General features: G+C 41.8%; 2 protein-coding genes across 5 annotated transcripts in view; both read left to right on the forward strand.

Moving 5' to 3' along the window:
- Positions 1-31,349: 31,349 nt before the first annotated feature.
- Positions 31,350-101,488, forward strand: prss59 (serine protease 59, putative). The gene is made up of 11 exons (XM_063047297.1): positions 31,350-31,465; positions 34,235-34,355; positions 34,936-35,117; positions 37,082-37,314; positions 45,508-45,643; positions 74,930-75,049; positions 76,805-76,818; positions 87,552-87,743; positions 91,382-91,472; positions 93,323-93,519; positions 101,379-101,488. Exons 1-11 carry the CDS (start codon positions 31,350-31,352, stop codon positions 101,486-101,488), a joined length of 1,512 nt encoding a protein of 503 aa, XP_062903367.1.
- A 26,769-nt stretch (positions 101,489-128,257) lies between these two features.
- Positions 128,258-144,179, forward strand: part of serpine2 (serpin peptidase inhibitor, clade E (nexin, plasminogen activator inhibitor type 1), member 2) — a 24,714-nt gene continuing 8,792 nt past the window's right edge. Inside the window, exons 1-8 of one of the 4 annotated variants that reach the window (XM_063045875.1) lie at positions 128,258-128,413; positions 135,822-136,107; positions 137,275-137,502; positions 137,893-138,087; positions 139,680-139,878; positions 140,531-140,631; positions 140,709-140,795; positions 142,247-142,336. In XM_063045875.1, coding sequence (XP_062901945.1) covers positions 135,852-136,107; positions 137,275-137,502; positions 137,893-138,087; positions 139,680-139,878; positions 140,531-140,631; positions 140,709-140,795; positions 142,247-142,336 — 1,156 coding nt within the window. In that variant the 5' untranslated portion in view covers positions 128,258-128,413; positions 135,822-135,851. Of the gene's footprint in view, positions 128,414-128,638; positions 128,894-135,821; positions 136,108-137,274; positions 137,503-137,892; positions 138,088-139,679; positions 139,879-140,530; positions 140,632-140,708; positions 140,796-142,246; positions 142,337-144,179 lie in introns of those variants that run through there. The other 3 variants (XM_063045877.1, XM_063045876.1, XM_063045874.1) reach the window with 3 other exon arrangements.

The raw sequence follows: 144,179 nt of genomic DNA on the forward strand, positions 1-144,179 counted from the left end.
CAAGGGAAAGCTGGGCAAATACACACCAATCCTCTCTGAGGTTCTAGCAGAGGAATGGGTGAGCAGCTTCAAGTTCCTAGATATCGATATCAACATCTCAGAGGATTTATCTTGGGCCAAACCTATTGATGTAATTACAAAGAAAGTAGACCAGCATCTGCACTTCAGGAGGTGCTACAGGAGACACAATATATTACCAAAGACTCCTGCAGATTCCTACAGATGAACAGTGAAAAATATTCTCACTGGTTGCATCACCAGCTGATATAACTGCTCCAATGCATAGGATTGTAAGGATCTGCCAAAGGGTTATAGATCCAGCCAGCCCTCTTTTCATCGTTATCGTTGTGGAGAAGGTTTAATACTCACACTCAGTATTTTCAGAACAGCTTTTTCCCCTTTGTCATCAGCTTTCTGAATTGTCCATGAACACTACATTATTATTCCTCTTTTGCATTACTTACATTAGTAACCTAGAGGATATTTTAATGTTTTACACTGTACTCCTGCCACTGAATAACAAATGTCATGGTGCACATTAATAATAATAAACCTGATTTTGATGTAAGTCAAGAACTAAGTGACAATAGGAAAGGTGAAAGTCAAAGGAGGTGGAAAGCCAAATCAAGTGAGGTAGTTCCAAAGTCTAAGGTTTACACTTTTGAAACTATGCTCTCTAGTAACCAAATAAAGGAAATGTGGGATGCACAAATGGGCAATGTTAGAGGAGCGCCAGGTGCTAGGGAGATCATGGAGCTCTGGAGGGGATAAGATCATGACCACAATCAAATTTGGGTATAAAACCTGTTGAATTGCATTTACTCTGTTCACAGACATCTATCGAAATCTATGTTTTAGCTGTTCAATCCTTGAAGTTAAATGCTTCAGAAATTATCATCTGAAAATTTGCTGGAAACAAATGTAAGAGCTTCATGATACTTTTGCTTTGCAATGAGCTTAAAAACAACTGCAACTATTGTGTGGATTTAAGAATTGTGGATAATTAAATGAGCTTGAATTAAAATTATTTGTTACTATTTATGTCGTGCTGTAGTCCACAACCAGTAACCTCCATGCTTCAAGATTTGAACATAGTTGATTCAACAACATTGCAGCAACTTTTGAGTGAGTACAAAAATTCTGTTGTCGTTAATGCCTAACTGTAATCTCATTTTTTCCACTGTGACTTCACAATAGCATTCAAGTCACCTTCGGTGATCTGTGTGAACCAAACTTTGTGAACAAGGTCATTTAAGCTTTTAAAATGTGCAAGTAATTCTAGTCATCCTCAATATCTCCAATGATTCTTTTGTTGAACATTTTTGGATAAATAATAATTTGGAATTACATTACAAAATCAGCCTTAAGGCAATTGGCAATAGTTATTAAAATAAATTGCAATAGTGTACAAGTTGTTCAAGAAATAATATTTTCAGTACTCATAGATGTGAGAAATGAACAAAGATAGTTAGCAGTAGTCAATTATCTCAAGAAATGTTAATTTGTCAATACATGTACAAAAACTTAACAATGTATCCACTGTGCTGCTTCTTTAGAAAAGGAGCACTCTTCCTTTTCTGAGTTTTGAGTCTCAAAGTGTAATTAAAAATTTATCATTGCTTTCTTTATTACCGGTCACTTGGTATGATGTGCTTTTTACACCACAATGACATAATAATGCATTTCAAATTATGCCATTTATGTGTATTGAAGGGAAATTAGTGAAAGATAACTAAGAAATTAATTGCACAAAAGAATTTTAAGACTTGGTGTGAGAAAGCAACTTTAAAAAGCAGTTAAATGACAATGGTTGAAGGAAAGGAAAGCATCAGTGGAGTTAAAGCAACCCTGACAGGAGAAATGTAAAACTACAAAAATCACAGAGTATCAAAGCTACGCTGTGCTCTAGAAATCTGAAAAGAAGAAAAGTGAAGTGAGTCAACTCCATAAAATCATAGTATTTCAAAATCTGTAAGTCTTCTAATTCCCATAAACACTTTCATTACCAATACCACTTACTACTGCTTCTCATCCCTGTGTTGACTGATCTACATTGGCTACAGAACAGAAAAGTTTCAATTTTAAAATGCTTAAAATCCTCATACTCAGTTTTAAATCCCTTTTATTTTCTGTAATCCTCTCGATTTTCTACAACCTTTCATCTCTATGTTGCTCTAATTTTGGCCTCTTGTGCATCTCATCTTTTTATTGTTTCACTACTGGTGTCTGTGTTTGTTTTCAAATGCTTAGAAGTCACCCTCCGGAATTTCCTTCCCAACTGTCTCCATTTAAGATGGTCCTAAAAACCTACCACTATGGCTTTTCATCATTTGATCTAATAATCTTTATATGGCCTAGCATTATATTTTGTTAACTCAGGACATTGATAGGATGCAGAACTGGGCTGAGAAGAGGCAGATGGACTTCAACCCAGATAAGTGAGATTGGTAGGTCAAATTTGAAGGCAGAATATAACATAAATGGTAAGACTCTTAACAGTGTGGAGGATCTGAGAGATCATGGGGTCCGTATTCATAGGACACTTAAAGCTACTGCGCAGCTCGACAGTGTTGTTAAGAGGGCATATGGTGTGTTGGCATTCATCTGCCATGGGATTGAGTTCAAGAGCCATGAGGTAATGTAACAGCTATATAAGACCTTGGTCAGACCCCACTTGGAATACTGTGTTCAGTTCTGGTCATCTCACTACAGGAAGGATGTGGAAACTATAGAGAGAGTGCAGAGGAGATTTACAAAGATGTTGCCTGGATTGGAGGGTGTACCTTATGAGAATAGGTTGAGTGAACTTGGCTTTTTCTCCTTGGATTGACAGAGGATAAGAGGTGACCTGAGATGATTAAGAGGATTGGTCGTGTGGATAGCCAGAGGCTTTTTCCCAGGGCTGAAATGGCTAACACTAGAGGTGCCTGGAAATAAGTACCAAGGGGATGTCAGGGGTAAGTTTTTCCATACCGAAAATAGTGGGTGTGTGGAATTCACTGCCAATGGCTGTGGTGGAAGCGGATGCAATAAGGTCTTTCAAAAGCCTCTTAGATAGGAACATGGAGCTTAGAAAATTAGAGGGCTGTGCGCTAGGGAAATTCCAGGCAGTCTCCAGAGTAGGTTACATGGTCGGCAAAACATAGTGGGCTGATGGGCCTGTAATGGCCCATCAAATTTCCCCTGGGATCAATAAAGTATGACTATGACTATGACTACTACTATGTGCTGTAGAGTTCTATGTTCTATTATATGGGATGTTATTGAGCACAGATCCATGTAAATAATGATCTCTTTAGCTAAGGAAAACATAAATTCTTAAAAGGAATGAGGTGAAAGATTACCAGGTGTAAGTGAAATGGTAGATTTGAGGTTACAGTCTGATTGCTGAATGACATAGGAGGCCATGGCCTTCTCCTGCTCCTAACTGATGTGCATTCATGTATATCAGAATGGCAGGCAAGATTCTTGACAGGCCATTGTAAACTGTGCACCCTATAATCAAAGGATGCAGCCTTTGCCATTAGCTACACGCAAGAGTAATATGGAAGGAGACTATATTTGTAGCCCCTTCCCGACCAGACTGTCTGTGAACAGTTCATCCAAATCTAGTACCAGTAATACTATTCAACAACAGTCCCACATCTTGAATTGAATTGACTTTCTTACTTACATCCTTCACATACATGAGGAGTGAAAATCTTTAAGTTACGTCTCTGTCTAAATGTGCAATTTATAGCAATTTGTAATAAATAGCAAGTACAACAGGACAGTCAATATACCATAGAAATACAATTGTATCAGCATGAATTAATCAGTCTGATGGCCTGGTGAAAGAAGCTGTCCTGGAGCCTGTTGATCCTGGCTTTTATGCTGTGGTACCATTTCCCGGATGGTAGCAGCTGGAATAGATTGTGGTTGGGGTGACTGGAGTCCCCAATGATCCTTCAGGCCCTTTTTACACACCTGTCTCTGTAAATAGTCCTGAATAGTGGGATGTTCATATCTACAAATGAACTGTGCTGTCCGCACCACTCTCTGTAGAGCCCTGCGGTTGAGGGAAGTACAGTTCCCATACCAGGCAGTGATGCAGCCAGTCAAGATGCTCTCAGTTGTGTCCCTATAGAAAGTTCTTAAGAATTTGGGGCCCATATCAAACATCTTCAACTGTCTGAGTGTTCACCACACAGCTGGTATGTACAGACCACGTGAGATCCTCGGTGATGTGTATGCCAAGGAATTTAAAGTTGTTCACCCTCTCAACCCCAGATCCATTGATGTCAATACGGGCTAGCTTGACTCCATTTCTCCTGTAGTCCACAACCAGCTCCTTTGTTTTTATGACATTGAGGGAGAGGTTGCTTTCTTGACACCACTATGTCAGGGTGATGACTTCTTCTCTGTAGGCTGCCTCATTATTATTTGAGATAAGCCCAATCAATGTAGTTTTGTAAGCAAATTTAATTAGCAGATTGGAGCTATGGGTGGTGACAGAGTCTTGGGTATACAGAAGTTAAAGGAGGGAGCTTAGGGCACAGCCCCGAGGGGCACTTGTGTTGAGCATCAGAGGGGCAGAGGTGAGGGTGCCTATTCTTACCACCTGCTGGTGATCTGACAGGAAGCCTAGGATCCAGCTGCACAAGGTAGGGTGAAAGCTTCTGAGCTTCTCATCAAGCCTGGGGCAATTATGATGTTTGAATGCTGAACTGTAGTCCAAGAACAGCACTCCCACATAAGCGTCCATCTTCTCCAGATGTGTAAGGACGGAAGGTTTCCTTCCATCTTTGATCATCACATCATTTGGTTAGTCTCGGTACAGAAACAGATGCACTTTACAAACAATATTTATATATTAAAGCATCCTTTTGCATTGCCTATGGCCTGCTCTTCGTGTGTCTTTGCCTGTTCAATTGTTTCAACACTAGGCTGCTCCAGCAACTGTTGTCATTCAGTGCCACAGACTGCAGATATCCTTCCTGGATAGCCTCACTGCCTAAAGGCTCAGCTTTTGATTTGTACCACCGCAGCGTGGGTGGCACCACTAGGCTAGCCAGATGCCAGTCAACAATTACAGAAGCACAGTGGAGGTACTGTAGATGCAGGAATCTGCAGCAATGCACAATTTTGCAAGAACTAAGCAAGTCAGAGAGCATCTGTGGAAGGAAACGGACAGTTGATGTTTCAGCTTGAGACCTTTTGAAGCAGTAGAGGAGAGATATCCTCTTTACACTGGCTGTTTCCCCTTCAGTTGAAGGACCCCAACCTGACCTTCTAAGAACCCACCCAACCCCCTATCACCTCCCAGTAGTTCGTTCCTTGCTTCAGCTTCCAGCAATACAGTGAACTGAAAACTACCATCACCTTGCTAGTTGTCAGTGATCTCAAGCTTCAAGTAGGCTGTGCAACTTGACAAACATTGTAATCTATTTATAAGGCAAATTGTTGAAGTCCCATATTGTTCTTCAAGCCTTTTAAATACTTTCAGCCAGTCATGATGTAGGTGTATATGAGAGGAGTCTGAGATTGCAGGATAGAGCTCTGAGAGCTCCACAACAACACCCTGATGTTGCGTGGTTTCCATTTGCACTGAAATAGAAATAGAGGTGTCAGAGCTCAAGTTTTCTTTGTGGTTTGATCCACAAGTGATTGCTGTGCTGAAAGAATAACCTCCAGCTCTATGCGGAGCCCTGCTCAATGTTGCTGCCCAACCCATCTGTTCTTCATAGAGCACACACGCTTCCCGCCAACCCTGGTAATATACCAAGTAATGCATTCTGCATAACTATCTGTTAACTTCTGAAATCCTTGCCTAAATCATCTGCAGCAGGACAGTTCTGCGACTGTGTCTGTGACTGCTGAGTACCAAGCAACTGTGTTGACCTTTCTGTCTAGCCTATAGACACCTCGTAAATTTTCTGCCTCTGAGGTACGACTGCTTAACAGGGACCACTTCTATGTGACTCTGGAGAGAAAAGCTAAGTGACTGTTACACCACCACTCCTTTTGTTCTTCTACCACTGTGTGGCCAGGCTGCCGCGCTTACGAAAAAGCCTTGTGTTGTTGCGCTGAGGGGAGGGATGGAAGGAAAGCGGGAGATACTTCTATCATTTACAGCCTGGAAATCTGTAACATTAGTAGGAGAAGGAAGAAGTGTGACTGTGAAAAGAATTAGCAATGTTATCCTCTTCATTCGTTTCGGTCTTGGTCTTTCTTTATAAACTGGGGGCGAATCACCTTCATGAATAATAAGACGATGCAGCGGAGGTTGTGTCACATGAACTGACATGCTGCGCGCTGCAGAGGAAAGGGGGAATGTGCCCCGCAATGCGTTTGGGAGCTTATCCTTATGATGTGATGCTTTAAGGTTTGCAGCAAGAGATTTAAGTGTCTGTTTATGGAGTTACACTACACACATAAAGTTCAAGTCAATAACAATAGAGATTGTTGGCAGGTTAGGTAGGGGTCAGGGTTGAGTGCTGAGCCTCCAGTGCATTTGGGAAAGTATGGCACTATAATTTGAGTTTACTTACCTTAACCATACATGTGAGTTCATCAGATGTGCTGCTTTAAGAAGTTGAGTGGTTGTAGCTTAACCCTTGGAATTGACGTCCATGAAGGCTGTACTGTTCTCATTGCTTTCTTAAATTCTGTTTATATTGTGCACCTTATGAATGGAAACTTTCTTCTTAACATCTTCCGGCTATCCCCACAAGACCAAAAAACTTTTGCTATTAAGCGGGAAAATCCTGAAGGCCACCTTATCTTTAAATTGGATCCTCTAAATATTTTGTATCTTAATTCCATAATTTCTGATAAACATTTTTCATCAATGTACAGTAGTTTTACAGGTCCAGGAACAACAATTCTTATATTTGCTCAGTAATTTTTAATATCATATAAATTATAATAATTTGCTAGAGAAACAGGAATAAATATATATATGAATGAAATAAGTTGTTATGTGAAAAGTATTTCAAATACACACTTCTAATCCAACTTTATCTCTTGTAGACTTATACCAACAAATTTCATGAACGAAATATGAACTGATCACAATGAAAAAAAAGAAACCAATCCTTGGTACTTTGTGCCAAGAACTGACTTGTCCAGGCTGTGGAAAACTTTACAACAACTCATATTTGTTGCCTTGCGAACATAGTCTATGTGGTAGCTGTCTAGGCAAGGAAATAAAACATGAAAAAGGAGGTCAAATATGTGTCGCGTGCCCTTTGTGCAAGGAAAGCTTCTGTTTTAACCAAGAAGATGAGGTTAAGTTTCCTGAGAACTACTTACTAAATAGTACAGTAACAAGGTACAGACAAGAAAGACAAGGAAGTATTAAAAAGAAAAAACTAAAAATAAAAGGAAGAATAAATTCTCAGCCAATGCAGATCTTCTGTCAGCTCTGTGATGAAAAAGATAGTCATCTTGCCATGAAAAAGTGTGTCAACTGCAATCTAAACTTCTGTCAAAAATGTCTTCGAAAAATTCACAAGAATAAGGCATTTCTCTCCCATGTTCTGATAGATCCCTCATCTTGCACTGAAGATCAGATTAAGTGTTTCTTTCATCCTTTTACAAATCTGAGACATTATTGCATACAAGATAAGATACCAATCTGTGATGAGTGCAAATTCAGTACTCACCGGAATCACCGTTTATATTCTCTGGACCTTGCATTCCAATGTGAAATAGCAGAAATGCAGAACAATGTGTCACAATTTACAGAAGGTACTTAAATTTGCCTCATTTGTAATGCAACAGCTAATTATCAATTGTTTTTGTTATTAATCTTCATGAATTAATCGAAATTTATTTGAGTTTGCATTTAACTAGTGAAGTCATTTGGTGAAAAACTGATCTTGGTGGAGGTGCAAAATTTTCCACTGAGGTTAGGAGAAAAAAAAGTCAGACTTCTGGTTATGAATGCTTTAAATGATTTATACTTTTAGAAATGTTTTGTTGGACTGTGTCCAATCAGTGAATAGGAGCACCAGAAGAAGTGATGATTTCACTTAGGTCTGTGGTTGAAGATTTAAAAAGGCAGCATTTTGCAGCAGTTTTTGGAGTTGAACTGTACCCAATCAGTGAATGGGATTCATTAGAAAGAGCGAACAAAAATAAGGCTCAGGGAAGCAGAGTGGCCATTGTGTATGCAGGCCAGAGGTAGTGTGGCTTTGGCTCAGCAGAACCGGGCGAGGTAATTATCTGTTAACTTTCTTCTTCTTTATTCTTCATTCTCCAACTGTTAGGGCAGAGTTGGTACAGTGAAAATCACTGTACTAACTGTGTGCGAGATGTGAGAATTCTGGGGCACCTTCACCCTCCCAGATAAGCACATCTGCACCAGGTCCACCAAGCTGCAGCTCCTCAGAGAACGTGTTAAGAAATTGGAGCTGCAGCTCAATGCGGCTGAAGACTGAGGAAGTGATAAATAGGAGCTACAGTGAGGTAGTCAGGAGGCTGACTGTACCCCTGTGGCTGTTCCCCTTAATAATAAGAATAGCACTCTAGATACTGTTGAGGGGGACGACCTACTGGGGGTGGGGGGGATGTGTGCTGTAACCTCTTCTCTGGCACTGAATCTGGCACTGTGGCTCAGAAGAGAAGAGAGGTGAAGAGGACTGCGGTAGTGATAGGAGATTGCACAGTTAGAGGAATACAGGTTCTGTGGATGCAGTATAGACACCTGGATGGTACAGTATGTTACCTCTGAGGGGTCAGAGTCAGAGGGAGTATGTACTGAGACTGTGAGCAAGGAGAGGCTGATGATAGGGTAAAACTACAGGCAAATGAGATGAGCAGCAATGTAAATGGGGACAGAAAAGGGTGATGAACACAGAACAGAAGGTGTTATATTTGAATGCACGGGGTATACAGAATATGGTAGATGAATGAGTAGCACAGTTACAGACTGGTACATATGACTTTGTGGACATCACTGAATCGTGGCTGAAAGAAGATTATAGTTTGTAGCTTAATGCCCATGGACACACATTGTATTAAAAGGTCAGGCAGGTAGGCAGAAGGGGTGGAGTGTCTCTGTTGGTTAAAAAATGAAATCAAAACTTCAGGAAGAGATGACAAAGGATCGGAAGACGTAGTATCATTGTGGCTAAAAACCTAAAGAGTCAAAAGACCCTGAAGGGAGTTGTACTGCATACAGGCCCCCAAACAGTAGTAAAGATGTAGTTCACAAATTACAATGGGAAATTGAAAATGTATGCCAAAAGAGTAATGTTACAATAATCATGTGGATTTCAGTATGCAGGTAGCTTGAGAAAATCAGACTGGGGCTGGATCCCAAGAGTGGGAATTTATAGAATGCCTGTGAGATAGCTTTTTAGAGCAGCTTGTGATTGAGCACACTGGGGGATCAGTTATTCTGGATTAGGTGTTATGCAGTGAACTGGAATTGCTCAGAGAGCTTAAGGTAAAGTTCTCTTAAGGGCCAGTGAAATCAATATGATAGAATTTATCCTGCAATTTGAGAAAGAGAAACTAAAGTCAGATGTATTCATATTATAGTGGAGTAAAGGGAATTACAGAGGCTTGAGAGAGGAGCTGGCCAAAATTGATTGGAAGGGAACACTAGCAGGGATGATGGCAGAGTAGTAATGGCTGGAGTTTGGTGCATGTAATTTGGAAGGAGCAGGATATACTGTATACAGACCAAAGAGAAAGAAGTATTCTAAAGGCAAGATGACACAACTGTGACTAACTTGAGAAGTCAAAGCCAACATAAAAGCCAAAGAGGGGGTACATGGGGAAATATCAGTGGGAAGTTAGAAGATTGGGAAAGTTTTAAAAACCAACAGAAGGTTATTAAAAAGTCATAAAGAAGGAAAAGATGGAATACGAAGGTAAGCCAGCTGATAATATTAAAGAGGATACCAAAAATTTCTTCAGATATATAAAGTGTAAAAAAGAGGCAAGTATAGATATTGGACCACTGGAAAATTATGCTGGAGAAGTAGTAATGGGGAAGGAAGAAATGCTGGATGAACTGAATAAGTATTTGGCACCTGTCTTCACTGTGGAAGACGCTAGCAGTATACAGGAAGTTTGTGTCAGGGGGCAGAGGCGAGTGACATTGCCGTTACTAGAGAAAATGTACTTGGAAAATGGAAGGCCTGAGTGTAGGTAAGTCACCTGGACCAGATGGTCTATACCCCAGTGTTCTGAAAGAAATAGCTGAAGAGATTATGGCGGCATTAGTAATTATCTTTCAAGAATCAATGGATTCTAGCATAGTTCTGGAGGATTGGAAAATTGCAAATGTCCCACCATACTTCAAGAAGGGAGAGAGGCAGCAGAAAGGAAATTAAAAGCTGATTAGTCTGACCTCAGTGGCTGGGAAAATGTTGGGGTCAATAGTTAAGTATGTGCTTTCAGGAAACTTGGGGGCACAGGATAAAATAGGCCAAAGTCAACATGGTTTAGGGAAAATTTTGCTTGACAAATCTGTTGGAATCCTTTGAAGAACTAACAAGCAGGATGGGTAACGGAGATAGGTGGATGTTGTGTACTTGGATTTTCAGAATGCTTTTTGCAAGGTACCTCAGATGATGTTGCTTAACAAATCAAGAGCCCAAGGTATTGCAGTAAAGATACTAATGTGGATAGAGCATTGGCTGATTGACAGGAGCCAAAGAGTGGGAATAAAAGGAGCCCTTTCTGGTTGGCTGCCAGTGGCCAATGGTCTTCCACAGGGGTCTGTGCTGGAACCACTATAAAAGCATGGGTGTAATGTTGAGACTTTATAAGGCACTGGTGAAGCCTCACTAGGAATATAGTGAGCAGTTTTTGTCTCCTTATTTAAGAAAGAAATGGCAGGGTGGAAATAACTCTCTACCAAAGGAGGTGTAAGGTGGGCCTTCCCTCCGCTCGCCTCTAGCTCACCCTTGGCCAAGGTATAGCATCTGTTTCTCCCATCCAATGAGGGTGAAGTGAAGCTATGGGAATAGGTGGTTGATGGTTATCTGAGCAACTGGTGCATATCGCAAGTCCTGATTATGCGACCATTGAAACCAGGCAATCTCTGAAGAGTATTAATAATGACTACAGTTACCTGTCTTGTAAAGACTCTGCCCAGAAGAAGGCAATGGCAAACTGCTTCTGTAGAAAAAAATTTGCCAAGACCAATCCTGGCTATGGAAAAGCAATGACTTCCCACGTCATACGATATGGCACATGATGACTGAATAATCTAAGAAAAGATGTGCTGACTTTGGAGATTCCTGAGCAGAAAGGCTTATCATATAGAAACATAGAAACATAGAAAATAGGTGCAGGAGTAGGCCATTCGCCCTTCGAGCCTGCACTGCCATTCAGTATGATCATGGCTGATCATCCAACTCAGGACCCTGTACCAGCCTTCCCTCCATACCCCCTGATCCCTTTAGCCACAAGGGCCATGTCTAACTCCCTCTTAAATATAACCAATGAACTGGCCTCAACTGTTTCCCGTGGCACAGAATTCCACAGATTCACCACTCTCTGTGTGAAGAAATTTTTCCTAATCTCGGTCCTAAAAGGCTTCCCCTTTATCCTCAGATTGTGACCCCTCGTTCTGGACTTTCCCAACATCGGGAACAATCTTCCTGCATCTAGCCTGTCCAATCCCTTCAGGATTTTATATGTTTCAGTCAGATCCTCCCTCAATCTTCTAAATTCCAACGAGTATAAGCCTAGTTCATCCAGTCTTTCATCATATGAAAGTCCTGCCATCCCAGGAATCAATCTGGTGAACCTTCTTTGTACTCCCGCTATGGCAAGAATGTCTTTCCTCAGATTAGGGGACCAAAACTGCACACAATACTCCAGGTGTGGTCTCACCAAGGCCTTGTACAACTGCAGTAGTACCTCCCTGCTCCTGTACTCGAATCCTCTTGCTATGAATGCCAGCATACCATTCGCCTTTTTCACCGCCTGCTGTACCTGCATTCTTTCAATGACTGGTGTATAATGACACCCAAGTCTCGTTGCACCTCCCCTTTTCCTAATCGGCCACCATTCAGATAATACTCTGTTTTCCTGTTTTTGCCACCAAAGTGGATAACTTCACATTTATCCACATTAAATTGCATCTGCCATGAATTTGCCCACTCACCTAACCTATCCAAGTCACCCTGCATCTTCTTAGCATCCTCCTCACAGCTAACACTGCTGCCCAGCTTCGTGTCATTCGCAAACTTGGAGATGATTTAATTCCCTCATCCAAGTCATTAATATATATTGTAAACAACTGGGGTCCCAGCACTGAGCCTTGCGGTACCCCACTAGTCACTGCCTGCCATTCTGAAAAGGTCCCGTTTATTCCCACTCCTTGCTTCCTGTCTGCCAACCAATTCTCTAACCACGTCAATACCTTACCCCCAATACCATGTGCTTTAAGTTTGCACACTCATCTCCTGTGTGGGACCTTGTCAAAAGCCTTTTGAAAATCCAGATATACCCCATCCACTGGTTCTCCCCTATCCACTCTACTAGTTACATCCTCAAAAAATTCTATGAGATTCATCAGACATGATTTTCCTTTCACAAATCCATGCTGACTTTGTCCGATGATTTCACCGCTTTCCAAATGTGCTGTTATCACATCTTTGATAATTGACTCTACCATTTTCCCCACCACTGATGTTAGGCTAACCGGTCTAAAATTCCCTGGTTTCTCTCTCCCTCCTTTTTTAAAAAGTGGGGTTACATTACCACCCTCCAATCCTCAGGAACTAGTCCAGAATCTAAAGAGTTTTGAAAAATTATCACTAATGCATCCACTATTTCTTGGGCTACTTCCTTAAGCACTCTGGGATGCAGACCATCTGGCCCTGGGGATTTATCTGCCTTTAATCCCTTCAATTTACCTACCACCACTTCCCTACTAACATGTATTTCCTTCAGTTCCTCCATGTCACTGGACCCTCTGTCCCCTACTATTTCCGGAAGATTATTTATGTCCTCCTTAGTGAAGACAGAACCAAAGTAATTATTCAATTGGTCTGCCATGTCCTTGCTCCCCATAATCAATTCACCTGTTTCTGTCTGTAGGGGACCTACATTTGTCTTAACCAATCTTTTTCTTTTCACATATCTATAAAAGCTTTTACAGTCAGGTTTTATGTTCCCTGCCAGTTTTCTCTCATAATCTTTTTTCCCCTTCCTAATTAAGGCCTTTGTCCTCCTCTGCTGAACTCTGAATTTCTCCCAGTCCTCAGGTGAGCCACTTTTTCTGGCTAATTTTTTTATAGAAACCATAGAAACTACAGCACAGAAACAGGCCTTTTGGCCCTTCTTGGCTGTGCCGAACCATTTTAAGTGTCATTTGCCAGTCTATCTTAGCTAATTCATGTCTCATACCTTCAAAGTTGCCCTTCTTTAAGTTCAGAACCTTTGTTTCTGAATTAACTATGTCACTCTCCATCTTAATGAAGAATTCCACCATATTATGGTCACTCTTACCCAAGGGGCCTCTCATGACAAGATTGCTAATTAACCCTTCCTCATTGCTCAGTATGAGGGGTGCTTGATGTTTCTGGGCCTATGCTCACAGGAATTCAGAAGAATGAAGGGGAATCTTATTGAAACCCATCAAACGTTGAAAGCCCTTGATAGAGTGGATGTGGAGAGAATGTTTCCAATGGTGGGGGAGCCTAAGACCAGAAGACACAGACTCAGAATAGAGAGATGTCAAGTAAGAATAGAGATGAGGAATTACTTCAGCCAGAGAATGGTGAGTCTGTGGAGGCTAAATCAATGGATATACTTAAGGCAGAGCTTGATAGATTGTTGATTAGTCAAGGCATGAAGTAATGTGGGGTGTAAGCAGAAGACTGGGACTGAGAGCCATCATTGAAAGTGGCGTCATAGGTAGATACAGTGATAAAGAAAGCTTTTGGCACATTGGCCTCCTAAATCAAAGTATTAAGTACAGGACATGGGATATAACCATATATAACCATATAACAATTACAGCACAGAAACAGGCCATCTCTGCCCCTCTAGTCCGTGCGGAACTCTTACTCCCGCCTAGTCCCACCGACCTGCACTCGGCCCATAATCCTCCATTCCTTTCCTGTCCATATAGCTCTCCAATTTAACTTTAAATGACAACATCGAAACTGCCTCAACTACTTCTGCTGGAAGCTCATTCCACACAGCTACCACTCTCTGAATAAAGAAGTTCCTCCTCATGTTACCCCTAAACTTTTGCCCTTTAACTGTCAACTCATGTCTTCTTTTTTGAATCTCCCCCACTCTCAATGGAAAAAGCCTACCACGTCAACTCTATCTATACCCCTCATAATGTTAAATACCTCTATCAAGACCCCCTCAACCTTCCACGCTTCAAAGACGAAAGACCCAACTTGTTCAACCTTTCTCTGTAATTTAGGAGATGAAACCCAGGTAACATTCTAGTAAATCTTCTCTGTACTCTCTCAATTTTGTTGACATCCTTCCTATAATTCGGTGAGCAGACCTGTACACAATACTCCAAATTTGGCCTTACCAATGCCTTGTACAATTTCAACATTACATCCCAACTCCTATACTCAATGCTCTGATTAATAAAGTCCAGCATACAAAAAGCTTTCTTCACCACCCTATCCACATGAGATTCCACCTTTAGGGAACTATGCATTGTTATTCCTAGATCCCTCTGTTCTACTGCATTCTTCAATGCCCTACCATTTACCATGTATGTCCTATTTTGATTAGTCCTACCAAAATGTAGCACCTCACATTTATCAGCATTAAACTCCATCTGCCATCTTTCAGCCCACTCTTCTAACTGGCCTAAATCTCTCTGCAAGCTTTGAAAACCTCCTTCATTATCCAGAACTCCACCTATCTTAGTATCATCTGCATACTTACTCATCCAGTTTACCACCCCATCATCCAGATCATTAATGTATATGACAAACAACATTGGACCCAGCACAGATCTCTGAGGCACACCACTAGTCACCGGCCTCCAACCTGACAAACAGTTATCCACAACTACTCTCTGGCGTCTCCCATCCAGCCACTGCTGAATCCATTTTACTACTTCAATATTAATACCTAACGATTGAACCTTCCTAACTAACCTTCCATGTGGAACCTTGTCAAAGGCCTTACTGAAGTCCAATTTTAAACTGGATTAAAGAGTGACTGGCACAAATCGAAGAAGAGTTAACCAACTTCAAAATTCGCAACCAATCCTGTTATCAAGGTCATATTAAGCTCTCTTTTCCAATCTTGCTTAATCTTAAGCGAAGGATAATTGTACTGTTGTAATAGTAAATTATAAATTTTCCCAATAAATCCTTTCACTGAAGGATTCATTTTTAAAATAATGTCTAACAGGACAGAATCCTGCATATATGGAAAATTACTTAAATATTCTTATAAGAAAAGTCTGACCTGAAGATATTGCAAGAAATGTGAGTACAAGAGAGAGTATTTAGTTACTAATTTCTCAAAAGACATCAATCGGCCTTCTTGGAACATATCCATGAAGGAATAGGCTCCTTTATTCCTCCAAAGAAAAAAGGTAGGATCACTTAGTGAAGGATTAAATAATCATTTTGATAAATTAAACTAAGAAGGTTAAATTTTTTAAGATTAAAAAAATTACAAAACTGGTACCAAATTAATAATGACTACTTAATCATAGGATATAAATTTAAATTAGAAATTTTGGCCAGTTATACAGGTAAAGAAGCTCCTAATAGCAAAGTTAAGTAAAATTGTTTCAATTCCCAATCAACCCAAGGTGGTCGTTCATTTTTATCAGCCCAATATAACCAAGAACACACATAACGTATATTAACAGCCCAATAGTACATTCTTAAATTAGGCAGAGCAAGACCTCCATCTTTTTTTTAGTTTTTGTAAATGATATTTTCCAATTCTTGGTCTTTTATTATTCGAAACAAAAGATGAAATAATAGAATCAACCTAATTTAAAAACTTATTAGTTAAAAAATAGGAATATTTTGAAATATATATAAAAATTTTGGTAAAATCATCATTTTAACTGCATGAATTCGGTCAGCTAACAAAAGTGTAAGTGGATTCCATCTACAAAATAATTGCTTCATAAAATCCACTAAAGGAACCAAATTAGCTCTATAAAGGTCTTTGTAATTTTTAGTGATAATAATACCTAAATATTTAAGAGTTCATAACTTTAAAAGGAATGTCATCACATATAGAAGCAGAATCATTTAGGGGAAACAATTCACTATTATGAAGGTTTAGTTTATATCCCAAAATCTTTCCAAATTCATTTAATAATTTCAATAAACTAGGAATGGATTCTTCAGGATTCAAAACATAAACTAAGAGATCATCTACATAAAGGGAGATCTTATGAATAGTCCCATTTATGGAAATTCCATGGAAATCTTTAGCTTCACAAAGTGCAATGGCCAAGGGTTCCAACACCAAATTAAATAACGGGGACTTAACGTACATCCTTGTCTCATACCCCGCGGAAGTCGAAAAAAAGGAGATCTGCAATTATTAATAATAACAGTAGCAATAGGGCTTTTATATATCATTCTAATCCACTTATAAAATTAGTACCAAAGTTGAATTCCTCTAAAACGTTAAATAAGTGTTTCCATTCAACTCTATCAAATGCCTTTCCAGCATCGAGAGAAACAACACATTGGGGAGTTTTAGAAAAGGATGAGTATATAACATTTAACAACCTCCGAGTATTAGAGGAGGAATAACGGCCCTTTACAAAACCTGTTCGGGCCTGAGAGATAATTTTAGCTAGAATATTCTCCAATTGATTAGCCATTATTTTTGAAAGGATGTTATGCTGAAGTTGTATAAGACATTGATGAGGCTTAATTTGGAGTATCATGTGCAGCTTTGGACACCTACCTCCAGGAAAGATGTAAATAAGCTTGAAATGAACAGAGAAAATTTACAAGGTGTTGCTCGGACTGAAAGACCTGAGTCATAAGGAAAGATTGAATAGGTTAGGACTCTATTCCTTGGAATGTAGAAAACTGAGTGCAGATTTGAAAGAGGTGTACAAAATTATGAGAGATGTAGATATGGTAAATGCAGGCAGGCTTTTTCCACTGAGATTAAGTGAGACTACGACTAGAGGTCATGTGTTAAGGGAAAAAGATGAAAAACTTAAGGGGAACATGAGGCAAAACTCCTTCACTCAAAGGGCCTTGAGAGTGTGGAAAGAGCTACTAGCACATGTGGTTGGATGTAAGCTTGATTTCAATGTGGAAGAGAAGTTTAGATAGGCACATGGATAGCAGAGGTGCGGAGGGTTATGATCCCGGTGCAGGTCAATGGGAGTGGGACATTTTAAGTGGGTTGGCATGAACTAGATGGGTCAAAGGGCCTGTTTCTGTGCTGTACTTTTCTGTTGCCATGTTGAAATGGCAGAGCAGACTTGGTGGGCCAAATGGCCTAATTCTGCTCCTGTATCTTATTGTTTTATGTTTTATTATAGTGTAACACGCTGTAAGGTTTCACTGCTAATGTAATGGCTTCTCTGTAATGCTCCACCACTGAGGAAATGGTTTCCCTGTAGCAGCAATGTTTGGGTTACGACTAGAGATAATGGGGCATGCTAGCCAATGAGCAGGATGTTGTTCTTTCTTGTGTGTCTGGGAGCCGGGAATTCATGGTTCTTTTGCCAGGGAGAGATGAGGAGAGAAGAACGCGAATGGAGTGAGTTGGTAGACTGCGGATGGAGTGGACTTGGAGTGAGGGTCCAAAGGTTGGCGATGATCAGAGGAGGTCAATGGTGGACGAACGGCCTTATCAGTGAGCTTCAACCTTTTTCTTTTTTATTTTCTTTACTAACCATATAGTCAAATTAAGAATTATAAAGCTCAATCGTTTAATCGCATATTGTATACTGTTCGTTATTTCGTGGTACTGATTTGTAACAGGGGACACATTGCGCAGCATCCACCCAAACGAGATTTCTTAAGTCATCCCCTATATTAAGTCACTAGCCATAATGAGAATTACAATAGCTATATTTAAATATACATTTATACATCAGGTAATTTGTATATTTTATGAATTAATTTATAATTGCCACTAAAGACTTTTTGCAATTATATATTGCTCTGAAAATGCTCTGTTATGTCTTAGTTATGGAAGGTTATAATTCTCTAACTTAGATACTTATTTGTTTTAGTGAAAGCAAATTTTGAAAAATGTATTCAACAACTAAAATCAATGAAAACTGATATGGAGCAAAATGAAATACAACGAAATGCAGAGGTGATTAAGGAATTTACCTCATTACATGAAGCACTTAAACTTCAAGAACAAACAATTAAAGAGATGATAAAAACTGAGACCACGAAGAAACAAACTGAAATTGACAATTTCGTTGAATCAACATCAACATTAATGTTACAGTTAGAGGGATTGATGTTGTATGCAATAGAAGCTTGCAAAGAAAGTAAACCAGCTGTATTCCTTCAAACATCTGCACAGATAAACAAACGTCTCTCTGAAATCATGCTTTGTGTGATTCCTAGTAGTTCATTAGCTATAATTCCTCTTGAAGGCTTTAAATTAAATGTGGATCATATCAAGGATGCAATTGATGCACTACCATCACAACTATGTGAAAATGTGTTAAAACGTTTGAGCAGTGGAGATTTCCAGATGGTTCAAAATTTGAATATACCCTGCGAAGTTAAAAAGCTGAAAGCTAATTGCAGTGTACAAGAGCCATTTCTGAACCCACATTGCCCATCATTTACTTCTAAAGTCTATGCTGCCTTAGTCACTCCTAATATAGATCCTTGTTTATGTATTCCTCGATCTTGTGCAGGTAATTTTGGCTCCAATGAGTCCAAAGAAGACTCTTGCACAGATGTTTCACCTTCTCTCCAATATTGCCCACAATATACACCTGAAGATAGTTGCAGTACAAGTTCAACCAAGACAGCTACAAGTGGTCACATTGGTCAAGAAAAGTCACAATCCATATCTAATGATGAAACCGCTTCAGATGCAACTGATGGAGACTCGTATGCAAATACAAATTCTAGCAAAAGCAATGAGAAGTCTGTGTCTAATTTAGATCCAGCTTCAGATGCCTCCTGTTTGGATTACTGTGAATCTATGACAAATTCTAATCACTATGCTCCACACAGCAACAGTGAGACACAAGCTTTAACCAATCATACTTTGTCTTGTACCAACTCTAAATCTGATCCAAGAACTTCTAATATCGTTCAAGGTGCATGCTTCAAAAACCATGAATGCAAGAACACAAACTGTACCCTTTATATTCCTGAAGGAATGGATCTTAGCAGCAATGTTTTAAATACACCAATAATGGCAGAAAACAACGATGCAAACCAAGAATTCAATCAATGTCAAAGGAAACCCAAAATGGCAAAACCCATGTATGCTTCTGAAAAGACTTTGGAAATACCCAAAGAGTGGTGGAAGATGCATAATTGCAATGTGAGACATAGCAGTGGAGATGCATTCTCCATTGAGTTAGGTCAGAAAGGAGCAAATGCTTCAAATGATAAATGCTCTCTTGAACCTGAAAATAATAAATATATGAATGATCGTGACAGTGGAGACTTATCAAAGGATGACACGTCCAATGTTATTTCTGAGCAAGTGGCAGACAGTGACACTGGAATTAGTTCTTCCTACAATAGTTCTTGTTTATCATCAGAAAGAGAGACTACTGCACCATTTTACCAGCCTTGTACCTTCACCCACACAGGACTGGCTCAGATAAACTATACCAATGGTGTATCAGAGGACTTGTCAAATGGTGAGAAAAGCATTCCTTTAAGCATTTGTATCAATGACAGTTTGTCTCAGAGTGAGAAATCTAATGATTCCTGTAACATTTCTTATTACACTACCAGAAATAACCTTTCATGCAAGGACATGAATTTGACATCTGAAAGAGGAGGTTCTGAAATGATCGCTGATAATTGCCGGCTTTGTCAACTGAGCAGCTCAGCCGGATGTAAGATTGAATGCAGCAAACAGGGAACACCTTGCTTCCTAGCGGCCGCTTCCCACAAAGCAGAACATGCTTGTTTTGACAATGTTCAAACGTCCAACCAGTTAAGGTACTGGAATTCAAGCAGCATCCTTCGTAATATAAGACTGAGATGTAAATTTGGGGGCCAGCCAGCTTTTAGGAATCCAAGATTTCTTTCTAAGAATAAAACCTTTATACAAAGTAACCCCAAAACTCAGACTTCCGGTATGGCACAAATTAACCCATCACACTCTGCTGCTCATTCTGATGTTAATTTAAATATGTCTGGCAGAGATTTCATCAGGAACAAAGCATTTCACTTACCCCAAACTACTATTAACAGTGGTGCAAAAGGTCATTCAAATACTCATCCCTACAGTACTGATTTTCCAAACAGCCAAATTTTCAGAAATGTCCATCAAACTTGTTCTCAATTAAGGCCACAGAATGGTAACTGCATTACCACTTGTCAAAAAAAACAGGAAAATGCATGCACGTTGGAAAAGGAAGTATCTAAGAACCAAGGTACAAAAAATCTTCCATCTCTCTTTCAAGTGCAAAATATTGCATTAGAATATGATATTGGGAAATTTCAGTTGTCTGATAACCATGTGCAATTTGATTCAGAAAGTGGTGAATTGGCACAGCTATGTGAGCAACTGCATGCACCCAGTTTACCCAAGGAACCTACGAATGCCTTAAATGAACTACCAGGACCTCCTGAAATATACAAGCACACTGTAAATGGAACATCTGCAAAGGTAGCACTGTCTTACCTAGATATGTTTATTGGAATTATAGTAATGAAAGCTTAGCCTCTGGTATTGCATCCTTTTAATCATTGAAAGAACATAATTTGAGATAAATGATTTTATTTAGATAACATATTATTAAAAATCTTATTTAAATTTTTATTCCTTTTAAAACTGATGATCTCCTTATCTGTTTATTCATTTTTCACTCTAGAAATGCAATGCAGGTGGAATTGGGAAAGGCCTGACAATGAATCATGCTGTGTGGTTAAATTGCACTATTTTCTGGCCTCCGAGGCAACGCAGTAAGATTGTGCTGCCTTCTCCTTCTTACAAATAGCTTTATCCTTACTGTACTTTGACTGGGTGCATCAGCACATTGTGTGATGCAAGGAAACAAACATATTATTGCCTAGTAGCGCAAGAGGATTTGAGCATGTGGCACATCTTCTCTAATTATTATAGACCCTGGGAATATCATGCACACTTCTCTTTTCCCTGTCTCAGTAGTAACGGTAGAGGGAGCGCAGCAGAGGCTCATCAGAATCATAGAACAATACTGCATCGATACAGGTCCTTTGGCCCAATCAGTACACACTGACCATGGTGCCCACCCACTCATTTCAATTTTCTGCATTCCCTCTATCCCATCCCTCCAGGTACCTATCCAAATGCTTCTCAAATGATACTATTGTACCTGCCTCATCCACTTTTGGCAGCTCATTCCATATACTCACCACTCGGTGCAGAAAAACTTGCTTCTCCAGACCCTTTCAAATCAGAATCAGATTTAATATCACTAACTTAGGTTGTTTTGCAGCAATACGTAATAATATATAACTTACAATATATATATGTGTGTAGTGCAAAACGAGAGCAAACAAAATAGTGTTCAAGAGTTGATTGTCCATTCAGACATTTGATGGAAGAAGGAAGAAGCTGTTCCTGAAACATTGAGTGTGTGAGTACCTTCAGGTTGATGTAGCTCCTCATTGATAGTAGCAATGAGAACAGGGCATGTCCTGGATGATGGGGATCCCTAATGATGGTTACCACCTTCTTAGAGGCATCACCTTTTGAAGGAGTACTGGATGCTGGGGAGACTAGTGCCCATGATGGAGCTGGCTAAGCTTACAACATTCTGCAGCTTTTCTTGAATTTTGTGAAGTGCCCCCTCCCATAGCAGGCAGTAATGCAGCCTGTTAGAATACTCTCCACAGTATACCTGTAGAAATTCGCAAGTGCCTTTGGTGACATACCAATTCTCCTCAATCTCCAAATGAAATATAGCTGCTGTCATGCCACCTTTGTAATTGCATCGATTTGCTGGGCCCAGGATAGATCTTCAGAGATGTTGAACTTGAAACTGCTTACCCTTTCCACTGCTGTTGTATCCACACAGATCCTTACTGTGCTGGCTTGGGAACAGGAACAATGTTCACACTCCAGTCAGTAGGTACATTCACTCTGGTTGGGAGGTCAGTGTCTCCATTCTCTCAAGTTCATCTTTGACTTTGTTCATCAATGGAACTTGTATACGCCTCTCTGTGGTCAGAGAATAGGGCATCACTCCTGGCCTCTTCTTTCAGTACCCCTAGGTCTGTGAACAACTCCGGGTACTTCTCCTGCCACTGAACTTTGTTTAGCGAATCCAGCCTTGCAATGAGGTTCAACTTCTCAATGGCATGTCGTCCCAATAGTGATGAGAAGAGATTCTGAACAGCATAGACATCTTCTTCAATAGATCAATAGTTCAATAGTTCCAATTAAAATCAGAGAAATGTATGCAACATACATCCTGAAATTCTTGTTCTTCGCAGACATCCACAAAAAGGGGAGAGTACCCCAAAGTATGACTGACAGTTAAAACGCCAAAGTCCCCGCTACTCCCCCGTCACGTGCACAGGCAGCAGCAAAGCAACAACCCTCTCCCACCTCCACCCACATCTGCAAAAGTGCACCAGTACCCATCAAGCTTAGCAAAGCCCCCCATTAAAGACCATGATCTGCAGTACAATGAAAACTAATCGTTTACCCAACAATTCAATGTTCCACAGGCTCTCTCAGCAGTAAAGGGAAAAAAAGGTGGCCCTTTTCACATCAGGAGGAGAGAGATAAAAGTCTGTCTCGCTACCTTTTTAATGAGTTTTCTGCCAGGAGACTCGTCAACAATCTTTCCCCCACCAATAAGAGAGAGCGCAATTCAGCGAGTAGAGAGCCTATAACAGCTGATCCGTTGTTCCTGATGTTCCATTTTCTTCCCAAGACGCTTCAGTCGGTGGCACCAGCTTAGAATCCGTCCATCCACAGAGCCAAGAAACCACATAATCCCAAAGGCATGCTCATCTTATAGGCTGCGTCCTTGGGATATTGAAAAGCAGCCAGTTGTGAGCCTCCAGAGCGGGTCCCACTGCCGCAAAGAACTGCAGTCTGAGGCTATCTCCAGATCAGGGACTTCAACAGAGCCCCATCCACCCTGAAAAGGAAAACGATGGACATTAAAGATAGAAATTAAACTGTTTTTGTCGATGAAGGTGAAGGAGTCATTGTTGAGTGCCGTCGTTTCTCTGCCTCCAGTTGGAAGTAATAAACATTCCTTTCATACAGAGCGCATGTTTCCCTGGCCCCATGAGCACTTCCTTTGTTAGCTTTAGTATAATACCTGATTTCTTCACCAGTTTTGTGAACAGACATTTGGGGATGGCTTGACATCTGCCCCAGTGTCCATTTTGAACATCACTCTTTCATTTTGCAACTGAACCGTTGTACACCACCCTTGTCTACTTGAATCTAGAGCCCCAAAGAAGGCTGTATGTGCATCTGAATCATGGTCTTCAATGACCTCCTGAAGGACTGTTTCTGAGTGACACTGGCTTTTATAATGGCCAGCTCTATTGCATTGGAGGCATTTCACTTCCTTTGCTGGAGAGAACTGAGCTCTTTGACGTGGAATGGAGACTTGCCGCATCTCCTGCAGTTGGACTTTCTACCTGCTCTTTGTTTCGCTTGTGAAACATAGATGGCACGGCAGGATGTGGATCACATGCAGGCAGACAGGTTCAATTTAATTTGACATCATAGTCGGCACAGATATTCTGATCCATAGGGCCCATTGTGTGCTGTACCGTTCTGTGTCCTATGTTAATGAAAACACATGAACTTGAGTCATGGGCAGCCATGATCACGTCCATTAAGTACAGAGAGGCTCTTTGGTAATGCAGATGTCTTGGTAATTACTATTATTTCTTCTTAATTGAGCAAGAATTTTACTTTTGTTTCATATAGGTGAAATGGATGTGTCCTCCATTGGGAAAGCAAACTGCGTATTTTTTTGAATTGCAATTCCAGGAGATCGTTTCAATTGACAAAGAAATGGCTATACCTCAAGATCAAGCTGGTGTCTTCTCTGGAATTAAACACAAAAACTTTGTGGCTACTAACCTGAACTCCAATTCGGAATACTTGTTCCGGGTCCGTGCAGTGAACATGAGTGGGAGAGGGCCATGGAGTCAACCCTACAAGGTGCAATGTCAATGTGTTGCAATGTAGCTTCATTGGGAGTGTTCAGTTTGTGAGCCTACAAGATTAACAGTAATCTATGCATTCTGATCATATAAAATGACTGCCTGCATCACTGCAGTATGTTTTTAGATGCATTTCAGTCAGAAGTACTATTATAATGCACATGATTGTCGTCTGATTTCCAACATACGCTGAAGGTGAATGGGAGGGGGTAAAGCATGTCCCCTGGACAACCTCTAACACAAACTTAACTTCATCTTGATGGGTGGAAATTGTAACTAGGTAAAAAATGGATTTTTTTAACTGGGCATGCGATCAAATTTTGACGAGAGAATGTAGACCTCAGTGGCTGCATTGAACCTATCTGATGTGTGAATCATGCATTTCGTATCAAGACAAAGTTTAATTGTAGACTAGTAAAATCATTAAACCATTACTTATTTTTCTGCTTTCAATCTAAAGATATTGGCATTCAAATTATTTATGATTTTGATATGCTTGCAGATCCTGACTGTATGTGGTTCAGTAGAAAATGGCATGGATACCAAGTCGAGAGAGTTTCACTGAAAGGAATTAAAGTTATTGTTCACAGAAACAACTAATCCAATTGAAAGGTGTAATAAATTTAAGCTGATTCCATCCATGCTCGCCTTAATTGTTTCGAAAGTGAGTTGGAATTATTAGCGACTCAAGCTACTTTATATACATAAGATGTTGAGTTAAAAGGGACTGGGGGCTGGATGGGAAATTGGGATATGGTTTGGAATATTGCTAACTTTCCACTTTCATTTCTTCTCCTCCCTCCTACTCCTTCATGACTCGTGTTCTGTCTCTTCATAATGACAAGAATGTGCAACACAAAATAGACGTGCATGTGACATGAGAACTATCCCTCCAGAGAGGTCCTGCAGTGGAAGCCTTGTTTCAGCATGCCAATGGTCTGTCCTTATCAGATTTCACATGGCAACATGGCATTCTCTGTACGCATACTCTGCACATTAGGTACCGGTATTTGTTGACACCAGTCTTGTGACATCCATCAACAATAAGCTGTGGTACCTCAATGTCAGTATAAGGGAAAATCGCAGGGTGAAAGAAATCATAACCACCTGCGTAACCAGCTCCTGACGTTTCTCGATATTAATCCTAGTACAAATTTTAATCCCCACTGCCTGGTCCAAAAGTAGCCACATTATACAGTATGTGATAAAATTATTCCCAAGGAGTCAGAATTCACACATTGTACTGTACTTCCAGCTAAGGTGGGATAGAATTACATTTTTTCTCTTCTTTACAATGAAAGATTTTTCCTTTTTGCAGTCCAGCAACCTATCTGAATTACAATAAAACTAGAAGTAGAATTTTATTTCTTGCATCCATCTCACAACATGAGGGAGAAAAAAATCTTTATGTTGCGTCTCAGTCACTATGTACAAGAAATAAGGAAGGGAAATGTGGAAGGACATTGCCCAAACACTAAGATTGTATACATCATTGTTTTGTATACATGTATGTACAGTCAGATATGCAATCAGATCAATGTGTATTGATAAATCTGATGGCCTGGTGAAAGAAGCTATCCCGGAGCCTGTTGGTCCCGGCCTTAAAGCTACGATATCATTTGCGAGACGGAAGCAGCTGAAACAGTTTGTGGTTGGGGTGGCTGGAGTCCCTGATGATCCTTTCTATGCGCCTGCTGCTGCAAATGTCAAGAACAGAGGAAAGGTCACATCCACAGATTCACCAGGCTGTCCGCCCCACTCTCTGAGAGAAGTGAGTACACATCAGTCTGAATGAGGTTACTCAGACTTGAAACTGTAATACTCCACTTGGAAATATAAATTGGTATATTGTGACCCAGAATTTATTATTCCTTCAAGGCTTAGAGAAACTAATATTATCTCTTAAATATTACAACCAAATCCACACTAGAATCAAATACACCACTTCCACTGGGAGCTTGTTTCACACTCTCACCACCCTCTGAGTGAAGAAGTTCCCCTTAAATATTTCACCTTTCACTCTTAACCTTTGACTTCTCGTTCAAGTCTCACCCAAACTCTGTGGATAGAGTCTGCTTACATAGACCCTACCTACACCTCTCATAATTTTGTACACCTCTATCAAATACCTCCTCATTCTCTGACTCTCCAGGGAATAAAATTCTAACCCATTTATTCAACCTTTCCCTGTAGCTCTCATGTCCTCAGGCCTCAGCTGCGTCCTTGCAAATTTTCCCTGTACTCTTCCAATCTTATTGATATCTTTCCTGTAGGTAGATGACCAGATTCAGCTCCAAATTCAGCCTTGCCAATGTCTCACACAACTTCAACATAACGTCCCAACTCCTGTATTCAATACACAGATTAATGAAAATCAATGTGCCAAAAGCTCTCCTTTTGACCCTATCTACTTGTGATGCGACTTCAAGGAATTATGATCTGTCTTCCCAGATCCCTCTGTTTGACCGCACTCCTCAGTGTCCTACCTTTCACTGTGCAAGTTGAACCTTTGTTTGTCCTCCCAAAGTGCAACACCTTAAACTCTTTCTACCATTTTTCAGCTGATCCAGATCCTACTGCAAGCTTTGATAGACCTCCTCACTGTGCACTACACCCTCAATCCTGGTGTCATCAACCAAGTTCTCAGCGTAAAAGTTTCTCAAAATCTTCTCTGGTTCATGTTATAGCGTGGATGAAATCACTGGAGAGACAGAGTCACTGGTAGATACAAAGCAGCTTCTTTATTTGACACCACAAGATACAGCAGGCATCATACGGACGGAGACGCTTTCAGTAGAAAGGTCTGCTAGCCCAATGTGGGCTTGATGTTTATATGCTAAACACAAAGGCAATCGCTACTTAAAAAGTTATAGACAATCCTTCCTTTTGAAGCTACATACAAACATCACACCTTCTGAATTCATCCTTTCCTTCCAACGTCAACATGTCTGGGTTGGTATCCACAGCCTTTAGGAATACAAACTAAATCCACAATACATTTATTTGGCATTCTACGTGCTAACATAGAAGACAATTAATATTTATGAAGTATAGATAATACTGTCCTCGAAACTACAGCATCAGGTCAAACTATGGTGCCAGAAGCATCTGGTATTCACACCTTTTTAGGAAGCACATTGTTGTGGACTCAATCCACAGTACTTTGTCAAATAGAAGTCCGGTGGCCAAAGTCATTTAAGTATAAATGAATCACCTACCCAAAAAAAACTCACTCTAACAGTTCACGTTATGTTAAATGATTTCAACTTGTTGATTCCCTGCTTTAATTTCAATCAAATTATAGGTGCTTCTCTCTAGCTTCTGTAGGTTATTGGCTTTCATCTGTAGGCATGACCATATGTCCAGCATACTTTATACTTTATTGTCGCCAAACAATTGGTACTAGAACGTACAATCATCGCAGCGATATTTGATTCTGCGCTTCCCACTCCCTGGATTACAAATATTAAATATTTAAAATATTAAAAATTAGTAAATATTAAAAAATTAAATTATAAATCATAAATAGAAAATAGAAAAATGGAAAGTAAGGTAGTGCAAAAAAAAAACCGAGAGGCAGGTCTGGATATTTGGAGGGTACGGCCCAGATCCGGGTCAGGATCCATTCAGCAGTCTTATCACAGTTGGAAAGAAGCTGTTCCCAAATCTGGCCATACGAGTCTTCAAGCTCCTGAGCCTTCTCCCAGAGGGAAGAGGGACGAAAAGTGTGTTGACTGGGTGGGTCGTGTCCTTGATTATCCTGGCAGCACTGCTCCGAGAGCGTGCGATGTAAAGTGAGTCCAAGGATGAGAGATTGGTTTGTGTGATGTGCTGCGCCGTGTTCACGATCTTCTGCAGCTTCTTTCGCTCTTGGACAGGACAACTTCCATACCAGTTTTTGATGCACCCTAGAAGAATGCTTTCTACGGTGCATCTATAAAAATTAGTGAGGGTTTTAGGGCAAATTTCTTTAGTTTTCTCAGGAAGTAAAGGCACTGGTGGGCCTTCTTGGCAGTGAACTCTGCTTGGCTGGACCAAGTCAGGACATTTGTGATATTGACCCCGAGGAACTTAAAGCTTTTGACCTGTTCCACTTGCGCACCACCGATGTAAATTGGGTCGTGCGGTCCGCTACTCCTTCTGAAGTCAACAACCAATTCCTTCGTCTTGCTGACGTTGAGGGATAGGTTATTGTCTTCGCACCGTGCCACCAGGTTCTTAATTTCCTCTCTGTACTCAAACTCATCATTACCCAAGATATGGCCTACAATTGTTCTGTCATCAGCAAACTTATATATTGAGTTTGATGGAAACTTGGCTACACAATCATGGGTGTACAGTGAGTACAGCAGGGGGCTGAGTACACAGCCTTGTGGGGCACCAGTGCTCAGAGTGATTGTAGAGGAGAGCTTGTCCCCTATTTTTACAGCCTGGGTCCTGTCTGTGAGGAAGTTGAAGATCCAGCTGCAGATCTGAGTGCTAAGGTCCAGGTTCCGGAGCTTAGGAATCAGTTTATTTGGAATGATGGTATTAAAGGCAGAGCTGTAGTCAATGAAAAGGAGCCTTACGTACGCGTCTTTATTCTCCAGGTGTTCTAAGGAGGAATGTAGGGCCAGAGAGATGGCATCTGCCGTTGACCTGTTGCTCCGGTAGGTGAATTGCAAAGCGTTGAGGTTGACCGGTAGGCTGTGGTTGATGTGTGCCATAACCAGTCTATCGAAACATGTCATAGCAATTGATGTCAGAGCCACAGGTCGATAGTCATTCAGGCATGCCACCTTGCTCTTCTTCGGCACTGGGATTATCGTTGCCTTCCTAAAACACAAGGGGATCTTAGACTAAAGCAAGGAAGCAGTTGAAGATGTCAGCAAACACTCCAGCTAGCTCGCTTGCACAGGCCCGAAGAACCCGTCCTGGGATGCCATCTGGGACCGTCGCCTTCCTTGGATTTATCTTCGGGAAGACCCTTCTAACGTCCTCCTCGGTGATGATGAATCTCGATGCCACCAGGTCCAGTTCATCCGGAGGGAGCGGGCCGCTCCTCTTCTGTTCAAATCTTGTGTAGAATACATTAAGTTCATCAGGAAGAGAAGTGCCACAGTAATTGATATTCCCAGCCTTTTCTTTGCGCCCAGTGATCTCACTTAGACCCTGCCATAGTCTACTGGCATCCCTTTGGTTAGTCTGGGCTTCCAACTTAGCTCGATATTGCCCCTGGCGCCCTTAATGACTTTCCAGAGTTCACGCCTGGATTCCGTGTAGCAAATGGTATCCATGGACCTAAAAGCTGCAGCTCTAGTCTTTAAAAGGGACTTGACCTCATACAGTAATTCATCCAAGGTTTCCGGTTAGAGAATACCCGGATCGTCTTGCAAGACACACAGTCCTCCATGCATTTCCAAATAAAGTCCGTGACAGCTGAGGCACACTCATCGAAGTTAGCTGCCAAGTCCTTGAATACTAACTAGTCCACTGATTCAAAGCAGTCATGAAGGACCTCATCCGTTTCCTCCGTCCAACGCGACACTACTTTTGACACCGTGACCTCCCACTTCAATTTCTGTTTGTAAGCCGGGAGGAGCAGTACGGCCTGATGGTCTGATTTTACGAAGTGAGGTCATGGGACAGAACGGTAGGCATCCTTGACTGCTGTGTAGCAGTGGTCAAGTATATTTGGGCCTCTAGTGGGGCAGGAGACATGATGGTATAACTTTGGCAGCGCCTTTCTGAGGTTGGCCTGGTTAAAGTTCCCGGCTGTAATGAGCAAAGCCTCTGGATACCTGGTCTCGAGTTCACTGATGTTGGCATACAGTATGTTCAGAGCACACTCCACGTCCACCTGGGAGGGAATGTAGACCGCTGTCTGTATGACCAAGGTGAATTCCCGTGGCAGATAGTAGGGACGACACTTCACCAACAGGTGTTCCAGGTCCGGGCTGCAGGAGCTTGTCAGTGCCACTGTGTCTGAGCACCACCCAGTTTTGATCAGTAGGCAGACACCACCTCCCCTCGTCTTGCCCGAAGACGCTGTGCGGTCCATCCGATGGATCGAAAATCCCTGCATTGTTAAGCTGATGTTGCAGGATCAACCAGCAGCACTGGATGACGCAAAGAGGAAATGTATGTTATGGCAATCATGGAAATAATATGTGAGCCATCATCATTTGATACTAAGGTTAATTTGTTAATTTAAGTCATAGGTACAAAGTAACGTATCTGCAACAACATAAATTTCACAGAATAAAATGATATTTAATCAAATACCATTGCACAGTAAAGAAAATAAAAACTGTACGCACTCAGCATTTAATTATATAATCATGCTAAAACATCCATTAAAGCGTACTTCTAGTTCTAATTGTACCAAAATCCTTTTTAAAAGAAAACTAATCGGAGAACATAAGATAGAAATGGATGTAACATTTTCCTAGAGTTAATGGAAGATTCATTTATAGAAGATTGCAGAATAAAGCAGCAAGAATACACATTCCACCTCAGACCAATGTCAAGCATGCTTTAGATTATCTGAGTAATGGGATCAATGTGTACGAAACAGCGCACCCTAACGCCTTCACCATCGTTTTCGGAGATTTTAACCAGGCCAGGCTGAAAAAAATCACTAAGCAACTACCATCAACAGATTGCTTGCAATACCAGAGGAAACAACACACTGAATTTAAGGTGGGGGTTTATATGGGAGGCAGGGTTCGAGGGTCGGCACAACATTATGGGCCGAAGGGCCTGTAATGTGCTGTACTATTCTACGTTCTATGTTCTATGTTCTATGAACTATTGCTACACCACCATCAAGAATGACTACCATGCTATTCCATGCCCTTACTTCGGGAAGTCTGATCACCCAGCTGTACTTCTACTCCCTGAGTATAGGCAGAGACTGAAGAATGCAACACCAGTAGTGAAGACCAAGAAAGTATGGACAAGGGAATCACAAGAGTGCCTACAGGTCTGCTTTGAATCAATCGACTGGACTGTATCCAGGGATTCATCTTCGAACCTGAATGAGTATGCTGCTGTTGTTACTGACTTCATTAAAACCTGAGTGGTTGCATGCGTGCCCACAATGACTTAATGTACATTCCCAAACCAAAAGCCGTGGATGAACCAGGAGGTACGGCATCTGCTGCACTCAAGTCCAGCAACCCAGGCCTATACCAGAAAACCAGGTATGATTTGCGGAGGGCTACTTCAAGGGCGAGGAGACAATTTCGAGCGAGGTTGGAGGTGACATCAGATGCCGGCAACTCTGGCAGGGTCTGCAAGACATTACTTCCTACAAAGCGAAACCGAACAGCATGAATGGCAGCGATGCTTTACTACCAGACGAACTCAGTGCCTTCTATGCACGCTTTGAAAAGGAGAACACAACTACAGCTGTGAAGATCCCTGCTGTACCTGATGACCCTGTGATCTCCATCTCAAAGGTCGATATTAGATTGTCTTTAAAGAGAGTGAACCCTCACAAGGCAGAAGGTCCCGATGGAGTACCTGGTAAGGCTCTGAAAACCTGTGCCGACCAACTAGCGGAAGTATTCAAAGACATTTTCAACCTCTCACTGCTATGGGTGGAAGTTCCCACTTGCTTCAAAAAGGCAACAACTATACCAGTGCCTAAGAAGAATAACGTGGGCTGCCTTAATGACTATTGTCCAGTACCACTCACATCGACAATGTTTTGAGAGGTTGGTCGTAACTAGACTGAACTCCTGCCTCAGAAAGGACATGGACCCATTGTAATTTGCCTATTGCCACAATAGGTCAACAGCAGACGCAATCTCAATGACTTTCCACATGGCTTTAGACCACCTGGACAACACGAACACCTACGTCAAGATGCTGTTCATCGACTATAGCTCAGCATTTAATACCGTCATTCCCACAATCCTGACTGAGAAGTTGCAGAACCTGGGCCTCTGTACCTCCCTCTGTAATTGGATCCTCAGCTTCCTAACCGGAAGACCACAGTCTGTGTGGATTGGTGATAACATATCCTCCTCACTGACTATCAACACTGGTGCACCTCAGAGGTGTGTGCTTAGCTGACTTAGCATGACTGTGTGGCTAGGCATAGCTTAAATACCATCTATAAATTTGCTGATGATATAACCATTGTTGGTAGATTCTCAGATGGTGATGAGAGGGCTTACAGGAGTGAAATATGCCAATTAGTGGAATGGTGCTGGAGTAACAACCTGGCACTCAATGTCAGTAAGACAAAAGAGCTAATTGTGGACTTCAGGAAGGATAAAACGAAGGAGCACATACCAATCCTTATAGAGGGATCAAAAGTGGAGAGAGTGAGCAGATTCAAGTTCCTGGGTGTCAAGATCTCTGAGGTACTAACCTGGTCCCAATAAATCAGAAAGAAGGCAAGACAGTAGTTATACCTTATTAGGAGTTTGAAGAGATTTGGCATGTCAACAAATACACTCAAAAACTTCTATAGTTGTACCATGGAGAGCATTCTGTCAGGCTGCATCACTGTCTGGTGTGGAGGGGCTAATGCACAGGACCGAAAGGAGCTGCAGAAGGTTGTAAATTTAGTCAGTTCCATCTTAGGCACTAGCCTACAAAGAACCCAGGACATCTTTAGGGAGCGGTGTCTCAGAAAGGCAGTGTCCATTATTAAGGACCTCCAGCACCCAGGGCATGCCCTTTTCTCACTTTTACCATCAGGTAGGAGATACAGAAGCCTGAAGGCACATAATCAGCGATTCAGGAACAGCTTCTTCCCCTCTGCCATCCGATTCCTAAATGGACGTTGAAGCTTTGGACACTACCTCACTTTTTTAAAAAATATACAGTATTTATTTCTGTTTTTGCACGTTTTTTAAAATCTATTCAATATATGTAATTGAATTACTTGTTTATTTATTATTATTATTTTTATTTTATTTTTCTTCTCTGCTAAATTATGTATTGCATTGAACTGCTGCTGCTAAGTTAACAAATTTCACGTCACATGCCAGTGATAATAAACCTGATTCTGAGAATATTTTCAACAATTCTTTTTCAAATTTTCAAATATCTACCCATGTTCTTCATGTCATCTTATACGCAACAAATCAATGTTTGATTTAAAATAGAGCAAGTGTGCATAAAATATTCTGTGAGTGTTTAATTATTCCAAGCAAGAAAAAAAATCATTCAAATCTTTGCCAGGTAATTTCTATTTAGATTGTAGAAACTCAAAGCTAACTGTAAGATTTTTTTGATTTTTAAAATGGTTAGGTTGTGCTCAGATGCAGTTTTGTGTTAAATCAATTAATTATCAATATCTACTTACCATTGCTTAGCATTTGATCAGAGTGTTCCATCTTGACACGGATTTCACAAATATCTACTTACCACTGCTTAGCATTTGATCAGAGTGTTCCATCTTGACACAAATTTCACACCTCCTTATTCATTAGTTTGTGAACTAGTCATTTTTCTGAGGTAAGATCACTGGAAAACAACATTTATGTATTTGAAAGTTCTTTTATATCATTATTAGTTGAGAGGAACTTGTAACATGCTAAGGCTATCCCTCAACTAGTTTGGAAAAGCATCAAGATCAAACTTTAGAAAAAGCAAAAAGAACTTGAAGTGATGATAGTGGGAACTATGATGTCACTTTGTCAATTGTGACACATGAGTAGGCGAATTGTGATAATTACTCTGATAGTATTTCTCTTTAGGGGGTTTTGTTATGAAGTACAAGCAGGAAGTTGTAATGAATGCTGTGCAATGAATCTGCTAAATGCCATTTTCCCAGTGACTTACATATCAACAGCTCTAAGAAATCTTTGCTTTTCACTAATTTCGTCACTGATAAATGTCTTCATATAATGTCAATGATCTTCAAGTGTGGGGTGTGACTCTATGATGATGAAAGTGACATCCCTTGTGCTATCAATTCTTCTTTTCATTTCCTGCGAACGGTGTGTTTTAAGCTTTCATAATTCGAAGTACCTCAGAATCTTACGACAGAAATCCCATTTTCATGGAACTGAACAATGGTTCGTCCAGAGGCTGGATCACTTCAATGCCACTGATCTGAGGGTATGGAACCAGGTAAAAATTAATACAAATAAATGAAAAAGTTTGCTCTTTTCAGACAAATACAGGTGATGGGAGTGAATATTGTCCAATTTTACTAATTGGACTTTCTCTGTTAAAAGAAAAGTATGCAATGGTCTAATGACAAGATTCCAAAGTGCAAGATTTTCAAGAAATACTATGGGATTCGAATAAGATAATTGTTGCAAACTCTGTGCTTCCAAAATATTTTTGAGAAATATATTGAATATTTCAAGGTTTAATCTTTCAAGTTTTAATATAATACAAGCGTTTAAACAATGGTGATAAAACATAGAAGCTTGCACTACAGTTAGTCAGCAGCATAAACTTTCTTTTTTATATATTGGAAAACATTCTTAATTTCTGAAATATAATGATATTTGATCATTCATAGGGCAAGGGCTAAGGATGTTTAGGCTGAGTAAGCATTGTTAGGCAGTAATATATTTAGACTTACATTTATTTTTAGATTTAATATTTGATATACTAATGTTTGGTGTAATGGAAATTGCAAAAAAATTGCAGTCAATTTGACAAAACAGTTCTGTTTGCATCTTTGTTTTTATTTTCCCAGAGATACTATATCAATGATACATTTTATCAACCTGGTGGTCCTGTTTTTTTGATGATTGGTGGTGAGGGCACTGCAAACCCAGCCTGGATGGACCATGGCTCCTGGATAACATTTGCTGAAAAGTTAGGTGCTCTGTGTCTTCTTATAGAGCATCGATTTTACGGAAAAAGCCAACCAACAGTGTAAGTTATAAATTGGTCTATGTTTTTCTCTTTGCTCTTTCTTCTGATGTTTGGGTAGCATCCTAGTTTTTATCATCTCCTGAATTTGGCCAGATGGGAACAGTGCAGTCTGCATATCTTCGGGAACAAGTTAATCCTCTGCATTATCTTCTGGAACCAGTTAGTGCCTAGAGGGCATCAGAGACCATGTGGTATGGCTCATTGCTCAAATATTCCCTTCCTCTCTTTATTCAGCTGATGGACATTGCTGTCTGTACCTGCTCTATGTCTTTCTGAATTATTCTGCTCCAGGCAATAGCTAAAGATAAATAAACAATTGATAACAATCTGTGATATTTTAATGCACCATCACCAACAAAAATTTACCTGACATTTTTATTCTATTTTGTAAAGGAGTAATGTATGTTATTTTCTGATGTTTATGAAGAAAGTAATTTTTAAAAAAAATTTCGCTAGTAGAATATGTGCAGCAGCCAGAATGGAGATGATACAATAAGATTGTAGAAATGACTTGCGTAAATGTGCTGTCCCAGAAGGGTTGTCTGGTATGTAAATTGACCTAATCTGATGTACTGAAAATGAGTTGAATGCTGTACAATTAGCAGATATCCTGTCACGGAAAGACGTGCACAAAGCACCTACAGATTGTTCCGTCAGAGCTCTCATAGCAATGCACTGGCTTGAAATGAATAGCCAGTAGTCCTGCAGATGCTGGAAATTCAAGCAACACACATCAAAGTTGCTGGTGAACGCAGCAGACCAGGCAGCATCTCTAGGAAGAGGTAGAGTCGACATTTCGGGCCGAGACCCTTTGTCAGGACTAATTGAAAGAAGAGCTAGTAAGAGATTTGAAAGTGGGAGGGGGAGGGGGAGATCCAAAGTGATAGGAGAAGACAGGAGGGGGAGGGATGGAGCCAAGAGCTGGACAGGTGATTGGCAAAAGGGATATGAGAGGATCATGGGACAGGAGGCCCAGGGAGAAGGAAAAGGGGGAGGGGGGAAAACCCAGAGGATGTGCAAGGGATATAGTCAGAGGGACAGAGGGAGAAAAAGGAGAGAGAGAGAAAGAATGTGTGTATATAAATAAATAACAGATGGGGTACGAGGGGGAGGTGGGGCATTAGCGGAAGTTAGAGAAGTCAACGTTCATGCCATCAGGAATGAAATCGAAAACGAATTCCTCATGTTTACGTTTTTAAATTCACTACTGCGAAGCCTCTTCCATGATGCCTACACTGAAGAAGTTTAAATCTTCTCTTCGACGGGAGTTCAGTGAAACCATCTCTCACTGCTCCCCATCTGTAATTTCTTCGGCTCTTCAACTTTTCGACCACATTTTGACTCAGTCTCGCTATCACAGCCATATATCCTTTCTTGGAACATGCCTCTGTTGCCAACTTACTACAGTTGGCTTTAGGATTCGTTTTTGAGCCTCTCAATTTGGACCTTCTAAGGATCCCTTTTGCCAATCACCTGTCCAGCTCTTGGCTCCATCCCTTCCCCTCCTGTCTTCTCCTATTATTTCGGATCTCCTTCTCCCCCTCCCACTTTCAAATCTCCTACTAGCTCTTCCTTCAGTTAGTCCTGACGAAGGGTCTCGGCCCGAAACGTCGACTGTACCTCTTCCTAGAGATGCTGTCTGGCCTGCTACGTTCACCAGCAACTTTGATGTGTGTTGCTTGAGCCAATAGTCCAGTCTTCCTTTGTGATAATTACAACTCCATCCACTGGTCCACATTGATGTCAAGTTTTACCAAATACAAAGGTTAACAAACTCAAGTTTTAAGACAATGATAAATGTTCCTATTTCCAGTTTCTTTTATCTTCACTGAATTTTTTTTACTGGATTTTAAAATAAATTATGACATTAATGAAGAAGGATGTTTCCTATAATTTGTTAAACCTGTGTGCCTAATATTAAAAAACAACTTTCTTATGCAGTGTTTGTTGGTACTTTCTTCAAGGGACTTGAGTCTATCAAGTCTTCAATACCTCCACAGTAAACAGGCCCTTGCAGACCTTGCCCACTTTCGAGCAGTGATAGACAGAAAAATGAACCTTACCCTCAACAAATGGATTGCTTTCGGAGGCTCCTACCCAGGATCCCTTGCTGCCTGGTTTAGACTGAAGTACCCACATCTAGTCTATGCTGCCATCGCATCCAGTGCACCAGTTCAAGCTGTTATCAACTTTTCAGGTGAGTACATTTAGCCTGCTACCCATGCTGTGTGTGTGGCATTGCACCTGGTAAGATTCTAGAATTTAATGGAAGCAAAATTAAGGACCCCAAAACTAATTGTTTTCTCTATTTTTCTTCTTCTTTGTTACGACATAGAGTTTGAACCTGAAACCTTCTGGCCTACATCACTAGGTGATTTGCAGTGTACACATGCTACTAATTCAACTAAAATCAATCCTTTTTCCCTTTCCCGCATAATCCCATTTTTAAAGAGTTCTTTCCCCCGGTGTTCAAAATTTAAAATAAACTCATTATAAAAGTACATATATGTCACCATATACAACCCTGAGATTCATTTTCTTGCGGGTATACTCAATAAATCCATAATAGAATAATAACCATAATAAAATCAATGAAAGACTTCTCCAACTTAGGCATTCAACCAGCGTGCAAGAGATAGTAAGCTGTGCAAATACAAAAAGAAAGAAACAATAATAATAATTAAATAAGCAATAAATATCAAGAACATGAGACGACAAGCCCCTGAAGGTGAGACCATAGCTTGTGGGAACATCTTAATGATGGAGTGACTGAAGTTATCCGCTTTGGTTCAAGAGTCTGATGGTTGAAGGGTTATAAATGTTCCTGAACCTGGTGGTTCTTTGCCTCATTTCTGATGGCAGCAGCGAGAAGAGAGCATCTCCTGGCAGGTGGGGCCAACATGTTCTGACCAATGTTAGTCATGAATCCAAAGAGTAGACTTAAAGGATCAGGCAGATTCTTTTCTCCCCCCGCTCTTCAGTTTTGTATAATTGCCAACCATCGAAGAAAAAAATAAATAATTTCTGAATGTAGATTAGTTGTATTGTATTGTGTTCAATACACAATGACTTCTGTTCAGATAGAGATAATAGGGAGAAAATCACTTTATATATCCTGAGATCACAAAGGAACTTTTATCAGTGGAATTCTCTGCTAACTATCCTGCTACCTACTGCAAAATTGTCATGCAAAGAATTTTCTCTACATCGTTTACTTTGTATGGGTATAGCCATTCAGTCAAATCAGCCTTGCTTGTCTATGCGTATAAAGCACAAACACAAGCATGGGGAGATAAACTGAAGTGAGACATACTTTTTAATGTAAATTGCATGAAAACTTTGGTGAACTTTTGCACCATGGCAGGATTTAATTCAGAATCAAGGTCGTTATCACTGAATAATAAGATGAGAAATTTATTGTCTTGTAGCAGCAATACACAGCAAATCAGCAAATTTGCAAGTGAGATGGGACCCGGAGCAATAGAGCAGCGGAAGAAGTGGATGGAGTAAAGCCAGATCTAACATATAGAGAGGCTTTGAGGAAAGAGAAGCAGAATAAAGGGTGTAAAGGTAGAGAGGTAGAAGGGCTAAAGTGCATGTACTTCAATGCAAGAAGCATCAGGAACAAAGATGATGAACCCATGATCCTTCCATATCCCCTTTGCCAATCAACTGTCCAGCTCTTGGCTCCATATCTCCCCCTCCTGTCTTCTCCTATCATTTTGGATCTCCCCCTCCCCCTCCCCCTCCCCCTCCCACTTTCAAATCTCTTACTAGCTCTTCTTTCAATTAGTCCTGTCGAAGGGTCTCGGCCCGAAACGTTGACTGTACCTCTTCCTAGAGACGCTGCCTGGCCTGTTGCGTTCACCAGCAACTTTGATGTGTGTTGCTTGAATTTCCAGCATCTGCAGATTTTCTCGTGTTGATGAACTGAGAGTTTGGATACATATGTGGAATTATGATGCAGTGGCCATTACAGAGACTTGGCTGGCACCAGGATTCTCAATATTCCTGGATTTCAGTGCCTTAAAAGGGATAGTGAGGGGGAGGGGAAGGGGAGGAGGGGTGGCATTACTGGTCAGGGATACTATTACAGCCACAGAAAGGGTGGGTAATGTAGCAGGATCCTCTTTTGAGTCAGTATGGGTGGAAGTCAGGAACAGGAAGGGAGCAGCTACTCTATTGGGAGTATTCTATAGGCCCCGTGGTAGCAGCAGAGATACCGAGGAGCAGATTGGGAGGCAGAATTGGGAAAGGTGCAAAAATAACAGGGTTGTTATCATGGGTGACTTTAACTTCCCTAATATTGATTGGCACCTCATTAGTTCCAAGGGTTTCCAAGGGCAGAGTTTGTTAAGTGTGTCCAGGGTGGATTCCTGTCACAGTATGTTGACAGGCCGATTAGGGGGAATGCCATACTAGATCTAGTAATAGGTAACGAACCGGGTCAGGTCACAGATCTCTCAGTGGGTGAGCATCTGGGGGACAGTGACCACCGCTCCCTGGCCTTTAGCATTATCATGGAAAAGGATAGAATCAGAGAGGACAGGAAAATTTTTAACTGGGTAAGGGCAAATTATGAGGCTATAAGGCTAGAACTTTCGGGTATGAGTTGGGTTGATGTTTTTGCAGGGTAATGTACAATGGACATGTGGTCGATGTTTAGGGATCTCTTGCAGGATGTTAGGGATAAATTTGTCCCAGTGAGGAAGATAAAGAATGGTAGGGTGAAGGAACCATGGGTGACAAATGAGGTGGAAAATCTGGTCAGGTGGAAGAAGGCAGCATACATGAGGTTTCGGAAGCAAGGATCAGATGCGTCTATTGAGGAATATAGGGTAGCAAGAAAGGAGCTTAAGAAGGGGCTGAGAAGAGCAAGAAGGGGGCATGAGAAGGCCTCGGTGAGTAGGATAAAGGAAAACCCCAAGGCATTCTTCAATTATGTGAAGGACAAAAGGATGACAGGAGTGAAGATAGGACCGATTAGAGATAAAGGTGGGAAGATGTGCCTGGAGGCTGTGGAAGTGAGCGAGGTCTTCAATGAATACTTCTCTTCGGTATTCACCAATGAGAGGGAACTTGATGACAGTAAGGACAATATGAGTGAGGTTGATGTTCTGGAGCATGTTGATATTAAGGGAGAGGAGGTATTGGAGTTGTTAAAATACGTTAGGACTGATAAGTCCCCGGGGCCTGATGGAATATTCCCTAGGCTGCTCCACGAGGTGAAGGAAGAGATTGCTGAGCTTCTGGCTAGGATCTTTATGTCCTTGTTGTCTACAGGAATGGTATCGGAGGATTGGAGGGAGGCAAGTGTTGTCCACTTGTTCAAAAAAGGTAGTAGGGATAGTCTGGGTAATTATAGACCAGTGAGCCTTACGTCTGTGGTGGGAAAGCTGTTGGAAAAGATTCTTAGAGATAGGATCTATGGGCATTTAGAGAATCATGGTCTGATCAGGAACAGTCAGCATGGCTTTGTGAAGGGCAGATCATGTCTAACAAACCTGATACAGTTCTTTGAGGAGGTGACAGGCATATAGATGAGGGTAGTGCAGTGGCTGTGATCTATATGGATTTTAGTAATGCATTTGACAAGGTTCCACATGAAAGGCTTATCCAGAAAGTCAGAAGGCATGGGATCCAAGGAAGTTTGGCCAGGTGGATTCAGAATTGGCTTCCCTGCAGAAGGCAGAGGGTCATGGTGGAGAGACTACATTCGGATTGGAGGGTTGTGACTAGTGGTGTCCCACAAGGATTCAGTTCTGGGACCTCTACTTTTCGTGATTTTTATTAACAACCTGGATGTAGGGATAGAAGAGTGGGTTGGCAAGTTTGCAGACGACACAAAGGTTGGTGGTGTTGTAGGTAGTGTAGGGGATTGTCGGAGATTGCAGAGAGACATTGATAGGATGCTGAGAAGTGGCAGATGGAGTTCAACCTGGAGAAGTGTGAGGTGATTCACTTTGGAAGGATAAACTCAAAGGCAGAGTACAAAGTAAATGGTAGGATACTTGGTAGTGTGGAGGAGCAGAGGGATCTGGGGGTACATGTCCACAGATCCCTGAAAGTTGCCTCACAGGTAGATAGGGTAGTTAGGAAAGCTTATGGGGTGTTAGCTTTCATAAGTCGGGGGATAGAGTTTAAGAGTTGCGAGGTAATGATGCAGCTCTATAAAACTCTGGTTAGGCCACACTTGGAGTACTGTGTCCGGTTCTGGTCGCCTCACTATTGGAAGGATGTGGGAGCATTGGAAAGGGTACAGAGGAGATTTACCAGGATGCTGCCTGGTTTAGAGAGTATGGATTATGATCAGAGATTAAAGGAGCTAGGGCTTTACTCTTTGGAGAGAAGGGGGATGAGAGGAGACATGATAGTGGTATACAAGATATTAAGAGGAATAGATAGAGTGGATAGCCAGCGCCTCTTCCCCAGGGCACCACTGCTCAATACAAGAGGACATGGCTTTAAGGTAAGGGGTGGGAAGTTCAAGGGGGATATTAGAGGAAGGTTTTTTACTCAGAGAGTGGTTGGTGCGTGGAATGCACTGCCTGAGTTAGTGGTGGAGGCAGATACACTAGTGAAATTTAAGAGACTACTAGACAGGTACATGGAGGAATTTAAGGTGGGGGAGTTATATGGGAGGCAGGGTTTGAGGGTCGGCACAACATTGTGGGCCGAAGGGCCTGTACTGTGCTGTACTATTCTATGTTCTATGTTTGTTATGTCTCCTCTCTCACTGTGAAATGGGGACGCCTCCTTTTCCCTTATTAGGGAGAGAGAGGGAGAGCCTGTGGTATGTCAAATTACTGGGTGAATGAGTAATTTTTGAGGTACTGCAAGTCTTTGTCTTTATTGATGCTTTGCTGCACGCTTGAGTGCTTGGTGGAGGGTGCCAATGCTTTTTTTGCTGGTGGGGGGGTCGTTGCATTGGAGCTGCTTGTGCATGGGAGGGAAGCTGGGGGGGGGGTTTGGGGTTCTAACGTTTAACTGGCATTCATTCTTTGGGGCACTCCTCTGTTTTTGTGGAGGTTTGCGAAGGAAAAGGATTTCAGGATGTATATTACCTACATGTCTCTGACATTAAATTTACCTATTGAAACCTTTTGATGTAACCAAGCTGTGTTCATGGGTTCATAGACCATTCAAAAATCTAATGGCAAAGGAAAGGAAGCTATATTTAAAACTTCCAAGTTCGTGGGTGTCAACATCTCAGAGGCTCTATCCTGAGCCCAACACATGGATGCAATCATGCAGAAGGCAGGCCAGTAGCTGTACTTCATCAGGAGTTTGAGGGGATTCTGTCCGTCACCAAAAACTCCAGTAAGTTTCTACCGATGTACCATGGACAGCATTCATAGTAGTTGCATCACTATCTGTTATGAAGGCACCAATGCACGGGATCGGAAAAGGCTTTAGAGGATTCCATCTTATCAGCTAGTTTCATCATGGTCACAAGCCTCTCCACCCCACTGAGGACCCTCACCACCTGGGGCATGCCCAGTCGGATTGTGGGCGACATCCATCATTAAGGCTTCTCACCATCCAGGACATGTCCAATCAAAATGGTAGCATAGCAGTTAGCACAGTGCTTTACAGCGCCATCAATCAATGACCAAGGTTCATTTCCCTCCTCTGTCTATAAGGAGTTTGTACTTTCTCCCTGTGACCATGTGGGTTTCTTTTGGGTGTTCTGGCCACATTCTGTGGGTTAGGGTTAGTGAGCTGTGGGCATGCTAAGATGGCACCAGAAGACCTATGGGTTAGGGTTAGTGAGTTGTGGGCATGCTAAGTTGGCACCAGAAAAACCTATGGGTTAGGGTTAGTGAGTTGTGGGCATGCTAAGTTGGCACCATAAAGACCTATGGGTTAGGGTTAGTGAGCTGTGGGCATGCTAAGTTGGCACCATAAAGACCTATGGGTTAGGGTTAGTGAGTTATGGGCATGCTAAGTTGGCACCAGAAAAACCTATGGGTTAGGGTTAGTGAGTTATGGGCATGCTAAGTTGGCACCATAAAGACCTGTGGGTTAGGGTTAGTGAGCTGTGGGCATGCTAAGTTGGCACCAGAAGTGTGGCACCATTTGCAGGCTTCCTCCAGCACAATTCCAAGACTATATTGGTATCTGATGCAAACAATACATTTTACTGGATGTGTTGATGTACACATGACAAATAAAGTTATTCTTTAATGCCTACCTCATTACTATGATTAAGGAGGAGGTACAGGAGCCTGAAGACCCACATTTAATGTTTTAGGAACAGCTTCTTCTCCTCTGTCATCAGATTTCTGAATGGTTCATGAACACCACCAAGCTATTCCTCTTCAGAACTTTTTTATGTAATTTATAGTAATTTGCTATGCCCACACTATACTGCTGCCACAAAACAATAAATTCCATGACACAAGCCTGTGACAATAGACATGATTCTGATTCTAGTTCTAATTCAAGGTTCAGTGTAAGCTCCTTCTGAATCTAACCAAACAAAAGTGGCAAATATGCAAAGAATTTGTTCTTACTGTTGTGCTGAACAGATTGATTTGAGTCTGGAGAGCAGGTAAACCCTTCCCTTCTCTCCCCGCAGCTCCTCTTTAAATACTTCCATGGGATAGTCTAACCAGTGCGACAATTGACAAGGTTTTGATTTAACTGACTGTGGAAGCTTTGTGGCTGGTTATCAAATCCACCCATACTATCCTTTGGCGTTAACAATCACATACGCACAGATACTGATTGCTACGTTTTAACGGTAAACTCAACCACCTTCCTCAAGCACGAGGAGGATGGTTAGGCTTACCATTGAAATGTTGCAATCAGCATCTGTGACTATGTGACTGTTAAAGCCAAGGATAGTAAGGTCTTGCTTTAACACCTGTTCCAAAGGATCTTATTTTTCAACGTCCCCTACCGCAAGACTGCACCGGTAAGTTAGCCTATTGTACGTGTTGAATGAAGCTTCTACAAAGTGAACTGAAGCTATAACATAGAAACATAGAAACACAGAAAATAGGTGCAGGAGTAGGCCATTCGGCCCTTCGAGCCTGCACCACCATTCAGTACGATCACGGCTGATCATCCAACTCAGAACCCTGCACCAGCCTTCCCTCCATACCCCGGATCCCTTTAGCCACAAGGGCCTTATCTAACTCCCTCTTAAATACAGCAAATGAACTGGCCTCAACTGTTTCCTGTGGCAGAGAACTCCACAGATTCACCACTCTCTGTGTGAAGAAGTTTTTCCTCATCTTGGTCCTAAAAGGCTTCCCCTTTATCCTCAAGTTGTGACCCCTCATTCTGCACTTCCCCAACATCAGGAACAATCTTCCTACATCTAGCCTGTCCAATCCCTTTAGAATTTTATATGTTTCAATAAGATCTCCCCTCAATCTTCTAAATTCCAGAGAGTATAAGCCTTGCTGATCCAGTCTTTCATCATATGAAAGTCCTGCCATCCCAGGAATCAATCTGGTGAACCGACTTTGTACTCCCTCTATGGCAGAATGTCCTTCCTCAGATTAGGGGACCAAAACTCACACAATACTCCAGGTGTGGTCTCACCAAGGCCTTGTACAACTGCAGTAGTACCTCCCTGCTCCTGTACTCAAATCCTCTCACTATGAATGCCAGCATACCATTCGCCTTTTTCACTGCCTGCTGTACCTGGATGCCCACTTTCAATGACTGGTGTATAATGACACCCAGGTCTCGTTGCACCTCCCCTTTTCCTAATCGGCCACCATTCAGATAATAATCTGTTTTCCTGGTCTTGCCACCAAAATGGATAACCTCACATTTATCCACAGTAAATTGCATCTCCCATGAATTTGCCCACTCACCTAACCTATCCAAGTCATCCTGCATCCTCTTAGCATCCTCCTCACGGCTAACACTGCCGCCCAGCTTCGTGTCATCTGCAAATAACCTCCTGAGTTGTTACAGAGTGTACTCTGTAGGGCACAATTTACGATTGCACCGCTTCAGTTGAAATTTGCATTTTACCTAAGAATTTATGTACTTGCAAACCTGACTGCATTAATGGGCTGCATTGCTACTGTGATCCTCTGATCAGATGGAGAAATGTGTTCCGTTATCATTTTTGCCACTATTTACCTGATGTTTTGAATGGGGCAATGTTAGTTTGCCTGCTCCTTGTAGATATCCCAGTATATATTGATACATAGCATGTTACACTCTTTCTTGTATTACTTCTCGTCTCTTGCCAATATTAAATTTCCTATTCTTCCTGGACATGAGGACTCAAAAATGACATTTCCAACTTAATTTCCTGATGATTGGTTTACATGATTAAAATTTATTACTGAGCATATGACTTGGCCTCTCATGAAAAATAATATTGAAATAATATTGGGGCCGCATTTTCTATATTTTTCAGAGTATTTGGAAGTGGTTAATTATGTTTTGGAAAGTTACAGTACCACTTGTCCTCTACTTGTGAAGGATGCATCTGATACACTCATAGGATTGTTGCCAAACACTGCCAAGTATCGCCAGATTACACAAGATTTCCAGTAAGTATTTTCAGTTTTAAATAAAAATAAAACATAGTTTATGAAATTACATCAATTTATCTAAACCGGTCGTGGTATTAATAGAGAAACTCTTGGATAGTTTACATTAGAGTCCTTCATGTACCGATATTAATCCTCAGCAGCAAAATATTGTAGATGAAGGAAATCTGTATTGAAACAGAAAATTCTGGAAATATTCAGCAGGTCTCGCAGCTTTAGACCTGGAACGTTAACTCTGTCCACTCATACTAAATGATTATTGAATATCACTATCCTGTTACTCAGAAATTTGAAAAGCCAGCAGTGAGTTATATCCTGAATTACAGCATATCATCAAGATTATAAGATAATTACAATTTATTTTAATTCATTGACCCATTTAATATTGAAGTTCCCTCCTTGTATAGCATTTAATTGTGTCTTAAATTGGCTTCTCATTCAATTTTGCTTAACTCACATGTAGGAGTCCTGCAACATACTGAGCTAAATCTAAATTGAGTTTGAAATGCTTCAAACTTTTTTTGAGGCTTCCATCTATTTGAGGTGAATTCTGCCAAAAAAACATCTCATCTGAGACATTTAAAACAGGATTTACCAACGTGGTCAGTTTCTGCTGTTTGCGCATTACTGACGGATTACAGTTATTTCATTATCCTGGATCTAATGTTTAGGAGAATAAATAAGCAAGCAGGATTCACCAGTATTAATATTGCAAAACAACCCATTTCCTCACATGTAGTTAGAACAAAACTGAGATTGAGCCAAAGGAGTAAAATATTTGGATAGTGGAAACATATGTAGTGAAAGAAGTCAATTTTAAGTGCTGTTTGATACTGTGTGAAATGTTCCAAACCTTTTCAGCCATTCCACAAAATTGTTGCACACCTGAGAGTTTCTTGATGCCTGCCGACTACATGCAAGGTCATTGCCAATAGTCTTGATCTCAGGAAAACCTATTTTCTATTATTTACACTCATGATACATACATCACTCAACCAACTTGTTAATTCAATTCCTGATGAAGAGCCTCAGCCTGAAGTATTCGACTGTTTATTCCTCTCCATAGATGCTGCCTGACCTGTTGAGTTCTTCCCGCATTTTGCATGTGTTACTCTGGATTTCCAAAATTTGCAGAATTTCTTGCGTTTATGTTGTTAATTGGAACATCTGCATGTGCTGCAATGCTGTTGCATGGCAAAAATAAAGAAAAGAAGTTCCACTTCGTTAAATATCAGAAAACCATTAACACCAATTACTGCAAGAATCTATAATCAAATGCACTTCAGATATATACACACAATTCTGCTAAGTAAATTATTTTGTAAATCCATTTGAGGGCAGCATTTTCTTTATTAAAGTATATAATATGATCTCAATTAAATCAAAAAAATTTCATCTTTCCCTGTCTATTTTCAAATGGGGACATTTGACCATGATTATTTGTAAAGTTTTTAGTTGCCATAAGAGCCACATTAGCCTTTCTTTAGCGGTACCGATTCAAAAGTTTCAGATATCTGTGGATTTTCTTTTGTTTTTCATGGACTGTTTTTTGCATTCTAAACATTAATTTGCCTACCTTGAGCCGCACTGAGTATTCAACCGGATGAAGAATTTGCCTAATATTACCAGTCACAAGCTAGACTGAATTTATAATTAGGTTATTGAATAATGCTTCCCAAAATCTGTTTTTTTTACAAAAAATGGTGAATGCTCAGGTTGTCTGAAACATAATGAAGGAGCAATGTTTTCTAACGACAATCTGATAAATACTATTACTTCTGTTTCCAGCACAGCCAGTTCTTCCCCTTGTTCATTAGCCAGACTTCCTTCTATTTATAGTCATTGGATCACTTTTCCAAGCAGTAGCTCTGTCAGTCTTTTTTTCCTTACTATACCTACCTCCTCAATTAGCAAGCCTTTCTCTTTTCATTCTGCTATCCTAATACTGTATCAAAAAATGTTTTTCTCTTTCTCCCCCCTCACTCTCTCACTCATTCTCTTTCCCTTTCTCTCATTCTCTCTCTCTCACTCTCTCTCACTTGCTCTCTCACACTCGCTCTCTCACTCTCTCTCACTCTCTTTCTCACACTCTCTCTGTCTTCTCTTTCTCACTCTCTCATTCTCTCTCTCTCCCTCTCCCTCTGTCTGTCTCATTCCACTGATCCTCAGCAGGAACATTCTATTCTCCTCTTTCATCACTTGTGTATGTGTGTTTTTGTCTCTGTCTTTCCCCATTTTTTATTTTACAAAAGATGCCAGAGGATTATTAATTGGCCTACTCTTGCTCCATCTACATCCAAATTCTTTATTTTTCCTCAGTCATCAACTACTTGTTTCTTTTGCATTTCCTACTTCATTTGGTCTTTCCCCATCTTCTCACCTTTTCCTTCAATTTAACCTGTCTCCTTTACTTCTTCTGCTGATTTCTGTTTTATTCCTTTTTTCTTTCTTCCAGTATAGTCCACATTCTGAATTCTCTGTTTTATTTCTACTGTTTTGTTTTGTAGCAACACTATCTTCTGCACCAAACAGAAAAATCTGTAGTCTTCCTACGAAAAATGTTCAACAGAACAAATTTCAGAGATTCAGTGTGAGTCCACCACATTAAAAGCGTAATATTTTGGTTAGAAAAAATATGGAACATCTTCAGGGATATTGGAGGAAGTGAGACTTGGAAAATGTACAGGGAGATTAGTCAGGAAGGGAGTGTCAATCGTAAATTTGTTTTATTATTGTCACATGTACTGAGGTTCAGTGAAAAACTTTGTTTGGCATTTCATCCATACAGTGCATTTCATTACAGTGGTGCATTGAGGTAGTACATGGTAAAACAAAATACAGAGTGACGTATTACAATTACAGAGAGAGCATAGTGCAAGGACATAATGAAAAGAATTGTGAGGTCAAGTGTCTATTCTTATTGTACAAGAGGACTGTTCAATAGTCTTATAACAGCTGTCCTTGAGCTGGGTGATATGTGCGTTTAGGCTTTTGTATCTGCTGCCAAATGGGAGAATGGTGTGGGGAGAAGATAGAAGGTTCAGGCTGGGTAGGATTTTTCATTAGGTTGCCTGCTTTACTGAGCCAGCAATAACAGTAAACATGAGAGGAGACTGGTTTCTATGATGTGCTGAGCTATGTCACAACTCTCTACAATTTCTTGCGGTTTCAGGCTTATTTGTTGCTGTACCAAGCTGTGATACATCTGGATAGGATGCTTTCTGTGGTGCATCTGTCAAAATTGATGATGGTCAAAGGAGACTTGCCAAATTTCTTTGGTCTCCTTAAGAAGTAGAGGTTCTGTGAGCTTTCTTGACTGTGGCATCTACACGACGTGATCAGGGCTTGAAACTTTCAACCCTCCTGATCTGAGAGCTGTTTGTGTGAGCGGGAGCATGTGCACCGCCCCCCTTTCTGAATTCAGTGACCAGTTCTATAGTTTTGCTGACATTGAGGAAAAGGTTGTCCTGAACCCTAGGCATTCTGTCTCCTTCCTAGATGACAACTCACCATTACCTTTGATTCGGTGGTGTAATTTGCAAATTTGTGGATGGAATCAGAACAGACTCTGGTGATACAGTCATGAGTATACAGGGAGTAAAGAAGGGGGCGGTGGGTGCAATGTTTGGGGCATACATTGAGGATAATCATGCAGGCGTGTTGAAGTCTATCTTCACACATTGTCGTCTGTTGGTTAGGTAGTCAACGATCCACTTGCAAAGGGAGGTGTTGTGTTCCAGGTGCAAGACGTTGAGATGTGTTTGCTTGGAATTATATTATTGAAGGTGGAGCTATAGTCTCTAAACAATAATCCAAAAGTCTGTCTTTACTGAATAGATGACCTGAGATGAGGGTAGGGCCAGGGAGATTAGACTTGTTTCAATGGTAGGCTATAAAATAGCACAAAATACAAACAAAAATGGGAGAAGAGGGAGGCCACCTGGCCTCTCAAACCTGATCTGCCTTAGGCCTCAACTCCTGCGTTGAGTGAACTTGACCTTTTCTTATGTTGAGCGAACTTGGCCTTTTCCCCTTGGAGCAATGGAGGATGAGAGGTGACCTGATAGAGGTGTATAAGATGATGAGAGACATTGATCATGTGCATAGCCAGAGGCTTTTTCCCAGGGCTGAGATGGCTAACACAAGAGGGCACAGTTTTAACGTGCTTGGAAGTAGGTACAGAGGAGACATCAGGGGTAAGTTTTTTACACAGAGAGTGGTGAGTGCATGGAATGGGCTGCTGGCAACAGTGGTGGAGGCAGATGCAATAGGGGCTTTTAAGAGACTCTTGGATAAGTACATAAAGTAAAGGCATCCGTTAGTCTTGCGAGACCATGGATCTGCACCTGGAAAGTCTTCACTATCCAGGGCACAGGCCTGGGCAAGGATGTATGGAAGATCAGCAATTGCCCATGCTGCAAGTCTCCCCTCTCCACGAGACCAATGTTGTCCAAGGGAAGGGCATTAGGACCCATACAGCTTGGCATCAATGTCATCACAGAGCACTGTGTGATTAAGTGCCTTGCTCAAGGACACAACACATTCCCTCGGCTGGGGCTCGAACTCATGACTTTCAGGTTGCTAGTCCAATGCCTTAACCACTTGGCCACATGCAGCAGTTATGTACATGGAGCTTAGAAAAATAGAGGGTTATGGATAACCCTGGGTAATTTTTAAAGTAAGTACATATTTGGCACAGCACTGTGGATTGAAGGGCGTGTATTGTGCAGTAGGTTTTCTATATTCTATGTTTTATATCCAGGAAGGTTTCTTAAATCAGTATGTGGATGGTCCAAAGAGCTGTACTGGACCTTGTGTTGGGTAATGAGCCTGGACAGGTTACTGACCGTTCAGTGGTGAGGAACTAGTGAACAGTAACCACAACTCCTTAACTCTCAGGACAGCTGTAAATAAGGATAGGTATCGTCCAACACACATAAAAGTTGCTGGTGAACACAGCAGGCCAGGCAGCATCTCGAGGAAGAGGTACAGTCGACGTTTCGGGCCAAGACCCTTCATCAGGACTAACTGAAAGAAGAGCTAGTAAGAGATTTGAAAGGGGGAGGGGGAGGGGGAGATCCAAAATGATAGGAGAAGACAGGAGGGGGAGGGATGGAGCCAAGAGCTGGACAGGTGATTGGCAAAAGGAATATGAGAGAATCATGGGACAGGAGGCCCAGGGAGAAAGAAAAGGGGGAGGGAGGAAGCTCAGAGGATGGGCAAGGAGTATAGTGAGAGGGACAAAGGGAGAAAAAGGAGAGAGAGAAAAAGAATGTGTGTATATAAATAAATAAATAACGGATGGGGTACGAAGGGGAGGTGGGGCATTAGCGGAAGTTTGAGAAGTCGATGTTCATGCCATCAGGTTGGAGGCTACCCAGATGGAATATAAGGTGTTGTTCCTCCAACCTGAGTGTGGCTTCATCTTTACAGTAGAGGAGGCCGTGGATAGACATATCAGAATGGGAATGGGACGTGGAATTAAAATGTGTGGCCACTGGGAGATCCTGCTTTCTCTGGCAGACAGAGGGTAGGTGTTCAGCGAAACGATCTCCCAGTCTGCATCGGGTCTCGCCAATATATAGAAGGCCACATCGGGAGCACCGGACGCAGTACATCACCCCAGCCGACTCACAGGTGAAGTGTCGCCTCACCTGGAAGGTCTGTATGGGGCCCTGAATGGTAGTGAGGGAGGAAGTATAAGGGCATGTGTAGCACTTGTTCTGCTTACAAGGGTAAGTGCCAGGAGATCAGTGGGGAGGGATGGGGGGGATGAATGGACAAGGGAGTCGCATAGAGGCGATCCCTGCAGAAAGCAGAGAGTGGGTGGAGGGAAAGATGTGCTTAGTGGTGGGATCCCGTTGGAGGTGGCGGAAGTTATGGAGAATTATATGTTGGACACGAAGGCCGGTGGGGTGGTAGGTGAGGACAAGGGGAACCCTAATTCTGGTGGGGTGGCGGGATGGAGTGAGAGCAAATGTGCGTGAAATGGGGGAGATGCGTTTGAGAGCAGAGTCGATAGTGGAGGAAGGGAAGCCCCTTTCTTTAAAAAAAGAGGACATCTCCTTCGTCCTGGAATCGTCCTACTGGGGAAGTTTTAAATTAGGGAAAATTTTGAAGGCATAAGCAAGAACAAAGAAGAGTTATTTGGAAACACCATTTTTCTGGCAAGTTCACATCAGGCATGTGGCGGTTGTTTAAAGATCAATTGCAGAGCAACCTGGAAAGGTATGCTCCTATTAGAAGGAAGGACAGGGATGGAATTATAAGGGAACCTTGGATGTCCAGAGAGGTGATGAATTTAGTCAGAAAGGAAAAAGGAAATTTGCCTAAATCTTCAGAAGTTAGGATCAAACAGAACAAATGGGGAGTATAAAGAAGCCAGAACTAGGAATTAGGAAGGCCAGGAGAAGCCATAAAAAGTCCTTGGCAAGTAGGATTAAGGTGAATCCCAAAGTATTCTATACATACATCAAGAGCAAGAGGATAACTAGTGAGAGGCTGAGACCACTCAAGGATAAAGGAGGTCACATTTGCTTGGATACAGAGAATATGAGTGAGGTACTTAATGAGTACTTTGCTTCAGTATTTACCAAGGAAAAGGACACAGAGGACCAGGAGATCACTGCTGAGTGTATAAATACTTTAAGGTATTTGGAGGAGAAGGAGGAGGAAATGTTGGGCCTCCTAATAAGTATTAAGGTGGATAAGTCCCCAGAGTCTGATGGCATTTACGCCACGTTATTGAAGGAGGCAAGAGGTGAGAATGCTGGGCCCTTGACCAGTGTCTCCTTTAGCCACAGGCGAGGTTCGAGAAGACTGATGAGTGGCTAACGTTGTACCTCTATTTAAAAAGGGAACAAGGGAAATCCTGGAACTATAGACCAGTGATTGTCATGTCAGTTATATGTAAATTCTTAAGGATAGGATATATGAGCATTTGGAAACCTATAGCCTTGATTAAGTTTTTTGACAAGGTGACTAGAGAGATTGATGAAGGTAGTGCAGTAAATGTTATCTACATGGATTTTACTAAGGCATTTGACAAAGTCCCTCATGGGAGGCTAGTCCAGAAGATTTAAGTGGCTCCATGGAGAAATGGCTGTTTGGTTTCAGAACTGGGTTGCACATGGAAGACAGGAGGTAGTGGTCGAAGGGATTTATTCGAGTTGGAGGTCTGTAATTAGTGGAATTCTGCATGGACATGTGCTGTGACCCCTGTTGTTTGAAATGTATATAAATGGCCTGGATGAAAACGTAGATGGGTGAGTTAGTAAATTTGCAGATGATACCATGATTGGTGGAGTTGTGGATAGTGTGGAAGTCTGGCAAAGCATACAGCACAATATAGACCAGTTGCAGATATGGACAGAGAAATGGAAGATGGAGTTTAACCCAGATAAATGTGAGGTGTTGCACTTCAGTAGGGCAAATGCAAAGAGACAGTACACTGTTAAGGGCAAGGTCCTTGACAGTGTTGCTGAGCAGACAGATCTTGTGATCCAAGTTCACAGCTCATTGGAAGTGGCTCACAGGTTGGTAAGATGGTTAAGAAAGAATAATGGTATGCTTGTTTATACTAGTCAAGGCATTGAGCTCAAAAGACAGGAGTTATGTCATAACTTTATAAAGCTCTGGTTCAGCCACATCTGGAGTACGTATACATTTCTGATTGCCCCACTACAGGAAGGGTGTTGAGGCTTTGGAGAGAGTGAAGAAGAGGTTCACCAGGATGCTGCCTGGTTTAGAGGAATGTGCCATCATGAGAGGCTGGATAAACTTGGGTTGTTTTCTTTGGAGCGCAGGAGGCTGAGGGGAGATTTGATAGAGGTTTATAAGATTATGGGTGGCATAGATAGAGTAGACAGGGAATATCTGTTTCCGAGGATTGACGTGTTTCATACTAGAGGGCATTGAAGGTGAGAGGGGGTAGGTTCAAGGGAGATGTGAGCAATAAGTTTTTTGCTCAGAGAGTTGTGGACGGCTGGAATGCGCTGCCTGGTTTTGTAGTAGATGCAAATACATCAGAGGCTTTTAAGAGACATTTTGCTAGGCACATGGATGCAAGAAAAATGGAGAGATATAGACACTGTGTGGGTTGGAGCGATGAGAGTCTGGGTGTTTTTGATTTGATTTTTAGCTGGTTCAGCACAACATTGTGGGCTGAATGGCCTGTTCTTGTGCTGTACTCATCTGTGTTCCTTTGTGACAGATCCCTATATTATCCAATCTTTCAAAAATATATTACCTCCAATTTACACACTCGTAATGATGCAGCTTCCACAACTCTCTGGGAAAAAGAATTCAATAGATCACTAACATCTACAAAAAGAAATTTCTGTGTACTTTAGTTTTATATGATCATCCTTTAATTTGTAATTATATCTTCTTGCTTGAGAATCTCTCTCCAGTGAAAACATCCTAACATGTACCCTGTCATGTTCCTCAGAATCTTATATGTTTCAATAAGGTCAGCCCTCATGTTATTCAACTGGAAAGAACACAGACCAAAGCGCTTGACAGGACAGTCTTCACATCCTAAGAATTAGTCTTTTAAGCTGTCTCTAATGCAGCCACATCCTTAGTGTACAGGAGCAAAACTATGTACATTACTCCAGTTTAGCTTCGCAAATAACCAGTACAGCTGGAACAACAGTTCCCTAATTTTAAATTCCAACCCCTTGCCACAAAGGCCATAATGACTTTTGCCCTCCTAAATACTTACTGCATCTGCCTGCGAACATTTTGTGATTCCAAGAAAAAATAGTTGAACCTAATCTGCCAGTTCCCAGTTTTCTGATATTAGTTGCCCAGCCTCATTCCCTGGAGATTCCACATGCTTTTCCTTTTCATATATCCGTAGAAATAGCTAATGTTTGTTTTGACATTACTTGTGAATGTTCTTCCAATATCAGCTTTGTTCCTTTCATGTGAGCTCTGTAGTCTGTTGCTACTTGCTCCTGAAAATGTCATAGTCCTTTGGTCTACCATGAACCCTTGATGCTTTTTCATTTAACTTATCCCTGACTTCCTTTGTTAACTGTGAATGGTTTCGATTTCAAATTCTTGCTCAGTTTTTGAAAACTCGTTTTTTTCTATTTTATTGCCTTCCCTCGGCCACGCAGTTGCATTGGTGTCTCCCATTTTCTCTAATAGCCATTCCACATTGGTCCATTCTCCCTGAAATGCCCTACTTTTATAGCTATCCTGCCTGCCATAACTATTCCCCAACTCTGATTCATGAACCTATGGTTTCCTTTTTTAACTCTGTTCAATCCATCAATATTAATGGAAGCATTAATCCAGGATATTCTTCACAGAAAAGAAGCATTATTTCATTTGTTTATATAATACATTTCACAAAAGGAACCCCCATTTTCTCCAGTTAATGTGTGTGTGAAACTTTGAGTGGAATTTAGAAAACCAAGTTTGTCATTATCAGTGGGAAAGGCAAACTTCAGACCTGTCTTAGCAAGGAAGGCTTTATTTGGAATTTATAATAGATCAGGCTCTGAGCTGCTGTTCTATAATTTAGAACAGGAGCTGAGTGGAAGTTATTTTACTGTATGTTTTTAGATGCTGTAAAAGTATCATTTCCTTTTCAGGAACTATAACTGGCACTGGGTAGAATAATGCTTTGGGGTTACTGTGTGGCCAACTGCACTGACTGTCTAAAAACAAGATGTGTGTAAAGAATTTAAAAACGCAAACAACAGGAATTCTGCAGATGCTGGAAATTCAAGCAACACACATAAAAGTTGCTGGTGAACGCAGCAGGCCAGGCAGCATCTCTAGGAAGAGGTCCTGACGAAGGGTCTCGGCCTGAAACGTCGACTGCACCTCTTCCTAGAGATGCTGCCTGGCCTGCTGTGTCCACCAGCAACTTTTATGTGTGTTGTGTGTAAAGAAATTAATTTGGACACCATGAGTAATAGGTAATTAGAGAGGCTGGTATGGAGGCATGGAATACTTTGTCTCCGCTTGATAAATTGAATCTAACTAATGTAATATTATATACAAATACTTAATTAAGTGATGATAATATGCTCTGGTATCAGAGCATTTACCGGGCTGTGTGTTAGGCTTTGACGAAAGTGGTCCGAGTTCTGCAACCACTACCAACTCTTTTCACATTCTCGTGCTTATTATAAAATTCAATCACATCATGGACATGACTTGTGAAAGATTTTATTACCATCAAATTGATAACTGATTTGAATATATTGCTCTTTACTATGTCTATTCTGATAAGTTTAAGGGAGTCTAAATCTCCCATTTCAGTCTGCTTTTGTTACAGGCAGTACACCACCTTCATGCTGCCAGGCAATGTACAGTATATGATTGCTTTTTGGAGCCAGTGGTATCTGTAGCTCTGAGCTGCAGCAGGCTCAGTGAGAAGCCGATAGCCTGAGTTTCTAACACCACTTAAAGTGAACCACTTTAAGTAAACCCATCCTGTGCCTTATAAAGGAACTTGTGGCAGGTATTCCCAAACTCATTCTGATCTGAGGTGCTTTACAAACAGGGTAGCACAAAACAAGTGTGGGGCTTAAGCTTCTCCACTGCTCAACAGAGCCTGGATGTGGAGAAGTGAAGCAATGTGTTCATATAGCAATGGATCAGAAGTCCTCCAGATGAACTTTCAGAAGGTTGTAGGGTCAGACACTTGTGTGTGCCAGCAAACGATCATTTCTCAAGAACTTCCATGCAAATCTACAAGAATTTCAATAAGTCGAGAGTGGGAAGGGGGTTCAAATTTCTTATTTGACCAAATGTGTATCACCCATAATCATTACTCAGTGCACTATAATCCCATGATTAATTTTTAACTGGTAAAAATCTGGACTAAAGTTGCATGATTCACTGAACCCCCACACAATTCACACTACAACACACAACTCAGGAAAATCGTCCAAACACAATGCGTACAGTTAACAGTGGACTTCCTCATCTTCTGCAGAAGATACCAACAGAGGAACAGTGAACTGGAAGCACAGAGAAGCATCTGTGTTATAAGCCCATAGATCAAGTGGTATTATTCATTACAGAATGTTTGCAGCTGGAGTCACAAGTACCCCCAATATTCTCAGAATTTTACATCCTTTCCTATTTAAACCTATGTGATTCTTTCCTACTCCCATTGTCATTTATTGTCATTACTTTTTCACCCTACTATTTCACCAACTTCCTTCTGACTGAAACATGTGAACATCTGCAGATGCTGGATATGCAAAGCGACACACACAAAATAGAAACATAGAAACATAGAAAATAGGTGCAGGAGTAGGCCATTCGGCCCTTCGAGCCTGCACCGCAATTCAGTATGATCATGGCTGATCATCCAACTCAGGACCCTGTACCTGCCTTCTCTCCATACCCCCTGATCCCCGTAGCCACAAGGGCCATATCTAACTCCCTCTTAAATATAGCCAATGAACTGGCCTCAACTGTTTCCTGTGGCAGAGAATTCCACAGGTTCACCACTCTCTGTGCGAAGAAGTTTTTCCTAATCTCGGTCCTAAAAGGCTTCCCCTTTATCCTCAAACTGTGACCCCTCGTTCTGGACTTCCCCAACATCGGGAACGATCTTCCTGCATCTAGCCTGTCTAAATGCTGGGCAAACTCAGCAGGCCAGGCAGCATCTATGATAAGGGAGGAGGAGAATGGGCAAGTGAAGCACTTTGGCCTCTACTTCGACCTTTGCCTTGCTACATTAATCTCCCAATCATGACAAGTTTAGCCAGGCGTCTTTACAGATTGCTACAATTCCCCTCAAGCTGAATATGTTAGTCTAACTCAGGTCTTCCTTGAAGATGGTGACCTCATGCAGTACAGCTCGATGGATATGATCAAACATTCCTGTTTCAGCCTGATACAGCCAAGAATCACGGCTACTTCCAAGGTCTATACAGTGAATAAAGATGTCTTAATGCAATTGAATAATCTATCACTGATTAAAGCCAATGGAAACAATGCTGATTGTGGCCATACCTCTTTCTCACTCCTCGTAGGAAAAATGCCTGCTTGTCAAGGATACAGGTGCACTTAAGAAAACATCAAACGTACAATCTCTTGTAAATTAAATTGAAGATCTCAGAGCTAGGGTGTTGTGTCAGAGGGGCATTAGGACTGCTCGCATCCTTTGTTTCATGGAATCCTTGTTAACCCCTTCCCTACCGGATGCAGTAATTCAGATTGACGGGTTCACTATACACCATCGAGATAAGTCTGTTGAGTCTCTCAAAAGCAGAGATGGAGGTGTATGCCTCATGATCAACTCTTCTTGGTGCACAAATGTATCAGTGTTGTCCCAATTCTGCTCGCCAAACCTGGAATATCCCTCAATTAAGTGCCATCCATTTTACCTGCCGTGGGAGCTTTCAGCGATCATTTTGGTAGCAGTGTAGATTCCACCTCAGGCTGTCAAACAGGTTCTGGATGATCTGAGCAATGGGATCAACACACATGAAACAGCACACCCTGGCACCTTCAGCATCACTTTGGGAAAGTTAACAAGGCCAGCTTGAGAAAGACACTAAATAATTACCATTGACAAATCACTTGTAGTACTGGAGGAAACAACACACTGGACCATTGTTACACTACGATCAAGCGTGCTTACTGTGCTATTCCACACCCACACTTTGGAAAGTCTGATCACTTCACCGTAATTCTGCTCCCTGAGTATAGGCAGAGACTGAGGTCAACAGCACCAGTAGTGAGAACCAAGAAGGGATGGACAAGGGAAACACAGGAGCGCTTTAAGTCGGTGGACAGGACTGTATTCAGGGATTCATCTTCAAATCTGGATGTTTATGTCACAGTTGTTACTGACTTCATTAAAACCTGTGTGAATGAGTGTGTGCCTACGAAAACATACTGTACATTCCCAAACCAACAGCCATGGATGAACCAGGAGGTTCTTCGTCTGCTGAGGGTTAGATCTGCGGCATTTAAGTTTGATGACCCAGGTCTGTACAAGAAAACCAGGTATAACTTACGGAGGGCTATTTCAAGAGTCAAGAAACAACTCCAAACAAAGTTAGAGGTGACATCGGAGGTATGTCAACTCTAGCAGTGCTTGCAGGACTTTACTTCCTACAAAATGAAACCCAATAGGATGAATGCCAGTGATGCTTCACTACCAGATGAGCTCCACACCTTCTATGCCCACTTTGAAAGGGAGAACATAACTACAGTTGTGAATGTCATTGCTGCACCCAGTGACCCCTGTGATCTCCGTCTCAGAGGCCGATGTTAGCCTGCCTTTAAGGAGGGTGAACCCTCGCAAGGAGGCAGGCCCCGATGGAGTACCTGGTAAAGCTCTGAAAACTTGTGCCAACCAATGGTGGGAGTATTCAAAGACATTTTCAACCTCTCACTCCTATGGCTGGAAGTTCCCACCTGCTTCAAATAGCCATCAATTATACCAGTGCCTAAGAAGAGTAGTGTGAGCTGCCTTAATGACTATCACCCGGTAGTACTCACATCTACAGTGAAGAAATGCTTGTTGCAGTGAAATGCAGTGAAGAAGTTGGTCTTGGCCAGAACGAACTCCTGCCTCAGCGAGGACCTGGACCCACTATAATTTGCCTATCGCCACAATAGGTCTATGGCAGATGCAATCTCAATGGCTCTTCACATGGCCATAGATCACTTGGACAATACAAGCACCTATGTCAGGATGTTGTTTGTTGACTATAGCTCAGTGTTTAACACCATCATTCCCACAGTCTTAATTGATAAGCTACAGAACTTGGGCCTCTGTACCTCCCTCTGCAATTGGATACTCGATTTCCTAACCAGAATCCTACAATCTGTGTGGATTGGTGATAATATCTCCTCCTTGTGGATTAAAAGTGGAGAGAGTAAACAATTTCTAGTTCTTGGGTGTCAAGATCACTGAGGATCTAACCTGGTCCCAGTATATCGATGCAGCAATAAAGAAAGCAAGACAGTGGCTATATTTCATTAGGAGTTTGAGGAGATTTGATTTGTCACCTAAAACACCTAAAAACTTCTATAGATGTACCATGGAGAACATTCTGACAGGTTGCATCACTGTCTGGTATGGGGGTGGGGGGTGGCTACTGCACAGGACCAAAAGAAGCTACAGAAAGTTGTGAAATCAGTCAGCTCTGTCCTGGGTACTAGCTTCCATAGTATCCAAAACATCTTCAAGGAGCAGTGCCTCAGAAAGCTGGTGTCCATTATTAAGGATGCCCATCACCCAGGATATGCTCTCTTCTCATTGTTACCATCAGGAAGAAGGTACAGAAGCCTTAGGGCACACACTCAGCATCTCACAGACAGCTTCTTCCCCTCTGCCAGATGATTACTAAATGGACATTGAACCCATGAGCACTACTTCACTTTTTTTAATATATACTACTTATGTGTTTGAACTATTTAAATCTATTTAATATACATTTATACTTACTGTAATTGACCTATTTATTATTTTCTTTTCTATGTTATCATGTATTGCGTTGTACCACTGCTGTAAAATTAACAAATTTCATGACATATGCTGTTGATAATAAACCTGATCCTGGTCCTGATTCTACTATTTTAATGGTAATTGATTAACCTACAGAACTTTTGTTTGGATAACATCTCCTCACTGCAGACGTGTTGATCTATTTATAACACACTTTGAATGAGTGTAAATTATCCTCTCTTTATCCAAAATAGTTCTAAATCAGTTCATATTTTTGCTTCATAGTATGGATTGTTTGGTTAAAATACCATGCGTATGTATGTGTCATCATAAATGAACCCTGATGCAATCCAGTCAATGAAATACCAAAAGGAAAAGGTGACTAAACTCAGTGAATACTGAAGTTGCCAAACTAATTACAAAATGGCAAAGACATTTCACTAAAAGTGTGACAGACTTGCTGGGAATAGTGTTGAATAATAAAAGACATGAGTTAGGCAAACACTTGAGGGGAATTAAACAAGTGACTATGCTTCTACGAAAGAGTCAAGAGGAATGCATTTGTCATGCATACATTATACTTTGTACAAAGGAAGATTATTATCATTGTTGGTTGTCAAATTTTCTCAGCCCCAGGTTACTACTACTGAAAATTCTCAGGCAAGTATCTGAGGCCAAATATCTTCATCCATCTTCAATGTGTTCGTTCCTTCATATATAATATAATCAAGTCAATTGCATATTGTCTCATCCACCACCCATGAAAACGAAGCAGCAGAAAACCCAAATTAGCTTCCAGGCATTGGCTAACAAGTAGCTAGTTGTTCTGTGTGGTGATTCACTTCCTATCTTTCCAGAGCCTTTCAACCATCTATAAAGTCTACACTATGACTAACGTTCTGACACCAGCAGCTTTCGTTCGAGAAGGAGGGAAAAGACCAACTAATCTTCCTCCTAAGCCAGAAGGAGGACAGATGAACATGGCCTGTGACTGGAAAATGCTGGTGGGTGTCAATAAACAACTCACCTTTCCACCAACCTTAGGCCAGACTTGGTTCTGTGATCCAGTTCATTATAGTTTGTCTACGTTGTGGAACACACAGTCTCATGGGAGGATTCTGTGGCTGAAGCATATGAGCACAAGAGGCTACAGTATGCAGATCTTGCAGATGAAGCTCAGCAGTGGGGCTGGAAACTAAAGTTTGGATTGTAGGGGATTTATAGCCACATCCACCATCAAATTGCTGCTGGAGCTAGGGATCCATGATTAGACTCTAGGGAAAGCCATCAGAGCTACATCAAAGGCGGCAGAGAGAAGTAGTCACTGGCTTTGGATCAAGTGAAAAGACTGGGCTCCAAGATAACATCAAGAGGGAGGGAAGGCACAACGGGAGCTTACTCTGGGGTGCCTGAAGTCATCGTCGAGCTCTCCAAAGATGTAGTGGGCTGATTGATGAAACATCTGGGAAGGAGGTTGCCCACTTGAAAACCCCTGCGTGTCAACCCTGTGCCACTCCCAACATCAAGGCAGTCTCGAGCAAGTGCTCAGCACTGACTGGCAGGAGGATTAACATCTTTTCCAGTGTGTTTTTTTTTATTCCAGGAGTGAGAAAAGTACTGTAAAATTTTGTGGATGAATGCAGCTTCAGAAATGCTCAAGAAACTGCATAGTTCATCCTGACTTCCACCTTGCTCACCAGCTTTGCCTCTAACTTCCACCCTGCCCTCAAGTTTCCTTGGTCCATCTCTGACAGTGCTCTCCCCTTTCTCAATCTCTGCTTCCATCTCTGGAGACAAAATATCTTCTGATATCGTCTATAGAACTACTGACACTCACAGCTTGCATGACTGTACATTTGGGGAGAAAAAAATCAAAAATCAGCAATGCAAAAGGACTTGGAAGAACTTGTGCAGAATTCTCTAGCGGTTAACTTGCAGGTTGAATCAGTGGTGAGGAAGACAAATGCTATGTTAGCATTCATTTTGAGAGGAATGGAATATAAAACCAAGAATGTAATACTGAAGCTTTATAAGGCATTGGTCCGACCACACTTGAAGTATTGTGAGCAGTTTTGGGCCACTTACAAGACCATAAGGTACAGGAGCAGAATTAGGCCACTTGGCCAATTAAGTCCGCTCCATCCCTTTATCATGGCGTATCCACTTTCCCTCTCTGCCCCAATCTCCTGCATTCCACTCATATCCCTTCAAGCCCTGACCAATCAAGCATATGTCAACCTTTTCTTTAAATATACATGAAGATTTGGCCTCCATAGCTTCCTGTGGCAATGGCTTCCACAGATTCATCACTCTTTGACTGAAGTAATTCCTCCTCATCCCTGTTTTAAAAGACACCCCTCTGTTTTGAGGCTGTATCGTCTGGTCTTAAACTCTCCCACCATAGGAAATATCCTCTCCATATACACACTATCAAGGCATTTGATTGGTTTCAATTACGTCACCCCTCACTCTTCTGAATTCTAATGAATAGAGGCCCAGAGCCATTAAACACTCTTCACATGACAAGCCACTCAATCCTGGAATTGTTTTCATGAACTTCCTTTGAAAACTCTCCAGTTTCAAGCACAGCCTTTCTAAGATAAGACAAGATGCCCAAAACTGCTCACAATTCTCCAAGTGAGGCCTCAACAGTGCTTTATAAATTCTCAATGTTACATCCTTGCTTTTATGTTCTAGTGCTCTCGAAATGAATGCTAACAACGCAGTCACAACTTACAAATTAACCTTTAGGGAGTCCTGCATAAGGACTCCCAAATCCCTTTCCACTTCAGAGTTTTCTACTTCTCTCCATTTAGAAAATAGTTAACCCTTTCATTTCTTCTACCAAAATGTATGACCATACACTTCCCGACACTGTATTCCATCTGCCACTTCTTTGCCCATTTTCCTAATCTGCCTAAGTCCTTCTGTAGCCTCTCTATTTTCTCAAAACTGCCTGCCCCTCCACTAATCTTCATATCATCTGCAACCTTTGCAACAAAGCCAGCAATTCCATCATCCCAATCATTGAAGTATAACGTAAAAAGAATCGGTTCCAGCACAGACCCCTGTAGACATCATTAGTCACCGGCAGCCAACCAGAAAAGGCCCACTTTATTCCCACTCTTTGCCTCCTGTCACTTCTTTATCCATGATAGAATCTTTCCTGTAATAGAATGGACTTATAACTTGCTAAGCAGCCTCGTGTTTGGCACATTGTCAAAGGACTTCTGCAAATCCAAGTACACAAGATTAACTGATTCTCCTTTCTCTATCCTGCTTAGTATTTCTTTGAAACATTCATCATATTTCTCAGGCAAGAATTTCCCTTGAGGAAACCATCCTGACTATGGCCTATTTTATCATCTGTCTCTACTTAACCTGTAACCACTCTCTTAACAATCGACTCTCACATCTTCCCAACCACTGAGGTCAGACTAACTGGCTTATAATTTCCTTTCTTCTGCCTCTCTCCCGTCTTGAAGAGTAGAGTGACATTTGCAATATTCCAGTCTTGCAAAACCACTCCAGAATCCAGTGATTTTTGAAAGATCATTACGAATGCCTCCATGATGTCTTCAGCCAGCTCTTTCAGAATCCTAGGGTGTACACCATCTGGTCCAGGTGACTTATCTACCTTCAGACCTTTCATCTTCCCAGGAACCTTCTCCCTAGTAAATGTAACCTCACCAACTTCATGACCCCTGACATCTGGAACTTCAACCACACTGCTAGTGTCTTCCACAGTGAAGACTCATGCAAAATACTTTTTCAGTTCTTCCACCATTTCATTGCCCCCAATACTCCCTCTCCAGCATTGTAGTCCACTGGCCCACTTTTGCCTCTTTTAAAGAAATTTCTGGTATCCTCTTTAATATTATTGGCTAGGTTACTTTCATATTCCATCTTTATCTTCTTCCTCACTTTTTTAGTTGCCTTCTGATGGTATTAAAAAGTTACCCAATCCTCAAACATCCCACTAAGTTTTGCTCTATAATATGCCCCCTCACTGGCCTTCATGTGGGCTTGACTTCCCTTGTTAGCCATGGTTGTGTCATCTTGCCCTTAAAAGACTTCTTCCTCTTTGGGATGTATATATCCTGTGCCTTCCCAATTGTTTACAGAAATTCCAGCCATTGCTGCTCTGCCGTCATCCCTGTCAGTGTTCTTTTCCAATCAATTCTGGCCAGCTCCTCTCTCGTGCCTCTGTAACTTCCTTCACTACACTGTAATACTGATACATCTGACTTTAGTGTCTGCTTCTCAAATTACAGGGTGACTTCAGCCATATTGTTATCACTTGCCCCTAAGGATTCTTTTACCTTAGAAAAGATGTGCTGGCATTGGAGTGCATCTAGAAGAGGTTTGCAAGACTGATTCTGGGAATGAAAGGGTTAACGTATGAGCAGCGTTTGACGGATCTAAGCCTGTACTCAGTGGTGTTCAGAAGAATGAGGGCGCATCTCATTGAAACCTATTGAATATTGAAAAGGCTCGAAAGACTGGATGTGGAGAGGATTTTTCCCATAGTGCAGATATCTAGGACCAGAGGGCAGATCCTCAGAACAAAGGGAAGTCCCATTTGAACAGAGATGAGAAGGAATTTCTTTAGCCAGATGGTAGTTAATCTGTGGAATTCATTGCACAGATGGCTGTGGAGGCCAAGTCATTGGATATATTTGAAGCAGAGATTGAATGGTTCTTGATAAGTCGGGGTGTCAAAGGGTTACGGGGAGAAGGCAGGAAAATGGGGCTGAGAAGGATAAGTCTCCCAATGTGGTTTTCCATCCCAGACTGTCTGAGGTGTCCTCCTCCTTTACAGAATAGGATTTCCCTTCCTCTATCATTAATGATGTATTCACCCACATCTCCTTCATTTCCCAAACATTCATCTTAACTGTATCTTGCTACTGGCATAACAGTGATGGAGGTCCTTTTCTCCTTCACTACCACCCAACGAGCCTCCGTCTCTAGCACATCATTTTCCATAACTTCCACCACCTTCAACGGCATCTCACCACTGAACACATCTATCCCTCCCCTCCACCCACTCTCCACTTTCCATAGGAATTATTCGCTATGTGACTTCCTTGTCCACTCGTCCCTCCTCACTGATGTCCCTCCTGGCACTTATCCCAACAAGTGGGTTATGTACTACACCGGCCACTAAACCTTCCTTCTCACCATTTAAGACCCTAAACAGTCCTGCCAGGTGAGAAGGACTGTGGGTCTGTCAGGGTCAACTACTGTATCTGGAGCTCCTGGAGTGATCTCCTTGGTGAAACTTTATGAAGACTTGGGGACAGCTTTGTCAATAATCTTCATTCTGTCCGCCACAAAAGGAAGGATTTTCCCAGTGGCCACCCATTGGGCTGCTTATATCACTTGTGTTTGGTCACCTTACAGGAGCCACAAAGGAATTTTTTTCCAGCCTAACCCTTGTTTTGGGCAGCTGTTTTTTTTTCACTTTTGCATAAGCAGTTGGCTCGTGCCAGTGGTAATAGAGGTGCATGGCATGTTTTGAATGAAAAAGCAAGCTGATAATTAGATAGTAGTGAAGTTGTTGTCCTGACAAGGTGGGACGAAGAGTCACTTTGCAGTATAGTTTACTGGTGGAGAAAGAGAATCGATCAGGGAATGCAAATCTAGAAAGTCTGGAGAAGGTCAAAGCATGGTGCTATATGGTGCATTTGGAACAAATTAGGAGTAGTAGTATAAATTGTAGTTAACTTTTAAGAATTTAGGTAAGTATAATCACTTAATCTTCAGTGGTTCTTCCCCCCCTAAAAGTATGATATGCAGCTGCTGCAGTGGCAGTCTTGCCTTATGTTCAGATTCACGGAATATTTCTCCCTTGGACAGTTCATATGCAAGAAATGTCAGTTCATCCAGCACACTAGGAACAAGGTGGCTGAACTTGAGAAGGTAGCTGACCTGCAATGTTGTAGAGTATTGGCAGTTGTGTGCCAGATGTCTTTTAGGGAGATAGTGTGTACCTCAAGAGAGCCATGGGTTGTGACTCCAGACCAGGAAGAACGAGTCAGGTGGGTGACTGTGGGAAGGAATGCAGGATAAGAGGTGCCCACTGTCCGGGGGCATCAAACCCAGAGCTGGAAACTTCCAACCTTTCTGAAAATCTAGTGATGCTCGATGATGACCATGAAATGTATGAGGTGGTAGGCAGGACAGGGGAACCCACAGGACCCTCTCTAATCCTGAACTTAAACCCCATAAAAAGGAAATAGTGATAGTAGGGGTTGAGAATTAGGTGTGGACTAACAATTACCCGGGGGGAGGGGGGTTGAGAATCAGGTGTGGACTAACAATGTGTCTCACACAGTGTGTTGCCTACCAGGAGCATAAGTAGGAGATGTCCCTGCACAAGTAGATAAGTTCCTGGCCAGAGCTGGGGTGGATCCAGTAGTCACTGTTCACACTGGAACAAATAACATAGGAGTGGGGAGGCTGTTATTTCTGCAAGACAAATTTGAAAGAGTTAGGTGAGAAGCCTAGGGATAGAACTGACAAGGTGGTCTTCTCAACACACGCACACAAAATGCTGGAGAAACCCATCATTTTGTGTGTGCTGCTTGGATTTCCAGCCTCTGCAGATTCTCTCTTGTTTGTGAAGGTGGACTTCTCACAAGTTCTGCCTGTGCTACATGCCAATCCAGGTAAGATGGAGGAGATTAGAAGATTTAATGTGTGCCTCAAATCATGGTGTAGCTTAGAGGGGCGTAGGTTTATGGAACAATGGGGTGCCTTTTGGAGCACATGGAACCTGTACTGGAGGGGCACTAACGTATAAGACAGGTGTATGCATCACTTAGTTGAGGACTGTTTAAACTAGGGAACGAGGGAAGGGAACTTAGAACAGGCCAGGCTCAACTGTTTAGACACCTTAGTGACGTATAACATATTGGGACGTAAACTGATTACAGGCTTCAAAAATACAAAAATGGGTCAGAAAAGGATGAAAATCATCAGTAATAGACTAAGGATAGCCCGTATAAATGCAATGTATTAAGAATAAAATAATAGAGCTGGAATTATGTCCAAGTGCTTACAGGTATGATATAATGGCAATAACTGAAACCTGGCAGACCTCAAAGGATGGTATTGCATATAGTATTAAAGGAACACACATCAAAGTTGCTGGTGAACGCAGCAGGCCAGGCAGCATCTCTAGGAAGAGGTACAGTCGACGTTTCAGGGCGAGACCCTTCGTCAGGACTGACGAAGGATCTCAGCCTGAAACGTCGACTGTACCTCTTCCTAGAGATGCTGCCTGGCCTGCTGCGTTCACCAGCAACTTTGATGTGTGTTGCTTGAATTTCCAGCATCTGCAGAATTCCTCTTGTTTATAGTATTAAAGGATATCCTTTACTTAGGAAAGATAGGCAAGATTGTAAAGCTGGAGGAGTAGCCATGTACACAAGAGAGAATTTAAATGTGAGGCTGCTTATAGTAGATGAATTGAGACTTAGTGAAGATACCTGGGTGAGAATTGAAAGCTATAAGGATAAAGGAATAATACTGAGTGTGTGTTATAGACCCCTTCATGCTGATAGTGATTTTAATAAACTATTCTATCAGAATATTAAAAAAGCTGAGGGTGACGTTTTTGATATGGGTAACTTTAATTTCCCAAATATTGAGTGGGAGAACCCAGTGACTAATGGATTTACAGGAAAGTGAACTCATTGAGTAATTGAATGATAGTTTTTTGACCCAGTGTGTTAATGCACCAACAAGAGGGGAGGCCTGTCTAGATTTGATATTCTGTAACAATCAGGATAGAATTTTGAGTATGGAAGTTGTTGAGCCTTTAAGGACAAGTGATCATAACATTGTTAGTCTTGAAGTTTTTTGGCAGAGTATTATAGTAAAAACCTCAACCACTAAATTGAATTTCAGAAAGGCAAAGTTTTTGCAGATAAGGTAAGGACTTCAGAAGGTAAACTGGAAAGAACTGCTTGACGTTGAATCAGTTGAATAATAGGGTTGATTTAAAGAGGTAATACACACTGTGCAAGAAATGTTCATTCTCAAGGTCAGGAGAAGCCATAAAAACAATAGATCAACTACATAGATGAATAAAGATGTTGTAGCTGCGTGCAAACGTGCTACTAAAGAAACACACGGAGGCAGAGAGAGCTGAATTCAGAATACCTTTACTGATTCAAAATCGCGCGGTTAAGTCTCCCCTCCCATGGGCCCCTGTGACCCGCGGGGCGGACGTGACATCAGACTGTCCCCGGAAGGTCCGTCCCGAGCGGGTAGTTCCAAACTTGCTACCGCGTGTCTGTCCGCGGCTCCCAATGACGGTTCGAGTCCCGCGTGTGTGGGCCGCCACACCCCCCCGTCCCCCCCAGAAACGTCTATCAGGCGAGTGGAGCCCCCAGTCTGTGTGGCTTGCCTGGGTGGCTGGCCTTGCTGGCATGGTGCAGGTACCCTCACTGATTGCTCAATGTCCAGGTGCGCCAGTTTGAAGCGGTCCACTGTAAAAGTCTCTTCCGGCCACCCACCTCCACGACACACGTGGTTCCGTTGTGCTGGATCACCTTGAAGGTTCCCTCGTACGGCCGCTGTAGAGGTGACCTGTGCATGCCCCTGCGAATAAAAACATACTCACAGTCTCGGAGGTCTTTAGGGGAGAAGGATGGCGTGGGACCATGCCTGGAGGTCGGGACCGGTGCCAGGGTCCCTACCTTGTCCTGCAGCCTCGTTAGCACGGCTGCTGGAGTTTCTTCTGAAACTCGGGCCTCTGGTACGAACTTGCCTGGGACCGTCGGTGGGGGGGGGCGTAGACCAATTCCGCCGAGGTGTCCAGGTCCTCCTTGGGGGCTGTGCGAATGCCCAGTAGGACCCAGGGAAGCTCATCTGTCCAGTTGGGGCCCCTGAGGCGCGCCATCAGGGTCGACTTGAGATGCTGGTGGAATCACTCTACCAAACTGTTGGACTGGGGATGGTACGCTGCGGTGTGATGCAGCTGGGTGCCCAGGAGCTGCGCCAGTGCTATCCACAAACCAGGCGTGAACTGCGCCCCTCTGTCGGAGGTGATGTCCGTTGGGAGGCCGAACCTGGCGATCCAGTTTGCAATGAGTGTCCTGGCGCAGGACTCAGTGGACGTGTCTGCGAGCGGTACGGTTTCTGGCCATCTGGTGAACCTGTCTACCATGGTAAAGATATACCTGGTGCCCCGGGAGACTGGCAGGGGGCCGACGATGTCCACGTGGATGTGTTGGAACCTCCTGTGCGTTGGCTGGAACTGCTGGAGGGGAGCCTTCGCGTGCCGCTGGAGTTTGGCAGTCTGGCGGTGTACGCAGGTCCTGACCCAGTGTCCGACCTGTTTGCACAAACCGTGCCAGACGAATCTGTCCACTACCAGCTTGATGGACGCCGGGATGGACGGGTGGGCCAGGTCGTGCAGCATGTCGAACACCCAGCTCCTCCATGCTGCTGGTACCCAGGGTCGGGGTTTGCCGGTAGACACGTCGCACAGGAGTCGATCCGCTGCCGGGCCGATGGAGACGTCCTCCAACTGGAGCCCCAAACGGTGGTGCGGTAAGCCGGGATCTCAGTGTCTGACCGTTGCGCTTCCGCTAGTGTTGCGCAGTCTATTCCTGAAGACAATACGCCTACTGAGTGGAGGCAGGGGTGAGACAGTGTGTCAGCAACGACGTTGTTCTTCCCTGCGATGTGGTGGACGTCCGTGGTGAATTCTGAAATAAAGGACAGGTGCCTCTGCTGCCGGGTCTGATACCTTGGCCAGTGCGAAGGTGAGGGGCTTGTGGTCTGTATATACGGTGAACTCCCTTCCCCTGAGGAAGTACCGGAAATGCCAGACAGCCAGCTAGAGCGCCAGCAACTCTCTGTCGAAAGCGCTGTACTTCACCTCTGGTGGCCGTAGGTGTCTGCTGAAGAAAGTGAGTGGTCGCCTCTGGTCCTCGACGAGCTGCTCCAGGACTCCACCGACTGCCGTGTTGGAAGCGTCGACTGTGAGTGCCTGGATACATCGACTCTCGGGTGCACTAGGAGGGCCGCCTTTGCCAGCGCCTCCTTGGCCTGCTCGAACGTCTCCGTGGACTCCGCGTCCCGTGCCACCTCTTTGGCCTTGCCGGCCATCAGGCTGAACAAGGGTCTCATGACGCGTGCCGCTGGTACGAACCGATGATAAAAGTTGACCATCCCTACGAACTCCTGCAGGCCCTTGACCATGCTGGGCTTGGGGAACTGGTGGGTGGTCTGGACCTTGTCCGGTAGGGGAGCTGCGCCAGATTGGTTGACTCTGTGGCCGAAGAAGTCGATCTCCGTCAGCCCGACCTGGCACTTCGCCGGATTGATTGCCAGTCCATGGTCGCTCAGGCATTGGCAGAGCTGGCGCAAATGTGCCACGTGCTTTTGGTGCGAACTGCTGGCCACCAGGATATCGTCCAAGTAAATGAAAACAATATCCAGGCCACATCCCACCGAGTCCATGAGCCTTTGGAAAGTTTGGGCTGCATTCTTAGACCAAAAGGCATCCTTAGGAATTCGAACAAGCTGAACGGGGTGATGAGGGCTGTCTTGGGCACTTTGTCGGGGTGCACTGGGATCTGATGGTATCCCCTGACCGGGTCGATTTTTGAGAAGATGGTCGCTTCGTGCAGGTTCACCGTGAAGTTCTGGATGTGGGGTACCGGGTAGCTGTCAGCGGTTGTGGTGTCATTGAGCCTTCTGTAGTCTCCGCAGGGCCTCCATTCTCCTGCGGACTTGGGCACCATGTGCAGCGGGGATGCCTACGGGCTGTCTCAGCGGCGTACGATTCCCATCTCTTCCATTTTATGGAACTCCTCCTTGGAGAGGTGGAGCTTGTCGGGTGGGAGCCTGCGAGCTCGGGTGTGCAGCGGCAGTCCTTGCGTGGGGATGTGGTGCTGCACGCCGTGCTTGGGGTTGGCCGTGGAGAACTGTGGGGTGACTATGGAGGGGAATTCCGCCAACACCCTGGCGAATTCGTTACCCGAGAGGGTCACGGAACCCAGGTGGAGGGCTGGTAGCTTGGCTTCTCCGAGCTGTAAGTCTGTATCATCTCAGCGTGGACCAAACGCCGGCCTTTTAGGTCGACCAGGAGGCAGTTGGCTCGCAGGAAATCTGCCCCTAGTAGAGGCTACGTCACCGCTGCCAACGTGAAAGTCCAAGTGAAACGGCTGGACCCGAAATACAGTGAGATAGTTCGCAGGCCATACATCCGAACACTGGTGCCATTTGCAGCAGTGAGTTCGGGGCCTGGGACCGCGTTACGAGTGTCCATGTTCGGGAGGGGGGAGTACGCTGACTTCGGCCCCAGTGTCTACCAGGAAGCACTGCCCGGAGTGTCGGTCCCAGAGGTACAGGAGGCTGTCTTGGTGGCCAGCTGTCATAGCCATTAGCGACGGCTGGCCCCGGCGTTTCCCAGAAAAGCACATGGTGGATGGCAGCCGCACATGCCTGAGCCCCATCTTTGGTAATAGAAACACCATTATTCTGAACTTTCGCCTTTCTCCCCCATGGGTCTCGACGGTTTCAGTTGCGGGGCCTGGGCTTTGGGGCGCACGATCGTGGCTAGGCCAGTGGAGGCTGCTCCACATTGCTTGCTCTGCCAAAGGACATCTGCTTTAGCCGCGACCCTGCGTGGGTCGCTGAAATCCTCACTCGCGAGGAGGAGTTGAATGTCCTCTGGCGTTTGCTCGAGGAACAACTGTTCAAACAAAAGGCAGGGCTTATGGCCGTCCATGAGCGCCAGCATATCATTCACGAGCTCGGATGGTGTGTGGTCGCCCAGGCCGTCCATGTGTAGGAGCCGCACAGCCCGTTCGCAGCAGGAGAGTCCGAAGGTATGGATCAGGAGAGCCTTAAGCTCAGTGTACCTGTCCTCCGTTGGTGGCTGGCGTAGGAAGTCGATGATCCGGCCTGCTGTCTCCTGATCGAGCGTGCTGACCATGTAGTAGTACCGTGTGGCGTCAGCTGTAATGTCTCTGATATTGAACTGGGCCTCAACCTGCTGGAACCAAACGTGGGGCTGAGTGGCTCAGAAAGTCGGGAGCTTCAAAGAGACCGCGCTGTGCAAGTTGCTCGAACTCATGGCTGGTCGCTGAGTCGCCAGCCCCAGATGCCGTCTGGAACGTCAGGGTCACCAATGTAGTCGCGTGCAAACGCGTTACTAAAGAAACACACGGAGGCAGAGAGAACTGAACTCAGAATGCCTTTACTGATTCAAAATCGCACACTTAAATCGCCCCTCCCATGGGCCTCTACAACCCACGGGGCGGACGTGACGTCAGACTATCCCCGGAAGGTCCGCCCCGAGCGGGTAGTTCCAAACGCGCTACCGCGTGTCTACCCGCAGCTCCCGATGGTGGTTTGAGTCCCCTGTGTGCGGGCCTCCACAATGTACTTAAAAAAATTAAGAAAAGACAGCAAAATGAGGAATACCGAAAAAATAGTAATGATGTTAACCATAGGGCATATGAAACTATGAATCTAGAGTCAAGAGGATAATCAGATTGCCAAGAGGCAGGTTGAGAAGGATATTGGTGATGATACTAAGATTGACTCCAAGAGATTTTTCCAATACTTCACTGGTAAAAGAAAAGTCGGGAAGGAAGTTGAGTGTATTAGGAATAATAGTGGGGTGCTAATTTAAGCAGAGAAGGACATAGCAGATACTCTTAACTCGTAATATGCCAGTAAGTGAAGAGAACAATAAGGTTGTTTTCAGTGACTTAGAAATCTTAGAAAGTGAGGTCCTGCTTCAACTGAGAAGGCTGAAAGTTAATAAATCTCCAGGGCCAGACAACGTATATCAAAGGGTACTCAAAGAGGTCTGTGATTGTATATAGGCTGTATAATGCACTTGTGAGGGCACACCTTGAGTACTATATACAATATTAGTGTCCTTGTTATGTAAGGGATGTGAAGGCACTGGAAAGTGTTCAGAGAGGGGCAACTAGACTCATTCCAGATCTGCAGAGTATGAGCTATGAAAGAAGACTGAAAGAATTAAATCGTTTTAGCCTAAGTAGATGTAGAATGAGAGGAGATATGATAGAAGTGTTCAAGATCACGAAGGGTGTAAGTAAGGTGAATGCCAGCTGCTACTTCAAAATTAATCTATCTTCAAGGACATGGACCATAGGTGGAGACTGGTTAAGGGGGATTTCACACTAACATTAGGAAGCATTTCTTTACACAGCAAGTTGTGGACACATGGAACAAACTACCTAGTTGTATAGTTGAGAGTATTGCCTTAGGCACTTTCAAGTCTAAACTCGATAGCTATTTCAACACACTATGTGAATAGGAATTTGACAAGCTTTGTTGGGCTGAATGGCCTGTTCTTGCCAAAAACATTCTAATATTCTATGTTCTAATTTCCATTCTGACATGTCAGTCTATGGCCTCATCTACTGCCACGACGAAGCTGAAGGAGCAACACCACATTTCCCATCTGTGTAGCATCCAACCTGATGGCATGAATATCAATTTCTTCAACTTCAGTAATTTCATCCCCCTTCCTTCCCTCTTTTTCCATTCCCCATTCTGACTCTTCTCTTATCTCTTCTCTTCTCCTCAATTGCCCATCAACTCGCTTTGGTCCCCCATCTCCTTCCATTTCTCCCATGGCCCACTGTTCTCTCATATCAGATTCTTTCTTCTTCAGCTCTTTACCTTTTCCACCTATCACCTCCCAACTTCTAACTTCAAACCCTCCCCCACCCACCCATCCTCCCTTTCAACTGGTTTCTGCTATCATTCTGGCTTCTGCCCCCTTCCTTTCCAGTCCTGATGAAGGGGCTTGGCCTAAAACATGAACTGTTTATTCCATTCTGTTGATGCTGCATAACCTGCTGAGCTCCTTTAGCATTTTGTATACATTGCTTTGGAATGGTATTGATTTTCCTTCATAACTTATGGTCAAAGTTCTGCTGTTCCTTCCATTTCAACTCTGAAGTGTTTTTACCACATGCACTTCAGCAGTTCAGATTAGTGATGTATCATTACTCACTTCAAGGACAATTATACTGACCAAATTTGGCACTAAAGGAAACTTCCTGCTAATTGTTGTAAATATAGGTTTTTGTAATTATACCTGTAAGTATATCTCTTCCTGAAATACAAATTTAAGTTGAATTAATAGTTACAATTTGCTTTGTTGTTTGATGGAGTCTTTTCTCAGTTGCATTTTTCTAAAGCGTAAGAATCCAGCTTTAACCAATCTCATAACTTATTCTTCTAGCTATTGGAGTAAGAGTACTAAGTATTCTCCTTTATGTTTTTATAGGCGGGAAGTTTGCTTTGGTTCTAAGTCCAAAGGACTTCTATTGGCGGGTGATTGAAAGTTTATTTACTTATTTATATTTAGAGATAAAGTGGGAAGTAGGCCTTTCCGGCCTATCAACTCCCCACCTTCTCCTATTCAACCCTCCACTAATCATGGAACAATATACAATGACCAATTAACCCACCAACTGGTACATCTTTGGACAGTGGGAGGCTACCGGAGCACTCGGAGAAAACTCACAGGTTCCACAGACTCCTTACAGATGAAATCAGAATTGAACTCCGACCTCCGACATCCTGTGCTGTAATGGTGTTGCGCTAACACTCACACTGTTCTTGTAAGTGTGCATGTTGGGACAGTGCAGTAAAATATTTTAACGAGCAGTGGTAGGTGCTCTATAGAAAGGTAAAAAGACTGTTAGCATACAAAATATTAAACACTTTAACATGTGACACTAAATTAATTTAAATTTAATTATACCTTATTCCACTTTTCAACATACTATTCTCTTAAAATAACGAACCATTGGCCATCACCATTTCAGGTTATGTGACCCACTTGAAATAAAATCTGGAATGGATTCTGCTTATTTATTGGAGACATTGGCTGGGAATTTCATGGATGTGGTTCAATATAATAAGGACAACAGAGTTTTTGAGGTAAGCACTGAAACAAACCAATTGTATGTTTTTAAAAAAATACCAGCAGATGTTTCTATATCTGATAGAAGACTGTGCTTTGTCTCGCACCAGAGATATGGCTTGTTTCATGTACACTGTGGCCTTGATTTTTCCAACTAATTTCAACCATCTGTGCTCTCTGGAGCAATGAGTATTTAGCAACTGGAACTTGCTTGATAAGGTATCCAGATCCTTAACAGCAAGACTTTAAATAGCGGATGGCCCAACAACACAAATGAGGCATTAATGTCCATGCCCCGTCTGCAAAAAAATACTGAAAGATCTTTTCAGTCAGCTAAGCCCTATCCACTACCTCTGACTGTTGCCAAACTTGTAAGGGATGATCTAAAGGAAATGAAGTAGATGGCATTTCCACAAAATATGGATTTTTATGTTTGATCCTTAATAAATCTAAGATTTCTTCATTTTTTTACTTTTTCATAATAACGTTAGCAAATAGCATACAACGTTTTCACACAAAGCTTCCACAAGAACCTAATAGTTAATTTCAGAATGCAAAAAATAGCTTTTTAAAGTTAAGTATTCAGATTTGCCAAGTTTATAATGTTCTTTCTAACTGCAGTTTTTTGATTTTCTCCTCCAAACGTTCTCAGTGTTTGTGATGGAATGAGTTAAGAGGCTTCCATTAACAAACTGTTTAACATATTTGAACATATTAATTAAGTACACAGAGGGCTGCCCAATCTCTCAAACCTGCTTTGCCTTTCAATAAGCTCATGCCAGATCTGACTGTAACCACAACTCTGCATTTCTATTAATTCTGGTAGCCCTTAATTCTTTTGCTTATCAAGTGGCTATAGACATTTGCCTTAAAATATTCATCTACTCTATTTCCAACATCTTTTGAAGAAGGAAGTTCCAAAGAGTCATGACCCACTGAGAGAGAAAGAGAAATTTCCTAAATGAAGTCAGTCAGATTTAAACAGTGACCGTGGCTTCAGATTCTCTCAGAAGAGGAAACATCCTCTTTAACATTCTGTATAAACTCCTGAGGATATTAGTTCCTTCCAATCTCCAATAGATGCAAGTCTAGCTTTGCAGCCCTTCACAATTAGGCAAAACATTCTATTCAAATAATTAGTTTAGTAACACTTTTCTGAACTGTTTCCAATGAATTAAGTTTGATGGGACTAAGGAGGTCATACAATAAGCAAAGATGTGATCGCAACAACAGCCGATAGAACTGAAGCATAAGCTTGACAATTTTATATTTAATTCCACTTAAAAGAAATTACACTCTCTATTAGTTTCCCTAATTACTTGTTGCAGACTAGTCATTTGCAAATTGAGCACCAGAATATTCAAGTCCTATATACCAGAGCTCTGCAATTTAGATAAAGTGCATCTTTTTCACTTTTCCAAATGAATGGGCAATTTCAGATTTTCTCAAGATACATACCATTGGCCTGACCTTTGCCCACTCAGTCAAATAATCCATATCTTCCTTACGTCAATTTGAAAAGTTACTTTCCTATCTTGGTGCCATCAGCAAACTTAGCAATCATAGTTCACGCAACTTATTTACTGCATGAAACCTGTCAAATTGTGAGGTCCTAACACTGAAACCAGCATCAGAATCAGAATCAGCTTTATTATCACGTTATTACTTGAACTTCTTTGTTTTGTGGCAGGATTACAGTGCAATGTGTAAAAGAAAATCATGTAAGTTACAATAAGAAATATGTATTAAAAAGTAGTACAAACAGAGAGCAAAAATAAGGCGGTGTTCATGGTACGTTCAGAAATCCGATGGTAGAGGGAAGAAGCTGTTCCTAAAATTTTGAGCATGTGAATTCAGGCTTCTTCACCTCCTCCCTGAGGGTAGAAATGAGAAGAGGGCATGTCCTGGTTAATAATGGATGCCACCTTCTTGAGGCATTGCTGATTAAAGATCTCCTTGAAGGTGAGGAGGCTAGTGCTCATGATGGAGATGATAATGCCCTGCAGCATTTGCCATTTGTTACATCTTGCTAACCAGTGAAACAACTCCGTCCACACATATGTTACCTCCCGCAGCACTGAGCTTTCACTTTTCACAGACTTTGATGCAACACCATTGCAAATGGATTCCTTTGATACACAGCACATTACTCCTTCGAAGGATTCAAAGAAAATTTATCGTCAAACTACGTATGCAATATCCAACCCTGAGGGTTGTCTTTCCCGCAGACAGCCACGAAACAAAGAAGAGCCATGGAACCCGTTCAAAGAAAAACATCAAACCGCAGCACCCTACCCCCCACCCTCCACATGCAAACAGTGACAAAAAAATGAGCGACAACACAGAATAGAAAACACAAAATCAAAAGGCATATTTCAGTTCAGCTTGGTGTTCATTATCTGCAGGCCGTCCTGATTCAAAATCATCCAAAAATAGCAGCAAAGAAACAGGAGCAACCAGAAACTGGAGCACATCATACGTGAATTAGAGTCCAACCTGCAAACCACGTCGATTAAACCTTACTCCAGCACCAACCTCCACTGGCATCAAGGGAGAGAGAGAAATCACTTGAACTCAAGAGGAGTGAGTGAGAGCGGGAGAGAGATGGCTGGATGCAGACACCCTCCTCCAGCGGCAGGCAGAGTGAGGCTGATAGAACACTCACTCAACTCTGCACCCACTCTAACCGGCAGGCGATGGAGTCGATAATGGGCTCGCAGCCCGTCTCCAGGCTTCCTAACCCCCATGCCGCACGCATCGCTTACAGTCTCGTGGAACCCTCCTAGGGACAGAAAAGGACCAGATCGCCGATCGACCAGGAAGACCCACCACCAGAATATAGATAACAGGCTCGAGCAGAAGCAGAATACATCTGAAATTTTAAAAAAGGTATAAAGGAAGGAAAAGAGTTCCTTCATGACCTGTTATGAGCTTGTCACCTTTGTAGCATTGTTCACTGGCACTATCATCAAAATAAGTTGATCAGACAATATTTCCATTTCAGAGAACCATGTTGACTTTGCCTGATTAGCTTCAGTTTTTCTAAATGCTCTGCTATACTTCCCTGGTCTCAGTTTCAACAGACATTTTGTTAACTCTTCTCCTTTATTCCTTCTGAAAGCATACTAATGGAAAAGCAGGAAATGCAATCATCTTAAAAAGATTTGGATAGGATACTTTGAGTTTAAAAGGACTTCTATAAATTGCATAAGCCTTTGAAAGGTAATGCCTCAACTTTGTAAGATGCAGATTTATTAACATTTCCAAGATGCAAAGGTAGCCCTCATAAACAAGTGCCTAGTTTTGGTTACTTTTTTAACTGATGGCCATTTACAAGGATAGTCTTCTGGTTTGTGACCAGAGCTGGTAGACTGGTTAATCAAAATAGCCTTAAGGTTCTAAGGCACATCCTGACATTATGCACAAAGCTGGCCCTTGTAATATCTGTCTGCTGCCATCCTCATGCTCAGCCTCTTCCTCATCTTACTGCTCTTGCTCTTGGAGAGGACTGAAAACTCACAATGATCAGATTATGCAGCGGAGAAAGCAGATGTCATGACAAGAACCCCATTCTAGGAAATGAGCACAGCAATCACTGAATGAAGCAAACAACAGAATTTCATCAAAGAGAATTTCTGAGTCTCCCCCAAGCTCCCAGAAGCTGCATTTTGTAACACAATCAACACTGCAGACATGACTGAAAAAGAAAAACAAAGAAGGGAATAGCCCTTCTCACCTCACAGAATCCCTTCAATGTATTTCCCATAAGATATAGAAACAGAATTAGACCATTTGGCACATCGATTCTGCTGTTCCATTTTATCATGGCTGTTCCAATTTTCCTTACAGCCCCAATCTCCTGCCTTCTCCTTGTATCCCTTCACGCCCTGACGAATCAAATATCTATCAACCTCTGCCTTAAATATACATAAAGACATAGTCTCCACAGGTGTCTCTGGCAACAAATTCTACAGAATCACCACTCCCTGGCTAAAGAAATTCCTCCTCATCTCCATTCTAAAAGGACGCTCCTCTATTCTGAGGCTGTGTCTTCTGGTTTTAGACTCTCCCACCTTAGGAAACATCCTCTCCGCATCTATTCTATCAAGGCCTTTCACCGTTCGATAGGTTTCAATTAAGTCACCCCTCATTCTTCTGAATTCTAGTAAATACAGGCCCAGAGCCATCAAAATCTTTTTCATATGACAAGCCATTCAATCCTGGAATCATTTTCGTGAACCTCCTTTGAACTCTCTCCAGTTTCAAACACATCCTTTCTAAGATGAGGTGACCAAGACTGCTCAAAATACTCCAAGCGAGGCTCACCAGTGCATCCTTGCTTTTGTATTCTAGTCCCTTTGAAAGGAATGCTAGCATTGCATTTTCCTTCCTCACCACAGACTCAACCCACAAATTAACCTTTAGAATATCCTGCATAAGGACTCCCAAGTCCCTTTGCACCTCAGATTTTGTATTTTTTTCTTCATTTAGAACAGTCAACCCTTTCATTTCTTCTACTAAAGTGCATGACCATTTACTTCCCAACACTGTATTCCATCTGCCATTCTTTGCCCATTTTCTTAATCTGTTTAAGTCCTTCTGTAGCCTCTCTACTTCCTCAAAACTATCTGCCCCTCCACTTATCTTTATATTGTCTGCAAACTTTGCAACAAAACCATCAATTCCATCATCCAAATCATTGACATATAACATAAAAAAATTCGGTCCCAACATAAACCCCTGCGGAATATCACTCGTCACCAGCAGACAACCAGAAAAGACTCCCTTTATTCCGACTCTTTGCCTCCTACCAATCAGCCACTGTTTATCCACACGCTTTCCTGTAATACCATCGGCTTGTAGCTTGTTCAGCAGCTTCATATGTGGCACCTTGTTAAAGGCCTTCTGAAATCCAAGTACACAATATCAACCGATTCTTCTTTGTCCATCCTGCCTGTTATTTCTTCAAAAAATTCCAACAGATTTGTCAGGCAAGATTTTCTTTTGAGGAAACCATGCTGTCTACGGCATATTTTATCATGTGCCTCCAAGTACCCTGAATTTCAAAGATAATAGGCCTGTCGGTGAAAGCTTTCGTGGTGAGTGTGTTTGCCCATAATCATATTCCTGAACAGATATCTTTTAGATGTGCATTTCATGGTAAAGTTTGACTGATATGTGAACAGAAGCATGGATGTGGGGAAATAACAAATGTGGATAGAATTAGTAACAGAGAAATTACCCACCTAACTGAGGTCCTAGGCAGTACTTCTTCTGCTCTACACCAAAGCCCTGATTAGTCCTGACAAACCCACTGACATCTCATTAGATTAAAATGCTCAGATTCCCTAATTGTAACTGCAGCTACAAGTTGTCCCTCTCCAACATTTCACTGAACTCAGCCACACTGAAATGTGCAATGTCTGTTTGATTGTGGCCAAATCCCCAGGCATCAGTCTGTTGTGACGGTGAATCAAGTCACTGGAGAGTAACAGAAGCTGCCAAGATGAGGCCACTCACAAGTCAGAGGAGTAACACCTGATGTCCTGTCTGTGCAGTCCCTAACCTGACAGCGTGACCACTGATTTCTGCAGCTTCCAGTAGTTTCTCCCCCCTCCTCCTTCTCTTTTCTTCCATTCCCAATTCTGACTTGCCTCTTACCTTTTCTCTTCTCCTTATCTGCCCATCATCTCCCTCTGGTGTCCTCCTCCTTCCATTTCTCCCATGACCACTGTCCTCTTCTATCAGAATCCTTCTTCAGCCCTTTACCTTTTCCACTTTTCACCTCCTAGCTTCTCACTTCAACCCCTCTCCCAGCCACCTCCCTTCCCCTTCACCTATCACCTTCTATTGTACTAATTCCCCTCCCCGACCTTCTTATTCTGGTTTCTTCCCCCTTTATTTTCAGTACTGATGAGCAGTTTCTGCTCAAAACAACTTTCCATAGATGGAGCCCAACTTGCTGTGTTCCTCCAGCACCTCAGACTGTGTTGCTCTGGAATTCCAGCAACTGCAGAACCTCTTGTATTTATGATCTAAGATGTCTTTATTCATCACAACAGGCATGCATTCTCTTGGAGAACTTTGAAACAGTGTTTTCCTGAACTCAAAGTACATATTATACTTTCATTCCATATTCTAAAGATATATGATTAGGGTTAGGATTAGTGAGCTGTGGACGAGCTGAGTTGGGGCTGGGAGCACGACAGCATTCGCGGGATCTCCCCAGCACAATCCTCGTACTGTTTCAGTTGTTGATGCAAAATGAAGCACTTCACTGAATGTTTTAGTCATAGTCATACTTTATTGATCCCGGGGGAAATTGGTTTTCGTTACAGTTGCACCATAAATAATTAAATAGTAATAAAACCATAAATAGTTAAATAGTAATATGTAAATTATGCCAGTAAATTATGAAATAAGTCCAGGACAAGCCTATTGGCTCAGGGTGTCTGACCCTCCAAGGGAGGAGTTGTAAAGTTTGATGGCCACAGGCAGGAATGACTTCCTATGACGCTCTGTGTTGCATCTCAGTGGAATGAGTCTCTGGCTGAATGTACTCCTGTGCCCACTCAGTACATTATGTAGTGGATGGGAGACATTGTCCAAGATGGCATGCAACTTGGACAACATCCTCTTTTCAGACACTGCCGTCAGAGAGTCCAGTTCCATCCCCACAACATCACTGGCCTTACGAATGAGTTTGTTGATTCTGTTGGTGTCTGCTACCCTCAGCCTGCTGCCCCAGCACACAACAGCAAACATGATAGCACTGGCCACCACAGACTCGTAGAACATCCTCAGCATCGTCCGGCAGATGTTAAAGGACCTCAGTCTCCTCAGGAAATAGAGACAGCTCTGACCCTTCTTGTAGACAGCCTCAGTGTTCTTTTGATGTTTTAATGAGTAAGTGATAAATAAAGCTAATCTTTTTTCCTTTAAGTGGTTTGATGCAATTTCAATAACTAGAGTGACATTGTTTACTTCAATATCTTGAGACTAAAACTGGTTCTGTTGAATTAACTATTTACAATGGGAACACACTGTAACTGAAAGATAGCTTTTCAAATGCCTTTGCTGGAACAAGGTGCTTCATATGAGTGGTCTAAAAATTTGTGAGGACAGAGAATACAGATTCCCCAGATTAGTGTTCTGAAGGCTGACTCTCTGGTACACAAATATCCCAATCATGCCTAGACAAATATACTTATGACCGGTGAGCCTGTTTGATATACTACATGACTAAATAACTCAGCTGTCACAGTGCTTAGTTGCCTGGTTTGAAGGAGGACAATTAACATTGTTTTACATTTGGCTGATGCATGTGAGAACAATGGCTCATGGCTATATCAGTTTGTAAACCAAGCTGTTGAAATCTCTTGAGCTGCCAGTCCCTGCTGTTGGCTAGTAGATTATAGTCTATAGACAGTACTGTTTATCTTTGTTTGGAGACACAGGACTGCATCAGGCCCCTCCAGCTCAATGAGCCTGTGTTGGCCAGTTGCACCCATGTGTCCAATTAACCTATTAACCCGTACGTCTTTGAAACGTGACAGGACAGTGGAGAAGCCAGCAGAAGCCCACACTGTCACGGGTATAACAGACAAACACCTCACAGACAATGCTAGGAACGAGCCCAGGTCACTGATGCTGTAATAACATTACACAAGTCACTACATTAGCATGCTGCACAATTCTTGTTTACAAAGATGCCCTTTTAAATTTAAACAGATTCCTGCTTGCAATTTACATTAAGAACCGAAGACTCATTCTTGTTTGAGTTAACATCTGGTATATTCACATAATTCCATAACTCCTGAATCCCCTACGATGTCCCATCTTAAATCTGCAGCTGGGAGACCATGAGGGAAATGACATAACTGCAATAACAGTTTACCGCATCTGTTTAGATGCATAAATTTTAGGCCAAAATAAAGGCCTTTTTTCTGTTATAGACCCTTTTCAATCCTTTATAAGATGACTATTATTTTACTGCTTAGCTTTCTCTCTCTGGCAGAAAATAATGGGTAAGAGGAGGGTTAATAACTAAGCAAAGCCATGGGGCCTGACAACATGCCTGGTCAAGTGCTGAGTGATTTTGCAGCCCAACTAATAGAGGTCTTAACAGATATAGAAACATAGAAAACCTTCAGCGCAATACAGGCCCTTTGGCCCACAAAGCTGTTCCGAACATGTCCTTACCTTAGAAATTACCTAGGTTTACCCATAGCCCTCTATTTTTCTGAGCTCCATCTAGCTATCCAGGAGTCTCTTAAAAGACCCTATTGTTTCTGATTCCACCACTGTCATTGGCAGCCCATTCCACGCACTCACCACTCTCTGCATAAAAAACTTACTCCTGACATCCCTTCCATACCTCCTTCCAAGCACCTTAAAACTGTACCCTCTCATGCTAGCCATTTCAGCCCTGGGAAAAAGCCTCTGACTTTCTGCAGGATCAATGATGCCTCTCATCATCTTAGACATCTCTATCAGGTCACCTCATATCCTCTGTCGCTCCAAGTGAAAAAGGCTGAGTTCACTCAACCTATTCTCATAAGGCATGCTCCCTAATTCAGGCAACGTCCTTGTAAATCTCCTCTGCACCCTTCCTGTGGTTTCCACATCCTTCCTGTAGTGAAGTGACCAGAACTGAGCACAGTATCTTTGATTCAGACCAGTGTCCCTGCAGGCTTCAAGGCATCAGGCATCATTCCAATGCCCAAGAGAGTGACAGTAACTGGCCTAAACCAGCTACGTTGGACTCTTTCCAATTCGCCGACTTCTCAAACTGGTTCACTGGGCCTCCACTCCATTCTGTCCCACCTAGAAATCAATGACTCATTCGCCAGGATGTTGTTCATCAATTTCAGCTCTGCGTTTGCCATGATCAGAGGCTGGTGGGTAAACTGTTCTAGTTGGGATTCAAGACCCCTCTCTGTAACGGGATCTTGGACTTATTGACGGAAAGACCCCAGTCAGTCCAAGTTGGCAGCAACTTCTCAAGCTCCATCACACTAAGCACTGCTCCCCCCAGAGCTGTTGCTCATTCTGCTGCTGATCACCACTGCACAGCCAGATCCAGCTCAAATCACGTCATCAAGCTTGCTGATGCTACAACAGTGGTTGGCCTCAGTGATGCCAGTGATGAGTTGGCAGACAGAGAGGAGGTAGAGAGGCTTGGCAAATGATGTGAGAACAACAACCTGAGCCTCAACGTGGACAAGACAAAAGTGACGATTGTGGACTTCAGAGAGGCACAAGTCAACCACTCTCCATTACACATCAATGGCTTTTCACATGCATTTTCAAAGTTCAAAATAACTTTATTATCAAAGCACATATATGTAACCATACACCACCCTGAGATTTGTTTTCTAGCGGACATACACAGTAAATCCCAAAATCATAAAAGAATCAATGAAAAATTGCACGCAACAGGACAAACATCCAATGTGAAAAAGACAAAAAACTGTTTAAATACAAAAGAAATAATAAATAAATAAATAAATAAATCAATCACAGGATCATGAGATGTAGAGTGCTTTAAAGTGAGTCTATAGGTTGTGGGATCAGTTCAGCATTGGGGCAAGTGAAGTTATTCTCACTAGTTCAAGAGCTTAATGGTTGAAGGGTAATAACTGTTCATGAACTTGGTGGTCTGTTCATTCTTCCTGATGAGAGCAGCGAGAAGAGAGAATAGCCCGAGTAGTGGAGGTCCTTGAAGAGGGACGTTGCTTTCCTGTGACCGCGCTCCATTTTGATGTGCTCAATATGGGGAGCACTTTACCCATGGCAGACTGGGCCATGTCCATTACTTTCTGTACGGTTTTCTGTTCAAGAGCATTGCTGTTTCCATACCAGGCCGTGATGATCTACACCACACATCTATAGAAATTAGATGCCATACCAAATCTTTGTAAACTTTTAAAGAGGTAGAGGCACTGCTGTGCTTTCTTCATAATTGCACATGTGCTGAGCCCAAGAAAGATCCTCTGAAATGATAGCATCAAGGAATTAATGAGCCTCTGCACCTCTGATCCTCCGATGAGGACTGGCTCATGAACCTCCGGTTTCCTTCTCCTGAACTCTGTAGTCAGCTCCTTGGTCTTGTTGACATTGAGTGAGAGGTTGATGTTGTGGCACCACTTGGCCAGAATTTCATTCTCCTCCAATACGCTTATTTATCACCGCCTTTGATTCAGCCAACGGCAGTGGTGTCATCAGCAAACTTAAAGTGGCATTGGAACTGTGCTTAGTCTCACAGATAAGTGTAAGGAGGTTTCATCTTTTATGTTACTGCGCAGGCTAATTAAAATGGCTTCTTTGTTATGTTATACTTAGGAATGCTTCTCTGTTATGTTAAACGTTGAGAAAGTTCTTGTGCTAGTAGCTTGCTTTTGGTTAGAGTGTGATAAGAATATGTTACAAACCAATTGGGATAGTTGTTATGTTTTTGGTGTATTTGAAGATACTGTATGCGCGGGGTTTCGGGACAGAAGGCGGGAGAGAGAGACAGAGGATGGACCAGGTGCTGTGATGTCCGCTAACAGGGTCGGACCCCGAGCAGGGCGTTTGGCGAGGAGAGGAGACGAAGATGTGGAGCGTCTGGTCAACCACCGTTGTTGGTCCCAGGCGGCCGGTCGAGGTGGTCCGAGGGGTCGCAAGGTGAAGAAGAAGGGTCCTAAGCTCCAATTGTTTGTGCACGAAGAGATTGAACTTTGATAAGTGTGGCGCCTTTGATTTTCCTTTTATATTTTATTCTCTATTAATTATATAGTTCCAGTAATATCTATCAACTGTAAATCATTTAATTGCATCTGGTGTATTGTATGTTATTTGGGTGGCGTGGGGTACATCACACAGTATCCACACAAACTAATTACCCAGTTTGGCGGGGCCAAGGGCTGTTTCCCTAGACGACAGCGAGCCGAGCGACCCTGAGGCTGGCCGGGGGGCCTACATAAGTAAGTATAAAGTGAATAGAGCAGGGTGCTAAGCACACAGCCTTGTGGTGCAACTGTGCTGATGGAGATTGTGGAGGAGATGTGAATTGATTGGAGTTGGTAAGTGAAGAAATCAAGGCTCCAATTGCACAGGAAGGTATTGAGGCCTTAAAACTTACTGATTAGGTTTGAGGGCATGATGGTATTGAATGCCGAGCTGTAGTTGATAAAGAGCACTGTATGCTGCTCTGGTGTCCAGTTGTTCCAGGGTTGAGCGAGGAGTCAATGAAATAGAATCTGTTGTGGACCTGTTGTGCCAGTAGGCAAATTGGAGCAGATCCAAGTCGCTTCTCCAGCAGGAGTTGATATGTTTCATCAACAACCTCTCAAAACACTTCATCACAATGGATGTAGGAGCTACTGGACAATAGTCTTTGAGGCAGGTACCATGTTCTTCTCGCACTCTGGTATAGCCATAGCCTGCTTGAAGCAGGTGTGTGACTCAAACTATTGTAGTGAGAGGTTAAAGATATCGGTGATCACTCCAGCCATTTGATCAGCACAGGTCTTTAGTACTCGGCCAGGCACTCCACCTGGGCTGGATGCTTTCTGTGGGTTTGCCCTCCTGAGGGACGTTCTTACATCGGCTTCAGAGACTGAAAGCACAGGATCACCAGTGGCTGTGGGAGTTCGTGAAGGTTCCTCCATGTTTTGGTGGTCAAATGAGCATAGAAGGCATTGAGCTCACCTGGGGGTGAAGCCTTGTTGTCACCTATGTTGCTTTGTTTCACATTGTAAGAGGTATAACAGCATTCAAGCCCTTTCACAGGTGTCAAGTATCCTTCAGTGATTCAAGTTTGGTCTGGAGCTGACTTTCCAAAGATCTTCTCTGGACCTCATATGTCTTACTTGGTCACCTGATCTGAATGACACTGTTCTGGCCCTTAGCAGATTGGAGATCTCATGGTTCATCCAGGGCTTCTGTTTGAGGAAGACTCCGAATGATTTTGTGGTGACACACTCATCTAGAACTGTTTTATAAAGTCTGTGAAAACAGTAGTATATCCTCTGAGAGTTCTTGAACACAGCCAAGTTCACCGACTTGAAGGAATCCTGTACCTGCTCCTCTGCCTCCCACAAACCCACCCGCCTTTGTTGTCCTTATCTCTGAAGCCTTGATCTTTATGCAGGTGGGACGTAGGCAGCCAAGTAATCAGATTTCCAGAAATGTGTTCTAGGCATAGAACTGCTGTCATTCCTTGTTGTGATATAGTCTTGGCGTGGAATGGTAGACATTCCTCATCGTAGTACAGTCTAGCCATGAAACAGTAGGCTTTCATTATTGTAACATAACAACTTTTGAATTATATTTCATTAATTAATCTGTGATAATATTTTGTTTTAAGTGCTGTATATGATATATGCATTGTGGATGCACTGTGGTCTGAAAAAGTTGTTTTGTTTAGTTGTGACAATAAACTTGAACTTAACTGTCTTCTCATAATGTATTTGTTCATGAGTTCCCTTTAAATGTCTCTAGTAATTTGTTTATATGTTTTTTTAAACAGGACCCAAAAGGTGCCAACATTACAATTGACGTGCTCTGTACGATAATGGAGAATCCTTCCTTGGGTATACCGTACAAGAGATATGCAAAGGTTTCTCAGCTCCTACTGGATACATATGAAGAAAAATGTCTGGACGCAAGTTACAGCAAGTTTTTATCTGATATGTTGAACACTTCCTGGGCTGCTCCAGCAGCAGATGGAAGTAGGAAAACAGCCACTATTTAAAAACTGCTACCTTATTGTATTTTGGAGTACAAAACTAGTGGATAATTGGAATAGTTTCACACATCATTGGAAACGTCTGTCAATCTGTCTGTCTCCATGGCTAACAGTAGAATTCATGGGCACCTTCTGGCTTCCTGTACCACTATTACTGGAGTCCCTGATCATTGCTTTTATATTCTAGTCCTCCGGAAATGCAATGCCTGCACTGAGGACTGAAGTGTAAAAGCAAGGATATAATGCTGAGGTTTATTAAGGCATTGGTTAGCCAGCACTTGGAATCCTGTGAGCAGTTTTGGGCCTCTTATCTAGGAAAAGCTGAGCTGGCTTTGAAGAAGGTCCAGAGGAGGTTCAGGAAAATGATTACCGGAGTTAATAGGTTAATGTACAGGAACATTTGATTGCTCTGGGCCTGTCCTCTTTCGAGTTTAGACTGAAGAAGAGGGGGGAACTCATTGAAACCTATCGAATATTGAAGGCCAAGACAGAGCGGATGTTTCCTAAAGTGGTGGAGTCTAAAACCAGAGGACACAACCTCAGAATAGAGGGATGTCCATTTAGAACAGAGGGGAGGAGGAATTTCTTTAGCTAGAGAGAGGTGAATCTATGAAATTCATTGCCACAGACAGCCTTAGAGACCAAGTCTTTGGATTTACTTGAAGTGGAAGTTGATAGGTTCTTGATTAGTCAGGGCAATCAAGGGTTACAGGCAGAAGGCCGGTGAATGGGATTGAGAGGGCTAATAAATCAGCTGTAATACAATGACGAAGCATACTCATTGGGCTGAGTGGCCTAATTCTGGTCTTATCAATATCTGCTCCAATGACACTGATGTAATAAGAATCTGGCTTCAGGAATTGCAATCCATCCAGCCTAAGGCGAGAACCTCCCAACTCCTGTACCCATTCATTACAATCTGCAGGGCATTCAGAGTTCTGATACTCCATGTTCCCCAGCTCACCGCACCACTCATTGCATAGAACACATCTCCTTCCTAAAATCTAGATCATTGTCATCAGTCTGTATGGAAGAGCAAAACCATCTATTTAACAATCCACTCTACAGATACAAGACCAGAACTTGTGCTGTTCAAGATTACTGGGAGTGGGAGAATTTCTTCCCCCCAGAAAGTTGTTCCCATTTTGAAACCATTGACTGGTAAAATGCTGATCATTCACCCATATTTGAATATTATCGTGCAAGTACAAGCTAGATAATTCCTTGGACAGGGGAACAGACTTTTGATAGCCAGATAAGTTGTGACAAATATGATGAAAGTAATGTTGTTTTGCTGGGTTCTGTTATTACAGAAGCCACATAAAATGAGTATGGTGCACAGTTCCCATGTATTATGTGTATGTTGTGAGAGATACTTTCTTCTATGAGATATTCAAGTAATGTTGGGTACAACATAGATCATGTTGCTTCATGGGCTGTGCTTTTGCTATTGACCATTCTGTAGTTCATTTTTCATTAATAATAATTTGTTTGTAACTTAACAGATTAAGGTTTAAGATCTATTTTATTTCTTACATCCATCTCACAACATGAGGGAGTAAAAATCTTTTATGTTGTGTCTCCATCGCTATGTACAAGCAATAAGAAGGAAAATATGGGAAGACATTGCCCAAACACTAAGATAGTACATATAATTGTTTGTATACATGTATGTACTGTCAGATATGCAATCAAATCCATGTGTATTGATAAATGTGTACTGAGGACCTGGTGAAAGAAGCTGTCCCATAGGCTATTGGTCCTGGCCTTAATACTGCGGTACCATTTGCCAAATGGAAGCAGCTGAAACAATTTGTGGTTGGTGTGGCTGGAGTCCCTGATGATCCTGCAGGCTCTTTTTACGTACCTGCTGATGTACTGTCCTGAAAAGAGGGAAGTTCACATCCACAGATGTGCTGGGCTGTCTCACCACTCTCTGCAGTGCCCTGCGACTGAGGGTAGTACAGTTCCCGTACCAGGCAGTGACACAGCCAGTCGGGATGCTCTCAATGATGCCCCTATAGACAGTCCTGAGAATTTGAGGACTCAAACCAAATTTCTTCAGCCATCTGAGGTGAAAGAAGCGCTGTTGTACTTTTATCACCACATGGTCAGTATATGCAGTCCAGGTGAGATCCTTGGTGATGTGTATACTGAGGGACTTAAAACTACTCGCCCTTTCAACTACAGTCCCATTGATGTGAATAGGAGCAAGTCTGTCTCCGTTCCTCATGATCAACTCCTTCATTTTTCAGCATTGAGGAGAGGTTGTTTTCTTGGCACCACCATACCAATCATGTTTTATTTAAATTTATTTCATTATCACATGGAATTATTTGAATCATTACTACACAAAAAGAAACGATTAGCACATTGAGTGTACATAAGCTTCTGTCAAGTCCAATTCCTCCCTCTTTGTCCATGAGTTTAGTTTTTAGACTGGGTTCTTGGTGTACCTAGAAGTTTATTTTAGAAACAGATTTCCAAACTAAATACATACATTGTGCCTTTTTTTTTGCAAAAGTCTAAATATTTACGGATTTATGAAGAAAACATTTCTTCCGATTGGGCCGCAGAATTTCATTGAGGTCTGGGTTTAATATTAATATTTGTTATAAATGTTAGAGTTAGAATTGAGTGAGAACTCTGATAGTTAGGTTTTCTGAGTGAATAGGTAATAAACGAATATTAATGAAGGTATATTTTCAAAACTGCACTCATGATTGTTTCCAATGATAATTTATTTTCCATTGGGTTCAATCAGTTACTTTAAAATAATATGGTCAGCTCTCATTATTCAGCAGAGCCTTCTCAACATAATGTTAAAGTTCTTTTAAGATGTAATAAATGATATTAGTGCCTTATAATTCAAATTGTTCTGTTTTCACATGGCCTTTGAAAACTGATGTCCAGTCCAGGACACAAAAATATAACAGTTCAACTTTTTCTAACATATTGTTAGAACCAGCATAAGAATTTGCAGTGAATGATACCAGTGTTTCAAATATGCTGCATTGTGTGGGCGTGCATGAGCCACAGTCAGTAACCTTGTTCTTGAATTGTCTTCCAAGTGCTTCTTATCTCATTCCCATGTTAAGTTGAAACGAATTAAGAATATTCTGGAAAAGATTGGGAAAATAGAAATGTTCCATCTGGTGCTGCTACCTTTTAACTCTTTTCCTCCTAATCTTTCTTTTTCGGTGCTGATGTCACCATCTAATGTCAGGTTTTAGCTCCCTGACCACTGAATGCCAAAGTGATTAGTCTTCAGGCATAGTTTGTTTTGGCCAGTTGTTCAACCTTTGGGAGCGCTCGTCAAAGTTGACACCATCCACATAAAAATGATTAAAAACATGTACTTTAAAAGTGGTCTCACTAGATTCTAGTCAGAAGCAGGAAGCAAATTCTTTCCCTCTTGCTACCTCGTAGGCAGTGAGATAATTTTTGAAGAAGGGAATTGCTGTTCTGGCTGGCCCACAATTTGATATGCAAACTTAGTAGAACTTTGTATTCAGCATTTACCTGCTTGGGCACAGAGTATTTTTATATGTTTATGCACTTAGCCACAGTGTATTTTTTTACATGTTTTCACTCTTCAATGGAATTTTTCACTTATTTCAGGCAGACAATGGGCTTATCAGTCGTGTACAGAATTTGGATATTATCAGTCAACTGAATCCCTGCAGCAGCCTCTTGCTGGTTTTCCCCTCAGGTAAATTGGATTCTAGGTTCTTTGATACTTGTAGTGTGCTCTTATTCGTCCCTTATCTTTTAGTGAGGAAAATTAAATCACAGTATTCTTGAGTAATCTCACATTTAGCTGTAGAACAAAAATAAGAAAATCAGAAACTGGAAACAAACAAGAGAAAGTCTGCAGATGCTTGAAATCTGAGCAACACACACAAAATGCTGGAGGAACTCAGCAGGCCAGGTAGCATCTATGGAAAAAAGCACAGTCGACGTTTCCAGCCGAAGCCCTTTAGCTTGACTGCTTCAGAATTGTGTGTTTTGCTTGAATAAGAATCTGGTTTTATTTGTCGCAAATTGTCCACTAGCAGTATTTTTTCATCCTTTTAAACACAATATGTTAATCCAGCAATGGAGTACACAACTATTGAAGGAAAATCTAAACCACTATTTGCATTAATTTACTGTGGAACCTGTTTTGTACTAGTAATAATATTAATAACTGCTGAGGATTGTGGTGAGTTTTGCTATCTTTCATAATGCAGTCCAGACCATTGATTGTCCTTGCAGGTCTTGTAGGAATGGGTAGCACACTAATTTGGCCCCTGCTTGATAAATCTGTGTCTCTTCATTCAATCCCCTTTCATGAAGAAGTAATGACTGCTGTACTGAATCTATAGCCTGGGCTGATTTTCTTCTAACTATTTTCACCTACTCTCTCCCATTGCCAAACATCTGCCAACAGTTATGCTGCCAATTCAGAAATTTCCCTGCTCAATTCATTTGCTTTTGTTGTATTAGTTGGGACAGTTTCTTCCTTGCTAAGTTTACTTATTCGTTATTTATTTAATACTAAATATTCACTTTTCTGGATGACTCTGCACATTTGGAATACAGAAGTTGTTGCCCATTAACCATCTTCAGATTTTAGTTTGTTGAAAACCAGTGAGCCAAGTTATACAGAGATTTATGCCTGTTATATATCGGCTTTACCAGTGAGAATTCATTCTGAGATTTTCTGGGAACTTTATTAGAGTATTGTGGGATGAAGAAATAAGCAAAAAGCAAGAGGAATTCACAAAACATGCCATTTGTGTTTTGGTTATAAGTCAATACCTCTGTTAACTATGGAATCCAAATTCACTCATAAGTTGTTCACCTAATTTTTAGTTGCCTTTTCTCTGCAATGTGAAAGAAACATTGAATTTATTGCAATTTGAATGAGGATTTAAACTGAAGTTTTGTACGTTTTTTCAGGGGATATGTGGTCTCATGAGAACTGAGAAATCCTGATGTGCTCAATTTTTTTCCTTCAACTAATAACTTTTAAACAAATCTGGTCCCCTTTTTACTGTTTGTATGCGTATATTAGCTGTCTTGATTTTCACATTGCAACAGTGACAGCACTTCAAAAATATTTCACTGGCTCTACAGCACTTTGCTATATCCTAAATTCATGAAGTTTGTTGTATAAAAACAACCCTATTTTTTTTTAATTTAGGCCCACCCCATCCACTTTTCTTATTAATGTTGGGAAAAAATTAATATAAAAGAAACGATCACATCTTTCATGCAAAATAACTCCAGTGTTAATATTTCATGCTTTTTTTGATTCCATCAAAGTTAATTCATTGGAGATCTATTTTACAAATTCAAAATCAATTGTTTCGTAAAGGTTTTATGAGACAATAATCTTAATAAAGACAAACATGGTAAGATTCATTTTATGTTTGTTTTTTTTTAAGAGTTCACAGTGGAATGCCAAAATCTTATTTCCTGCCCATCTGGATCAACTTGAGGCCTTCGTTAATTACATAAGTAAAAGGAACTATTTTACAAAATCTTGTTTTGTTTTCTGTCTCTCTTCTGTTTTAGTTACAAACTGCAGCAATGCATGGATTTATTTGGTCCTGCATTCAATCATACTGTACTTGCTGATGCTGTACAGCACACCAATGAAAACTATGGAGGTACTAACATTAAAGGAAGTCGAATAGTTTTTCCAAATGGCTCAAAGGATCCCTGGCATGTACTGAGCATTACCAAAGGTCATAGAGCTATTTACATTCAAGGTAATGATATTAAGAATATAATTGTTCCAATTTCTGCTAGTTTACACTTATATCATCTGTGAAATCCAAGCCATGTTAAAAAATATCGGTTGATTCTGTGCTGAGGATCACATAAATTGAAACCATATTCAGTAAAAATTAAGTTTCCATAGTTTTTAAAACCAACTTTGGATATAATAAGCCCTGGCCCCGACCAACATCAAAATAAAAATTAAGTCTGTATGTGCTTAAGTTGAAGTCATTGTCTTAATAAATGTTTTTGCAGATATTATTTAAAAAATTGCAAGTAAAGACTAAATAAAACTGGTCATAAAACTGGTGACTGATTCAGTATAAGTTAATTATTATCAGCTATTTATAAACAGCTTAACTACAAGTGGAAGATTAGATACTCTAAAGAAAATAATTATAACAATAATTTGTAAAATGAGTATTTTCTTCCGCATTAATAAATCGTGGAACAAGTTAAAATGTCAGCACAACATTGTAGGCCGAAAGGCCTATTCTGTGCTGTACTGTTAGATCTTCTATATTCTAATAAAGTTGCAACAGTTAAGGACTGAACTACGTCTAGAATATTTTAATGTACCAAAATTATCTTCTGTTACAATATTGTATGTTAATACAATAATAAATATTTGTGCTTGTTATATATTTTTTCATGTATGCTTGAAGTACACAAAAACAAGTTCAGACACATTGTGTGCCTAGATGCCTGAAACAGGAACTATATCCTACTCAGTATTTTATGTAATCGAGGGTGTCATTTAGTAGAGGACATTCATAACAAGGTTTTGGAGCAGAAGAATGACACATCCTTAAAGAAAGAAAAGATAGAAGACAAATGAGAGATAGCCAATAATATTAAAGACGATACCAAAAGTTTCTTCAGGTATATAAACTGTAAAACAGAGTTGGGTGTAGATGTGGGACTGCTGGAAAGTGTTGCTGAATAGCTAGTAATCAGAGACAAGAAAATGATGGACAAACTGAATAATTATTTTGAATCAGTATTCACTGTGAAAGACACCAGCAGCATGCTGAAAGTTTGAGAGTGTCAAGGGATAGGAGAGAGTGAATTTGCCATTAGTAGGTCAAAGGTGCTTAGGAAGCTAAAAGATCTGAAGGTAAATTAATCAACTGGACCAAATGGTTTACACCCCAGGGTTCTAAAACTGGTGGCTGAAGAGATTGTAGAGGCATTAGTAATGATCTTTCAAGAATCAATGGATTCTAGCATGGTTTTAGAGGACTGGAAAATTGCAAATGTCACTTCACTCTTCAAGAAGGGAGAGAGGCAGAAGAAAGGAAATTACAGGCCAGTTAGGTGGAATGCAGTGGTTGGGAAGATGTTGGAGTCGATTGTTAAGTATGTGGTTTCAGGGGACTTGGAGGGACATGATAAAAAATGCCAAAGTCAGTGTGGCGTCTGTAAGGGAAAATCTTGCCTGACAAATCTGTTGGAATTACTTGAAGAAATAACAAGCAGGGTAGACAAAGAACAATCAGTGGATGTTTGGTCCTTGAATTTTCAGAAGGATAGAACATTGGCTGATTGGCAGGAGGCAAAGAGTGGGAATAAAGGGAGCCTTTTCTGGTCGGCTGCCGGTGACTAGTGGTGTTCCACAGGCGTCTGTGTTGGGACCACTTCTTTTTGCGTTATTTGTCAATGATTTGGATGACATTATTTCAAACAGTGACTCTATTTTACTGTACATTCTCGTTTTCATTTGTGCCTGCCAAAATGCATGACCTGTCCATGAAAGATCATTTGTATAGTTTACTTGTTTCTTTCTTAACCACACAGTCAAGGAATCAGATTGTCGTCCTTCTTTGGATGGCCAACAATTTATGCTAGTGGCCTGGGTTATTTTGGTAAGAACTAACAAGCAGACAAGATAATGTTCATGGATATAATGCAACCTCGAATTTTCAAAGATCTTGCTTTTGTTTCACTAAAACTAGTTCATTGTCATGCTGTGAATGCCTAAAAAGGGACCATATCACTTTAGTTTTGGAGTATTTTGTGTTTTTCTTTGATTGTTTGAATTACTTCAGTGTTCTGTTATAGATTACTACCAAGGCTTTATTACTTCCATATTTCAAAATAATTCTTAAATCAGACTTCTATTAAATAAACTGCCAAAATCTGAGAATGACAGAGCAGTGAGTAATGCTGACCAAAATTGCAGTCTGTGGTCTGTACTCAGGAAGCTGATCTTGGTTGGGGTGATGTAGCCTTCTAGAATTAGATCCATTTTACCTGGTTTAGTAAAAAACCAGCTACTGGTTTGCTGCTCCTAGACCTATTCAGTAACTTCAGGGTAAGAAAATAGCCCTCACAGTTTGTCAGCTCTCTGATTTTAACTTTTCATATTGACAAGCTCCCAGGACGTATGAACTGTCCCATTTTGTACTTCTGAAGTCAACAGGGGAGAGATAAAGAAAACCATTTTCATTGGCTAGTGTACCTTTACGTTAGTGAGTAGTGAAGCAGAGATGCACAACTGCTAGTGCTGCACCTCGGCAGTTCCAAAGATTTATCTTCAATCATAACTTCAGGTATTACCTGCCTGGAGCTTGCAGTTTCTCCTACTTGACTTTCCTTCCAGTAGTCTAATTTTCCCCACACCCTCAGAAGTGCTGGATGATTAATTGAATAGTTGATTTTACTCCTATATTGTATAAGCTAGAAAAGGATCAGAGGGCAGTTGATAGGCATGTGTGTGTGAGAGAGAGAAAGACAGACAGACAGAGATAGAGAGAGGTGGAAATTGCAGAGCCTAAGGCAAATAAGAAGATGCAATATAGGACTTACAGGATTGTTCTGCTGAGAGCCAGTGCAGATCTGATGGCCTGAATGCCCTCCTTCAGCAGGTAAGATACAGTTGTTAGAGATGGAAAGCACCAAGTGAGCAAGGGAGATGGCCTGAACAGTTTGGAGCTTCCATCAGCTGCTAAGATCAGGAATTCAGACCTCCCAAAGACTGCCTATGAATGTAATTTGTTAGCTTCTGCTAAATATAATCATTCTTGCCTTTGTCAAAACTTTAATACCGTCAATGAGAGGGTCCAAATCTAAGCCCCTTGCCCTGAGTAGATGCTGGTATATTTTGCAATATTTAGAGTAGATCCCCATAAGAGAGCAAAGTACCTGGAGGAATTCCTGAAAGAAAGTCTCCATTGACTATAATATAAATTTCCTTCATGAATTATATGGAGCTTTGAGCATTCGGCCTTGTCTGACTTCAGGCAGGCAAAAATCAAACTGGAAAATAACCATAACATAGGCATTTAGTCATCTAACCCAAACCTTTGGTGATGTGGAGAAATTCCGGTGTGACAGACAAGGGAGAAGGCAGCAAAGAAGAACAGGAACACAAGAAATTCTGCAGATGCTGGAAATCTTGAGCAACACACACAAAATACTGGAGGAACTCAGCAAGTCATGCAGCATCTAAGGAGGGGAATAAACAGTTGACTTTTCATCAGGATCTTCATCAAGATCCTAATCAAGAAGATTGAGATACAGACTGAAATTGCGTCCTTTTGACCAGTTATCGCTTTCAAATGACGACTAAATTATGTAGTATGCAGACCCAGTTGTTAAGCTTAATCACTGAGTGCGTCAACATCAGAAAGCTACGTATTGTGTTGCTCCCTGGAATTATCCCTTGGTGTGCAAGAGATTTCCATCATTTTTGGCTTCTTCTTGAAGAGCGAAAATACGATCAGGAAATAGATGCAAACATCATTCATTAAAGGCCTAAGATCTCAAACGCGGCTACATCATACTTATACATACAGTATTTATATTAATAACTTGGAGGGGGCAGAGTGTCACAGTGTAAGTTTACCAACAACATGAAAATAGGTAGGCGGACATGTTGAGGATGTTTGGACTTGGCAACAGGATATAGATAGAACGAGTGGGTGAGAAATTGGCAAATGGAGCTTAATGTGGTAAAGTGTGAGGTTGGGCCACTTGGTTAAGTGAAATCAAAAGGCAGATTATTATCTAAATGTGGAGAGATTTCAAGTGAGTGAAATACATGAGATCAAGGTATACTTGTGTACCCATTATTAAAAGTTACCGGACAGGTGCAACATGCACTTAGAAAGGAAAATAGTATATTGGCCTATAATAGCACGGGGATTAGAGTTTAACAGTAGTCAAGTCTCGTTACAATTGCACAGGGTATTAGTAAGGCCAAAGCTGGAATACTGAGTACTGTGTCCAGTTTTGGTCCTCTTATTTAAATTAAGGATATACTTGCATTCTAGTAGCAGCCCAAAACACATTCAAAGATTTCAAACAACATACATCAAAGTGCATTTAATGTCAATGTATACAATATACATCCTGAAATGCTTTTTCTTCACAACCATCCACAAAACAGGAATGCCTCAAAGAATGAATGACAGTTAAATGTTAGAAACCCAAGGTCTCCCAGTTCCCCTCCCTCTTGTGCGTAAGTGGCAGCGAGCAACGATGCCCCTCCCCCCACCGACAAACGAAAGCATTGGCATCCACAACCGAGGACTCAAGCATGCAGCAAAAGCAACAGCAAAGACACAGACTTGCAATCCTCCATAGACTACGCGTTCACCCGGTATTCGACGTACCACAGCTTCTCTCTCTCCCTAATAAGGGAGAAAGCGATGTCACCATTTCACAGGGAGACATAACAAACAACTCATTGGTTTATGATGTTAAAAGTCTGTTACATCGCTTTTCCGAGCTCTGTGCCCAAAGATCACAGGTCTCTGGACACACAGCCAAAGATCTTCTGGCTCCCACGACACACTGGTCCAGGACACCGACCTTTGATCCACCTGTCTCCAGAGCCCCGAGATATTAGGGCTCAAAGGCGAGTCGAACTCTTAGGCTAGGCCCTTGGCATGTTGGATAACAGCCAGTCATGACACCCCGAGAGTGGTTCCCATTCCCGCAAAGAACCAAAGTCAGCGTGAAACTCCAGGTCAGGGCCTTCAAAAGTCAGCGTGAAACTCCAGGAGAGCGTGAAACTCCAAAGTCAGTGTTGTAACTCCAGGTCAAGGCCTTCAAAAGAACCCTGAAAAGGAAAAATAGAGATATTAAAGATGGAAATAGAGCTGTTTCTGAAGATGCAAGCAAAGGAGTCACCGGTTAGTGCCATCTTCACTAGGCCTCTTCCTACTACAAGAAGTACTCCCCACCTCAATTTATGTAGATAATGTTTGGTATTCACAAAATATCCATTACACTTAGGTGCTAAAGCTATTAAGACTTCTTTTTTAAAAAATCACATTTAATTAAACTATTAAAATATGAAAATTAACTTAAATAAACAATAAAATATCAATTTTCCTTTCTCCTTCCCTGTACCTATACTAGGTTTATGCTAACACAGGTCAGCAGTGGGCAAGTTATGCATTCTGAGACCTGTTCAGCCTGCAGAGGTTTGTGCTGTCTAGACAGGCATCTCTAGATGTGCCCAAGAATGGAAAAACCTACAAAAAGTATACTGCCAGAATACTGCCCAGTTCATCATAGGAAAATCTGCCCCACCATTGATCACATCTACAAGGAGCACTGCCACAAGAAGGCAGCACTGGTACCCAGCATCCAAGCCACGCTCTCTTCCTGCTGCTGGCATCGAGAAGGAGATACAGGAGCCTTGGGTCCCACGCCATCAGGTTCAGGAACAATTATTACCCTTCATCCATCAGGATCCTGAAACAATGTGGATAACTTCATTCACCTCAACACTGAACTGATTCCACTACCTTTGGACTCACTTTCAAGGACTCTACAACTCATGTTCTCAGTATTTATTTATTTATTTATTTATTTATTTGTCTGATTATTTAATTGTTTGTGTTTTTTTTGTATTTGCACAGTTTGCTTTCTTTTGCACATTGTGTTTGAGTCTGTCTTTGTTTCAAAGTTTCAAGCTTCAAAGTTTTAAAACACATTTATTATCAAAGAATGTATGACTTATACCACCTTAAAATTATTTTTCTTACAGGCAGTTGCACAGCGTGAAAGCCAAAAGAACCTGTTGTAATGTGAACATTATTAAAAGTAAATTAATACTAATTCGGATAATGGGGGGGTTTACTTCCGTTCTTTTTACTTCCGGTGGGCTTTTGTATATGGTGTGCCTGCCATGCCGTACGGGTTGTGAAAGCCTCTGTATATACATAATGGTTTTGAAGTTCGAGATAAAGTTGTTTCTTGGGCATGAAGTTGTCGAGTGTGCTTTTTTCAAAGTAGAAGTTACTACAGAACTCAATTAAAAAACTAAGACCAATCCCCCCAGTACCCATAGAGAAAATGAAAACAAAACAAAGCAAATCATATAAACAATAGATGCGAGCAGCAACAGCATTCCAAACCAAACAGTCCTTCGACCCAAATCCCCGGAGCAGCCCAGAGTAGGCCCAAAGCTTTGGCATTCAATTCTTCATATTAGCGGGGCAAATTGCCGGAAAGTTTGCAGACACGAAGCACAGCAGTTAGGAGCAGTCTCACAGCCTTAGCATTGCAGTGAGAGAATTCCCAGACTATCTGGGCTAGCATTTAAATTGTCCAAACCTCACACTAGGACCCAGCCCCACCACTGGTGAATTGCTCCAGGCCTAGATTTCCCTGCTGAAGGAGCCGTTCTTGATTTGTCCAGATTGGCTCGGTGCCCAAAGCAATCCAACCTCGCCCAACTCTCGACATCTTGACATCAGTCTATATGGGACTTCGTTTAGATTGTCCAAACAGTGGATTGTACTTCACATTTGGGCCTGAGCCTTGCCGCGGCAAGTCGCTTCGGGCCTTGAACATGTGACCCAGCGGTTCACTTTTGACCTGCATTTCGCTGCCAAAGAAGCCGTTCATGACCTCCCTAATTTGGCTCGGTGCTTCGAGCGATCCACTTTTGTACCTGGGTTAGTTGGATGGGCATCAGAACTTCTCTGTCCCGTCTTTGCTCCTCCAAATCATTCACTCCAACCAGCATAGTGCCAACTCCAAGCACATTGATTTTGCAGCACACCAGGAGGGCACATCCCACAAATTTGCTTTGCCTTTGCTCTCTTAATAGTTTTAAATGGTTTTAACCAAATTCCTGTTCTTTCAAACTACCAGTAAGCCATCGCACATCTTCGGTAGCGCCATCTTAAACCTGAAATTTTTGTGTGTAGTTTTTCATTGACTCCATTGTATTTCTTGGTTCTACTGTGAATGCCTGCAAGAAAGTGAATCTCACGGTAGTATATGGTGACATGTACTTAATTTGATAATAAATTTACTTTGAATTTTTAACTCTGATGTTGTGCAGGAACAAACAAAACTGGACCTGACAGTGTGGATGATGTCACCACTGACGTAGGCTGATGCCATTACTGGAAAGCAGGACTTCTACAGGAAAATTACAGGAGACATAGTATAAACATATTTACATCTAACTGTGACTTAAAGATATTACACAAACATTTAAACAAGAGCTCAGTTTTTACTAGAAGCAACGAATGAAATATCTCCTGCCTTCTTGCTTCCTATATTTTCAGGGTGCTCAGTGACAGAGTGATAGACAGTGTTTCTATGCATCCGATGTCATTCCTTGTCTAATGCCTCCCTGTCAGTTGTGGAACAAATGCAAAGAGAATAAGGAGGAATATCAGTCCAAAGTCCAGTCCTCTGCAAATTGCGTGTTTTACTGGAAACGCCAAAACCAAACTTCCTTGAAGTGACAAAGATCTTTGGCGTTTATGTATGATTCATTTAGGATATTAAGTCAATACATACAGATGATAGTGCAATACATAGGAACCAGTATTTTACAGAGATTTGTTTCATGAGTTTTTATTAATCATTCAAACAGGTTCAGCACATTGCGCAGACATGTACCCAGAACGACAAAGTGACCTGCCACAGCTCAGAAAGGCAAGAAACGAGATTTTTCGGCGCCTGAAAACCTGGGTTAAACAATAAAGACTTTTAGCAATGAAGGAATGAAATATTGGGGAATTTGCTATTTCTGTTTTCTTTCCATTGATCTGGTCTTATAGAACATTAAGAACCATTAATCACTTCAAGTCTTTGTTAACACAATGGCTTCCTGTATAAAACTGTATTATTCAATTTTTTTTTTCCAGAATGTATCTTCTAACCATGTTTGTGATTTAGTCTGCAGAATGAATTTTAAATTATATGTACAAATTTCAACATAAAAATGCCCAACTTATTAAATAGGAAGCATGTGGCATTTGGTAGATAGATTTGTGGCATACAATGAGTTTGTTTTCTACGTTAAGGTAGTGAAATAAAGCAACAATTATCAGGGTTGTTAGAATTATATATATGGTCTTGGAGAATGCATGAACTACTTCTTGAAGGGAAGAAATATCAACTGTACGCATATTTCAGTACTTACAGACACTAGCAGAAAAGTCCTGAATATTTAATCAAAAATAGTGTGTCTGGTGAAATGGGTGAAATTAAGTAAAAGACAAAGGAATATTTGAAGATATAAATTTACTAGACTAATTCCTGAATAACTTGTTGAAACAGCTCATGGGATCAACTGCTTTATACTATCCAACAAGACAAATAAACTGTTAATTTTTAGAATGTTTCTTTGAAGTTGCTCTTCTACAAACACTTAATGAAATAAACTTTAAAAGCAAACCAACCGGTTTGATACTTTGTACATGTTTTGATATAAAAGGGAAATAACGTTTGCAAGACAGCACTTGTACATCATTTGTGCAATTATGACAAGGAATTTCTGTCATGATTCAGATATACAATGCCATGAAGAGTTGAGAAGTAGTTCTTTAATCTGAACACAAAGCTTTATCATAAGTGTTTAACCATCCTAAAAATGGGAAGGTGATTATAAGAGGGTAAAATAATAACAGTAATATAAAGGAACTGTGACACAAAGGGGAAATGTCAACTTCCTATCTGGCTTTATTGTAATTCTTACTTTCAGGTCAATTGAAGTCAAGTTTATTGTCATTTGGCTATATACATGTATATAACATATAACCATATAATGTATATAAACACAAGACAACATTTCTTTGAACAAGAGTGTAAAGCACAGTAGTACACATAACACACAACATCTTATGAAGGTAATGATAAAATCTGCAGATAAATCACATATAAGTAACAAACTAAAGGGTATTAATATTAAATATTGAAGGTATGCAGCAATTTAACCAGTGACACTTTGAATATATGTAGCAGGGAGTTCAGAAGCCTAATGGCCTAGGGAAGAAGTTGTTTTTCATCCTGACTGTTCTTGTTTTTACGCATCGTGGCCTCCTGCCTGATGGTAGAAATCAAAGAGGATGCTGGATAGATGAGTGGGATCCTTAGTAATACTTACCAGCAACCTAAGTAATTATGAGCTGTTAAACTGACTTGGCAAGAGTTGCACACTTTTACAATAGAACACGTATGTGTACTCATAATAAGGTCCATGTAATTGTTAATCTGGAAAGATCACAATGCCTGCTATAGTCTTGCTGAAAACAACTTGATGAGAGCACCAGAAAAACTCTTCCTGCCTGGTAAACATCAGACTAAGGAAGAAAAGCTGGGCAAGTAAAACAGAAGATATGGGTTTGCTGGACAATCCTGGTTTGTAGATTTTGTAAAGGTTGTCAAAGGAGGAAGAATTAAGTTTGGAGATCATGAGATTGAAGACTACGCTTATCAGTCATTTTTATCATTCGACATTGTTAGTGGAAGTGTTATCAGCACTCAAGCAGCATATCTTCATCAATAACCTTGTTGTTAATGCCCGTTTGAGTTACACTAGAACTTTTTTAGCAAAATAAACTATATTAATGTAGCCCGCCCCCCCGGCAACCTCAGGGTCGCTCGGCTCGCTGTCGTCTTGGGAAACAGCCTCGGCCCCGCCAAACTGGATAAACCGTTTGTGTGGATGCTGTGTGATGTACCCCACCCCGCCCAAATAACAGACAATACACCAGATGCAATTAAATGATTTACAGTTTATAGATATTACTGGAACTATATAATTAAGAGAGAATAAAATATAAAAGAAAAATAAAAGGCGCCACACTTATCAAAGTTCAATCTCTTCTTGCACAAAACCATTGGAGCTCAAGGACCTTCTTCTTCACCCTGCGACCCCTCGGACCACCTCGACTGGCCGCCTGGGACCACCAATGGTGGTCGACCAGACGCTCCACATGAGTCCGTCTCCGTCTCCTCGCTGAACGCCCTCATTGGGGTCCGACCCCGCTAGCGGACATCACAGCACCTTGTCCATCTTCTGTCTCGCTCTCCCGCCTTCTGCCCCAAAACCCCGCGCATACAGTATCTTCAAATACACCAAAACCACAACAACTATCCCAATTGGTTAATAGCACTCTCTTATCACACTCTAAAGCAAGCTGCTAGCGCAAACTTTCTCAGCGTTTAACACAACAAAGCCGCATTCCCCAGATTAACATAACAAAGACGCCATTTTAATTAGCCTCCGCAGTAACATAAAAGTCAAAATCCCCTTACACTCTCCCCTACCAAAGAAAGTCGTGTCCTCATGACTTCTAAATAACTCGCTAACCAGTCCTGCAGACACACAACACACACATACACAGATACACACAGTGACAGTGCTCCCCAAACAGTGGACCTTACTCCCGTCCCACAGGCGCTACATAGGCCAACCTATCTGGGAGCTTCTTAACCCTCTGAGACCTCCGTACCTCCTCACCTAAACCCAAAAGGCTCAGACACTATAGGGATACTTCGGGCCTGCTTGCCAACTCCTCTCTCACTCATGCCACCACTACAGCTCGAAGCCCCCTGTCCCATGTCCGGGGCCCCGCCTCTCCTCCTTCCCAATCCTGCTGTAACTCAGGCTGCCCACAGCTAGCCCTCCCCACTACACCTGACTCAGTGGGAGAAGGGCCAAAGGTCTCTTCCTCAATCACGGGGAAATTAGCAAAAGGCAGTGTGTACCACATGTGCAGCACATCATCCTTCGAACCCGTATCCTTCCTCATTCCCTCGATCGGTAGCTGCTGTTTGAGTTTCTCCAAGCTGAAACATTTAGCCGGGGCTACCCCTTCAGCCTCCTGCAGTCGAGACGTCAGCTTCTTCGGGGACTCCTTCAACTCTCGCCACAGCCTCCGCAGTTCTGACTCAGGGTTCCTGGCCATCTCCATCTGGGACGCAGTTACCCCACCAGCTTCTTCCACCCTGACCTGAAAAGCAGCAGTTAAAGAATGTTCAGCCTCATCTCAATGTGTACTTAAGAATGTATAAATAATTATAGTTTTATACATATAAAAAAATGGAAAAGGTTATAAGTGTGGAAAAAGTACACGATACTTGTGAATTCCTTATCCAAATAAAAATAAAATTTTTTAAAAAAAGGGAAAAAAAAAGAATGTTCAGCCTCCGGTTGTTTCTTCCTGAGGGCGTCTTCCAGGTCAACTTTCAGTTTTTCCACTTCATTTAAACTCGCGATAGTCATCTTCAGGTTCCTTTCAAGCGTCCGCCTCCCTTTTCTGAGATCTGTCCTCCATTTCTTTACCTCCTCGGGAGTGTAGTCAAACTACCCTCCCTGGGCTCTCAGTTTTCTGTTGACCTTAGTCAGAACACTTCCATGATCTTCCCCAACTTGCAAGTCTTCCAATCTGTTCTGAATTGACGTCTTGAGTTTCTGCTGATCCCTTCGAAGGTGGGTCATTGTTTCTTCTCACTGGATTAATTCATCAATACATGACCGCAGTGTGGTGCAAATCCCCTCTCTTCCCTCTGTCTCATTCAGATTGACGACCTGGTCAATCACCGTCTGTCCCAACACCAGGAAGTTCAACTGGTATGTCGGGTCATTTTCCTCACATTGCACCAAACTCCTCCGGCCAAAAACTCCTCCACATTTGACACTTCTCTTCGGTCGCCCGGGCTCAGCCACTCGCCTCACCTTATAGTCCCCCCAGGCGAATCCAAGCTCTAGGCGGTCATCCACATATGTCAAAACTCCACACACCTTCTCTTCCCCCATGGTCTTCCTCATGCCCCGTGAGAAGGATGCAGGGGCTCCGGATATGCCCTTGGGCATCTTTTCGGATGGGAAGAATCCTAGGGAACTAGTAATGGCCATCTTCAGCTCAACAGCCGCACTCCTTGGGATCTGGCAACATCCACCCCTCAGATGCAGCACATTAAACCACATCGCATAATCCACACACACGCTGCCTTCATCTCCCACGCCGCCAGGGTCCAGTTGCCGCGACCTCTCTCTCACTGAGGTGTCTTCAGCAGTCAACTCCCCTCCCTCGTGGTAGTTCAGAGCATCTACTAAGAGGGTCTCACCCCCAGCTACTTTCCCCAAGCTGTACCACCGCTGGGTCTCGTTTAAATTCGGTTCCGGCTCAAGGCTGCTACACACGTCCTCAGAAGCAACTCGACACGCTGGGTGCCCAGAAAATGCCTCCATGAACTCCAGGGTCATTAATCAATCATCGTCTTCTGGATAACTACTGCCACTAATACCCAAAGTCTCCGATGCCCTTGCAGTTGTCAAGGGTAAATGTTTCAGACACTGGTTGTAAAACGAACTGTACAACAACTTGATCTGTGCCCCGGGGTCGAGGATGACTTTAGCATCGCTTCCCTCTATCCATAACGACACCCTGGGGCATGGTCCCTCTAAGCCTTCAGGAATAGGGTCTTCTCCTTTTGGAAGTTCATTGGTACATTGCTGGGAACATGCTTCCCCAGAGACCCCAAGCCGTTCCCTCACTGGGCCTCCGCTAAGTTTCCCGACACCTCTCTGATCAGCTGAACAACTGATCCCCTGAAATGATCCCCCGGCACTGCAAGCAATTTAGCCGCCCTCCTAGCCAGAGAAGACACACTGAAAACTTTCCCCCCTCTTTCAAATAACTGACAGCTGTCACTACGGTGTAAGTGAGCCTGACAGCTCTAACACCGTCACCGGCCCGCCTACTCAAACTTTCAACCAATCCCTGTCGCTCTTCTTCAACCGAGCACTGCCACTCATCTAACAACTGAGAGATCCACTCCGCCCACGTCTCGCACGCCTCCGCCCCCTTGGGGTGGACACTATCCCAAGTGCCAGGCGGAGCCTGCCAGAGCTAGAACATTTATTCGCAGACTCTACCTCCAAATCAGACCACTCTTTCCTCTCTCTCCCAACCACATGGGCAGCCCCGAGTGCCACCTCCAACTCGTCAATGCCAGCCTGAACTCGAACAAAGACCTCACCCACCACGCATATAGCAATAACCAGCAAATAACCCACAGAAACACACATTACAGATTAAAACAGGGCACCCACACAGCATACCAGCAGACTCAAGCATTCCGGACGAGCCCCCACAATGTAGCCCCGCTGGCCACCCTCAGGGTCGCTCGGCTCGCTGTCGTCTAGGGAAACAGCCTCGGCCCCGCCAAACTGGATAAATCGTTTGTGTGGATGCTGTGTGATGTACCCCACCCTGCCCAAATAACAGATAATACACCAGATGCAATTAAATGATTTACGGTTTATAGATATTACTGGAACTATATAATTAAGAGAGAATAAAATATAAAAGGAAAATAAAAGGCACCACACTTATCAAAGTTCAATCTCTTCATGCACAAAACCATTGGAGCTCAAGGACCTTCTTCTTCACCCTGCGACCCCTCGGACCACCTCGACTGGCCGCCTGGGACCAACAACGGTGGTCGACCAGACACTCCACACGAGTCCGTCTCCGTCTCCTCGCCAAACACCCTCTTTGGGGTCCGACCCCGCTAGCGGACATCACAGCACCTCGTCCATCCTCTGTCTCACTCTCCCGCCTTCTGCCCCAAAACCCCGCGCATACAGTATCTTCAAATACACCAAAAACATAACAACTATCCCAATTGGTTAATAGCACTATCTTATCACACTCTAAAGCAAGCTGCTAGCGCAAACTTTCTCAGCGTTTAACACAACAAAGCCGCATTCCCCAGATTAACATAACAAAGGCGCCATTTTAGTTAGCCTCCGCAGTAACATAAAAGTCAAAATCCCCTTACATTAATTTTTAAAATTAGAAGAATAAACTGTTCAATACTTTTCCTCTGGGTGTGGCATCAAAGAGACCAAGTAAGTTTGAAGTCAATGCTTCCAAGAGGTCCACAACCTTGCTGTGATTTGTAGGCTTGTGTGCCTCAATGATCCGGAGAGCTTTGTTGGCTGGTGTCAAGGCTTTACACTTTCGCTCTTGGTAGGATCACCCATAGCAACCAGGTCAAAGGGTAGATGGCAAACTAAGAGTGATCCACCAGTCCTCCAGGTTTGAGTGTTCAGTTCATGGCTAATAGCCTTGACAGGTAAAACAAAATTGCTGCAGAAACAACAATGAAGAATTATTCTGCATCCGAGCATGTCAGTATTTCGGAGTCTCCGCCTGGGACTTGTATGACTGACAGTAGTGAAAACCGAGATGAAGCTACTGACATGATAAAGGAAGCTCTGAGCATTGCCAGAGATAGAGAATCGCCATTGCTGCCCTACATGCCAGTGGTGTAATGGGCAATTAAAAAAAAACTGTTAATCAGGGAAATTCCTTCCCTGATTGGAGCTCAAAGAAGTAGTTGTGTTTGTTGAAGGCTAATCATCCCGGACAAAACAACCTTCAGCTAATTCATCAATGACCTTCTTTCCATTTTAAAGTTAAAGTGAAAAAGTTTGTTGATGACTATAATATTCAACTGCATTTGCATCTCCTCAGATAATAGACAATCATTGGGCAATAGTCCTTGTCCTTATGGAGCAGAATTTTCATGAAGTGGGAGTCCTGATGGTGAATGTACAGTCTATAGAAAATAAGGGGCTGCTGTGTACTTTGCTTCACAGAAACCTGGCTGAAACCTGTCATTTTGGACACAGCACTGCAGCCTGAGGGTTTCATCATTCACTGCAAAGACAGAACATCTGAGTCTTTTAAAGGAAGAGGAGGTGAAGTAGGCTTTATGATTAACTCATTGTGGTATACGGACATGACAGTTCTGCCTCAGTTATTCGCCCAGTCTGGATCCTCTAGCGGTCAGGTGTCGTCCATTTTATCTGCTGAGGGGGTTTTTTGCCATCATCCTGGTGGAAATAAAATTCCCACCTCTAGCCAAATTCAGGCAGAGGATGGAGGAGGCACTGATCACAGCGCTCAGTAGTCACAAAACACTGCACACCAATGCCTTCTCTATCATTGAGGGGAATTTCAACTGGATCAGCTTAAAGGAACCTCTGAATAACTATTACCAACATATCACCAGTGGAGCCAACAAACTTGACAACTGTTATACCACCATCTCATCTGGCCCCAAAGGGTGACAATTATACCAGTGCCCAAGAAGAACAGGGTGAAATGCCTCAATGACTATCACCCAGTTGAACTCACATCTACTATACTGAAGTGTTTTGAGAAGTTGGTCGTGATCAAAATCAACTCCTATCTAAACAGGGACCTGGACCCACTGCAAGTTGCCTATCATCACATAAATCTACAACAGATGCAATCTCACTGGCTCTCCAGTAGCAAATACCTACGTCAGATTGTTTGTTGGTTACAGCTCAGCATCCAGCACCTTCATATCCTCTGTACTAAGGTAGATCAGCAGTTTGAGTGGTGGTGTAGCAACAGTGTTGCAATCAGTAATTCCAAGGTTGTGAACTTCAGGAAGGGAAAGTCAAGGGAACACATACCAGTCCTCTTTGAGGGATCATCAATGGAAAGGATGAGTAGCTTCAAGTTCCTGGGTGTCAGCATCTCTGAAGATCTATAGTGAGCCCAACATGTTGATGTAATTACAAAGGAGGCTCAAGAGAGGCTATAGTTTTGAGGAACTTTTGTATGTCACCAAAGACTTGCAAATTTCTACAGATGTACTGTGGAAACATTCTAACTAGTTGCATTATGGTCAACAGACCACTCTTAAATCTAAAACTTTATAAATATGAATGGTTCAACTTCTCTCCCATTTTAGTCATATTTTTTGTGATCTCATCAATTTTATTTAGAAGTGCAATCTTTAATATCCCCCTTTACTTTCAATATTTTTCATAGGACATGGAACATAAAAATTTACAGCACATTACAGGCCTTTCAGCCCACAATGTTGTGCTGACCATGTACCAGATTCTAGAAACTGCCTAGAATTTCCCCACTGCATAGCCCTCTATTTTTCTAAGCTCCATGTGCTAAGAGGCTCTTAAAATACCCTTTTGTATCCACTTCCACCGCCTCTCCTGGCAGTGCATTCCACGCACCCACCACTCTCTGTGTGAAAAACTTATCCCTGACATCCCCATGATCCCTATTTCCAAGCACTTTAAAACTATACCCCCTTGAGTTAGCCATTTCAGCCCTGGGAAAAACTCACAGGCTAGCCACATGATCAATGCCCTTCATCATCCTATACACCTCAATCAGGTCACCTCTCATCCTCCATTGCTCCAAGGAGAAAAGGCCAAATACACTCAACCTATTCTCATAAGGTACGCCCTCCAATCCAGGCAACATCCTTGTAAGTCTCCTCTGCACTCTCTCTATAGTATCCACATCCTTCCTGTAGTGAGGTTACCAGAACTGAGCACAATATTCCAAGAGGGTTCTGACCAAGGTCTTATGTAGCTGTAACATTACCTCATGGCTCTTGAACTCAATCCCACAGTTGATGAATGCCAACACATCATACACCTTCTTAACAACACTCTCAATCTGCACAGCAGTTTTGAGTGTCCTATTGACATGGACCCCAAGATCTCTCAGATCCTCCACACTGCCAAGAGTCTTACCATTCATATTATATTCTGTCTTCAGATTGGACCTACCGAAATGAACCACTTCACACTTATCTTGGTTAAAGTCCATCTGCCACTTCTCAGCCCAGTTCTGCATCCTATCAATGTCCCGCTGTAACCTCTGACAACCCTCCAGACTATCCACAACACCCCAACCTTTGTGTCATCAGCAAACTTACTAACTTACCCTTCATCCAGGTCATTTATAAAAATCACAAAGAGGAGGGGTTCCAGAACAGATCCCTGAGGCACACTACTAGTCACCGACCTCCATGCAGAATATGAACCATCTGTAACCACCCTTTGCCTTCTGTGGGCAAGCCAATTCTGGATCCACAAAGCAAGGTCTCCTTGGATCCCATGCTTCCTTACTTTCTGAAGGATCCTTGCATGGGGAGCCATATCAAATGCCTTACTAAATCCATATACACTATATCGACTGCTCTACCTTCATCAATGTGTTTTGTTACATCCGCAAAGAACTCAATCAGGCTCGTAAGGCACAACCTGCCTTGACAAAGCCATGCTCACTATCCCTAATCAGATTATGTCTCTCCAAATGCTCATAAATCCTGCCTCTCGGGATCTTCTCCAACAACTTGCCCACCACTGAAGTCAGACTCACTGGTCTATAATTTCCTGAGTTATCTCTTCTCCATTACTTGAACAAGGGAACAATATTTGCACCCTCCAATCCTCCCGGACTACTCCTGTCCCTATTGATGACACAAAGATCATCGCAAGAGGCTCTACAATCTCCTCCCTCACTTCCCACAGTACCCTGGGTATATCTTGTCTGGTCCCGGTGACTTATCTAACAATGCTTTTCAAAAGCTCCAACACATCTCTTGCTTAATGTCTATATGCTCAAGTGTTTCAGTCCACTGTAAGTCATCCCCACAATTGCAAAGGTCAGTTGGAACACATTAGACCAGTACATTTTGAACCACTTAAACACTGTCCTACTTAGTCAAGGTTTCATGGAAATAGTTAAAAAGGTATAAAAAAGACAAACGGAGTAAGAAATTATGTATTTTAAATGAAATACAGAACAAATTAAAACACTACCAATAGTACTAGAGTACTATAAAACTGTGTATTTGTTTCTAATGGCAATTGGCATAGAAATTCATCCAGTGTACACAATGTAAAAGATCAGTACAGACACCTAGTGCAGATAATGGACTACCTTCATACAATGCTATCAACTATTGCATTCTCCACTTTCATTGCACCATTCAAGATGATTGTCAATACCTGCAAATTATTTGTAGTTCCTAACTTGTTGAAGTAGTAAAATCATTTCATTTTCACTACTGGCCTGTGACAGAGAGCGTTCGATACACACACACACACACACACACACACACACACCCACCCTTGTCATTCTGCTGTTGTTGTGCTGAATGTGAGCATTTCAAGGTCTTCCCCTGTATATTCTATAACGGGTCCTAAACGGTTTAGCGTTATGGTGCCTTTCCCACCATACGCAGTGGAATAGTCCATTTCTTTAGTAATAGGGATGTATAAATGAAGTGTATATGTTGTTTATATACTGTACCTAAGGTAGGGACTTCTGTCTATTTTGTAATATGATTGTACCTACATTGTGGAGTGTATCATATTCTGATTCATGTGTAGTCTTACGAAAACTTTGGGAGATTAAAAATGGCATGTCCTGGTGCCTAACAAAATGGGGCAGATCTCTCTGGGTAGGAGAGAGAGGGTTTGAGGTGCCAGGCGTTCACACTGATAATAGTACGTAGCTATAATGGTGTTTTCTGGTAGATACCTTTTTGTGAATATTGACAGTTTTCTTTTTGCTATTTGTCTAAGTTTGATTTCTGACACACCGAATAACCAGCCTTGCTAGAAAGTACGAAGCAACTCCAGCTATTTTTCCCTTCGGTCATAACCCACATGCATAACATATGGTGGCAGTGGTGGAATGGCCAGTCGCAAAGGATATTTAAATCAGGGAAGATTGTGCTCGCAGGTCAGGAAATCCTCTAAGGTGAAAAATGAAGCAGGTGCTTGGGAAGCAGCGGAGACCTGATAGGAGGAAGAATTTCAGCCCAGAGCTAACTCTCTAAGCCCTCACTGGAAAATCTGTTCCAAAATTTGTGTTTGCCCAGAGGAGAGATGACGTTTTTAGGGAGAAACTCCAAAGTCTGCAGAAGGGTCCTGAGATGTCGTCTTATCAGCAAGGTGACAATATTGTGAACTATCTCCTTAGGTTTGAGGGGATAGCCCAGATACAGCAATGGCCAAAGGAGGAGTGGGCTTGTCAACTAGAGTCTCTGCTGATGGGTAAAGCTCTCGAAGCCTACACTGCGATGGATGAAGAGAGATCCATCATCTATCCTGACCGGAAGGAGGCGCTGCTGGCTAAATCCAATATTTCGGAGGAAACCTATTATCAGCGCTTCAGCTCCAGCACTGTACCACCAGGGGAGTGGCTCATTGAGATTGCAGGGTCTCTACTTGTGATGGGTTTGACCAGAGCAGAAGTCCAAGGAGGTGATTGGTAAGACCATTGTTTTTGAGTAGCTGCTGCAGATTCTTCCTCCAGACCCCAGAACATGGGTTCAAGAGTATATTCTAAACCAGCGGATGGACTCACTGTGGCCCATCTTGGCCTGCAGTATCTCAATGCCCAGAAGGGGGGCCATCACCACCATCATTCCAAAGCAACCGAGACTCTAGCGCTCCAAGGGACTCTCAGATAACTTTGTGGAATTGGCGAGTGGAAGAAACAAGAGCAAAGAACCTTTGGTATTTGCTTCCAAGTCTTTTATTTACTACCATTGTCGGCCACCAGGTCAAAAGTCCTCTGTGTGTCGTCTCAAGTAGCCCAAAATGTCAGATAGGTGCGATGTACAAAGAGAATGTGATGATTGTAAGTGTGGTAACAGAAAACAAGCAGGATTTGAGGAGAAAGAGCCTATGTTTATAATAGTCAAAGTTAATGAAAAACCTGTTAAAGTTGATTTAGATTCTGTAGCTCAGTGTCTTTTATTAAGAAAAGTCTTGCCCTGCTTTGGGTGTTGACCACAGTCACTAAACACTTGTCCAAAGTATCCATGGTGACTGGAAGTCTGAGTCATGGCAGAACTCACTATTGAACTGGATGACCATAAGTACGTGATGAAAGTGAGAGTGCTGGAAAAAAACTACCAGTTGACATGATTCTGGAGAGAGATTTGCCTGTGTTACATGAGTTACTGAGGAAGTGAAATAATCAGTCACATCCACCTGTTATTCCAGGAGTAGATAGTGCTGTTTCATATTTCGGTATGACTTGTGCTAAAACCAAAGCAATGGCTGGGTTACAATCTCTGTCTGACTTGGACGCTAGTCTGTGTGAGGGAGGAACCAAAAGGCCTAGAAAGTAATGCCAGCAACAACACTGTGGGAAATGCCTCTATTCTCCAGCCTCTGTTGATCTTTGTACAGATGAAGGATCCATTGATGGTGACTCAGAAGGGGTCTTGGAGGTCTGGGAAAGTTGACCTCTCACATCTTGATGGCCACCAACCGGTGGAATTGCAGAGGGCATTTGCTAACTTTCCACAGCCATTCCAGCAGAGATCAGGGCTGACAAAGTTTTAAACACATTTCATCAGAATCAGACCTTACCAGAGTTCAGTATGCCAACACTGCTACAGAGAGCCACAGTAACTTGTGGGAGCCCTGAAGGGTAAGATTCAGACCATGCTGGAGCTGGGAGTCATTGAGCCTTCAAATAGTGAGTGGAGAAGTCCTATCATTATCATCCCAAGAAGGATGACACCCTGGGGGTATGCATTGACTTCTGTAAGTTGAATGCCATTTCTTTATTTGACGCTTATCCTATGACCCGTATTGAAGACCTACTAGAAAGGACTGGATGGGCAAACTATATTACTACACTGGAGCTTTGTAAAAGCTACTGGCAGGTTCCCCCAGATGGCCAATCAAAAACCTTCACTGCCTTCCACACACCCCTGGGTCTGTTTTATTTCACTGTGATGCCCTTTGGTCTTCATGACGCACCAGCAATGCTCCAGTGGCTGATGGACTAGGTACTCCGAGGTTGTGGAGACTGCAGCATGGCCTGCTTAGGTGACATGATTGTCTACTGCCAGACATGGTCAGAGCACCTGGACCATCTGCGCAGGATCCTGGGGAATATTCATATTGCTGGTCTCACCCTCAATCTACAAAGATCAGAGTGGAAACCATACACCTTGGCTACCAGTTGGAACATGGAGAAGCTGGAGCACAGGTGGACGAAGTGGAGCGATCCGCAACAGTCCTGGACCTCGCACTAAGAATGAAGTGAAGTCCTTCCTGGGTCTGGTAGAGTGGCATCGCATGTTCATTCCCCAAATCACCACTCCGGCTGTACCTCTGACTAACTCTATGAGAAAATTGTAAGTAACCCAGTGAGGTGGACAAATTAACACAAAACTGCTTTTGAAGCCCTTAAAGCTCACATGTTCTTCAGGGCCCAAACTTTAACAAATAGTCCCTCGTCCTTGTGGATGCTTCAGGAGTCAGCATTGGAGCAGTGCTGGTACATGAAGAACCTGGAGAAGAGCAACCTGTCCTTCACCTGAGCCAAAAACCACTCCCAAAGGAAACCACCATCAAAAAGCAGTGACTGGCCATTAAGTAGGCCCTTGTCATACTCTGGTACTGCTCTGGGAGTTCGACCTTTAGAATGAAGGGTTGTAATGGCAGAGAGACACGGTGGTACCTGGAACTGCAACCCTTCAAATTCTGTGTTCGTCATAAAGCAAGGAAAGGAAGTGCTACTGCAGACTCTGCCTCGGCTGCTGAACACCGTCTGCACAAGAGAGGAGGGTGATAATGGGACAGCAGGCACTCAGTAAATATACTCTGCCCACATGTGAATTTACAGAGACAGAGAGAGAGAGAGAGAGAGAGAGAGAGAGAGAGAGAGACACACCACACACACACACACACACATCCCCACACGCAGATCCACACACACCACACACACACACACACATCCCCACACGCACATCCACACACACCACACACACACACACATCCCCACACGCAGATCCACACACACCACACACACACACACACATCCCCACACGCACATCCACACACACCACACACACACACACACACACACACATCCACACACACCACACACACACACACACATCCCCACACGCACATCCACACACACCACACACACACACATCCACACACACATCCACACACACCACACACACACACACACACACACACACATCCCCACACACACATCCACACACACACACACACACATCCACACACACCACACACACACACACACACACACACATCCACACACACCACACACACACACATCCACACACACATCCACACACACCACACACACACACACACACACACACATCCCCACACACACATCCACACACACACACACACATCCACACACACCACACACACACACACACACACACACATCCACACACACCACACACACACATCCACACACACACACACACACACACACACACACACACATCCCCACACACACATCCACACACACACACACACACACATCCACACACACATCCACACACACCACACACACACACACACACATCCCCACACACACATCCACACACACCACACACACACACACACACACACACACACATCCCCACACACACACACACACACACACACACACATCCACACACACACACACACACACATCCACACACACATCCACACACACCACACACACACACACACACACACACACATCCCCACACACACATCCACACACACCACACACACACACACACACACACACACACACACACATCCCCACACACACACACACACACACACACACATCCACACACACCACACACACACACACACACACACACACACATCCACACACACCACACACACACATCCACACACACACACACACACACACATCCACACACATCCCCACACACACATCCACACACACCACACACACACACACACACACACACATCCACACACACCACACACACACATCCCCACACACACACACATCCCCACACACACACACACACACACACACATCCCCACACACACATCCACACACACACACACACACACACACACACATCCCCACACACACATCCACACACACACACATCCACACACACCACACACACACACACACATCCACACACACACACACACACACACACACACACACACACACACACATTGCGTCTTCTCCAGTATATTCTCATAACGGATCCTAAAGGGTTTGGCTCTATGGTACCTCTCCCTCCCACCATACATAGTGGAATTGCTCACTTCTTTAGAAATTGGGTTGTGTAAATGTTACGTTGTGTTGTAAAAGTTTGTATACTGTACGTAAGGTAGATACTTTTGTGTATTTGGTAATATGATTGTATCTACATTGTGGGGTGCATCATATCCTGAGTCATGTGTAGTCTTAAGATAACTTTGTGAGTAATTAAAAATGGCACGACCTGGTGCCTAAAAAGAATGAGGCAGTTCACTTTCAGTAGGACAGAGAGTGACAGGAATTTATAATGGTGTTTTCTGGTAGATATATTTTGTGAAAAGATTGGCAGTTTTCTTTTTGTTATTTTCACAGATTTTTGTAAGTTTGATTTTTGATGCACTGAATAAACACCCTTGCACAAAGAGTGCTAAGTGACTCCAGTCATTTTTTTTCTTTGGTCATAACCCACATACATAACATGGCTGTTTCTGGCATGTCCAAGCTTGAATGCTTGAAACCGCAGTGAGCAAAACAGTTCTGAATTGCCTTTCTACTAATTCCTCGACAACTGTCAGTGACAAAAATCACTGCTTTTTGAATTCAAACACGCAAACTGATATTATTTCAAACCAGATCGCTCTAAACACAGTGGAGCATTTAACAGCCACACATCTGCGCACAACTAATGCTATTTAGAACCTGTTCGGAGTGTTCAGCAACAGTCTCTTGCCCCAATTATGCATAATTATGTCCCAAATAAACGAAGGGAATCCCAGCAATTTTCTCAATTTGTTTTTGTTCTTTAAGAATTGTCCCAGATAAGTGAATGCCCTGATTAACCGATGGCCCGATTAACTGGAATCCACTATATTGTTAAAATAATTTGATTGATGTTTAAACTTGAACATTTAAAAATTATGAATCCATCTAGTTCTTAGAATTTTCATTGCGTATAACAAAGGTGTAAATGGGTACATGTGAATCATTATGATACAAGCTTTTATATGTGAAATAATTCAGAAATTATCCAAGCATGAGCAATTATCTTTGGCACTAAGTCAACATCAAGATAATTGATGGCACATATTTCTTCCCTCAGTGATTCATTGTCTGGAGTTATTTTTTTGTGGCCCTGCAGAGCGGAAGTCTCACTCTTTTTACATGAAATGTTATTGTTTTGACTGCACAATATGAGAGAGTGCAGTGATTTTGGTACATACTATATCTGACAGCCCAGTAACTGAAAGACAAAGAAATAAAGGCACACTTAAAGTGAGCACAAGAGATTCTGCGGATGCTGGAAATCCAGAGCAACAGTCACAAGATGCCTATCCAGCCCAGTTCTGATGTAGGGTCTCTGCTTGAAACATCAGCTGTTTATTCATTTCCATAGATGCTGCCTGACCTGCTGAGCTCCTGCAGCAGTTTGTGTGTGTTTCTTAAAGTGTGGAGCATAGGAAGTATTGTGAAGCTAAGTATAAAGATATAGAATATCTAATCATTGTGAAGGAAAAATAATTAGATAAACTAAAACCAGGGCAAGGAAACAATTGAATATATTCAGCGAACAAGCAAAGACTGTAATGTAACAACACAGATATAGGAAAGTGAAAATGCTCCGTTGGTTTTTGTCCCAGGTCTGAGTCAGTCAGCTACCTATTTTTCTGAAGTAAGTGTCTGAAAGTGCACTCTAAACCTTTTTAGGGTTTCCTTTGCCTTAGTTAGTTTGCACCTTACTACTGGAAGCTCACTGCTAAATCTACAGCTGTAGTTCTTGATCAGCTGCTGTCTCCACTGGCTTTAGTTCCCCTGCCTCTTTCACTTGCTGTGTCCTAAACCTTTGTTATACATGCACCTCCTGAAAGGAGCACTTATTGTTCCCATAGTGACTGCACTGTCTTCACCCCAATTCATATGCATAGCTTTCTGCATGAATTCCTCAAAGAGGTGGAAGACCACAATTAATCATGTCTTTCAGTGTGTTTTGTTTGGATATATTAGTACATTGTTTATGGTTGCAATACTTAGCCCAAGCTGATACACAGCAATGTTCTGTATGCTGACACAACTGTAAATATTTTTAATGGCAAGGAGGAATTTAGAATCAGATTTAAAGAATGTCCATCATCATAATCAATGAATTGACTGGAAATTATTCTGTTCATATTAGGCTTACATTTTGAGCACAGCTTAAAATATTAAACATTACCAAAATTTAAAGACAGTGAATATTCTGTTATTTCTATACATATTTCTATTGAATATTGTTTTGCATTAAATAAAGCTAAGGTAATACAAATAATAAGTAAAAATACACAAACAGTAAGGCAGAATATGGAAGGAAAGAAGCAAGTATTCTTTAGTCACTAAGTTTGTGTCAGCTGTCAAACAAAAATTTTTACACTAATCCTTCCCTAGTCCCATTTGATTTTCCCACATTCACATCAACACATCACTCTTCCCCATGGTTCTAATGCCCATCTGTAAATAGTGGCGCAACTTAACTTACCAACCCATATGTTTTTGGGGCAAGGGAGGAAATCACAGCACCCAGAGGAAGTCCACACGATCACAGGTGATGCAAACTCCACACAGAAAACACTGGAGGTCGGGATTGAATCTAGGTCACTGAAGCTGCAAGGCAGATGTACTGACAGTGCTATTGTGCTGTCCTTTCAGAGATTCAAGGATATCAAAACAATGGTGAAATGACAATCTGATAGGTGAAAGTCCATTACATAACACGAAGTTAACAAAACTGAACAGCAAAATGCATGCTAACGCAGCAAATGATTGATTCTGGAGAAAGCGAAAAAAAATGAAACAAAAATAGATAATCTAGAATGAATGAATGAGAAAAAATACATTTCATCTGACATAATAGGAGTTATTTAAATAAACACAAATGACTTGCATTAAAAGCTTAAGTCATCGTTGGCATCTTAAATTGGGCTCGTGAAGTGGAAATAAGCAAGAGATTGGCTTTCAACATTGAAAATATAGAAGCAGCCACATTGCTTCTGAAATTCGGATTCAGACAAATTGTAGCAATGCTAAACAATGTTAAACATCTAAACTGGAAGATCTCTTTAAAACATTCATAAGTAATGCATAAATAAATGAGGACATTCTTCCAGGTTGTTGACAGGAGATGTCAGTGAATATTATAGTGCCTAAACTGTTAAAGGAAAATCAGTGTAATGCTATAAAATAATATTTCCAAAATAAATAGATTAGTCAGATGTATTTCAATGAAGACCAAATACAAAATAGGAAACTCTGTCAATGTATAATTGCCATTTTGGGCCTTACTTACAATGTTGTGAAAGAGGGCCATGGAGTAATATAGCAGGAAAACAAACCCTTTGGTCCAACTTTCCCAAGCTGTGTAACTAGCTAGTCTTATTTGCATGTGTTTGGTCCATGCCTCTCTAAAATGTTTCAATCAATGGACCTGTCTAAACGTTTGTTTTTATATGTTGTAGTAGAACCCTCCTCCACAATGCTCTCTGGCTGCTCATTCCAGATACTCGCCACCACTCTGTGAAACTGTCGTCCCTCATGTCCCCGTTAAATTTTTCCCCTCTCAACTTTAATCTATGCCCTCTTGTTTTAGATTCTCCTTCCCTGGAAAAAGAACATGACCATTCATCTCACCTATTCCCCTCATGATTTTATATAAGATCACCTCTCAACCTTCTACACACCAAGGAAAAAAAAATCCCATCCACTCTCCCTCTATAAGTCAAGGCTCGAGTATCACTTTTGTGAATCTTTGCTGCACCCTTTCCACTTATTGATATCCTTCTTTTATCCAGGTGACCAGAACTGCACTCACTACTCCAAGTGTGGTCTCACAAATGTGCACTCTAATCTGTTTTACAGCTGCACAGACCAACTATTGCACTGAGCAAGAAACTTTTACATGATCTGAAAACTGCATGGCACCTTATATAGAAGAAAACTCCAGCTGTGCGCGAGCAACAGAAGCTTTTCACGCGGGAGCATTTCAGTTACAATGCAGTCGCACACCCATGCAACTTAGAGGGAACAATGGGTCTCACTTACATCATGTACTATTATATAATGTCCCAACTCGAGTAGTCAATACCCTGATCGATGACACACAGCCATACAGCTTCTTCACCATCCAGTCTGCATGTTTCCTAGTACAACTGATAATATGGATATTTTGCAAAATGTTCAGTAGAAACCTGATGTCAAAGAAGTTAATGTGATACAAAGGATATCTGAGATCAGCTATGACTGTTGTTGCAAGGGTCAGAGATGTCACTAAATGCACTAAATGACTGCAGGGTATCCCAAAGGGGAAAGATGAAGAATCAGAAGTTGGTACCAAACACAAGACACAGATAGAAAGAGGGATATAGCCCTAGAAGTAAATTTTAGGGAGTTAGAGAAGAGGATAAAAAATACAAATTCAAAGTAGTAATCTCAGGTTTATTTCCATGTCAAGTGCCACCACGAATAGAATTTGAAAGATAAAATAAATGAATATATGGCAGTAAATGTCGGGGATTATTAAGTATGGGACATCTTGCAGAAGTTATGGAATAAGGGGAACCTGCTAATGAATTCAAATGAGAACCAGTCTACAGAAAGTATCTGTTCACAGTGTAACATCCATTGATACAATAAAATCACTGAAACTAGTCCTTGGATGTAGGGCAGTCTAATTGTGCATGATCACAGGAGAAGACAATAAATACAGTAAATGTACTGGATAGACATGGACTAATTAAGGATAGTCAGCATGGCTTCATGCATGGTAGGTCATGTCTGACCAATTTCATAGACTTTTTCGAGGAAGTTACCAAGAAAGTAGATGAAGGCAAGGCTGGTCAAGAAGGTTCAGTTACTTAGCATTCAGGATGAGGTAGTAAATTAGATTAGACATCGGCTTAGTGAGGGAAGCCAGAGAGTAGGAGTAGAGGGTTGCCTCTCTGACTGGAGTCCTGTGACTAGTGTTGTGCTGCAGGGATTGGTGCTGGCTCCTTTGTTGTTTTTCATCTCTAGCAACGATCTGGATGATAATGTGGTTGACTAGACCAGCAAATTTGTGGATGACACCAAGATTGGGGGTGTAGTGGGCTGCAAAGAAGTACTATCATGGCGTGCTAATGGATCTGCATCAGCTACAAAGAAAACAGGAAGGACCAAGTTATTAAGCATATTTAAGAAAGAGGTAGATGTATATTTAACGGAAAATTATAAGATCATGAGACCATAAGACACAGAAGCAGACTTAGTTCACTCAGTCCATGGAGTCTGCTCTGACATTCCATCGTGGCTGAAAGCACAACAACACCTTTACTTCCTCAGGAGCCTGTGCATATTTGGCATGTCATCAAAAACTTGGCAAACTTCTATAGATGTGTGGTGAAAAGTGTGGTGACTGGCTGCATTATGGCCTGGTATGGGAACACCGATGTCTTTGAGTGGAAAATCCCACAAAAGGTAGTGGATTCGGCCCAGTACATTAATGGTTAAACCCTTCCAACTATTTGAGCACATCTACAGTTACCACCCCTCAACCACCAGGCTCTTCAACAAAAGGGGATAACTACACTGTTTCTATTTCTGGTGTTCCCACAACCGAACTTCTCACTTTAAGGGCTATTTATCTTGTTATGCTCGTTATTTATGGCTAATTATTTATATTTGCATTTGCATTGATCCTGTGTACAGTTACTGTTCTATAGATTCGCAAAGTGAGCCTGCAGAAAAAGAATTTCAGTGTTGTAGGTGGTGACAGATATGTACTCTGATAATTTTTACTTATAACTTTTGCCTTTACCCTGTAACCTTGACACACTGACTAATCAAGAACCTTTAGCTTCTGCTTTAAATATGCTCAGTGACTTGGCCTCCACAACTGAGGGTGTCAAAAATTCCACAGATTCATCACCATCATCTCTGTTTTAAATGGATCTTCCTCTATTCTGAGTCTGTACCCTTTGGTCCTAGACTCACCTGCTATAGGAAACATCCTCTCCACATCCACTCTATCTAGGCCTATCAATATTCAGTATGATTTCCCCCCCCCCCACCTTTCTTTTGAACTGCAGCAAGTACAGGCATAGAGCCATCAAACACGCTTAATATGTTAACCCTTGCATTCCTGAAATCATTTTCTCCAATGCCAGCACTTCTTTTTTTGGATAACGGGCCCAAAAGTGCTCACAATACTCCAAGTGTGGTCTGACCAATGCCTTACGAAACCTCAGCATCACATCCTTGCTCTTCTTCTTTTCTTCTTCATGTGCCTCGTGCATTACACGCTCTTGAAATGAATGCTAAAATTGCATTTGCCTTCCTTACTATTGACTCATCCTGCAAGTTAACCATTTTGGAATCCTGCACAAGCACTCGCAAGTCCTTTTGCACATCTGATTTTTTTGAAATTTCTCCTCATTTAGAGAATAGTCTATTCCTTCCATTAAGGTGTGTGACCATATACTTCCCTGCACTATATTCCATCTGCCACTTCTTTGCCCATTCTCCCAATCTGTCTAAATACTTCTGCAGACTCCCTGGTTCCTCTACACTACCTGCCCTTCTGCCTATTTTCATATCATCTGCAAACTTGGCCATAAAACCATCAATTCCTTCATCCAAATTGTTGATACATTGTTGATGCATGAAAAGATGTGTCCCAACAACAGCCCCTACAGAACACCACTAGTCACCAGCAGCCAATCAGAGTAGAACCCCTTTATCCCACATTTTGCTTCCTGCCAGTTAGCCAAACTTCTATCCATGCTAGTACCTTTCATGTAGTGTATGTAATACCATGGGCTCTTATCTTGTTAAGCAATCTCATGTATGGCACCTTGTGAAAGGCTTTCTGAAAATCCAAGTAAACAACATCCACTGACTCTCCTTTGTCTATCCCGCTTGTAATTTCCTCAACAAATTCCATCAGATTTGTCAGGTAAGATTTCCCCTTAAGGAAAACATGCTGACTTTGACATACTTCATCATGTGCTTCCAAGTACCCTGAAACATCATCCTTAATAATGGACTCCAACATCTTCCCAAATACTGAAGACAGACTAACTGGCCTATAAATGTCTTTCTTCTGCCTCTCTCCCTTCTTAAAGACTGGAAAGACATTAGTAATTTTCCATTGCTCTGGAACCATTCCAGTATCTAGTGATTCTTGACAGATCATTAATAATGCCTCCATGATCTCTTCATCTACCTCTTTCAGAACCCTGGGGTGTAGTCCATCTGGTCCAGGTGATTTATCTACCTTCAGTTTTTCAAGAACCTTCTCCTTAGTGACAGCAACTACACTCACTTCTGACCCCTGACACTCTCAAATTTCTGGCACACTGCTAATTTCCTCCATAAAGAAGACTGACACAAAATACCTACTAAGTTTGTCCGCCATTTCTTTGTCCCTCATTATTACCTCTCCATCATCTTTTTCCCATGCCCCTGTATCCACACTCACCTCCCTTTTTCTCTTCATGTATCTGAAAAAAACTTCAGTATCCTCTTTAATATTATTGGCTAACTTACTAACTTAAAAGTATTTCATCTTTTCTCTCCATATATATTTTTTAGTCGCCTTCTGTTGGTTTTCAAATCAAAGGAAGAAGATGACATAGTGCAGTGAAGATGATGACATCGTGCAGAAATAGATGATTAGCCATAAAACTGTTGCATAGTGCAAAGGGCATGATGATCTGTTCCTGCTCATTTCTACATTACTGTTTAAGGAACTTAAAAGAATAATATTAGTTTTAAAAAAAACTGAAGGATTACAGGTATTACAACATGGCAAATCATCTCCAGAGATCAAATCCTAAAAAAAAGGATCCCAGCAAAGATGGTGGATATATTAACAGGGTATTTCAAAATCCCAGGAATCTGGAACTAACTTTATGGATTGGAGAGTAGCAATGTAACTCAACTTCATGAAGGACAAAAAAAGAAATAAATAGAGAAAGAAAGACTATTTAGTTTGGCTGGTTGTCAAGAACATGCTTTAATCAATAACCAAGAATAGGGTAACTGGAGTCTTTGAAAGTCAGAATATAGTTAGACATAGTTTCATAGTTTTATGAAAAGAAACTAGTGGATTAGAGTAACACATGCAAAATGCTGGAGGAATTCAGCAGGTCAGGTGGGATCAATGCAAAGGAAACTCAGTCAACGTTTTGGGCGGAGACCCTTCATCTGTAAAGAAAGGGAGAAGAAGTAAGAATAAGAAGGTAGGAGAGGGGAATGATTTCAAGCTAGAAGATGATAGGTGAAGCCATGTGAGGGGGAAGGTAGGTGCGTGGGTGAGGGGGTTAAAGCGAGAAGCGGGGGAGGTGATAAGGGGGAAAGATAATGGGCTGGAGGAGAATGAACCTGATAAGAGAAGAGAGTGGATCGGGCAGAAAGGTAAGGAAGAGGGACACTGGAGGGTGGTGATAGGTCGGTAAGGAGAAGAAGGGAGCGGGGAGCCAGAATGGTGAATGGAAGAAGAAAGAAGGGGAAGGGTATCAAAATTACTGGCTTAGAAAAATCAATGTTCATGCTGTCAGGCTACCCAGACAGAACATGAAGTGCTTGCTCTTCCGGCCTAAGAGGCCTAATCTTGTTTATGAGAGTTTTTTGAAAAAGTAATGCCCATGGGAATGGTACCAGAGGACTGGAGGGAGGCAAATGTTGTCCCCTTGTTCAAAAAAAGGTAATAGGGATAGTCCGGGTAATTATAGACCAGTGAGCCTTATGTCTGTGGTGGGAAAGCTGTTGGAAAAGATTCTTAGAGATAGGATCTATGGGCATTTAGAGAATCATGGTCTGATCAGGGACAGTCAACATGGCTTTGTGAAGGGCGAGATCATGTCTAACAAGCCTGATAGAGTTCTTTGAGGAGGTGACCAGAAATATAGATAAAGGTAGTGCAGTGGATGTGATCTATATGGATTTTAGTAAGGCATTTGACAAGGTTCCACACGGTAGGCTTGTTCAGAAAGTCAGAAGGCATGGGATCCAGGGAAGTTTGGCCAGGTAGATTCAGAATTGGCTTGCCTGCAGAAGACAGAGGGTCATGGTGGAGGGAGTACATTCAGATTGGAGGATTGTGACTAGTGGTGTCCCACAAGGATCTGTTCTGGGACCTCTACTTTTTGTGATTTTTATTAACAACCTGGATGTAGGGGTAGAAGGGTGGGTTGGCAAGTTTGCAGATGACACAAAGATTGGTGGTGTTGTAGATAGTGTAGAGGATTGTCGAAGATTGCAGAAAGACATTGATAGGATGCAGAAGTGGGCTGAGAAGTGGCAGATGGAGTTAAACCTGGAGAAGTGTGAGGTGGTACACTTTGGAAGGACAAACTCCAAGGCAGAGTACAAAGTAAATGGCAGGATACTTGGTAGTGTGGAGGAGCAGAGGGATCTGGGGGTACATGTCCACAGATCCCTGAAAGTTGCCTCACAGGTGGATAGGGTAGTTAAGAAAGCTTATGGGGTGTTAGCTTTCATAAATCGAGGGATAGAGTTCAAGACTCGCGATGTAATGATGCTGCTCTATAAAACTCTGGCTAGGCCACACTTGGAGTACTGTGTCCAGTTCTGGTCGCCTCATTATAGGAAGGATGTGGAAGCATTGGAAAGGGTAAAGAGGAGATTTACCAGGATTCTGCCTGGTTTAGAGAGTATGCATTATGATCAGAGATTAAGGGAGCTAGGGATTTACTCTTTGGAAAGAAGGAGGATGAGAGGAGACATGATAGAGGTGTACAAGATAATAAGAGGAATAGTTAGAGTGGATAGCCAGCGCCTCTTCCCCAGGGCACCCCAAGGAACACTCACAAAATGGTGGAGGAATTCCGCAGGTCAAGCAGCATCTATAGAAATGAATAAACAATTGATGCTTCAGGCCAAGATCTTCCTTCGGGACTGGTGATGAAGTGGGAAGACACCAGTATAAAATGGGATTAGCTAGAAGATGATAGATGATGCCTGGTTGGTGGGAAAGGTAAAGGGCTGGAGAGGAAGGATCCTGTTAGGAGTGGAGAGTAGACCATGAGAAAAAGAGAAGAAGGAGGGACACCAGGGAAATGTGACAGACAGGTGAGGAGAAGGGGTAACAGGCTAGGGTGGGGAATCGAAGAAGAGGAAAGGAGAAGTGATTTTTTTTACCGGAAGAAGAAATCGATGTTCTTTCCATCAGCTTGGAGACTATCCAGATTGGAATGTGAGGTATTGCTCTCCAACCTGAGTGTGCCCTCATCGTGGCAAAAGAGGAGGCCACAGATCAACAAGTCAGAATGGGAATGGGGATAGGAATTAAAATGGTTGGGAAATTCTGCTCTAGGCAGATGGACCATTGGAATGTGTTACCTTATGGGTGCTGCAAGGATAATGCTGGTCACACAGCTATTCACAGTCATAGAATCTCAGAATAATATAAATGTTACATGATGTCTGTGGGCCCAAAGAAACAGTTGAATCTTTATTATGTATGTTTTATATTCCATATCTTTCCAATTTTTCACCACTTATATGTTATTCTGCTTTTTGTTTTCTACTTGATCCCATCTGCACTACCCGCAGCATTCCAGTTTAGTACAGTCCGCTAAGCAAGCAATGCAATTGTATTTCATCATGCTTGCTTTTGGCAGGACCCAAGAACCCAGTAAGAAATATCTATCAAAATTATAATCCTTTATTTTTATTGTCTGTCTTGCACATCTCAACAATTTATATTCTGTATTGCAAGGCTATGGGAAAACTTGTGAAGCTAAAAAATGAAAAAAAAATCAAATTAAGATCCGTAATCAGTAATGTGTCAAAAACATGTACAAAAACACCATCTTCTATAGTTGTACCATGGAGAGCATTCTGACAGGCTGCATCACTGTCTGGTATGGAGGGGCTAGTGCACAGGACCAAAAGAAGCTGCAGAAGGCTGTAAATCTGGTCCGCTCCATCTTGGCCACTAGCCTACAAGGTACCCAGGACATCTTCAAGGAGCGGTGTCTCAGAAAGGCAGCGTCCATTATTAAGGACCGCCAGCACCCAGGGCATGCCCTTTTCTCACTGTTACCATCAGGTAGGAGATACAGAAGCCTGAAGGCACACACTCAGCGATTCAGGAACAGCTTCTTCCCCTCTGCCATCCAATTCCTAAATGGACATTGAAGCTTTGGACACTACCTCACTTTTTAAATATGCAGTGCTTTTTTGCACTATTCAATATACGTAATAGATTTACTTGTTTATTTATTATGTTTTATTTTATTTATTATTTTTCTCTCTCTGTTAAATTATGTATGGCATTCTCTCTCTGTTAAATTATGTATGGCATTCAACTGCTGCTGCTAAGTTAACAAATTTCACGTCACGTGCGGGTGATAATAAACCAGATTCCGATTCTGATCTCCCATTGTCTACATGTTCCATTTTATTCAGCATTTGATCAGCAAAGTGACCTGCCATAGTGTATTTTGTGAAGCTGTAATATTAGTAATCTAACCTGTAGAACACGATTTGATGGAATGTTTAATGTACATACAGCTAAAATAATATTACAGATTGACAGTCCAAAGTTGAACACAGCGAAGTCCACTTTTCGGTTAGCACGTTGACTCAATAACCCTGAATGGTTCTTGAAAAGATGTAGTTATTTAATTTCCCGATTTTTCCCCCCACCCATGTCGTAACTGGAACGAGAGGCGCTGGAGAAATCAGCGGTCGGATGTGACGCCGGGTTAAGTTTGCGGTCCAAGCGTAGGATGTTTTAACGGAAGAGGTAAATGAGTCTTGTTTGTGTTGGTGACTTTCCATAAACGCTCTTTACGTGTGTCACAACACAACAAAGGGCGTATAAAACATATTGCCTCTGCTGTGTGTATATTCCTCGGGGCCATTTCCTCTCTACTTTCTACTGTGCACTGTACATTTTCTTAGATATGTCACTCCGACCAACACTGACCAGCTTTTCGAAGCTTTTAGTTGGCGGCAGATTAATATCCGGAGCGGAGTAACAAAGGATTAGGATTGCGGTCATAGTTTTGCCGCTGGGTTTTGGAGTGCCAAATAGCTCCGTGTTTTATTGGAACCACCTTCCTCTGGCAGTCACCAGCAGCAGGGAGGAGGAAGGGAGCGAACCTATTAAAGTGAGTTTAGGCGGGACATTGAGCCAGTTGGAAAGGTAACTGTGCTTAAGTAAGAGCGTTTCTCTTTCAGCGTAGCTGACGACTGAATATTACCGAGGGGTTCCAATTATTAAGTAGGTTAATATGTTTTAATGAATTATATGTTACTAGCATAACATAATAAGTATGTATTTTCTTATAAATATGGGGTACAAGGATGGACTGCTGGGTAGTTAATGATTGGATTCTTACTTGTATTAGTTTTCCTTTCGAATTCCAATTTAGAGGTTGCTTAATCTGTGGAGGGTTAGAAAGAAATTGACTGACTAGAATATAGTTTGCTCCGTGCAAGCAAAATCCATGGGAAACTCAGTTCCTTCCTGCTTGCGGGTGTAACTATTCATAGGCTTTAAATAGTCTAGAAAGCATGCGTAGCATTTGCCATCTACTTGTTCTCTCAGTGTTAATGTATGTTTTTTTCCTAACTCAATGGATCGGTGCAATCTCCCTAGTATAGCCTTTACTTCGTCCGTGTACTCAGCGAAGTTTAACTCTTGAAAGCAGTGGTAACCCAAGTTTAAATTTGAGAATTAGTGTCTTTTTGGCGTGTATCAGAATTTTGCAAGATGTAGCGAGTATGTTAGACAAAATCTAGATACTGAAACGGCATTTGGTCTCGAATGTATCAATTTACAAATGTTGCAATTCTTTTATCCAGTAACATACACGACTTTATTGTACTTGTGTGGAATGCGTTGACGTTTATCTGATGTGCAAACACAAGTTGTTTGTTTTTGACTAATTTAACATTGTTTCTATGGACAGGCATTATTATTCGTTGTTTGTTCTTTGGATCAGGTCCAGCCGGCAGCTATCAGACGTGAAGGGTTGCAGTTTTTTGAAAACAGTAAACATTTTGTTGACCTGAACAGGAGCTATTTTATGTGTTTTTCTATCAGAGGGGGCAAATTTTCCTTAAAAATTACACCCGAAATACAGTGCGGGTACTGAAGCGTTAAAATTACAAATGCCCGAAACTGTGATGAAATATATGTACATTGATAGTAAATTTGATTTGAACTTTGAAAATATGAAAGTAAGTCTGCTGCTATATCTAAAAGATGGGCAATGGCGTGGCCATTGTTTTTATTACAACATCTGAAAGCTGAACCTCAGACAGCTCACGGATCGGATCCACTTGCAGTAGCGGTAAGAACCAAGCAAACGAAGCAAGGAATTAGAGAACATGAACTCCACGCACGGGAGCGGGATCTATGTCTGCATAAATAATAGGGGGGGAGGTTGTAATAATATATGAAAGCCCGATATCAGGCAGTTGATGCATTAAAAAGAAAGTGTATATACAAAAGTCTACTTGTGGTGGAGATTCATCTCTACCAAAGGAGGTATAAGGCGCTCCTTCCTTCCGCTGGCTTGCAGGACACCCTTGGTCAAGGTGTATCCCCCCTGCACCCACCCCGATCAGGGTCATGTGAAGCCATAGGCGCAGGTGGTGGATGGTCGTATGAGCAGCTGGTGCATATCACAAGTCCTGGTTATGCGACCACTGACGCCAAGTAGACAGTCTGAAGAGTGTTGATAATGGCTCCAGTCACCCATCTTGTAAAGACACTGCCCACCAGAAAGGAATGGCAAACCGCTTCTGTAGAGAATAAAATGCCAAAAATAATCATGATCATGGGACCATGGTCGCCTACGTCTAACTACGCAGCGCATAATGATAATAATGACAGTAATGTAAATAAATAGAACCACTCGGTACAAGCACCACACACAGTAAAGTGCTGGTGGAACGCAGCAGGCCAGGCAGCATCTGTAGGAAGAAGTACAGTCGACGTTTCGTGCCAAGACCCTTCGTCAGGTCTAACTGAAAGAAGAGATAGTAAGAGATTACTTGGTACAAGTAAGAAAACCACGCTGTACAAGATGTTTTTCCGCAATCGCATGTACCTGGTGATCTCCCTCCCGGCACTTATCCTTGTAAGCGGAACAAGTGCTACACATGCCCTTACACTTCCTCCCTCACCAGCATTCAGGGCCCCAGACAGTCCTTCCAGGTGAGGCAACACTTCACCTGTGAGTCGGCTGGGGTGGTATACTGCGTCCGGTGCTCCCGATGTAGCCTTCTATATATGGGTGAGACCCGACGCAGACTGGGAGACCGCTTTGCTGACGCACCTACGCTCTGTCCGCCAGAGAAAGCAGGATCTCCCAGTGGCCACACATTTTAATTCCACGTCCCATTCCCATTCTGATATGTCTATCCACGACCTCTTCTACTGTCAAGATGAAGCCACACTCAGGTTGGAGGAACAACATCTTATATTTTGTCTGGGTAGCCTCCAACCTGATGGCATAAACAATGATTTCTCTAACTTCCGTTAATGCCCCACCTCCCCTTCATACCCCATCCGTTATTTATTTATTTATTTATCATTATTATTTTTTTCTCTCTGTCCTTTTTCTCCCTCTGTCCCTCTCACTATACTCCTTGCCCATCCTCTGGGCTTCCCCCCTCCCCCTTTCTTTCTCCCTAGGCGTCCCATCCCATGATCCTCTCATATCCCTTATGCCAATCAACTGTCCAGCTCTTGGCTCCATCCTTCCCCCTCCTGCCTTCTCCTATCATTTTGGATCTCCCCCTCCTCCTCCCACTTTCAAACCTCTTACTTTCTCTCTTTCAGTCAGCCCTGACAAAGAGTCTCGGCCCGAAACGTCGACTGTACCTCTTCCTAAAGATACTGCCTGGCCTGCTGCGTTCACCAGCAATTTTTATGTGTGTTACCTGATTATGTCTTTTGGTTTCTGTAAAATGTTTAAATGACCTTTAGAACTTTTTATTTTCCAGTTTGCTTGGCATTACCTGTGACAAGTAGCCGCAGATCTCCAAAACACTTTTCCAAATTGTGTTGGAAAGGGGGGAAATCACAATCTTCCAAACCTTTATGGAGATTTTTCATTGAGCACCCCGTCTTATTGCTGTCCGGAAAACTCAAGCTAATATTCCACTCTTTTAGAAAATGGTGACATGTCACCTTTTAAGATGAGGAGCCACACAAGCTGACAATCTCTTTAGATGATGACACTGTCCTTTCAGGGTGAAGAAAATGTTCAAAATAATAAATGAGTCAACAAATTGAGTTTGGGTTGGGCCTGATTTGCCAGCCTTGCTCATATATAATGGGGTAATTCATCTGCTTGAACTGGAGAAAATCAATCAATAAAGTTAGACTATTATGAACTTGAGCTTTGGGAAATCCATCGTTGTGGATTTTAGTATTTGCTTATTGTGAATAATTCCTTAATAGGAAACTACATTTGCTCACTGTTGTATTCAGTTATTTGGGGCTTTTCCCTCTCCCACTTCACAGCCATTAGTTTGTCCTACAGTGCATCTTCACATCAAATTCAAAGTTCAACAATACCTCTATATATTTAATTTGCAGTAGAATCTAGGTGTGAGAAAGAAACTGTTCACAGTAAGTTGAGACTTGCTCCAAAGCTGAGAAATAAAATTTTAAGTGTCTCAAATACAATGATGAAATAATTTTCTAATTGATTGTCCACACTGAAATATGAATTTTCCTCTAATCCAACAGAATGTAACTTTCTATAAAACTGAAATCAGTTTGGTGGGCTGCATTTTTGGATTTTTATTTTTTTAAAATTGAGATACCATGTGGAATAGTCCCCTCAGGGCCCTTCAAGCCACACCACCAGTATCCCCTGACTGAGTGCCTGCCCAACTAACCTACCAACTGATACGTCTTTGAACTGAGGGAGGAAACTGGAGCACCCAGAGGAAAACATGCTATCACAGGGAGAACGTACAAACTCCTTACAGGCAGTGGTGGGATTTGAACCTGAGTTGCTGGTAGTGTAAAATATCATGCTAACCATTTGCTACCTTGCTGCTCCATCAAGCTAGCTTAGTTATGGGTAAGGAGTCATTAATCATATTTTGGCTGGGAGAGGTTTTTCGCTGTAAGAGAATTGAGTCTTGTGAAGATTAAGTGGAATGGTGAAGCCAAGGAGAAAATACTGCATTGTGATCTCATTGACAACTATAGAACTAGGTAGGAAGTATTCTATGAAAATCAAATACGACAGATGTTGGGATGTATGGCTTGCTCCACAGTTTGTTCATTTCATTCACTTTGGTGTATTCGGTGACATGATACTTGACACAACTTTTCACAGTAGATAGAAAAATAAGAGTAATCATTTTTGTTAATATGCAGCATTGCAGAAAAATATATTGACATTAACTGGGCTGAAGTATGGATAAATCCCAACATAAACCCTAGTTTAGATAATCCATCTAAAGGGCAAACATAGAAATTGAGAGCTGGATTTAAAGTTGGAATAATATAAATATCAGTTTCTTAAAGGCAAATGAGATCATGTACAGTACTTGATGAATAATTGGCAGATGGAGGAACTACCTATTAAAATATTTACTTGGTGTTATATTGTTATATGCACAACTTGTAGGGTAAGTTTCTTTTTATACTGGCCATGTTTTTAAACCTTTCACGTTTGTTTTCATTTTGCTAATTTATTTTATTTTAGTTTTGAAATGCAGTGCAGAACAGCCTTTCCAGCACCTTGAGCCACACTGTTCAGCAATCCCCTGATTTAATCCTAACCTAATCATGGAACAAGTTACAATGACCAAATAACCTACCAATCAGTACGTCTTTGAACTGTGGGAGGAAACCAGAGCACCTGGAGGAAACCCACATGGTCATGAGGAGTTTATGTACAAACGTGCATGCAACAGCCAGACTTTAGCAGCTAACTGGCTAGAGTTTATCTAATATGAAAGGAGCAAGAATGACTGCGGCAGACTTCAATAAAATAGCATAACTCAATGACTGAAATTTGAGGGAATTGATATTCTTAAAGCCATACAGGTGTAGAATAAATTTATTAGGGCTTAATGTCCCATACAACTACCTGCACATTTGTACACACCTGGGTTGCATATAGACCCTACACTACTAGCCTCTTATATCCTCTAGACATTGAAGGGCACAGGCTGTGGGCTGTATGGAGGCCTCAGCCCTCAAAAGGCAAAACTTGGGGACATTTGCTTTTGTCAAAGCTGTAGTTGAACTTGAGTTTCTAACATTTTGACATTTCAGAAACATTTGGGGGGGGGAACTGACGCAAGCTGATGAATGATTCCTTCTAATTAGCAGAACCAGATGTCATTGAAATCAATAAGCTCTCTCAAATGGCACCAGTTCTGGCCCTGTACAGCGTCAAAGCGGCGATATGTTTTTCCTCTCTGTATTAGTAGGGCAAGCAATTGGGCTTGAGGTTAAGAGCAGCAATGTTCAAGTGGTGACAGTCATGATGCCTCTTTCCTTTGCAATGATAAAATCTGAAGCTATTTCAATTGTCCAGTGAAAGGCCATGACTTATACAATGATCATGCGTCTGTTCTCATGGAGAGGGGTGGGGGGAGGAAGATGAACAGAGAAAAGGTATTCAAATTAAGGAGGACATTTAAAATTATTTAGCTGAAGGAAGTAAGACTGAAGGAAAATACTAGCAAAATAAGTCTTGTTCTTTTTCACAAAAATACCTTGATCTTGGTAACTGGACACTAGTTGTTCATCACTTGTCTGCATTTCTGAGCCTTCATCCAATCTAATTTTAAGTAGAAAATGCATTTTCAACAACTGTTATGTGTTAATCCTATGCTTAGAATATCTATATGAATCCATAGGTTACGCTAAGATGTTTCTAAAGGATGTCAGAGTAGGCAGGCACTGTGCACTTTGGGAACTGGGTGATGAATTTGATTCTTTTGTTATCCCACTGATCATCCAGTTATAATTCTGATCGAAATTTACTCCTGAACTGAAACTTGGCATGTAAACACGTCATCATATCCTGCAAAACACACTGATGCGTTCAAAATAAGCTGTTGCATTGCAAGAAGAACTCCCCCCACCCATCCCACCTGTCCAGCTACGTGCCATGCAAAATTTTATTCTAAAGGTGTCTATGCACTTTAGCAATCATCCTGACCCCTCCCCAAAATAAATTTCCACAATCCATTGGCTAGCATTTGCCAGCTTTGCACAATGCTGCTGCTATATCTCCACACAAGATCACATTCTACAACTGAAAAGGGTTCTTGAAGTTATTGAGCCATCCTCTGCCAGCTGTAAATTCTTCATTGCTGAAGTCTTTTCCCTCACCTGCTGTCTTGTACTTGAGTACAACCTTGGCTTGAACTGATGACAGGTCAAGAGGAGCACTTTTTGTTTCATGTTCCAGAAGCTTAAGACTATCTTATTTTTCACCTTGGTCACTTGCCATGTCCCATTTTGTATTATGGAATACTTAAAGGCATATATTCTCCACTTCAGTCTTGAATCAACTAAGGTTTAACATGTTCATCCTAAATAGCCACTGAGCCATAGTTGTATTTAAGCCACTATCTTGTTTGCTAAGACTTCTGCTTTTTGCACTGTCATTACTTTTATTTTGCCTTGGTGTTTCACTACGTTTATTTGACATTTTCACTGGAAAATTAATCATATTGTGCATTTGATATTACATTGTTGAAAAACTGCAAAAAATAATGTTGAAAATGACGGTTTTTTTTAACTAATCCTTTGTCTTACAAATAACGTTGCTAATGTAGCTCTGGACTTTAACATTTTGGATTTTTTTAAAAAAATCCCATCTCTGCATTCGAAGGGATAAGTAATTGTACTCAAGAATACTGTGGCTGTGCTTTCAGTCTAAGGCCACCTATCCCAATATGAATCCAGCTTGATTCTAGATGTGCTGAATAACGTTTCGAATAAAGGAACAATACTTTAGGGAAAATAAAGGTCTTGAGTGTTAATATTTGAGGAAAAGTTGGATATATTTTGATATACTCCATTATTTTAAAAAAGATAGCAGATGTGTATAGGATAAAAGGTTGTTATTAGGTGAAGTATTGGAGGAATTTTTGAAGAGTTGAAATTATTGCTTTGCCATTTTCTGTGTAATTATGTGGATAACTTTTTGCAGGTACCTTTGTGGTCCAGAATTGGATTTGCAATGAGGAAAATAAACATTCTTATCCTCCTCTGTATGGCCATGGGCTCTGTGCACTGCCGAAAGAGAAGTGCTAAAGTATTGGAGCTTGGATCAGATTTAGGAATTAAGATTTTCAATCAGGTTGTTAGCGCTAATCCAACAGAAAACATCATCTTGTCCCCACACGGAATTGCATCATTACTTTGGACGTTACATATGGGAGCTGATGGAAGAACAAAACAGCAATTAAGCAAAGCTCTGAAATACAGCTCACAAGGTTTGTTTAACTAAAAGGTGCTTTATACCAACAGTAAACTTCCTTCTTCCTATCTGAATATATTAAATAGACTTTACAATTTGAATTGTAATGGGGGGGGGGTAGAGGGTGTACATTTGAATTTGGCATTGATGTCTTGCTCTTGTAGCCATCTGAAGTAACAGATACTTGTTTTTACAAACCATCCCCAAGGAAAACAAGCAACACACGTAAAAGTTGCTGGTGAATGCAGCAGGCCAGGCACCATCTCTAGGAAGAGGTACTGTCGACGTTTCAGGCCGAGACCCTTCGTCAGGACTAAGGGTCTCGGCCCATAACATTGACTGTACCTCTTCCTAGAGATGCTGCCTGGTCTGCTGAGTTCACCGGCAACTTTTATGTGTGTTGCTTGAAATTCCAGCATCTGCAGATTTCCTTGTGTTTGCACAAGGAAAACAATATTCTTTTGGTACTGCACTTTTAGTGAAACTGGAGAAGGTTCTTTCATTCTTCCTAAAGTAAATGGCATCCCAACTGATTAAATGGTTTTATTTTGTGTACATATTGTAATGCAATTGTAATAAATATGACTGTGGTTATTCAGTAAGAAAGTAATGGGGTGCTTGGCTTCATTTCCAAACCATTTTGCTGCTATTCTTTTTGACTCATGGACATATTCTTTCAATGTCTTTGTTTCTAGCATTTGGCTTTTTAAAAAAATGGCTGTTTTCATGCAACTTCTCAGTCTTCATCAGACATCATAAATTGGATCATTCATAACACTGAATTTTAATTAGTACTACCTGTTGGCAAAATACTTATTCAAATGCATTGCATATTTGATGTTGAGTGATGTCATTTGCATGTCTGGAAACTTTTGTCTGCTATCACAACTTATTGCTTGCATTGTAGTATTGGTGTCAGATGCAGTATTTGATTCACTATATATAGTAGGGTTCTCAGCCTTTTATTTATGCCACGGACTCAGGTTTGGAACCCCTGCATTATAGAGGCATTTGTCAAATGTAACTAATACAAAATTAATGGATGTTTAGACTAAATATTTAATGCTCACTTTTATTTTGTAGCCAGGTACCTCTGATTTGAATAGTACCTGATTTCGAGGGTATAAAACTGAAGTTTCTTCAAGGTAACAGCCTTTTTCTCTTTTCTTTTTTCTCTTTTCAGGTACTTACAGAAAGCTCAAAAGGGTAGAGAAGTTGTTAACTGAGAACAGAAATCAGGATATAGTTACTATTGCTAATGGACTATTTGTACCAAGTGAATCTGAACTGGAGCAATCCTTTATTCAGAAAACTCATGAGATTTATCAAGCTTTACTGAGAAATGTAAATTTTAATGATCCTTTGGTAGCTGCATCCATAATCAATGAATGGACCTCAAATCAAACTAAAGGTGCGTCTTCCCTAAATCTGTTTCTTTTGTATCAAAGGTAATAAGATGCCATTTTATATACCACAAATATGTGAACTGAGAAAATCTTTGCTTTTTTTTAAATAGGTACTTCTCATAAAGGTTGCATGATGTTTTTAAAACTTCTGCCTTGTATGAAAGATAAAGTTGTGTATCCTTCTATTTTGTTTTAGCAATTGTACAGTTTAAAATAAAGGAAGTATTTTGTTCTAATTTTCTAATTTGCATGCATTCATCTGTGCTAGATTTGTATCTTTTGTAAACATTTTAAGCATATTTGTCGTTGGTATTGTGATGTGATTTCGTTGATGATGAAAGATATAACTCCCTGTCCTGCTGAAGTACATATCACAATATGCTTTGTTTCCTTAGGTATGATAACAGGTATGATTTCCCCAACAATTCTTAATTCTGCGACCAGACTTGTAGTAGTCAATGCCATATTTTTTAAGGGTTTGTGGAAGTCCAGATTTCTACCAGAAAATACTCAGAATGGGAATTTCTATGCAGCTGATGGAAATGTGTATCAAGTTCCTTTGATGTTCCAAAGATCAGCATTCAATTTTGGTAAGTTTAATATTTTTGAAATGTATAGCCAGCTGATTACATAGTGTATTAGCTGATAAGTCTTGGAGTACCACAAATAAGGCATAGATTTATTCTTGAAATGCTGCAATATTCCTGATCTAAAATGTATTGTATAATAAAAAATAATCACTAAAATGCAATTTGTCAATTGACATGACTGACTACACGCTTGCTAAAGCAGGCCAATTAAAATGTATACTCGTGAATTTTAATTTTCCAATTCTGAATTGCATGCATTGTTTTCTTGAATTGAATTTTATTCTGTGAAATTATAAATTTTAGCATTATTATAGTTTTTCATGTCAGCAAATGCCCAAGTTGCTGTTGAATGTTGTGAACACGTTTGTTGTATCGGTACAGGTAACCAATTAAACCTGGGATTCTTCCTTAACTGTGTCCTTTAGTGATTAAGTGCTTTAACTAGTTGAGTAAAGGGACTCTGCATACATATTTATAAAACTGTTACTATTTTAGAGATCTTATTTGCATCTCTGTGATTGGTCTAATTGACTACACTTTGACAAGAAGGGCAGTGATAGGTATCTGGGTTCAGGGGTAATTTGTAATGTATTAAATTTCCAGTATCAGCTATTATAAAAGTACTGAACAGCTTGTCTTGAGTTTTGCGTTGCTTTGGTATACTTAAAGCCATGGGCTGTATTTTACTGAGGTCACTTGGCACTGAGGTTTGTCTTTTGTTTCTATAATGTGAAAGATGGCAAATGACACACTGTCCTTCCAGATGAGGCAGCACTTCACCTGTGAAACTGTCTCGGGTCATGTACTGTATCTGGTCCTCCCAATGTGGCCTCCTCTACACTGATGAGACCCAATGTAGGTTGCAGGACCACTTTGTTGAGCACCTTCGCTATACCTGCAAAAAGTATGATTTACCAGTGGCCAACGATTTTAATTCCAATCATCATTCCCATTGTGTTGGTCCATGGCTTCCTCTACTGTCACGATGTGGACACTGTCAGATGGGAGAAGCATCATCTTGTATTCCGTCTGGATAGTTTTCAACAGGAGTGTAGAGCATCAATTTCTCTAACTTCTAGTGATTCCTTTCTCAGCACACCTCCCCATTTTTCCCTTCCATCTTACCCTTCCCTCTTATTCATTTCCCTACTCTGGCTCTCCTCCTACCTGTTCTCCTCACCTACCTATCTCCACCCCCTAGTGGCCCTCCTCCTTCCCTTTCTGTCATGATCCACTCTCCTCTCCTATCAGATCCCTTCTTCTTCACCCTTTACCTTTTTCACCTATCACTTTACGGTTTCTTACCTCATCTCCTCTTCTCCACCCTCATCCCCCTAGCTTCAACTGTCAACTTCTAGCTTGTGCTCCTTCACCTACCTCTCCACCACCTATGCTGCCTTCTTTTCCCCGCATTTCCAGTCCTGATGAAGGGTCTCAGCCCAAAATGATGACTATATATTTATTTTCATTGATGCTGCCTGACCTGCTGAGTTCTTCCAGCATCTTGTTTATATTGCTCTGGATTTTAAGCATCTACAGAATCTCTTGTGTTTATATGGTGATAATTTTGATTATTGGATTTTATTTTATAGGTATTACCAACACACCTGCAAATGTGGGATATTATGTCCTTGAGATGCCATACCATGGCGAGACCATTAGCATGTTTATTGTTCTTCCAGAGAATATTGGTATCCCACTCTCTGAAATAACTCCTCACATTAATACACAAACTATAAATAGCTGGAAGAAAATTATGACAGGAAAGAAACTTGAACTTTCTATACCTAGGTAAGCATGAAGCATTCAAATCTATTCAAAATTTCCTGTGTATTGAGGTATGAACTCAGGCAGGGAAGGCAATCCTTCTAGAGTATGCACCCAAATTGGTGATTATCTTAAATTCTCTTGTGTATTTTGAGCAGAGTTTATCATTAATTAATAAATTAGTAACAATAATTATAGACTTGAAAAAGGATGACTCCTGTTGATTATTACATGTATTCAATTTTATTCAATTTTTTTTACTAGTAATAGTAACAGAAATAAGCATTTTTGAAAACTTTTAAGAACTATTTTTTTAAAATTACTACATTTCCTGTGAAAGTATCTCACTGCTCTTAGATTGTAAAAATTCATTCACTGCTTCATTTGGCAGTATAGGTGATCGTGATGTAACTAATGAGAGGGGTTTAAAGAATCGAAGGGCAGCATTGCGTGCCATGTGCAGGCAACTTTTTTTTGCTCATACCTCCTTGGGCACAAGTGCCAAAGGTTTGCTACCCCTGATTTTTGGGCAAACCAGTTACTGTGAGTGCTACGAAAATCTGTGTATAAATTAGTCACAGACAAAATACTTCTAATTGTCTTTTCTGTATCCTACAGAAGTAGCAGGCTCTAAATGCTAAATTAATTTGGTGCTAACAGACTTTTATATTTGTAGATTCACTGCTGAAACAGAAACTAGCCTGGAGAAACTACTTCCATCTTTTGGAATTACTGACATGTTTGATGACACTAAAGCGGATTTTAGAAAAATCAGTAGTAAGTAGCATCTCTTGTCTGAATAACTTTGCAAAAACTTTTTTGGCTTCAATATAAATTGCAACAATTTCTTGCAGGGTCTGGTCAATTATATGTTTCACAAGTCCAACAAAAGGCTAAAATTGAAGTAAATGAAGATGGAACAAAGGCCTCTGCAGCAACAGGCAAGTCGATCAGCATTTCAAACTTGGCCTAAAGTGCTTTTCAAACACTTCATATAGTTGTAGTTGAATTATGGTTGTTTTGACTAATGTGTGGTTAAGATTCAGCCTATCTTGCAGAAGCAATGATAAAAATTTGAGGGGGCTGGTGAAAATGTTTCATGTAGTGACTGGAAAACTACAAGTGTTTACATTCTTCAAAAATGGATATTATGATAAATTTGATTGGTTTGTCAATGGCAATGGGCAGGCTGCTAGAAATAAAGTACTTGCTGATATAAGTATTGGTTAATAGAGGGAGGTTGTTATAAATTTGTTAGGGGCAAGTAACGATTAACTGAGAATTTTGGGCAACAACCCTATCAAATATAGTTTATTTTATATGGACTTCTAGGATGTACATTGCAATAGGTTTGTCAAAAGAATTTGAAGCCCGGAAAATAAAGATCGGTGGCAGCATGGAACAGATTGAGCCAAACAATTGTGTCACATGGGTTGATTTTTCTCCCCCCAGTGCGAGGAAGGTATGGTGATGGAAAATAACAAAGAAGCAGAAAAATGTATAAACTGACAACTTTTTCTATCATACAGTACATGGGCACAGTAGTAAAAGTTCAAGGGTGACTGTTAGCCATCAGTATGATATTGCACACATCTGGGATGTTATACCAGATTATCATCCCGCCTGCTTTCATGCAGACAAGAATTTGGAATTCTAAAATATGCTTAATGCTTGGCTCTGAACTGACTCAAATTTATACCCAAGCAATTTATTTACTTTTTTTTTTTGCAAAAACAGAGCTATTGATAGTTGATAGAGTTTAACTTGGTAATAATGCAGTTGATCCATGGAAATGCTCCTGCAAGAACAGGACTTTGTGCCATGATGCAGAGGTAAATTTCTTGGTCACCAGGGTATCTATTTCTCCGCCCTTTGCATGGAGAAAAATAGGCTTTTCAGCCTTGTTCCTTTTTGTTTCAAGAAATATTGAGCAACTGTTTATTTTGATCCAACAGCTTTTGTCTGTAATGTGCAGTAGTTGGTGAATTGCTAAAGATTGCTGCTGCTTGTGTGATGGGAGGAAGAGGGGTTTCGGGGTTCTGATGTTTCTATCATTCATTCTATGGGGTTTGTTTAGTGGATGGCTGTGGGGGGTAAGAACGTCAGATTGTATATTGTATGCATTCTCTGATCATAAATTGAACATTTAATATTCCATGTGACCTTGAACTCGCATTTGTAAAAGTACGATATAACTCTGTAATTAAGGCTAAGCTATATACAAGTTAAATAGTTTCTTTAGGAATATGATTTAAGATTACATTTTTGGAAGTAATAACAAAACATTTTGAATTAACAATGTAATCTGTAGCTGTGATCTGTTTTACAATATATTGTAGGTGACTTGTTTTGAAGTGCCTTGACTCGACTAATCATGTTGCTTCCATTGCAGTTGCTGTTCTGATGTTTAGGTCATTCAGGATCACTCCTCCATTTACAGTAAATAGACCATTTCTCTATGTAGTCTGGCACAATCCCACAGGTAATTTTGATTAATGTGCTAAAACATTTTATTCTTTAGTTGAATAACAAATGTAAATGTAAGACTCGTTGCATCTAGTGGCATGATCACAGGGGTGACGCCCCCTCCCCGACCAAACTCTAGCACTTTTGTTTGGGTGGATGCTGCGTGTTGTGTCCCCTGTGTCACATCAGTACCCCGAAATAACATTCAGTCCACAATGTGCGGTTGAACGATTAAGATTTGATATTTAAGTATGGGGTTAGTAGAGAAACAAAAGAAAAGGAAAACAAATAAAAGGCGCCAATAATCTCATCAACATGTCCCGTGCACAAATGTTGGAGCTCATGGATTCCCTTTCGCTGATCCTCCTTCGCTCGTTGTCAACCCCTGGGCTCCTGCTCCAAGCCCAGGCCCAGCAGGTCCGGCAACCGTCTCCTCAAGCCACGTCTTCTGTCTTCATCCTCCTCGCACCTTCTCCCTCAAATCCCGCACAAACAACAGCTTTCAGATACACAAGAAAGAATAACATCTATCCCAATTGGTTAGCCAATGAATACAAGTCCCACTATCACTAATTATAATCCAAACATACTGCTATAGAGGACCACTGTCTCAGCAGTTAACAGTACAAAGAAGCTATTTTATTCACCTTAACAGTAACATAAAAGAAGAAACCCTTACATAAACTCTGCAGGAAGTGGTATCTGAAATTAAAAACAATGTCATGAAGCAATACCAACAGTGAAAGAGTTGCTGTTTCTAGTTGATGCAACATCTTTAATCAGGCTGAAGTTTATCGAACTGGGGGATAAAAAAGATGTTGCAGGTGTTGGAAATCTGCAATGAGAACAATGCTGGAAGTTCTCAGCAAGTAAAGATTCATCTGATTAGAGCAATGACTCTGGTTTTGATCAGATGTTCCCAGTTTCGATATAAGTGGTGGGGGAAGGGAGGTGGACTTGAAGAGACAGGTTGTTTTAAAAAAAACATTCCTAAATTAGCGACACAGTGCAGTGTAGGTCCTTTGTAGTCCTTGAGCCAGGCTGCCCCAGCAACCTCTGACAAACCTATTAACCCTAATCTAAACACAGGACAATTTTACAATGACCAGTTAACCTACCAGGTGCGTCTTTGGACTGTTGGGGGGGTGAGGGGAGGTTCACCTGGAGACCCAGGGATAACCTACACCTTCCGTGGGAAGGGGTATATTGTCCTTTTTATACTGGTACTATAAGACATGGGAGCAGAATTAGGTCATTTGGCCCATCGAGACTGCTGTGCCATTTCATGATGGCTGATCCATTTTCCCCCTCAGCCCCAATCTCCTGCCTTCATCCATATCCCTTCATGCCCTGACTATTCAAGAGTCCACAAACTCTGCCTTAAATATACCCAAAGACTTGGCCTCCACAGCCACCTGTGGTGACAAATTCCACAGATTCACCACACTCACACTGAAGAAATTTCCCCTCATCTCAATTTCTAAAAGGATGCCTCCCTATTCTGAGGCTGTGTCCTCTGGTCCTAGACTCTCCCACTATAGAAAACATCCTCTCCACATCCATTCTATAGAGACCTTTCAATATTCCGTAGGTTTCAAATAGGTCAACCCTCATTCTTCAGAATTCCAGTGAGTAGAGGCTCAGAGACATCAAACGCTTTTCTTGTGTCAAGCTGTTTAATCCTGGAATCATTTTCATGAACCTTCTCTAATATCAGCTCTAATGTCTTGGATAAGGAGCCCAAAACTGCTTACAATACTCCAACTAAGGCCTCACGAGTGCTTTATAAAGCCTCAACATTACATCCTTGCTTTTATATTCTAGTCCCCAAAATGAATGCTAACATAACATTTGCCTTC

The sequence above is a fragment of the Mobula hypostoma genome, chromosome 4 (assembly GCF_963921235.1).
Source record: "Mobula hypostoma chromosome 4, sMobHyp1.1, whole genome shotgun sequence".
Classification (NCBI taxonomy): domain Eukaryota; kingdom Metazoa; phylum Chordata; class Chondrichthyes; order Myliobatiformes; family Myliobatidae; genus Mobula; species Mobula hypostoma.

Excerpts from the sequence above, each read along its gene's own strand:
- prss59 (XM_063047297.1), top strand. The coding sequence starts at position 31,350 with ATGCGTGCCCACAATGACTTAATGTACATTCCCAAACCAAAAGCCGTG. Across the intron at positions 34,356-34,935 it reads ATCTGAGGGTATGGAACCAG|AGATACTATATCAATGATAC; the intron begins GTAAAAATTAAT and ends TTATTTTCCCAG. Across the intron at positions 91,473-93,322 it reads CTTGCTGGTTTTCCCCTCAG|TTACAAACTGCAGCAATGCA; the intron begins GTAAATTGGATT and ends CTTCTGTTTTAG.